At 43.0% G+C, this 144,179-nt stretch overlaps 1 protein-coding gene across 4 annotated transcripts; it reads right to left on the bottom strand.

Moving 5' to 3' along the window:
- Window positions 1-63,517: 63,517 nt before the first annotated feature.
- LOC311239003 (uncharacterized protein) lies at window positions 63,518-134,508 on the bottom strand. 4 transcript variants are annotated; one of them, XM_084327220.1, is made up of 27 exons: window positions 134,160-134,508; window positions 132,479-132,568; window positions 131,687-131,758; window positions 131,073-131,132; window positions 127,886-127,957; window positions 127,633-127,692; window positions 127,284-127,355; window positions 125,574-125,663; window positions 125,394-125,441; window positions 125,255-125,296; window positions 125,107-125,163; window positions 121,541-121,612; window positions 118,869-118,928; window positions 118,515-118,586; window positions 116,350-116,403; window positions 111,596-111,661; window positions 110,350-110,430; window positions 102,804-102,857; window positions 101,273-101,338; window positions 100,945-101,016; window positions 88,808-88,885; window positions 88,632-88,688; window positions 81,644-81,724; window positions 71,405-71,444; window positions 71,260-71,305; window positions 65,177-65,591; window positions 63,518-64,963 (listed from the first exon to the last, which is right to left on the bottom strand). In XM_084327220.1, exons 2-27 carry the CDS (start codon window positions 132,560-132,562, stop codon window positions 64,478-64,480), a joined length of 2,457 nt encoding a protein of 818 aa, XP_084183346.1. In that variant the 5' UTR covers window positions 132,563-132,568; window positions 134,160-134,508; the 3' UTR covers window positions 63,518-64,477. The 4 variants fall into 4 exon arrangements, with proteins under 4 accessions (XP_084183346.1, XP_084183347.1, XP_084183348.1 ...); XM_084327221.1 differs by lacking the exon at window positions 111,596-111,661; XM_084327222.1 differs by lacking the exons at window positions 125,107-125,163; window positions 125,255-125,296.
- Window positions 134,509-144,179: the final 9,671 nt, after the last annotated feature.

Genomic DNA, 144,179 nt, shown 5'->3' with positions numbered 1-144,179 from the left:
TGGTCACTGGTTTCTTTAAAATAGGGGTGAGACCTTCCTTGCCAGTTAAAGGCATTTCCTTTATCATGGGAAATGATTTAGCTGGAGGACAGGTGAACGCTGTGCTGGAAGTGTTGGATCACCCAGACACAGATTCTCTGCCTGATGACTTGTCACAGAACTTCCCTGAAGTTTTTTCTGCAAGTGTTGTCACTCGGGCTCAATTGAAAAAGAGAGGTGATGAAATTAATTTGTCTGACTCTGTTTTTGCTTCAGCCTTTGTCAGGGAGGAGTTGCTGGCTCCAACTTCTGATACCGCTGACAAACCACCGACTCATAGTAAGGTACCCCCACAGACAACTGTAACTAGTTCCGACGCATTGAAGTTACCCGTTACTCGTGAAATGCTAATTACTGCCCAGAAGGCTGACCCTTCTCTTGCAAAATGTTTCTCTTCTCTTGAAATAGAACAGAGGAGAGAGTTGCATTCTTATTTTGTGGATGAAGGAGTTTTGATGCGTACATGGAGGTCCCATGGTACTAGACTGGCAGAGCATGCACAATCGGAGATAGGGCTACCAGATCAGGTACCAGACTGGAGCACTGTTTATCAGATTGTTGTCCCTGCAGTTTATCGTCAGCATGTACTGTTCTTGGCCCATGACCACCCTTGGTCTGGACACTTGGGAGTCACTAAAACATACAACAGAATACTTCAACATTTCTTTTGGCCCGGTTTGAAGTCCGATGTAGCACAGTACTGTCGTACCTGTAGTACTTGTCAGATCACCGGAAAGCCAAACCAGGTAATTCCACCTGCTCCCCTCTGTCCTATACCAGCGGTCGGTGAACCATTTGAACATGTCATAGTTGACTGTGTTGGTCCGTTGCCAAGGACCAAAGCCGGCAATCAGTTTTTGTTGACAATAATGTGTACCGCCACCCGTTTCCCTGAGGCTATCCCTCTTCGCAGAATTACAGCGCCTGTAATAATTAAGGCTTTGACGAAGTTCTTCTCCACGTTTGGACTGCCTAAGGTAGTACAAACGGACCAAGGCACCAACTTCCTGTCTAGGTTATTTGAGCAAGTGTTACAGTCCCTGGGTATCCGACATATAGTGTCCAGTGCCTACCACCCTGAAACTCAGGGGGCTCTAGAACGTTGGCATCAGACCTTAAAGTCCATGCTGCGTAAATATTGCTTAGACACAGAGAAAGATTGGGATGAGGGTGTCCCCCTTGTTCTATTTGCTGCGCGAGAGACCATACAGGAGTCTCTTGGTTTCAGTCCTGCTGAGCTCGTTTTTGGGCACACTGTTAGAGGGCCTCTGAAAGTTCTTAAAGAACGGTTCATGTCAAAGGGTGCCAGCACACCCACTAATGTTCTAGATTTTGTTAGCCAGTTTCGAGAGCGACTGCATCAGGCGTGCTCTCTCGCAAAAGAAGCGCTCTCTTCTTCCCAGAGAACTATGAAACGGCACTATGACGAGAAAGCTGTTTCTCGATCTTTCCAGCCAGGTGATAAGGTTCTAGTCCTGTTGCCTATCCTTGGTTCTGCTCTTTCCGCTCGTTTTTCCGGACCGTATGCAATAGACAAGAAGATAAGTGATACAGACTATGTGGTTCGCACCCCTGATCGTAAACGTCACTCTCGTGTTTGCCACATCAATATGCTTAAACCATATTTTTCCAGAGATAGTGTGCAGGTGAAGACCTCAGACCAGACAGCCGGACTGGCCGTCTCTGCTGTTGCCTCAACTCCAATAGTTCCGGACTCTCCTGACGTTAGTGGTGAGGATGTAGATGGCTTGGAGTTGCGCAATGCAGCCCATCAGGGTGCTAGATTGTCCAACACTGAGATGTTATTGAACCTGCCCACTCACTTAGCACACTTACCTGAGGAGCAGCGAGAGGACATCACAAATTTGATTCAGGCCTACATGGCTCTGTTTGGTGATGTTCCCTCCTGTACTTCTGTATTGGCCCATGATATTAAAGTTAACAATGCTGTGCCTATCAAGCAACATGCATACCGTGTTAACATCACCAAGAGGGCCATGATGCAACAGGAGGTTGACTATTTGTTAAAACATGGTTTAGCCAAGCCAAGTTGCAGTCCCTGGAGTTCACCTTGCTTGTTAGCTCCCAAATCGGATGGAACTCCTAGATTTTGTACTGATTTCCGAAAGGTAAATGCTGTCACCGTGCCTGATTCCTTCCCACTGCCCCGCATGGAAGATTGTATTGACAACCTTGGATCTGCCACCTATGTTAGCAAACTAGATTTGTTAAAGGGTTACTGGCAGGTCCCTTTGACCCCCCGTGCCTCGGAAATCTCTGCGTTTGTTACTCCTGACAATTTTTTTCAATATACTGTAATGCCTTTTGGAATGCGTAATGCCCCGGCCACTTTCCAGCGACTGGTGACCCTAGTCCTGGCTGGTGTTCCAAATTGTAATGCCTATCTCGATGACCTGGTTGTCTATTCGACCAACTGGCGTGACCACATGACAACCTTGCAAACTGTCTTTGACCGCTTAGCTGGAGCCTCCCTGACCCTTAACCTTGCCAAGTGTGAGTTCGGCAAGGCTACGGTTACCTATCTTGGTAAGCAGGTAGGACAAGGCCAAGTGCGTCCGGTGGATGCAAAAATATCTGCAATCACAACTTTTCCAGTGCCTACTACTAGGCGGGAATTGCGTAGATTCCTTGGGATGGCTGGGTATTACCGTGGTTTTTGCCGGAACTTTTCTTCTGTCGTCACTTCTCTCACTAGCCTGTGTAGCCCGTCCAAACCATTCATTTGGACAGCTGATTGTCAAAATGCATTTGATGGTGTTAAAGCTCTCTTATGCAGTTCCCCTGTTCTCTCTGCTCCAGATTTCTCCCTGCCGTTCCAGCTGGAGGTGGATGCCAGCGGGGTGGGAGCTGGAGGGGTGTTATTACAGGAAGATCACGATGGTGTCAGTCACCCGGTTTGTTATTTCTCCCGGAAATTTAACAAACATCAACTAAACTATTCCACTATTGAAAAGGAGACTTTGGCTATGTTGTATGCGTTGCAACATTTTGAGGTGTATGTCGGTTCGAGCGTATTACCAGTGGTAGTATACACCGACCACAACCCATTGGTTTTTCTGTCGCGGATGTACAACCACAATCAGCGCCTCATGCGTTGGGCGCTCATAGTGCAAAATTATAACCTCAGCATAAAGCATAAGAAGGGGTCTGATAATGTGTTGGCGGATGCTCTGTCTCGTAGTTGAAATCTCTGTTGCTGTCGACTCGTTGTCTGTTGCTGTCGACTCGTTCTACTGTATATTGCTGTCGACTTGTTCTATTTTGCTGTCTACTCGGTCTATGTTGCTGTGGACTCGTTTTATGTTGCTGTCGACTCAGTCTCTCTTGCCGTCAAGTGTGGTTGTTGTACCAACTGCTAGTTTTTTTATAGCTCTTTGTTTTGGAGTGCATGTTAACTCGGAGATGTTGAAAAACATGTTTAGTTGGTGTTAAGTGTCAAACATGTTTTTGTCTTATGTATGGGGGTGTTACATCCCAATGTATATATTCCCCAGTGTGTGTCTCCATGTGTGTGTGTTCTCCATTTTGTTTCCTCCCTCCAGCCATTGTTCCCTTCCCCATTGGTCCCTGCCAGGCCAATCCTTCCATTATTGCAACACAGCAGTGATTGGTGGATGGCTTTCCAGACTCCAACACTCAATCCACACCACCCAATCATGGATCACCCCACACCTGTTAAAACATGGCTTCTCACTTCAGTCTCTCTCTCTCTCTGGCATGAGGCTAGGCCTGTTGTGATTTTGGTAAACCTGTAACTTTGACAGTATTGCATTTCGTTGATTGGCCTTTGGTGCTTAGTAGTAATTTCCTTGTGTGTGTATGGCCACAGAGAGAGCATTGTTAGTTATAGTTTGTTTTTGTATATATTCTGCTTTTGTTTCTGTATAATTAATGTGTTTTTCTCTCTTTCTCAGGAAGCACAGATGGGGTGAGCTGCCATTTCCTTTGGACATTGTTTTCTCCTGTTTTGGTTAGGTAAGAGTAGTTTAGGTAATGTAATCTCTTTTACCATAGATTAGATTGTGTTTATTTGGAGTATAGTGGTGTTTGTTTGTTGTTTTGGCCTGGGCTCACCCCTGAGCTACATGTGCTTCCTTTGCCTCTATTCAATAAATATCATTGTTGTTTACAAACCTGGTCCATCTTTTCTGTCAACCAACTGTTATGTTACAGCCCTTTACCCTTAGACTCACAGGGGTCGTAACAGACACACACGTCAGGAGACCGAGCTGGCTGTGTCACTGAGAGATTTTGATATCCTGTGAATGCTGTGGAAACTGCCTTGCTGATTTTTGCCAATAAACCAAACTACCACTGTTGGACCATTGCTCCGTAACCACTGTTTCCAGCCTTTTCTTCTCCTCTGAACGTATCCTGAATCAAGCGTGCCAAATTAAGTCACGTTAAACGTGCTTTACAGTGCAGAAGTTTACAGCGCGTAGTACCTTATGTGACAAATAAAACAAAACTTCAGAACACTGAACTCTCCACACACAAGTACACATGAGCACACACACATGCACACACACAACATACATGCTGCAATCGCTTTAAACAATCGCTTTAAACAAAATGTCACTTTAAACTAAATGGAAAGGTCACTTTAACACTTTGGATGCCACGCCGTGTTTTCCTTTTTACCCCCTTGATGCCAAAACCCACTCCAATGTTTCTTGTTTCTTTAATAGTTGTCATACAGAACTACAGAATACTTTTATACAAAATGCTTCTTACTGTTGCGCTCCAGAGACTGTGCAAGACAAGATAAGTATGAAATAAAATAACATAGTAAAATTAGAAGTAAAAAAAATGAGGTCACAGTGTTCAGTTTAGACATATGTACAATGTTCGATGCAGAATAGACGTAGTTACCATACAATATACAATACTGTGCAGTGTACTAATATACAATACTATATAGTGCAAGGCAGAAATGGAGAAATGGGACGAGGTGCAATTTAGGTACAATTCACAGTAGGTGTACGAGTTGTAGTGCAAATCCTTTATCAATAAATATAAAGTGTAAGTGTGTTTGTGTGATCTAAAGTGTGGAGAGTGGGTGCTGCAGTGTGTTGTTTGTTTGAGTGAGTGTGTGCGTGTGGGTGTGTGTGCTGTGTGCATTTGATGGTTGTTGCATAGTGATTATTGTTCGTTTAGCAGCCTGATGGCCTGGGGATAGAAGCTTCTTCTGAGTCTTTCTGTGCTCGCCTTAAGACTCCGGTATCGCTTGCCTGACCGCAGCAGTTCAAAGAGGCAGTTGTTCGGGTGGCTCGAGTCCTTAATAATTCTCTTAGCCTTCCCCTTGCACCGCTTGTTGTTAAATGTTCTGGAGGGTGGGAAGCCCCCCTCCAATTGTGCGTTCGGCTGAACGTGTCACTCTTTGTAGTCTGCTACGGTCTTGTGCAGTGCTATTCCCAAACCAGGAGGTGATGTTGCCGGTCAGGATGCTCTCTATTGTACATGAGTAGAAGTTCCTAAGGATCTTCTGACTGACTTGGAACTTCCTTAGGCGCCTGAGGAAGTAGAGGCGTTGTCGTGCCTTCTTCACAACACTGTCAATGTGTGTGGTCCATGTCAAGTCCTCGGATATGTGGGCTCCGAGGTACTTGAAACTGTTCACTCTCTCAACCGGTGCCCCGTCGATGCTGAGGGGGCTGTAGTCCTTGACCCCCGACCTCCTGAAGTCCACAATCATCTCTTTTGTTTTGCTGACGTTCAGGGAGAGGCAGTTCTCCTGACACCACTGTGACAGGTTCTCTACCTCTTCCAGGTAGGCCCTTTCGTCGTTGGCAGAGATCAGGCCCACCACTACTGTGTCATCAGCAAATTTGATGATGGTGTTGTTGTTCCGCTGTGCTACGCAGTCATGTGTGTACAGGGAGTAGAGGAGGGGGCTCAGAACACAGCCCTGGGGGGCCCCTATGTTGAGCGTGATGGATGAGGAGGTGCAGTTGCCGGCTCTTACCACCTGGGGTCTGCCCGTCAGGAAGTCCAAGACCCACTGGCAGAGGTCATAGTTCAAGCCCAGGTCCCTGAGCTTGGCTATGAGTTTGGAGGGGACTATGGTATTGAATGCTGAGCTGTAGTCGATGAACAGCATTCTCACATAGTTCCCCTGCCTCTTGTCCAGGTGTGATGCTGCTGTGTGCAGCACATGGGCTATGGCGTCCTCCGTGGACCTGTTGGGGCGATATGCAAATTGCAGAGGGTCCAGGTTGATGGGGAGGGAGGAACAGATGTAGCCCTTCACTAGCTTCTCAAAGCACTTCATGGCTATGGAGGTGAGGGCTACAGGGCGGTAGTCGTTGAGGCAAGCGGGCGTAGATTTTTTGGGTACAGGGATGATGGTGGACTTCTTCAGACAGGTGGGGATGACAGCCTGTTCCAAGGACAGGTTGAAGATGTCAGTGAATACCGGGGCCAGTTGGTCGGCACAGACTTTTAGGACGCGGCCGGGGATGCCGTCCGGTCCTGCTGCCTTCCTGATATTCACTTTTTTAAAGATCCGTCTCACCTCATGCTCTGTTACCCTGAACACTGAGTCTCCATCAGCAGACCCCCCCCCCCCCCATTGCCGTGGTTTGTAGGCTGGTGTTGTTATTCACAGCCTCAAACCTCGCATAGAAGGAATTGAGATCATTTGCTAAGGAGATGTCACTGTTCAGTTTGAGGGGGGTGCCTTTGTAGTCTGTCATTATTCTGAGGCCCTGCCACATGCCTCTAGAGTCAGCCTGTTCAAACTGAAGTTCAACTTTATCCCTGTAACGCCGTTTTGCCTCTATTACTGCTCTCCTGACGTTGTATCTTGCCATCTTGTGTTCTTCCATGTTGCCTGTCACCAGCCCGGTGTTGTATGCTGATGTGCGCACTTTCAGAGCCTCACGGACGGATTTGTCTACCCAGGGCTTTTGATTTGGGTAGATTTTAATTTTGGTGGAGGGGATTGTTTCTTCTACCAGAGTACAGACATAGTCAATCACCGTTTCGGTGTATTCGTTAATATTGGCTGTGTTATCACGGAATACACTCCAGTCTGTGCATCCAAGTGCAGCTTGGAGTGACTCCTCTGACGTCACGGCCCAACGCTTAACCTCTCGCGAGACCACCGGCGTTCGCTTGAGACTTTGTTTGTACTTTGGCAAAAGAAATATGGCGGCGTGATCGCTTTTACCGAATGGACTTGCCTGTGACTTGTACCCATTCTTAAATTGCGAGTATACATGGTCTAATATGTTCTCGCCTCTGGTGGGACAGGTCACATGCTGATAGAAATTCGGCAACACCTTTTTAAGACGCGCGCTGTTGAAATCACCCAGAACCAAAATGGCAGCGTCAACATTAGCTGTCTGGAGTTTGTTTACCTCGTCGTGAAGTTTTGAAAGTGCGACCCCAGTGTTCGCGTGTGGTGGAAAGTACACTCCGATGAGGATGATGGACGTTAACTCTCTTGGGAGGAAGAAGGGTCGACATTTTATCGTGATAAACTCCAGGTCTGGGGAGCAGTGGTTAGACAGTTCCTTTGTGTTGCCTAAATCGCACCACTCCTTGTTTATCATGAAGGCAATGTCGCCTCCTTTCTTCTGTTTCTTATGTCAACTTAATATCGCCTAATCTATGTTTTAAATTATGGCTATGTGTCTAATCTGCCCGTCGCTTATCAAAGACTCATTTTCCAGTCAACATTGTCAAGGCAGATTGTTTTTTTATCGCTTCATTTCCGTTTGATAGCATTTTGAAAATCACTCGTTTTCGCGGAAAAAACGACCCATTCTATGATAATCGCCTTTTACTGGAATATTCCAGAACGTTGTCATTTGTCGGCCTATTTATGAATAGTTTTCAAATAAACGCTAGATGATCGATAGTATATGTGTGCGCATGCACGCTCGTGCCGCACGCTGATAATCGCTGCTCTTATTTCCTGATGGCTTTTACAGTGAAACAGCAATATCACATATAGTGGAAACGCTTATATCTCCGTGAAAACGAGTCTGATTATCCTAAGACTGATAACATAGATTCCTTACCTGACATCAGATGGTATCCAAATGGTATATTCCAATTCCTGATCACGTATAACTGTCACGTACGTGGGTTGTTCATTATCATTATTGCCATATATTTTAACACCATGTAACATCAGGGTAATATATTATTTGTGTTGTTTTCTATGTGTGGTGTTGTGTCCTCTCCTAATCGTCTGTTTCTGTTTCCACAGATGCCACTCATCTCCCTGATTGGATTGGTTGCACCTTATTGGTGCATCTTCAGGCAGGCAGTGGAGATGGGTGGTTAAAAGAGTGGGAGGTGACACACATCGGGGCGCCTCATTCTGTCATGTGCCAGTGACCAGAGTGGAGTGAGGTTGCCATTGTTTGCCACTGTTGTGGAACGATACTGTGCTTATCTACTGCTTCGTGTGGACTAAGTACTAAGTATATATATATAGATATTGTTGGCCTCTGCGCCACTTCTCTCTTGTTGTGAGTACTCTCTTGTTGGCTTTAGGCCTATTTTCCACTGAGTGTGGATTTGTACCTTTGGTACGTTTTGCTGGGGTTTTTCCCAGTACCAACCTCTGGCTGGTTGGGTAGCGCCCTATGGCTGGGTGGGTCCCAGTGTTTACCTTATATTTTGCTTAGTGTTTGTTTGTCGTATTTATATATTGCCTGTTTGTTCTCCAATTACCCTTTGCCCTTTGTGTGTGCTGTGGGTTTCAATCCCCACTATAATAAATATTATTTCTCCTTTGGGAACAGTGGGTTTAAATCCCCGCGATAATAAAAATCATTTACTATTTGGAACAACGCCTTGTGTTTATTTTCTTACTTGCTCGGGACCTTGCTTAATGCACTACTGGAGGGGCTGGTTTTCACATACAGCCCGCTCCAGCTTATATTCTATAATCATTAGACATTACTATGTGACAATAACACATAATTGCCGCGGCTCAGCGGCTCCAGAATGAACTCTGGTAACCCCGGCTGCATCAGTGAGACGTAAAATGGGGAGTCAAAAATCCTTTATCCTATTCACTTTCATTGAGTCCAATCCAAAAGGGTGATTTACCATCTGGGAGACGATAGGGGGCGCTTTTTTCCACATCTGAGAGCCTGGGGTGACTGGATATCCAACGGTAGGCTCGCTTGATGCAATATGATTTCAGATCGCTAATAATTTATTTATTTTTTTTAAACGAGAAATCTCGTGATGGGCATTCAACGGTCGGGGGGTAAACCCGAGAAATCTCGGGCGTGGCATCCAAAGTGTTAAAGGAATGAGGAATATAAAGGTCACTTTAAGGAAAGAACCGATGTGGTTCTTGTATAGTGTTTTTTCCTATTGCTAGGTTTTAGTGAGTTTTTCCTTACCTTCGCGTGGGGTATGTCTGGGAGTGTTTGCATTCATTCATTTATTTTGCATTTATTTTAAATTTGTTGGACCTTATGGTGTTCTTGTTTTGTTCTTGACTTATTGTTATGTTTCTTCTTGACTTGTTTAAAGAAGACGTGTCCGGCCCATGGGGACATTAACGTGTGTTGTCGGGCCTTACAAATAAATTTGATTTGATTTGATTTAGTATAGTTTAGATATAGTAAATATAGCATAATGACAGAGTTAAAACTGTATATTGTATAGTAGTGTACATAGGACCCAGTGCCTTCTCAGGAATTTAGCATGTCTATTTTTACCATGCACATCTTATGTCTTCTTATTACCTGTTTTTTTATGTCTATTTATTATTAGTATTATTGCACAATCGATGCGGGCATGCCCACCAGCATTTCACTGTATGCCCTGGTATGTACGTGACAAATAAACCTCTTGAATCTTGAAAACTTGAACTTGAACTACACACACTCATTATGCAGCAACACTCTCATTGGGGTGTGTTACTACATTAACCTTACACAACGCTCTCATTGGGGGGGGGTTACATTATAATAATAATAATAATAATAATAATAATAATAATAATAATAATAATAATAATAATAATAATAATAATAATAATAATAATAATAATAATAATAATAATAATAATAATAATAATAATAATAATAATATAATAATAATAATAATAATAATAATAATAATAACTGGACTTTTTGAAGAAGTCTTTATTTATCATGCAGTGACACACACATGTGATGGGAGGCACACACAGGAACACACACATGCAAATGTTTTGGGGTCGCAGATGAAATTTAGTATCTGCGCTTGACCCATCCCGTCATCCTTCCCCCCAAGGGCAGCCGGGAGCAGATAAGGGCTGCGGCGTGCATGGGCCGTGCCCCGGGATCCAATCCAAGTGCCGTCTTCGTCAGGGACGTGACAGCGTTAGCGATCTGTTGTGCATGTTTTTCCATTGGGTTTATCTTATCGGGAGGGGAAACCCTTGCAAACACGGGGAGAACATGCAAACTCCACACACTGGTATTGAGCCGTACTGTATTGTACCCATTCTGCAATCTGTTAAATAAATAAAAAGAAAGTTTGACTGGCCGCCGAGCCATACTGTAGTGTACATGGTGACTGCTTGACTTAAAAAAATATATATATATATATATATATTAATAAAAATATTTAATAATTTTTTTTTTTATAATTCTTTTTTTGCTTCCCCTGTTATTTTACCCACGCGACGCCACTGCTTGAGGCAATCAACCACAGGGGGCAGGGATTGACAGCTATCCCTCACAGAAAGGTGAAATAAAGCAAAAATAGACAGCTGTCCCTCACAGAAAGGTGAAATAAAGCAAAACCATAATAATGCAGGACCTCTTTAGGGGGTCTTTATTCGGCATGCAACGAACTGGACATGCAATTGGAGCGGCACACACACACCGGGATACACACACACACACACATGCATTGTCTTTTTCTCAGTCGCCGATGCGATTGAGTCTCTGCACTTGACCCATCCCGTCGTCCCGCTGTGAGGCGACAGTGTTAACCACTACACCACCGTGCCGCATACCCATGACATATACAGTACTGTTTCATCAAGACATTTATTGCATGCAAGACATACAAATATACAGTACTGTTTAAGATCATAAAAAAGAAATACATTCGAAGGGGAAGAAACTGTACATTGGAGGGGGTTGGGTCAGTGGGTGGGGGGGGTTTGGACATTTACCGGGGCCAGTTTCTAATTGCAGCCACCCGTAGGTGCTCTCTGAGAGCGGTTTTGAATGAGGGTAGGGATTCACATTATTTTACGGCTGTGGGTAGGGCGTTCCACATTGTTGTGGCATAATTGCAAAACGTGTTTAGTTCCTTGTTTGAGCCGAATCTGGGTTGAACATACTGAGTGTGTGTAGTTTTGCTCTTAGGTCCACGGGGCAAACCAGCCTTTGGTGGATTATAAACTGCACTCACTGCTTGACACGGATAATACACTTGAGGCCGGTTTAATACAGTATATCTATATATATATCTATACAGTTCAATCCAGGTGCTCCTGATACAAGCTTTCCCAGCTTCTCGTCAGGCTTGTGTGTCAAAAGGGCCATCATCCAGGTCCAGCATGCTACTAAAAGAGAGCACAATTAGTCAACAGGTAACACCTGTGCCAATTAATTAACTCTGGCACTGCTCCTGTGAGTCACCCCCCCCCCCCCCCCCTGCAACCACACCCCTACCACACCCAATTACCAGCACCGGAGAGGGATAAAATGTTGTATTACATTCTTCCCCGTACACCTAGTTGTGTTTGTGTGCTCAGTGACTTTGTTCAATACTAATCTTTGTTCTCCGATGTCCAGGACCTCAACCCTCCAGCCTACACCTTCCGGATCCCACCAGCGTGCACCCCCCTGGACCTCACCTGCCCATGCCATCGGCCTGTCTCTCCTCCACTCCTTGTTCCCCGTCTCAAGCTCCTCTCCGTACCCTTGGACCCCTCTTTTCCTCCGGCTTAAATTAAACATCTAAACTGTGCCTGTGTTCTGATCTTGGGTTCTAGAAACAGCCCCCATAACATTGTTATTGTTATCTATCTATTGACCCATTGTCAAATACTATTTGTTTAACTTTTATAAAGAGTAAACAGAATCATGAAGACATCCGTGTTAGGTACAGGGCTGGTGTGTGTTCAAAGCAAACACACAGAGAAGCCAGAGAACCGTGTTACATCACTATCTACATTAGAAATGAAATAAAAAATACACAAAAGAAAACTCATTCAAACTCAGTGGTGGAAGAAGTACACAGTTCCTTTACTTAAGTAAAAGTAGAAATACTCAGATAAATTAGTACTCTTGGTAAAAGTGCTCCATTCAAATTATTCAAAGTATTTTCTATTGAATGTACTTGAGTATCTAAAGTAAAAGTACACATTCTACATGACGTTTGTGTATCCATTGACCACTACTCACGGCAGAACCAACCATGCAAGGTGCCGACCTGCTCATCAGGAGCAGTTAGGGGTTGAGTGTCTTGCTCAAGGACACTTCGACACGCTGCCCAGGAGGAGCGGGAATCGAGCCGGGAACCTCCGGATTACCAGACGACTGCTCTACCTCCTGAGCCACTGTCGACCCCCCCCATATCAACTTTGCAACTGAACATCCATATATATGATTTATGTAACCCCTGACCTCTTGGTACGTGGTCCGAAAACAGAAAGAGAAAACCTTTTTTCTGTCAAGGATAGGATAAAATCTTCAGTCAAACACATTGTTTTTCATTTAATTACATTTCTCCTTGTTCAATTCACTCCTTGTTCCCCGTCTCAAGCTCCTCTCCGTACCCTTGGACCCCTCTTTTCCTCCGGCTTAAATTAAACATTCTAAAACGCTCCATTCTCCTGTGCCTGTGTTCTGCTCTTGGGTTCTAGAAACAGCCCCCATAACATTGTTTTTGTTATCTATCTATTGACCCATTGTCAAATATTGTTTAACTTTGATAAAGAGTAAACAGAATCATGAAGACACCCGTGTCCGTGTCTGTGTATTTAAATCATTCTGATGACAAACAGCAGAGAGGGTAGGACCATTTAACTGAATAATACTCGTGTACATCATTGTGAAGTGTGTAACTAAGAATTGTGTTGTGGAAATCTTTAAATGTAAAGTAGTTTCACCCAGCTGACAGAGACTGGAGGCGTGGCCATTGTGCATGTGGCTTTTGCTGCAGGTGTCAGTCATCAGTAATTAGTGATTGTGATTTAATGGCTTGCTGGCTTAGCGTCAGCGAAGCGAAGAGGGACAAAGAGGAGTTGTCCTAGATTTATCCGCTGAGGCATCCACCTAGTGCTAAGTATACCATAATCCTATCTTTCACTCCACTCTGAAAATGTTTTCTTTCTCTCCCATTCTGCTATTTCTCTACTACCTCGCTTCCTCCCTACTCCCTTCACCTTTCTCCCTGCCACTCTTGACACCACAATGTGTCTCATACCTATAAGCACAATCTGCTCCTCCAGAACAGATTCAACCCACCCACGACAGTTTGCTAGAAACCCAGCTAATGTCTCCTACCCTCCTACAGCCACTAATATACCTGTCACAGTACGGGGAGGCTTATGGAATTGTCAATCAGCAGTCAAGAAAGCTGACTTCATTACTGCCTACGCCCATAGTCAAAATCTCCAGCTCCTGGCTCTAACTGAGACCTGGATAACCCTCAATAACTCATCAACACCTGCAGCCTTATCTACAAACTATAACTTTACTCACACACCTCGACCTTCCAGACGGGGTGGAGGCACTGGCCTCATGACATCTCCTTCATGGGCTACAAACTTAACACCACTCCCAGAACTGTCACTCTCCTCTCTCGAATATCATGCAGTATCTGTCTCTAATCCTTTCAATCTCACCATTGTTACCAGTGTTGGGCAAGTTACTTTGAAAAAGTAACTAGTTACAGTTACTAGTTACTTCTTCCAAAAATTTACTAAATTACTTACTCAGTTACAAATTATAAAAGTAACTAGTTACTTCAGAAAGTAACTATTGCGTTACTTTCAAGTAAATCTTTTACATAAACAACATATACAAATCTAAACTATTTTAATGTTGCTGTGGGACAAAGTGAGACTAGCCTCCAATCAAATGCCATGTATGTAGATATTATAATTACTATGTTTATATAGTGGATCATACAAATACAAACACAATAGATGTTTTTCCCCTCAACAGGCCACAACTGGGCAACATTAAATTATGCTTGTTAAGCACTATACCAAAAATAAATAACAAATATATACTGATTGATTGAACATTTTAATTAACAGATTGCAGAATGGGTACAATACAGTACGGCTCAATACACACAATTGTTAAGGGGATGCAGACCAGAGAAAGACTTTCGTCTTGTTTACATCAGGGTCCCCCATTTTCATTTCATAATGAATTGTAAGTAAGGGTGCAACTTGCTCCGTGCAATCCATTCTTTGTGGATTTAGCCCTTAGTCTCCTCTTGAATCCCACCTTACTGGTAATTGAAACCAAATATTGTTCGTCTGCATTCACATTGCAATTTATCAAGCGCACCAAACTTTCTGAACAATGTCACGCGGTCAAAAAGGGCGCTTGTCTATTGGACACAATAGCGAGTGGAAATGTGTGTGTGTGACTGCGACTCTGCGAGCCCTAACGTGTGTGCGTGCGTGTGTGTGACTGCGAGCCCTGTCTGACTCCAGATCAGCGGAGGCTCACAATTTTCAGTCGGTGGTAGGGTGACCGAATGTCCCGCGTCCCGCATATTGAGAGGATGTCCCTCTTTTCGAAGCCCTAAGAGTGGCTGTAATGCAGAAAGAGATTGATTTAGGTTGGGTCTAATCTGTGTCTAATGAATGGGTTCTTGTGTTGGGTTATGTGTTGATTTGGAATGTCTATGTCTAGTGCATGAGGAGTATTAGAGTGTAACGCCCCCCAGGTTGCTGCACCAGCCGGTGGATTAATTCAGGTGGCGCAGCTCTTGTGTTTATTTATTAATGTGTTTCATGTGGTCCTTATCAATCTGTTGTCTGTACATTTGATGTCTGTCTTATCTGTGATGTTACACTCCCTGGTCTAAATGTCTTCCCTATCTGTGTTGGTTTTGTGATCTGGTCAGTGTTGTGTTTGTGTGTATTTATATTTCAACTTGGTAATGTTATGTGTCACTCTGTTTCCCCAGCTGAGTCTAATCACCTAATTACCCTCCTGTGTTAATCAGTGTCTGTATATATGCCTGTTACTCCCTGTCTTCCCTGTCGCGTCATTACTCTGTGTTCCCTGGTTCCAGTCGTGTTTTGCTCGTGTGTTTGTCAGCATAACTTGTTTTGTGGAAGTCTTTATCGCTCCTTGTCACAGAGGATATTATTATTTATTGTGTTTATGATTTGTAGGGCATTTAGCACGTTTGGAGACTTGCCCTCTCTCTTTGTTTTTGAGCCACTCGTACCTACATTAAAGGAGCAGTGCTCATATTTCAAGATTCAACACCTGCCTCCTGTCTATCCTCTGCTGGTCTGCGCTTGGGTTTTACTCTGTCCACCACCGTCATGTCTAATCGTAACATTAGAGTATGAGTGTATGGAATGTTGTGCTGTTTTTTTAGCATGTTTTAGTTTTCTCTGAGATGTCTTTGTTTGTTGTTTTATTGATATTTGTTGTTTTATTGATATTTGTTATTGTTCTATATTAGAGAATTTGTCATACATATTTGTTTGTATGTCTGATTTTGGTTGGTTTAATGTTCTATAATTGTTTGTATATTTTATTGGTGTTTTATTGATATTTGTTTTGTTTTTATGTTGTTTTATTGATTCTTCTTGTTTAATTTTATATGTTTGGATCCAGACAGACCCCAGGAAGAATAGTCGCTGCTGAGGCAGTGACTAATGGGGATCTGAAATAAAGAAATAAAGAAACCAAATGAAGAATGCAATAATGTTGCAACTTCACCCCCCGAACCGCACAGAGTCCACCAAAACTATATGTGAAAGCGCCCTTAGTGATCCTTGCCCCACAATGGTGGAATGAACTACCCACCCCAGTTAGGACAGCCGAAACCCGTCCAATCTTTCGCCGTCGACTAAAGACGCACTTCTTCAACCATTATCTGAAATAAGATTAAAAAAAATAAGATATATATATATAAAAAAATGCAAATCTAACCCTAACTAACCTTACTGTCATGCACTTGTCCTAATAAACTAACCTACACTGTAGCACTCAACACTTTGATGAACATTGTTACTCAGCTGATAGAGTTATGCGCTTCCTGATGACTTGTCGTACAGAACTTGTAAGTCGCTTTGGATAAAAGCTTCAGCTGAATGACTAAATGTAAAATGTAAATGTATTGTGTCAGGTACAGGGCTGGTGTGTGTTCAAAGCAAACACACAGAGAAGCCAGAGAACCGTGTTCCATCACTGTCTACATTAGAAATGAAATAAAAAAATACACAAAAGAAAACTCATTCGTACTTACGCAGTGGTGGAAGAAGTACACAGTTCCTTTACTTAAGTAAAAGTAGAAATACTCAGATAAATGAGTACTCTTGGTCAAAGTAAAAGTGCTTCATTCAATTTATTCAAAGTATTTTCTATTGAATGTACTTAAGTATCTAAAGTAAAAGTACACATTCTACATGACGTTTGTGTATCCATTGACCTCTATGATAAAGTGGTATGTGGTCCAGTTATGCTGCTCTGATTAAAGGTTATGTTAAAGTGGTATGTGGTCCAGTGATGCTGCTCTGATTAAAGGTCATGTTAAAGTGGTATGTGGTCCAGTGATGCTGCTCTGATTAAAGGTCATGTTAAAGTGGTATGTGGTCCAGTTATGCTGCTTTGATTAAAGGTTATGTTAAAGTGGTATGTGGTCCAGTTATGCTGCTTTGATTAAAGGTTATGTTAAAGTGGTATGTGGCCCAGTGATGCTGCTCTGATTAAAGGTTATGTTAAAGTGGTATGTGGTCCAGTTATGCTGCTCTGATAACATCATCTTGAAGTTGACAGGCTTCAAATGTGAAAGTATATAATCTTCATAATTTTTTTATTTTGTATATATTATGTTTTCTATGCAAAATAATTTTCTTCAAAGTAACTAGTGACTGATGGGTTCATATAAATGTGGTGGAGTAAAAAGTACAATATTTACCTTGAAATGTAGTGGAGTAAAAGTATAAAGTTGCCTAAAATTAAAATACTCACATAAAGTACAAGTAGCTCAAAATTGTACTTGAGTAAGAATACTTTTCACCACTATACTTTTATGTATGTATATATAATATACCTCTTTACTTACTGTTACCAAAAAGTAAAATCACCTCCTTTGACCTTTAATACATTTTGTTTAATACAGTTATGTCAAAGCCATTTTTGCTGTTTTTATCCAAGGATTACTGCAAACACCTCTTTACCAGGTCAGACCTGATATCTGGGGGGCTGCTCACCATAGCGTTGGTAAAGCAAGTTTATTTTCTACTTGTAAACAGTTTTTGTTTATATTCTTGCCCTTGTGCGTATCATACTGCAAGGGATCAATAGAAAGCATGATTCATTTGTTACCAGTTCTATTTTTTGTTGGCCTGCAAGATCAAATAGCAGCTAATTTTCACAGCTTCCAGCTCATCATGTTAGGTATGTTTCATGTTATCATCATGTTAGGTGTGTTTCATGTTATCATCATGTTAGGTGTGTTTCATGTTATCATCATGTTAGGTGTGTTTCATGTTATCATCATGTTAGTTGTGTTTCATGTTATCATCATGTTAGGTGTGTTTCATGTTATCATCATGTTAGGTGTGTTTCATGTTATCATGTTAGGTGTGTTTCATGTTATCATCATGTTAGTTGTGTTTCATGTTATCATGTTAGGTGTGTTTCATGTTATCATCATGTTAGGTGTGTTTCATGTTATCATCATGTTAGGTGTGTTTCATGTTATCATCATGTTAGGTGTGTTTCATGTTATCATCATGTTAGGTGTGTTTCATGTTATCATCATGTTAGGTGTGTTTCATGTTATCATCATGTTAGGTGTGTTTCATGTTATCATCATGTTAGTTGTGTTTCATGTTATCATCATGTTAGTTGTGTTTCATGTTATCATCATGTTAGGTGTGTTTCATGTTATCATCATGTTAGTTGTGTTTCATGTTATCATCATGTTAGGTGTGTTTCATGTTATCATCATGTTAGGTGTGTTTCATGTTATCATCATGTTAGTTGTGTTTCATGTTATCATCATGTTAGGTGTGTTTCATGTTATCATCATGTTAGTTGTGTTTCATGTTATCATCATGTTAGGTGTGTTTCATGTTATCATCATGTTAGGTGTGTTTCATGTTATCATGTTAGGTGTGTTTCATGTTATCATGTTAGTTGTGTTTCATGTTATCATCATGTTAGTTGTGTTTCATGTTATCATCATGTTAGGTGTGTTTCATGTTATCATCATGTTAGGTGTGTTTCATGTTATCATCATGTTAGGTGTGTTTCATGTTATCATCATGTTAGTTGTGTTTCATGTTATCATCATGTTAGTTGTGTTTCATGTTATCATCATGTTAGGTGTGTTTCATGTTATCATCATGTTAGGTGTGTTTCATGTTATCATCATGTTAGTTGTGTTTCATGTTATCATCATGTTAGTTGTGTTTCATGTTATCATCATGTTAGGTGTGTTTCATGTTATCATCATGTTAGGTGTGTTTCATGTTATCATGTTAGTTGTGTTTCATGTTATCATCATGTTAGTTGTGTTTCATGTTATCATCATGTCAGTTGTGTTTCATGTTATCATCATGTTAGGTGTGTTTCATGTTATCATCATGTTAGTTGTGTTTCATGTTATCATCATGTTAGTTGTGTTTCATGTTATCATCATGTTAGGTGTGTTTCATGTTATCATCATGTTAGTTGTGTTTCATGTTATCATCATGTTAGTTGTGTTTCATGTTATCATCATGTTAGGTGTGTTTCATGTTATCATCATGTTAGTTGTGTTTCATGTTATCATCATGTTAGGTGTGTTTCATGTTATCATCATGTTAGTTGTGTTTCATGTTATCATCATGTTTGGTGTGTTTCATGTTACAGTATCATCATGTTAGTTGTGTTTCATGTTATCATCATGTTAGGTGTGTTTCATGTTATCATCATGTTAGGTGTGTTTCATGTTATCAGCATGGTAGTTGTGTTTCATGTTATCATCATGGTAGGTGTGTTTCATGTTATCATCATGTTAGTTGTGTTTCATGTTATCATCATGTTAGGTATGTTTCATGTTATCATCATGTTAGGTATGTTTCATGTTATCATCATGTTAGGTGTGTTTCATGTTATCATCATGTTAGGTGTGTTTCATGTTATCATCATGTTAGTTGTGTTTCATGTTATCATCATGTTAGGTGTGTTTCATGTTATCATCATGTTAGGTGTGTTTCATGTTATCATCATGTTAGGTGTGTTTCATGTTATCACCATGTTAGGTGTGTTTCATGTTATCATCATGTTAGGTGTGTTTCATGTTATCATCATGTTAGGTGTGTTTCATGTTATCATCATGTTAGGTGTGTTTCATGTTATCATCATGTTAGGTGTGTTTCATGTTATCATCATGTTAGGTGTGTTTCATGTTATCATCATGTTAGGTGTGTTTCATGTTATCATCATGTTAGGTGTGTTTCATGTTATCATCATGTTAGGTATGTTTCATGTTATCATCATGTTAGTTGTGTTTCATGTTATCATCATGTTAGTTGTGTTAGTTGTGTTTCATGTTATCAGCATGGTAGTTGTGTTTCATGTTATCATCATGTTAGTTGTGTTTCATGTTATCATCATGTTAGGTGTGTTTCATGTTATCATCATGTTAGTTGTGTTTCATGTTATCATCATGTTAGTTGTGTTTCATGTTATCATGTTAGTTGTGTTTCATGTTATCATCATGTTAGTTGTGTTTCATGTTATCATCATGTTAGTTGTGTTTCATGTTATCATCATGTTAGGTGTGTTTCATGTTATCATGTTAGGTGTGTTTCATGTTATCATGTTAGTTGTGTTTCATGTTATCATCATGTTAGTTGTGTTTCATGTTATCATCATGTTAGGTGTGTTTCATGTTATCATCATGTTAGTTGTGTTTCATGTTATCATCATGGTAGGTGTGTTTCATGTTATCATCATGTTAGTTGTGTTTCATGTTATCATCATGTTAGGTGTGTTTCATGTTATCATCATGTTAGGTGTGTTTCATGTTATCATGTTAGGTGTGTTTCATGTTATCATCATGTTAGTTGTGTTTCATGTTATCATGTTAGGTGTGTTTCATGTTATCATCATGTTAGGTGTGTTTCATGTTATCATCATGTTAGTTGTGTTTCATGTTATCATCATGTTAGGTGTGTTTCATGTTATCATCATGTTAGTTGTGTTTCATGTTATCATCATGTTAGGTATGTTTCATGTTATCACGTTAGTTGTGTTTCATGTTATCATCATGTTAGGTGTGTTTCATGTTATCATCATGTTAGTTGTGTTTCATGTTATCATCATGTTAGGTGTGTTTCATGTTATCATCATGTTAGGTGTGTTTCATGGTATCATCATGTTAGGTGTGTTTCATGTTATCATCATGTTAGGTGTGTTTCATGTTATCATCATGTTAGGTGTGTTTCATGTTATCATCATGTTAGGTGTGTTTCATGTTATCATCATGTTAGGTGTGTTTCATGTTATCATCATGTTAGGTGTGTTTCATGTTATCATCATGTTAGGTGTGTTTCATGTTATCATCATGTTAGTTGTGTTTCATGTTATCATCATGTTAGGTGTGTTTCATGTTATCATCATGTTAGGTGTGTTTCATGTTATCATCATGTTAGTTGTGTTTCATGTTATCATCATGTTAGGTGTGTTTCATGTTATCATCATGTTAGGTGTGTTTCATGTTATCATCATGTTAGTTGTGTTTCATGTTATCATCATGTTAGGTGTGTTTCATGTTATAATCATGTTAGTTGTGTTTCATGTTATCATCATGTTAGTTGTGTTTCATGTTATCATCATGTTAGGTGTGTTTCACGTTATCATCATGTTAGGTGTGTTTCATGTTATCATCATGTTAGTTGTGTTTCATGTTATCATCATGTTAGTTGTGTTTCATGTTATCATCATGTTAGGTGTGTTTCATGTTATCATCATGTTAGGTGTGTTTCATGTTATCATCATGGTAGTTGTGTTTCATGTTATCATCATGTTAGGTGTGTTTCATGTTATCATCATGTTAGTTGTGTTTCATGTTATCATCATGTTAGTTGTGTTTCATGTTATCATCATGTTAGGTGTGTTTCATCTTATCATCATGTTAGGTATGTTTCATGTTATCATCATGTTAGTTGTGTTTCATGTTATCATCATGTTAGGTGTGTTTCATGTTATCATCATGTTAGTTGTGTTTCATGTTATCATCATGTTAGTTGTGTTTCATGTTATCATCATGTTAGGTGTGTTTCATGTTATCATCATGTTAGGTGTGTTTCATGTTATCATCATGTTAGGTGTGTTTCATGTTATCATCATGTTAGTTGTGTTTCATGTTATCATGTTAGGTGTGTTTCATGTTATCATCATGTTAGTTGTGTTTCATGTTATCATCATGGTAGTTGTGTTTCATGTTATCATCATGTTAGTTGTGTTTCATGTTATCATCATGTTAGGTGTGTTTCATGTTATCATCATGTTAGGTGTGTTTCATGTTATCATCATGTTAGGTGTGTTTCATGTTATCATCATGTTAGTTGTGTTTCATGTTATCATCATGTTAGGTGTGTTTCATGTTATCATCATGGTAGTTGTGTTTCATGTTATCATCATGTTAGTTGTGTTTCATGTTATCATCATGTTAGGTGTGTTTCATGTTATCATCATGTTAGGTGTGTTTCATGTTATCATCATGTTAGTTGTGTTTCATGTTATCATCATGTTAGTTGTGTTTCATGTTATCATCATGTTAGTTGTGTTTCATGTTATCATCCTGTTAGTTGTGTTTCATGTTATCATCATGTTAGGTGTGTTTCATGTTATCATCATGTTAGGTATGTTTCATGTTATCATCATGTTAGGTGTGTTTCATGTTATCATCATGTTAGGTGTGTTTCATGTTATCATCATGTTAGGTGTGTTTCATGTTATCATCATGTTAGGTGTGTTTCATGTTATCATCATGTTAGGTGTGTTTCATGTTATCATCATGTTAGTTGTGTTTCATGTTATCATCATGTTAGGTGTGTTTCATGTTATCATCCTGTTAGTTGTGTTTTATGTTATCATGTTAGGTGTGTTTCATGTTATCATCATGTTAGTTGTGTTTCATGTTATCATCATGTTAGTTGTGTTTCATGTTATCAGCATGTTAGTTGTGTTTCATGTTATCATCATGTTAGGTGTGTTTCATGTTATCATGTTAGTTGTGTTTCATGTTATCATCATGTTAGTTGTGTTTCATGTTATCATCATGTTAGTTGTGTTTCATGTTATCATCATGTTAGGTGTGTTTCATGTTATCATCATGTTAGGTGTGTTTCATGTTATCATCATGGTAGGTGTGTTTCATGTTATCATCATGTTAGTTGTGTTTCATGTTATCATCATGTTAGGTGTGTTTCATGTTATCATCATGTTAGGTGTGTTTCATGTTATCATCATGTTAGGTATGTTTCATGTTATCATCATGTTAGTTGTGTTTCATGTTATCATCATGTTAGGTGTGTTTCATGTTATCATCATGTTAGGTGTGTTTCATGTTATCATCATGTTAGTTGTGTTTCATGTTATCATCATGTTAGGTGTGTTTCATGTTATCATCATGTTAGGTGTGTTTCATGTTATCATCATGTTAGTTGTGTTTCATGTTATCATCATGTTAGTTGTGTTTCATGTTATCATCATGTTAGGTGTGTTTCACGTTATCATCATGTTAGGTGTGTTTCATGTTATCATCATGTTAGTTGTGTTTCATGTTATCATCATGTTAGTTGTGTTTCATGTTATCATCATGTTAGGTGTGTTTCATGTTATCATCATGTTAGGTGTGTTTCATGTTATCATCATGTTAGGTGTGTTTCATGTTATCATCATGTTAGTTGTGTTTCATGTTATCATCATGTTAGGTGTGTTTCATGTTATCATCATGTTAGTTGTGTTTCATGTTATCATCATGTTAGGTGTGTTTCATGTTATCATCATGTTAGGTGTGTTTCATGTTATCATCACGTTAGTTGTGTTTCATGTTATCATCATGTTAGTTGTGTTTCATGTTATCATCATGTTAGTTGTGTTTCATGTTATCATCATGTTAGGTGTGTTTCATGTTATCATCATGTTGTAGGTGTGTTTCATGTTATCAGACACTATTACACACTATTACACTATTACACACTATTACACTATTACACACGATTACACTATTACACACTATTACACTAGTCTCATCGGCGAACGGTAAGAGGACAGTAACGTTACTTTCAGCTTGATTGTTTTTTCTTTTCAATGCAAACCGCTCTGATCACCCATACTACATAAAGAATTTACTGACGATCACGGAATTATAAACGACCCCCCCCCCCCTTTCATCCGCGCATGATGAGACATAACGTTTAGGATCGTATTCAGTTGGATTTTTTAATATAGCGTGTATTGCAAATAAACTGCAATCGCTAATCTATATTATGCGTTTAGGCCTATAACTAGCATTCTAGGAATTACTGCAGAAAACGATAAAAACATACTTATATTCTAGACGGTATTTTCGTATGAATATATATATTTTTTTGATCCACTTTTTCTCCCATTTTCTATTTTTCTAATTCAACCCTCCCCTGTCTTTGAACGCTGTTTCATGCCTCCCACAAGCCGTCTACAATGTGGACTAAGTCATACATAGCACGAGTCCCCTCCGATACTCAAGGTAACAGCAGTCGCATCTTTCCACCTGCGCGGCTCGATCTTTCAGCGTTGGGGGTCTGGGCTTTGGAGGGGCCCCGCCCCCGTCGCTTCCTGATTCTACTGCGCAGGCGCACCAACCGACCTGTAGGAGTCGCTGTCCACAACGCCCGATCCCCACCCATCAGTTTCCCTCCCCCTAATACTGCCAATGTGTATTAGTGCGGACGACCAGCTAAACTGAAAGCAATGTGGAGCACTGGGCTCGAACAGGGAGATGATCTGTTTGAGCCCAGCCTCCAGTATTCGTGGTGAGCGCCTTGCCCACTGCACCACGTAGCCGCCCTATTTTTCGTATGAATATATGAATGAAAACGTATAACGTTCCTACATCCTGAACGATAGATAATCGATGTTGAATGGGCCATAGTAATGTCAATTTAGCAATACAATTTAAAATGTTATAGCCTTGCAAAGAAGGTGAACATCTCCATAGGCTTAGACTGGTGGCAGTGATCATACATTGATGGATAGAAGTGTGGCAGTTAACGGTTGTGTGTATTGGGTTGTTGTGCCCATTCTGCAATCTGTTAAATAAACATTTTCATTAATTTATTCACTCACGTTGAGGTCTCTCTGGGATAAACCCGGCGTCTTCCCCTCTCATATAAAGAGCGGAATTGACGTTTTATTTCCCAGGCGCTGTATAAAAAATCCCATGTCAGTGTCCTTTCGGGACCGGCTCCCTCCTGGTCATCCCAGACAGCAGGGAGAAACGTTGTAGGGGCTCTTTCTTGTTAGAAATTCGCCGCCACCGTTCTCGGGTTTTACGAGCCTACATGCTGTTCATAAATCAGCACTTGGTCAGCGCTGGCCCAGGCGCGTTTTTCGAAAAAATTTATTCTGCCTTCGGGACCGGCGCGCCCTGGTTTGACCAACAACATAAAACGGTGTTTTTTATGCGGTCGGCCGGGAAGGTTTTTTTTTCATCTCTATCGAGCGCCAGCACACTAGGCTAGCTTGATGGCTCGCGTGCATCTCCGGGGGGAGATGACGGGGTAGGTCAAACATCAGCGGGGGGGTTTCATGCCCATTAGGTGGGTCACCGGGAGCTGTGCATTCGCGTGCAGACCGTCTTGGTGGCGCCCTCTGTGATGTTTTTGTGACTGAAACGTATACCTTTGGAAAGGGGCGGCAGCATGTAAGGGCACAGGACTCATCCTGCTCACGCCGGACCGGATCAGTTTAACCCGATGCCCTGAGCCAGGTCACAGATGCATGCTGATTAACCCGAAGGGCCCTGAGCTTTTCCGGGGGGGAAATGCCAGGGCGGGCCGGACGCCACGGGGGTTGATGTTATGAATGTTGCGTGTCATAGAAATGCCACTACGAGTTGAAAATGGGGGACCCCAATGTAGACAAAACAAACATCTTCCTCTAAAGAGGATCTACATCCCCTTGACAGTCGTGTGCGTTGGTCCATACTATGTTGTACCCTTCTGCAAAAACTGTTAAGTGGGTTTTGTTCTTTCTCCATTCATTTCACCCCTCCCTCCCCACTAGACCGGGGGATGGGAGGGGGCCGTCGGGGGGGGCTGCTTATTGTCAGTCAGCCCCTCTAAGCACCCTTGTGGAGTTCCCGGTCCTCCAGGCACAGGTCGGGCCTTGCCCTCATTACCTGTTGACCTGGGTTAACCCTGTTTTAAGCCTGAAACGCCTATAACTGCATTGTATAGCCTGTGTATACGCGCAGTTGTGTTTCCCGTTTTTTTAATGGGTTAAGGGAGCAACCCTTTTCTGTTGGGATGGTTGTCTCCCCGGTATGCCGGTAGCGGAGTCAACTCTCTGGTAGAGCCCGGGTTTGACCCCGGCTCCCCGAGGGTATGCCCCCGCATGTTTTATGACGTCTGCCAATTGTGTCAAATTAATAAAATGGCGGGATCAGGGTTTGTGGCGAGGTCAGTTTACTCCTTGACCCCGATTCCGTGAGGTTCGTGGCCCCACGAGATTGTGTCATTGTGCACGGCATGCCGAACACCCTCCCCTTGGCCGGGGTACTGTTTTTACAGTCAGCCCCTTTTAGGCGTGCCTGTGTAGTTTGCAGTCCTCCGGGCGCAGGTCGAGCTCTGCTCTTGTTACCTATCGGCCTGGATTAAGGGATCAACCTCCTTTTTTGGAGTGTTTGTCTCCCCGGTGTGCCAGCTGGCCCCACGAGATTATGGGGGGAAGCCTCCTCGGAGCCTCCTCCTCAGGGAGTTTCAGAGCCTCCTCAGATCTGCTGTTCTGGTACCCTGAAGGACTTTGTGCTTTTTCGGGGAGAAAATGCCGGGTTGGCCCGGGAGTCGCAGGGTTTGATGTTATGGAGGTGTCACTGCGTGTTATCCTTCACTGTTGCTCGGTCCATATTGTGTTGTACCTTGCACTGTGCTAAGGAGCCTGGTCCTTCTCCATTCTTTTTCGCCCCTCTCTTCCCCTGCTTGGCGGGGCTGGGAGGGGGCTGTCGAGGTGGTTCTATTGTACCCCTCTGGCATCCCTGTGTACATCCCGGTCCGCCGAGCCCAGGTCCGGACTCGTTCTCGTCGACCTGTTGGCCTGGGTTAACCCCTTCTTGAAAACTGAAACGCTTGTACTGCTGTATAGCCGGTGTATACTCGCAGTTGTGTTTCGGAGTTTTTTCTTGGGGGGGTTAAGGGAACAACCACCTCCTGTTAAACTTAACATAGGGAGGTGGTTGGTTCCCCGGTGTGTTGATAGCGGAGTCAACTCTTGGGTTTGACCCCGTCTGCCTGCGAGTGTGCCCCCGCACTTTTCATGACGTCTGCCAATCATGTCAGTCTTCTCTGCCTCAGCCTCTCTAGGGGGTCGGGTTTTTCTGGAGGCTGCGACATGGTGCACAGCATACCGAACGCCCCTTCCGCCGGGGTGCTGTTCTCAGTAGACCCCTTAGGTGCCTGTCTAGTCCGCAGTGCTCCGGGCACAGGTCGAGTTATGCTTTTGACCTGTTGCCAGGATTGAGGGATCAACCTCTTTGGGGGTTGTCTCCCCGGTGCGCTGCCTGGCCCCACTGTGTTGTGGGGGTGTAGCCTCTGTGGAGTGCTTCAGGGCGGCGTGCTGTAGGGGGGAAGGGCCTGCTCTTGGATTGGGCCCTGTCCGATACGCTGGCGATGTGGGGGGTGGTGTCACTAGTGACCGTCTGGTGGGGTCTCGATGCTGCAGCATCGTTGGCCTTACCAGGCCCCCTTTCCGGGGGGTCCTGACCCTCAGGCTATTCCTAGGGCTGGGTCCTCCTTCCCGCTCCGCTGCTACGGCCTTGCCACGGGGTTGGGTTCTTGACCTTGACCCTGTGATGTTAGGAATTGTAACAGTTTTTTTTTCCTTCCCGTTCGTTCCCTAGTGGCATGTGGGATGCGCGCCTGTGTAGTCGCGGGTTCTTCTGTGTGAAGGTAAGTCCCACGATCTGCTCACCCTGTGCGTTTGAGTTGCTAAACCCTCTTCGCACAGTCGGATCCGATTCCCTCCCGTCCGCCTCTAGGGGGGTCCGGGGGCTCGGGTCCTCCCCGGTTCTGATGGTTGTGGGGGGCCTCAGCGGGTACATTTGTCGAGCTTCCGCTCTGCTCAGCTCCTGTGTTCCACTACGAGCAGAGCGTAAGCTATACGATAATATAACATACGGTTATCCTATAACCATAGTTATATGAGTATAGCGAGCGCTCTGCTCGGACTCACTGAGGACCCCGTGGTCTTCGCCTTCGGTGGTGAAAGACTTGGGAAGGAGCTGTTAGTATGGCCACGTCCCCACTTATGTAGAGGAGCGGATGTGGGTGTGGCCAGGCGGATGGGTGTGTACATTCAGAATTAGATTGAAAGGGATACGGTTCCACTACGAGCAGAGCGCTCGCTATACTCATATAACTATTGTTATAGGATAACCGTATGTTATCTTCACTTCCTCCCCTTCACTTAACCCAAATATCTTTTTTTGATTCCTATTCATATCAAGGTTTCATAGATGGTAAATGGCTGCATTTATATTCAGTTTTAGTTTATTTAAAAAAGGACAGTACACATTTCTGTAAATGTGTCAGTTTTAGCCAGCTGGCTAATTCACAACTAGTCCTTTTGGCAAGATGTTATAAGACAGACCACACAAGAACAGAACAGAAACATTAAAAGTAAAACACAGTATTTACAACACAATCCAACATAATACTAAAAGCAATAATAAAATACACAATGAACTGATTAAAAGTGATCACATGTTTGATTGGTTAATAACCAGGTCTTGAGTTTTTTTTGTAAAGGTGTGGTAGGTAGCACAGTGTCTTATTTCAGTTGGTAGGATGTTCCAGAGCTGAGTGGCTCTGACTGCAAAACAGGACTCACTGAAGGATATAGAGCTTTTATCCAAAGCGCTTTACAATTTGTTCCTCACATTTTACCCATTCACGGCAGAAGCAACCATGCAAGGTTCATCAGAAGCAGTTAGGGGTTAAGTGTCTTGCTCAAGGACACTTCGACACGCTGCCCAGGAGGAACGGGAATCAAACCGGGAACCTCCGGATTACCAGACGACTGCTCTACCTCCTGAGCCACTGTCGCCCCCCAATATCAACTTTGCAACTGAACGTCCATAATGATTTAATGTAACCCCTGACCTCTTTGTACGTGGTCCGAAAACAGAAAGAGAAACCCTTTTTTCTGTCAAGGATAGGATAAAATCTTCAGTCAAACACATATAATTGTTTTTCATTTAATTTAATTTCAAACCTTTCTTTATTCTCTAAGAAACATTTAGTTCCTTACCAATGCTGTCGAGATTTACGGGCATATTAAAAACACAAAATAAACACAAGACAAAAACACGGATACAAATTATTATTAGAAAGATCAAAAGCCGGTCATTTGATCGTGTCAGATAGGGTCCATAATTCTAATCGAGCAACATTGTGATATTACCTAGCAATTACCTTAAAGGTGTTCATCTACCTGCCAATCAAAGTCCCCAGATAAGAAGACATGGTAACACTTTATAATAACACTCAGTTATAAGACCTTTATAAGGTATTTGTAGATAATGGACTAATCATAAACAAATCATTTATATACATTCGTAAATTATTATTAAATCATTTATAACTATATTTGTATAACATTTACAAATTAGGTCTACATTATTTATAACTCATTATCAACATTGTTTGTACATGATTTGTTCATCATTAAATAATGTTGTTTAATGTGTAGTAACACATTTGTAGATGCTTTGAAAAATGGATATGAAAAAACGACTATACTGTACCTCCATTTATTTGTTCATGTTCAACAAATGATTTGTTAAGACATTCATAAAACTCATCACTCATATTGCAAGTCTCCCGCGTAGTTCACCGGTGGCCATCTTGCTACAGTGAACTACTGCTTTAAGGTGAGTGATCTGCACAAACAAAGATAAAACAAAGATTTTTCTCCCGTCCCCAATTTCGTATTGTCCAATTCTACCCTCCCCTGTCTCGAACGCTGTTAGGCCATGCCTCCCACAGGCCGGCTGCAATGTGGACCAAGCCTTGCATCACGTGTCCCCTCCGGTACTCGAGGAGGCAGCCGTCGCATCTTTTCACCTGCACAGCGCGATCTCTCAGCGGCGAGGGTCTGCGTGGGAGGGACACACCGCCCTCGTCGCTTCCTGATTCTACTGCGCAGGCACACCTACCGACCTGTAGGAGTCGCTGTCCACAACGTCCGATCCCCACCCACCAGCTTCCCACCCCCTAATACTGCCAATTGTATTAGTATGAACGACCAGCCAAGCTGGTAGCAACGCCGAGAGCTGGGCTCGAACCCAGCATCTCCTGCGTTGGTGGCGAGTGCCTTGCCCACTGCGCCACCTAGCCACCCTACTGGCTGAAATCTTGACGGATTTACAAACGGTTTGGTTTATTACAAACGTTATTAATAATAAATAATAATAATAAATTTTTGTTCATATGAAAGTCCATTATAAGTATGCAGTATGATAACTAACTACATCTCTGACGTTTTTAACAAACCAAACGGTTGAAAGTTTAGCAAGCTACGGTTATTTCAATAGTACATGCACTATAGACATTCATGTTAGCACGATGGCCGCCATGTGGCAATGTCGGTCTCCGTTGGCCAGCAGCGTGGGTGAGTCATCTAGTCTTTATATATATATCTATGGAGCGGAGCGCGTCAGCCCAATGCAGCGCACCTGTGCCAGACACGCACTAGACATGTGAGCACAATCAGAGTGTGATTAAACACGATAGAAAAGCCAGACAGAGTGAGAGAATAGAGGAAAGTAACTACGGTGAAACCTGGGAGAGGAAGAAGGAGAGAGAAGTAAGCAGAAGAGGAGAGCTAGAGAGAAGAGGAGAAGATTGCTGTATGTGTGACCCAATGCTGTGTATGACTGTCTTTGGAAGGAGATCCCTGCTGTGTGTCTGACCCTCCGACTGTCTGAGAACCCTCTTTGTTACCGACCCCTGTTTGCCCGACGTCTCTTCTCCCGGATCAGGGTAGGGGAGGTACAGGTAGTAAAAAAGCAGTATAAACAATATAACAAATCAATATAATTAACTCTGGACATGTGCATATGTGCATATGGGCAACAAGGTGCGAGATGAGGGTGTATTCCCTCTCAGTTATATTAAATAGTAACAATAAATAGTTACAATATATAATCCTGTCCGATATTATCGGCCGATATTGGCATTAAAATGTGATATTGAAAAATATCTGTATCGGGTTAAAAAAATATATATATATATATTGTTTTTTACATTTCTATAACCTTTATTTACCCAGGCAAGCAAGTAAGAACAAATTCTGATTTTATTTATTGTCAAAAGTATGCATAATGTTGTGTTAATTCCACAACAAGAGATATGTAATGTTAATTACCTGAAATTATTCCGTTTTGGGGGGGGGGGGGGAACCTTGCATATATCGGTATCGGTTGATATCGGTTGATATCGGTTGGCTACAATGGTGATCAATAATTTTCGCCATCAGCGGTGATTGGTCAGTTCTAGACTGTTCAGAACCGGACGTGGTCATTTGACGGAGCGGCCTGTCAAATGACGCTCACCGAATATATCGTCATGTAACTCGAGACCCGAAGCACGCAGCTGGTTGAGTGTGGTGGCGGTCGAAAAGCGGCAAATGCGTGACGGCGCGCCGTCGGGCTGTCCAATGCATAAGAGGTTTTAACTAAGATAATGGACTTGTATTGTATTTCATTTATATAGCGCCTCTACTTCCTTAGGCGCCTAAGTACGTTTAAAGTGAGTCAGAACATCCTTAAGAACTTCTACTCATGCACAATAGAGAGCATCCTGACTGGTAACATCATCTCCTGGTTTGGGAATAGCACCGCACACAACCGCAGCAGACTGCAGAGAGTGGCTCGATCAGCCGAACGCACAATTGGAGGTGGGCTTCCCACTCTCCAGGACATTTACACCAAGCGTTGCAGGGCCAAGGCTAAGAGAATAACCATTCATTTTCTAGTCACCCAAACAACTGCCTCTTTGCACTGCTGTGGTCAGGCACGCACTACCGGAGTCTCATGGCCTGTACAGAGAGACTCAAAATGAGCTTCTATCCCCAGACCATCAGGATGCTCAATATAACATCATAAACCCATCCATCTACATCACAGGTCGGCAATAGGCCGAAATTGGCCCGCCAGCAATAATATCTGGCCCCTCAGATTATATATAATTATTATTATTTTTTTTATATATATATATCAGACCAACTAGGCTATATGTTAGCTATAATGTCCAAATAGAGAAACTACCACCACCTAAAGAATGCTTATACTTTGTTTTATCCATGTTGAGAGTGGTAGGCAGTGCGAGGTGCAATGTAGTGCTTGCTCAACATGAAAAAAGTCGGTGGACAGCGCCTGGTGCTGAAATAACAAACAAGCAGTGTGGTGTGAAATTAAAACACCAGTTCAGTAAGTCATTCAAACTTTATCTTTACTTATATATGACTGTGACGGCACCACACATGTGAACAGTAACTGTAGCTGAGGGGCTACACAACCCGGACTGTATTAAAGATTGTTTAGATTAAACCACTACTAAATATTATTACTTGCCAGACAGTACAGTTAGATAAATATGGCAGACACTCAATTGACGGCACGGGGACAAGGATATCAAGTTGACAGTATTTAATAGTCATATCACGATACAACTGAATTATTAAGTTGCTCTTTTAATAGTAGAATGATAGTAGAATGTCAGAGTATCAAAGTCAGGGGGAATAATAATAATAATGCAATAATGCAGGACCAGTTCAGAGGTCTTTAATATGAATGAATAATTCCTAGGTTAAGAATACTCGACCGGAGCTCTGCAAGGAGTGAGAGAAGGCTGGATACAGGGTAAAGCAAGGGGATAGCTGGAGACGATGATTTCCCCTATGGAGTTGTAAGCTCCAGAGGAATTGAAGAGTAGTCGGATAATCCTGTGGTCACTGAAGAAAAGGGGGTCTCATACGGATCCAGTCCTTGTAATCCAAGTGCCCGATGGCAGGGTTAATAGCTCTTAATCCAAAGCCTGATGGCAAAGATGGTAGCTAGCTAGCTTCGTTGGTACTAGAAGCTAGCCCGATGACGGTCTTCAGGGAGTAGTTAGATCCAAACGCTGATGGTCTTAACTATACGCTTCTCCACGTTACTTCGCTTACACAAGTCACTATACTGCGCCAATAATGGCTCTACAATATTATGGTCGTATCTAAGTAGCTACTAGCTATCCGTAACGATACACCGCGGGTAGGTCTGTGTACAACGGTACCGAACGTATTACAATCTCGCTCTGCTGCTTCTCCTGTTCTGCTACTAGGTTACTTCTCGGTTCACTGCTTGCTAGGTTTTACTGCGGCTGCTTGCGCAACCTACAATATATATACTCAGAGTGATTTCTAAGGCGCCACCGAATTACTTGTCCGGAATCAATGCGCCTGCTTAGGGCATGTCTGAACTTGCCCGGACACGTCTTTGAACTTGTCTGAGGGGCGCGTCTGCTGGCGCCTCTAATGTCAAGGGCGGTGCCCAATGAGGCGAGCGAATAATACTATGATGTAAACGGAGGCTTAAAGGTATATAGCTTATATATATAAACAATATACAAGTTTATACAAAATAATAAACGTAGATTCTCAGTGTTAATCTGGCCCTTCAGAACAGCCGCCTCCTAATTAGTCTGCACCTAATTTGTAAATAAATGGGCACAGATTAATATTAAGGTCAAGTCAACTTCTCCATAATGTGCTATGGGGAGTTGGAAAAACAATCTACAAAGTCAGTGGGTCATCGTCATCGTCAGGGGATTTTGGGATCTCCGGCAGCTCTATCAACTTGGCTACAGGTCTGGTGTAGGTCCGCCCTTGGACGATGACTTCTGCCGCTCTGACCTTCCCATCGGAACCAGTAATCACTCTGCTCACACGGCTGGCCGGCCATGTAGCTCGGGGTAGTGACTGGTCTATTATCATTACGACGGTATTCACTGTCAGGTTGTCCCTGTCTTTAACCCACTTCTGACGGGCTGGAAGGGAGGGTAGGTAGTGTAGGAGGAAGCGGCCCCAAGACTGGTCGGTCAGTACTTGGCTGTGTCTCCACATCCTCCGTCCGTTCCTCTCGTCCTGTCTGTACACCGTCCGAGGAAGGGCCGGGTCCGGCCGCCCCATCAAGAGGTAGTTTGGGGTGATGGGTTCGATGTCAGCTACGTCACTTGGAGCGTAGCTGAGGGGCGTGGAGTTCAGAACTCCCTCTTCTTGAGCCCTCAGGTAGGCCACTGTTCCGTACGCCACTTCTGAGGCGTCGCTGAAGATGTGCAGGTCTGTCTGACACTTCTCCAGTCGCACGGTAGGGGGGAAATGACTCCGCGGGATGGCCACCTCGCGGAGTGAGACAAGTTCACCCTCCCACTCTCTCCATGGGGTAGCTAGGTACTCGGGTATGGGGTCTTCCCAGCCCTGCTCCTTGGCCCACGGTTCTCTCACCGGCATCTTCGCCCGCTTCAAGAGTGGGGTTGCGTATATGAACACTCCGTCGACCTCGACTCTCGTAGTCTTCTGATCTAGTAGAGCGATGGCATACTTGTCCTCTTTGGGCCGAACCATCTTGCGTTCGGTCTTGAATGGCAACGCGTCTAGTGTCCATAGCCTCTCGACGGGCTGTAAGAGAGTGTGGTCTGTGTCGCTCACCTTGGTGTAAAGGCAGCGTGTGGACGTTGGTTGGCTGGCGGGTCCGTAGAGGGGGCCCTGGAGCGTCCACCCCAGTCGGGTCTTAACCGCGGCTGGGCATCCTTTGGGTCCGATGTGGGCCGCCTTGGTTGGGACAATGAGGTCCGCGTGGTCGGAGCCAATGAGTAGGGTCGGTGTAGCTCCGCTGATGAGCGGTATGGGCAGTTGGCGTAGGTGGTCATACTTCTCCATCAGCTGTGGGATGGGGTAATCGTAGCGTGACAAACCTATGTCGTAGCTCATGAGCGCCTTGCTGATGCTGTACCGCTTCTCAGGGTGGTCGATCGCTGCTATGGTGAACGAGACGTTTTCACCTTTTATTGTCTTTAAGTCTCGACTAATGGTATGGAGGGTCATCGTCTCCTCTGGGCCCCGCAGGTCCAACTGGGTCGCGGCAGAGGCGAGGAGGAGTGTCTTCTCCGACCCGTCGTCGAGGACGGCGTAGGTGTCGAGTACCTTGTCTCCGTGGCTGAGGAGTACTCGTACTACCTTGATGAGCACTCTGGGGCTCCCACTATTCGCTGGGTCGATGTGGAGCACTTCTGTTCCCTGGTCGCTTTGTAGAGCTAATCTTCGCTTGGGGGCCTCGCACAGTGATTCACGGTAAGTGGCGTCTGGGGGGTCAGCCTGGATCCACTGATCCATTTCGGCGATGGTCAGTCTCTGGAATGCGTCGTACTGTGCCAGCCAGTGTCCTCTGTCGCAGTAATAACATGTGATCTTCCATTCCTCTTTGGCGGGGGGGTTGTGACTCTTCTGTTGTGGCGCCGACTCGGCCTGGTACGCGTAGCACCGTGACTGCCAGTGTCCGCTGCGGCAGTAAGTACACCAGGGGGGGGGGGTCAAGACTCTTCTGTGGTGACACCGACTCGGCCTGGTACATCACTGTGATGGGCCTACTTTGGTCTCCTGGTGGGCGCTTGTTGCTCTCGTGCAGTGCTTCGAGGTGAGCGCCGTCACACTTGCCACACTGTGCTGCCATGTGGCCGCGCACGCAGCGGAAGCAGCGGCGGTTATCTTTAAGCCACTGACTTACTTCGGCTGTAGTCAGTCTCTTGAATGCGTCGCACTGTGACAGCCAGTGTTCACTGTCGCAGTATTGACAGGCAATCTTCCATTTCTCCTTGGCGTGGGGGTTGTGACTCGTCTGCCGTGACACCGCCTCGGCTTGGTGCATCACGGTGATGGGCCTGCTTTGGTCTTTAAACCTTCTCGGTCCCTCTTTAATGTTCGAGCCACCCCATGCGAAGGTGTCTATTCTTAGGCTGCTAACCTCCCTGGCTAGGAAGTCAGCAAGGTCCAGGAGTGACTGTTCTGGGCCATTCGGGTCACGATAGTTTCTTTGCCGCCGAAAACGTTCCTGGCGGAATGGGGGGAGCTTCTCCAATATGCGCTCCACGTTGGAGTTGGCGTACAACTCGTACATCCCCTTCTCTCGTTGGGACCCGAGCATCCCTACCAGGGATTGTACGGATAGGTCGTCCAGGGCTCGGTTGTCTCTAGCCGGGGGGAGACGTTCAATCTCACGTATCTCCTGAATGACATAGTCCCATGTACGTCCGTAACATGCGTCGGGGGCCACCAGGGCATCAGAATAGGGAGTCTGTGAATTGGAGTATGCCAGCGCTATGTTGTGCGCTCTGGTTACCTTGAGGTGCTTAAGGAGGATGGCATACTTGTAGGACTCGTCCTGTACTCCGGACATAATTGTCTCTAGGCACATACGCAGTTCGGTATACTGCGCTCGGTCTTCTCTTGTGAAATCGGGGAATGTGGGTGTCCCAATGTAGGATGCCATGGATGGCTGTGACACTGACGCACATGGGGGGAGAGGCAGGGGCCTCCTTGGCGAGTCTCCCCGTGCGTGGGGTCGTTGGTTCGTGCTGGGTGGGAACCAGAGACTGGGCTCCCAGGCACTACTCCTCGGTGCTGTCTGTTGCTCGAACTCCCCACTGGGACGGGTTGGGGGTTCATAACGCCGCGCGTCGGGGCTGAGACCGGGGCTGCACTGTTCCTCGTGGTCTGAGATGGGTTTGTGCGTGTGGGCTTTCTGTCCTCCCTCGTCCTCCGCTAGGCTTTGTAGTCGCTCGGTTAGCTGCTCTGCAACGTAAGCAGGGTATATGGGCATAGTCAAGTCATGTCCCGCTTGTCCCCCCCCGTGAGCTAAGTCAGTTTCACTTAAACTAGCTTGGGTCTCTACCGGTGGGGTTGACAGGTCGATAAGGTTGGGCATACTTAAGCTACTAATTTTATCCTTGCTTAACGTCCTTTTAGATAAGCTAGGAGGTAGATCTACAGCGTAGTTCTCCAAGTGCGGAGGGGGCTGACGCTGGCGCCTAGGGCGCTCTGATGGGGGAGAGCCGATTGGAGAGTGTCCGCCGCTGGCCATATTATTACTAATATGATTACTATTACTGATACCATCCAGCTCGAAGGACCAATTGTAGCTGAGGGGCTACACAACCCGGACTGTATTAAAGATTGTTTAGATTAAACCACTACTAAATATTATTACTTGCCAGACAGTACAGTTAGATAAATATGGCAGACACTCAATTGACGGCACGGGGACAAGGATATCAAGTTGACAGTATTTAATAGTCATATCACGATACAACTGAATTATTAAGTTGCTCTTTTAATAGTAGAATGATAGTAGAATGTCAGAGTATCAAAGTCAGGGGGAATAATAATAATAATGCAATAATGCAGGACCAGTTCAGAGGTCTTTAATATGAATGAATAATTCCTAGGTTAAGAATACTCGACCGGAGCTCTGCAAGGAGTGAGAGAAGGCTGGATACAGGGTAAAGCAAGGGGATAGCTGGAGACGATGATTTCCCCTATGGAGTTGTAAGCTCCAGAGGAATTGAAGAGTAGTCGGATAATCCTGTGGTCACTGAAGAAAAGGGGGTCTCGTACGGATCCAGTCCTTGTAATCCAAGTGCCCGATGGCAGGGTTAATAGCTCTTAATCCAAAGCCCGATGGCAAAGATGGTAGCTAGCTAGCTTCGTTGGTACTAGAAGCTAGCCCGATGGCGGTCTTCAGGGAGTAGTTAGATCTCCACGTTACTTCGCTTACACAAGTCACTATACTGCGCCAATAATGGCTCTACAATATTATGGTCGTATCTAAGTAGCTACTAGCTATCCGTAACGATACACAGCGGGTAGGTCTGTGTACAACGGTACCGAACGTATTACAATCTCGCTCTGCTGCTTCTCCTGTTCTGCTACTAGGTTACTTCTCGGTTCACTGCTTGCTAGGTTTCACTGCGGCTGCTTGCGCCACCTACAATATATATACTCAGAGTGATTTCTAAGGCGCCACCGAATTACTTGTCCGGAATCAATGCGCCTGCTTAGGGCATGTCTGAACTTGCCCGGACACGTCTTTGAACTTGTCTGAGGGGCGCGTCTGCTGGCGCCTCTAATGTCAAGGGCGGTGCCCAATGAGGCGAGCGAATAATACTATGATGTAAACGGAGGCTTAAAGGTATATAGCTTATATATATAAACAATATACAAGTGTATACAAAATAATAAACGTAGATTCTCAGTGTTAATCTGGCCCTTCAGAACAGCCGCCTCCTAATTAGTCTGCACCTAATTTGTAAATAAATGGGCACAGATTAATATTAAGGTCAAGTCAACTTCTCCATAATGTGCTATGGGGAGTTGGAAAAACAATCTACAAAGTCAGTGGGTCATCGTCATCGTCAGGGGATTTTGGGATCTCCGACAGCTCTATCAACTTGGCTACAGGTCTGGTGTAGGTCCGCCCTTGGACGATGACTTCTGCCGCTCTGACCTTCCCATCGGAACCAGTAATCACTCTGCTCACACGGCTGGCCGGCCATGTAGCTCGGGGTAGTGACTGGTCTATTATCCGGCTCGAAGGACCAATTGTAGCTGAGGGGCTACACAACCCGGACTGCATTAAAGATTGTTTAGATTAAACCACTACTAAATATTATTACTTGCCAGACAGTACAGTTAGATAAATATGGCAGACACTCAATTGACGGCACGGGGACAAGGATATCAAGTTGACAGTATTTAATAGTCATATCACGATACAACTGAATTATTAAGTTGCTCTTTTAATAGTAGAATGATAGTAGAATGTCAGAGTATCAAAGTCAGGGGGAATGAATAATTCCTAGGTTAAGAATACTCGACCGGAGCTCTGCAAGGAGTGAGAGAAGGCTGGATACATGGTAAAGCGAGGGGGATAGCTGGAGACGATGATTTCCCCTATGGAGTTGTAAGCTCCAGAGGAATTGAAGAGTAGTCGGATAATCCTGTGGTCACTGAAGAAAAGGGGGTCTCGTACGGATCCAGTCCTTGTAATCCAAGTGCCCGATGGCAGGGTTAATAGCTCTTAATCCAAAGCCTGATGGCAAAGATGGTAGCTAGTGTCAAGGGCGGTGCCCAATGAGGCGAGCGAATAATACTATGATGTAAACGGAGGCTTAAAGGTATATAGCTTATATATATAAACAATATACAAGTGTATACAAAATAATAAACGTAGATTCTCAGTGTTAATCTGGCCCTTCAGAACAGTAACAATGCAAGTAACTGAAGTCAAATCAGAGCAAAAGAAAAGCTGAATCCGCTTCAAGAAGATGCGCTACATTAGGTATATAAGGAATTACAACGAGACATTTATTAACTAGATAAAAAAAAATTGGCTTTTAACCCTCTAAAGCTGGGCACAACACTATACATGTTTTGTAAAAACATTAAATATCGTTGGTTTTGTTTGTGATAAAGACTTGCTTTATTGGAATCGGAATCGATTGTCATCTCAAAATGTTGTGCATCTCTCAGAGAATGCGCGGATGTAAAGCATAGAATCTTGAAATATCTAGATTGGTTGTTTTCTCTGGACTGCAATCCGCTGTATCTATCCATTTATCATATATCTATGTCTATCACTATAGCCAATGGAAATGCTAGAAATGGTCACGTGGACTGGGAGAATCAATGGAAAATGCCTATTGTTTCTCAATAGTCTAGTGCGCTCCACAGAAAGGGCCATCAGATAGACGCATTGGTTGCTGATCTACACACACATCCACATGCACACACTCACTTTAAACAAACACTCACCTTAGCACTCACTTTAGACCTTTAATACTACATTATATTTATCTAGAGATTTGCACTACAATCATACCGCATTTGCATTTGCACCTTGCCTTAAAAAAGTTGTTGTACCTCATTGTCTGCATTTGTACCTCATTGTCTGCATTTTTACTTCATTGTACTTAGGTTGTACATTAGTTTGTATATTGTATTGTATATTGTATAGTGTTATTCCTCTTTTACTTACTTTCTTACTGTATGAAGCACATTCTCATGGGCTCTTACAGAACCAAGCATTTCACTGTAATGTACCCTATATGTGACAAATAAAAACAAACTTGAAAAAACAAACTCGAACTTTAATTACAAGACTCTGCTTATGAAACTGCTTATGAAACTTGCTTTTCAATACAGAACATATGGTACTAGGTCACGGTATTACCTAGCTTCATGTAAAAAAAATGTGTTTGGTAAAACCGGTTGAAAATATTATGCTCCATAGAATTGTGGACTGCGGCGGCCGAGGTGGTCAAAAGCTCATGTAGCGGCAGAGTGGGGGTGGGGTGTTGGTCCTGGCGGATCCGGCGGTCTTGGTTTTTGTTTTTATTTGTATATTGTATTTATTGGTTAAGTTTAGATCTGTATTTATTATTTCTTATTGTTTGTCATTATTATTATTGTTGTTTGTTAATGAAAATTGAAAATAAAAAAAGATTTGATCAAAAAATAAATATATTATGCTCCATACAAATGGAATGAACTGAATGAACATTTCATTCCGTTACAAGATTTAAAAGTTTTTAAACTGGTTGTTGTTTCCATGACCAACTCATCATCACTGTGTCGTGAGCATGCGTCGCAACACATCATCACATTGGAATGTTTAAGTATCGGATCTTCTAATCTAGACCGCCCTCTAGTCACTTCCTCGTTGCGACGTGTCGTTTCGCATTCAAAGAAAAGAAAAAAGTAAACCTGATCATCTTGAATATTTTCGGTTTACATTCCTTTGTGGTTTGTCCAGTGGTCTGTCTTCCTTGTGCCCAAATGGCACAACACTGTTTGCAGGAGAAGCCATGTGGAATCTGATCTCTTCCTCTTCTCTTCTTGGGTCACCGAGAGGTCAAGACTGCAGTGTAAACAGTTTCATATAATAAACAATTTCCCGTGATAGAACACATGCTACAATACATAAAAGCTAGAGGAAAGAAAGAGAGACATGACATTACCGGCCATACAGTACCAGCGATATCCATAACACCTTGAGTCATGGTTATGTAAAACATGTTTCCTCCACACAGGCTTTTAGAGGTATTCAAAGGAGGGAGTCAGTCACTACCACACTACAAAGGGTTAACCCTTTCACTACCACACTGCAAAGGGTTGACCGTCTGTAGTGTGGTAGTGAAAGGTTAACATAACATAGAGGCGCTGTTTTGCCTTTTTTACCACAGAGTCTATGTGTTGTCCATGTCAGGTCCTCTGTGATGGGTTAACGTTCTGTAGTGTGGCAGTGAAAGGGTTAACCTGCTGTAGTCTGGCAGTGAAAGGCCTTCTGTGTTGTGTGGCAGTGAAAGGGTTAACCTTATGTAGTGTGGTAGTGAAAGGTTAACCTTCTGTAGTGTGGTACTGAAAGGAGTAACATTCTGTAGTGTGGTAGTGAAAGGAGTAACCTTCTGTAGTGTGGTAGTGAAGGGTTAACCTTCTGTAGTGTGGTAGTGAAAGGGTTAACCTTATATAGTGTGGCAGTGAACGGGTTAACCTTCTGTAGTGAAAGGGTTAACCTCACTTGAGATCAATGATAAAAAAGCAGCCATTTACCATTTACCATCAATGATCCCTTTTTCTAGCAGGACCTGGTCAACATGGCAGCATTTCCAAACAAACATACAAGACACAGACAGACAAGAACATAAAAGTAAAAGGAGCAGACAAGGGGATGAATTTGATCTTGAGTGGACAAGGGGATGAATTTTATCTTGAGTGGACAAGGGGATGAATCGGGTCTTGAGTGGACAAGGGGATGAATGCAAGGGGATGAATGTCATCCTTCCGTTACACTCTCCCAGTGAGAGTCCGCGCTGCCAGGTGAAAAGAAGCGGTTGATTGGCTACACATGTGTCGGAGGAAACATGTGATAGCCTCCACTCTCCCAGTCCGACTGTAGGGGGTAGGTGCGCAACGACCAGGAAGGGGATTGGAATTGGCATAACATTGTGATGGGGAAAAAAACGGAAAAAAGAGGGGGTTTAAAAAAAATCAAATAAAAATAGTTCTGTGATCGTAAGCTGTGAGATGGGTTTGATGTGATAGTAAAGTATGTAAAAAGTGATTGCTTTATAAAGGAAGGTGTACCAATGAAGCGGTCTACGGACAGTCAAGGACGGCCTGTTTACTTTAGTATAATAGAGTGCAACGATGGGTAAGTGATCTGTGACTGGTAATACATCTCTTTTTTTTTTTTTATTATTATCTTTTCCCCCTTCCTTTTTCCTCCGTTTTTCTCCCATCCCAATGTTAGTCGTTATGCCAATTCCCAATCCCCTTCCTGGTCGCTACGCACCTACCCCCTACGGTCGGTCTGGGAGAGTGGAGGCTATCACAATCACATGCTTCCTCCGACACATGTGTAGCCAATCAACCGCTTCTTTTCACCTGGCAGCGCGGACTCTCACTGAGAGGGTGTAACGTGTGGAAGGATCACACTACCCCCCTTAGATCCTTTCCACGCTGAGCAGGCGCCCCGACCGAACTGTAGGAGTCACTGTTTACAACGACCAGGACCCACCCACCAGCTTTCCCACCCCTAACACTGCCAATTGTGTTAGTATGAACGACCAGCCAAGCTGGTAGCAATGCCGAGAGCTGGGCTCGAACCCAGCATCTCCTGCACTAGTGGCGAGCGCCTTGCCCACTGCACCACTTAGCCGCCTCTGGTAATACATCTTAATACACCATGGTAAGTAGTGTTCAGTGTATGCAGTGAGGTGGAACAGGCATTCATGTATAAAACATCACCACAATCTAATACTGGGAAGGAAAAAAAGTGGTTCGTATTGTGGGATATTTGTGGATATCCTGAAGAAGAATGTTCTCAGTCAACCGAGGTTTGGATAATAACAAGGTTTATTAACCAAACAGATAGAAATATACAAAGTATATAGAGAGAGAATGGCTGAGGGCTTCGCCCCAGGTGATCAGCTGAAATGACCCAGGTGAAAGACCTGGATTGATCTCGGGAGGAGACTTATATAGTTAACAAGGGGGGGATGTGGTCCCATTTGATAGGTCAAATGGGGGGGGGAAATACAGGTTTGGGGAGAGGGGCACAGGATTGGGGAGAAAAGGGGGGGGGGCACAGGATTGGGGAGAAAGGGGAGGGGAATGTCTTATTCCACAGAGGGGGGGGGGGCACAGGTAAGGGGACACAGGGGAGGGGAATATCTTTACATGAGGACATTATATTATACCACAGTTTCTTTACCATATTTTCAATGTATGGTTAAAAGGCAAGCTGTCATCAAGTAAAAAACCTTGGGATACCTTGCGATGCGCATATAGAAGCAAGACTATGCAATTTTGTCTTGGACTGATCATTCACAAACACAAAAGTGTCATGGTTCCTGCCGGGCAGTGCTCTCTCCCTCTCTCTCTCTTTCCCCTTCTCCCGCTCTCATTATGTTCGGTAGGTTCAGGTGTGGTGTTCTGCAGCAGCTGATCTGATGTCTGTGGGCCAATTACGTCTGGGATATAACCCCGCCCCAGATGTTGAGAGGCTGACAGATCGTAAACTCGTATTTACCAGTTAGCCGTGTTACTTTGCTCTCATGTTCAATATTCTGATGCCCTCTTGTTCTATGCCTGGACCTCATGTTCTCCGACCATGCTTAACTCTGTACTCTCGTTCCTCTCTCCACAGCCTCCCTGGCGAAGTACCTGGAACACTGACCTGCTCTGACCCCTAGCCTGCGTGACGATTCTCTGTGCTCTACCCTCGGAACGTATGAGAAACTGTACCCGTCTCGACTCCTGCCTGGCTGACTAGCCTGCACCTGCTCTGACCCCCGCCCGTCTGACTCACTGGCCCCCGCACACACCCCGGACGGACTGTACGATTGCGTCTCCGTGTATGGACCCCCCTGCTTGGACACTTGACCTTTCTATTTATATATGTATTTTAATTAAATATACCCCCTCGGGTTTGAACAAGACCTGTCTCTCTTTGTCTGCATATTGGGTTCCAAACTAAAACCGCGATACAAAGGTCTAATAACAATATAAATGTACCTGGACCGGGTTGTTGTGAAGCCAACCCGTCTAGTAAGTGCATTTAGCACAGGTCCCGGTAGGAGGAAATAATAAAGAGTTTTCAAAAGTAAATGCTATTTATTAAACAAAGGGGATTGAAACCCATAAACACACACAATAGGGATAAGGTAAGGGAGAACAAACAGGGATATACAATAAGACAAACAACACTAAGCAAAGAGGTACACACTAGAGTCTAGACAAACACAAGTGACCTACTGTCACAGGACACAACCAAAAGCCCCATGGTTGGCACTCTGGGAACCACCCAGCAATAACAAGGCCAACACAATATATCCAGTCCACACAATTACTGTGGCAATGGCAAAGAGGCAATGGCAAAAAGGCCAACACCCAACCCACAAAACAGTGTCTGGTGATAATGGCAAATGGCCAACACACAACCCACAATAGACAGTCTGGTGATAATGGCAAAAGGCCATGAGGGTGTGCAGCATCTCAGGTTGTATCCACCCGCCCCTTAATGAGTGATTGCCCTCAGCTGCCATCATCATCGGGTAATCAGCCCACTCTACAGGTAGGGGTGGGCGCGTCTATACTTTCCGTGGCCGCGTTTCTGGCAGACGTTCTCTGACTGGCACTGACTGACAATAATTACAGAACCAGCAGAGTCAGAGAGTGCTATATTGATGACCCCATGCTTCATTATATTATGGTCCACGGTATCAAATGCCTTGGGAAGCACAGGGGAAGAACGTGAGACTTTTTCCAAATCTTGGGGATTTCATTACAAGTCAAGGTTCAGTTAAATTGCATTCCTGTCTCTAGTTACTTCCTCATAGTGACGCGGAAAAAGAAAACTGGATCGTCTTGAATCTTTTGGTTACATTCCATTGTGGTTTTTCCACTGGTTTGTCTTCCTTTTGTTTGGCACCAAATGATACAATACTGTCACTACAGCCAATGCAGGGGAAACCATGTGGAAGGATCTTTAATGTTCTTAATTTCTGTACAGGTGATTAAACTGGGAATACAATATATAAATTAGTACTACTGTACTCTTATTAGTACTAATACTAGTATTAGTACTCTCGCTCTCTCTCCCCCTCTCTGTCTCTGTATCTCCGCTCTCCCTCTCTAATTTCATCAGCTTCCTGTGACCTTATATGGGCATCTTCCTGTTCCTCTCCTCGTCACGGTTCACCCCATTCACCCGCTCGGCCTACACACCTGTCTGCCATCAGTTCATCAACCCAACAATACATCTACTCTGGTTTTCCGTCCACTCATCGGCATATTGTAAATACTTTTGTACAGATAGACCCTGCCTGTCTCCTGCCGGCCTCTACACTGGAAGCCTGCCCCAGCCTGTTCTACCCCCTCTCACCCTGGACTCAGCTCAGCCCCCTCTCTACCCAGCTCCCCTCAAACTCCTCTTCCCAGCCCTTTCCCAGGCTCTCATCGCCTCAGGACCCCCTCAGCCTGGACTCTAATCCCCCAGCCCTTCAACCAACTGTGCTTGAGTTCCCAGTACTACTGTATAGTCTGGACATTAACCTTATTCTCTCCTTTGGAATAAACAACCCCCCCCCCCCCCCACCGCCTCATCATCAGTCATGAGCATGCACCATGGTTATATCTTTTAAAAAAAAATTATTCATCCTTTATTTAGCCAGGAAGGACCCATTGAGATACAAGATCTCTTCTCCCAGGGAGTAAAGGTCAAAATATTCAAAATATTAGGTAAAGAGAGAGAGATGCCCCATATTCCATTGCAGTTTGCATGGCCTCCTCAGCGTGCCTCTCCGCGGATCTATATTTTATGCATAGCGTGGGTGGTGATGATGATGATGATGATGATAGAAACCGCTGTGGCCCATACAGTTGAATGCTGGTATTACACTCACTGAAGGACACGAAGAAGTCAAGTCCGATGGGATTTGGGAATCTCAAATACAAATCGGGATTGGAATAAAAAATGCATTATATTAAACAATACAGAATATACAGCACTTCTTGGGGTCTGTAGAGTAAGCACTTATTCCCTCCCCCCTGAACATTTATGGAGATGTATGGGCCTTTTAAGTCAGTGATAAAAGTGTCTTTCAAGGATAAGTGAGCTCCTGCACTCATTATTATAGTTCAATATTCAATATTTGATCACCAAAACCCCCCAAAAAGCATAAAAAGGCCCCCCCCCCCCCCCCCCCCCCCCCCCCCCCACCACCCGAAAAGGGCCCTTAAAAATCTGGCTTGCGCGCTACGCGCGGTCGGTTAAAATACACACACAGGTATAGTGCCCTTTTCAGCCTTTGAGCACCTGCCCCTCTAAAGTCCTGTGCACGTCCCTGGTCGGCACGTTGGATATCAGTCTTGACCAATCTCCTGGTAATTTTTTTAGATATCCAAAACGCTCCCATGCTACCGATTTAAGGTGATTTTTTTTGGCAGATATAAGGCTGGAGTGTGTTAGTTCCTTGTCTCCTCTCTGTAAACTAATGCTGTTGGTGAGAGTGGTGCTCACACAAACACCACAGACTCCCAAGAGGAGTCTCCACGGGGCAATTCTCGAAGACACTGTGACGTCACGAGACCGCCACCATCTTAGTTTAGGGGTAAACAAACTAGTGTGTACGAGCAAAAGTGAGCTCCGTTTTTAAATAGTAGTAACATATAAACATGAAAAAGGCATGTAGGCTACTTTAAGCCTCCAGTGCACATACACTGATAATGGACTATATTATGGTAAATTAGCTACAGTAGCAGCTAACATTTATCTGCTGTTTACAGCCTCACAGCCAATAATTAATTTACGATATAAATATTTGTTCCTTATTCTCACCTGTTATGAAATGGGTAGAGCAGACATACATATGATTTGACTTGGGGGACCAGTGTCTGCTTTGATCGACTCTCACCAGGGGCGGGGCTAGGGGGTGGCTACTTGGGCTCAAGCCCCGAATGTTTTCTGAAAAGCCCCGAATATATTTTAAAAAAAAATTAAAAAAAATTTAAAAATGTATGTTTGCACCAGATTTAGCAGAAGCTAATTTCCATCTGTGGTCTATCCAGCTGCTAACTGTATTTGAGTGAGTTAAGTATTGGTGTCATGGTAGACTCAGACCTAAGCTTTAAATCACAATCAACAAGTTGACAAAAACTTAATTCTTCCACCTTAGAAACATAGCTAAAGTACGGCCATTTATAAATCAAAGGGACGCTGAAAACCAGATCCATGCCTTTATCTCAAGCCAACTCGACTACTGTAATGCACTCCTTACCGGCCTCCCGAAAAAATACGATAACTATTTTATTGCAATGCACTATTGCATTATTTTATTCTATTTTACTAACTATTTTATTGCACTGCACTATTTTACTTTGTATCAGTGAATCATAGACGCCTGGCCATAAGAGCATTCGGAGCATCTCTGCTCTCCCACTATTGAACTTGGGGGAGCAAAGGTATGCTCTTGCTCCACCACTTTTTGATCATATGAAAAATATGATATACCCCCCCCCCAATATATAAATCTAACCATAACTACGTTATGGTTAACTGAGTTTTATAGTGAAAAGAGCAGCTTTATTGGTCAAGATTGAAGGCTCTATATTGCAGGAAATTGCACGTACAGGTTAATTAAATTCAAAAGAAATCTGCCGTGGAGGGGGTCAGGCACGACCCCTTGCCTGAAAAAGAAAAAAAAAAAAAAAAAAGATTAAAAAAAAGATTAAAAAAAAATAAAAATAAAAAGCGGGCACCTATCTGGGCTAAGCCCCGGATCTCCTATAATCCTAAATCCGCCCCTGACTCTCACGTCTACGCCCTCTCGATAGCCGCCAGCCACTTTTTCCTCCATGATGCCTCAACTGGTATTATATAAAACTTGAGTTTTGATTTAGTTATTGGTACAAAACATCACAGAGCAGCTCTTTAGCATTTTGATGCACTGAAGAAAATTACCCTTAATTATGTTTAATTTGCCGCTTCCAGATCCATTTTCTGCCCTAAATGAAGTGTAAACAATGTACGGGGGGTGAATTGTTCCCCCACGCCGTAGTTGCCTAGCAACAACAGACAGGAAGTTGACTTCAAGAATGTCTATACAAGGCTGAAAAGACACTTCTTCAATCAATATCTGAAATGAAAAAAGAAAGTCATGCACTCTTTCTAATATACTAACATACTGTACACTCAACACTGTAGCACTCAAGTCTGAACATTGTTACTCAGCTGATAGAGTTGTACCCTAGTTCCTATTGCTAGGTTTTAGTGAGTTTTTCCTTACCTTCGTGTGGGGTATGTCTGGGAGTGTTGCATTCATTCATTTATTTTGCATTTATTTTAAATTTGTTGGACCTTATGGTGTTCTTGTTTTGTTCTTGACTTATTGTGATGTTTCTTCTTGACTTGTTTAACACATTAACTGCCACGCAGTTTGCCCCTCTCATACCACTCTCTGCCACCACTCTAAGCCTATGGAGATGTTCACCTTCTTTGCAGGGCTATAACTTTTTAAATTGTATTGCTAAATTGACATTACTATATGGCCCATTCAACATCGATTATCTATCGTTCAGGATGTAGGAACGTTATACTTTTTCATTCATAGATTCATACGAAAATACTGTCTAGAATATAAATATGTTTGTATCGTTTTCTGCAGTAATTCCTAGAACGCTAGTTATAGGCCTAAACGCATAATATAGATTATCGATTGCAGTTTATTCGTGATACACGCTATATTAAAAAATCCAACTGAATGCGATCCTAAACGTTATGACTCATCATGTGCGGATGAACGGGGGGGGGGGGTCGTTTATAATTCCGTGATCGTCAGTAAATGCTTTATGTAGTGTTATGTTGTACGTACGTAGTATTTTGTATGTAGGTAGAGGTGTAGTAATAAGACTCCGGATACAGGATTACTCTTTAGTCTTTAATCAAGCATAGCAGGTTAGGTTACAACATGGTACACTCTGTTCTATTATCATTCTGTGTGTACTCTTCTTCTGCACGTATCATCATACAGCATCGTGTACTCTTCTTCTGCACTTCAGCTGTAGGCATAACAGGGCATTGTATTAACTGCGCCCCATAGTGGAGACTCTTGGGAGTACAGCTACAACATGTAATGTGAGGACACAACATCTCCCTTCTCTGTGGAAAGAATGTTACTTGCTACTCAGCATTATGCAAATTTACAACTTTTGCTTTTTCACTTTCTTAAGTAAACTGAACCAACAGTCAGTATCATAAAACGGGTAACTCAAGGTAATCATTAAACAAAGAGAGCACAGGTTATTCAATCATTATCAAGATATAATTATATATGCTCAACCAATATTACTCTTAGTTCTCACTCAGTGTGCAACAAAGTCCTGATGCCAACTAGGCTTGTTTCTTGCACGCGACTGTGCTGGAGTGTGACCGCTGAGTGCTGTCAGGGCAGGGCGGATCCCTAAGTCCTGCTCATCTGGAGTGTTCGAAGTGTGAGCCAGACGGGATGCGTTCCATTTCTTTCCATCACTGAGCAGAAAGGTGCTTTTGTCAATCTTCTTTTTCACTGTCATTGGTGCACTGTATCTCGGGTGTGCTTTGAGGACGTGATGTGGTGTTCTAATCCTGACTCTCTCCCCCTCCCGAAAAACAGGTGCACGAGCGCCACGCTTAGCATCTGTGTAGCGCTTCATTTTGGCTTGCTTGTTTTGGACCGTTTCTCTCACAGTCTCGTCCTGTGAACTCACAGTAGGCTGCAAGGGCAGTACGTCCAGTTTGGTGTGCATTTTACGACCGTAAAGCAGTTCATGTGGTGAAACGCCAGTGGTGGCGTGGGGAGTGGCTCTGTATATTTGCAGACAACCCAACACAGCCTCTTTTCACGGTTGAGACTGCTGGATCGCTGTCTGAATGCAACTCCTCAGAACACGATGGAAGCGTTCGACAGCACCATTAGCCGCTGGATAGTAAACTGAAATCCGATTGTGAGCAATGTCTCTTTCCTTGAGGTACTCGGCGAAGGCTGCTGATGTGAATTGAGGTCCATTGTCTGTGACGACGCTCTCTGGGTTACCATGGCGACCGAACACAGAGCTTAGGAACTTGGTTACATCCGTAGTTGTAGCGTTGTGAGAAAAGGCTACCTCTGGCCACTTAGAATAGTAGTCCGTCAGTGTGATCGCGTAACGGCAGGCTGGCACAGCTGACTCGAAGGGCCCGACTATGTCGAGGCCTAGCTTCTTCCACGGGCCGTCTGGCAGTGGAACTGGCTGTAGTGGTGCAAAATTAATCTTGGCCGTCTTGTCAGACTGACAACAGACACATTTGGATATGTCGGCCTGAACCTGAGCGTCCATCTTCGGCCACCAATAGAGATCCTGCAGACGCTGCTTAGTGCGTACGACCCCCTGGTGGCTCTCGTGTGCCAGTGTGAGCAATGCATGGCGTAAGGACACTGGTGCGATGAGGCGGTTGCCTCTGAGGACGTAATTGTCCTTGACTGACAGTTCCTCTCTGATCTTGAAGTATGCGATCAGATCTTGGCTCACTGATTTCGCTGAGTGAGGCCAACCCCTGTTAATCTGACCACGCAGTGCAGTCACTTCAGGGCAGGTAGAGCAAGCAGCCCCAAACTCAGTCACCGACAGGGCACTGAGTGTAGCAGAGGTGTGTGCTACCATCTCGGGCTCCACATCCATAGCAGAGTCAGTAGAAGCAGTAATAGTAGCAGCAGTAGTAGTAGCAGCAGCAGTAGTAGCAGTAGTAGTAGTAGTAGTATCAGTAGTAGCAGTAGTATCCGCAGCAGCAGTAGTAGCAGTAGTAGTAGTAGTATCAGTAGAGACGGCGTCCCTGACCGTGAAAGGCAAGCGGCGTAACTTCTGGTGGACTGGCTTAACAGTAGGGTACATTTTTACACAATGCACAAAGCCTTTTGCACAGCCAAATGCCATAGGAGCTGTGACAGAGGAGCTGTGTCACAGGAGCAGGTGTAGACAGCGTAGGAGCGGAGGAGGGAAGGACAGTAGTTCCACTAATGCAGAGGTGGAGTGCAGTCAACAGGTCCATTCCCAGCAGAGGAGTTCCTTTATCCACAACGTAAAATGTAGCAGGGACCGTGACATTGTCTCTCCTCACCTGAGCCTGTAGGCACCCCATGACAGGTATGCTAGCCTTGGTGTACGACACCAGCCGAACAGTAGGTGCAGATAGGGTAGTTTCACTGAAGTATTTCTCATAAGTAGACAGTGGCATTATGGATACTGCTGAACCTGTGTCCACAACCAGTCTCAATTCTTGAGCCTCGGTAGTAGGTGTGTGTACATGCACATTGCATACAATAATTTTTGTAATGTCAGAAGCTTCCAAGCATAGCACTGTAATTTCAGGAATTTCCACTGTACTCACCGACTGTGTTTTAGCACGGCAGACACGAGCAAAATGTCCTGTTTTCTGGCATAATTTGCAAGTCACTTTAACTGCTGGACATTGTGAAGAGTTCGCCAGGTGGTTCCCCGAGACACATCGGTAGCAAGAGCGAGTGGAGGCAGAATCAGTAGCAGGTTTAGCTGGACGGAAGCGCTGCCAGTCCCGTTTCTTGAAAGTAGTCTGAGACCGCGGCATCACGGCATGTACTGGAGCAGCACGCTCGGTACTTATAGCTTTAGCGTGCAGTGTAGCCGCTTTAAACTGCATAGCTAGATTTATAGCCTTGTCCAGCGTCAAACCTGGTTCAAGCAGCAGACATTCCCTTATCTGTGGGCTAGCTACATGTTCAATCAACTGATCCCGGAGATTTTCCTCAGTTTTATTATCAAAGTCACATCTGGTAGCTAGGTCACGCAAAGCAACGACGTATTGTGCAATGCTTTCATGCGGTGCTTGTACACGCTTTCTGAACGTGTGTCGCTCGACTACTATGTTGATTCTTGGAGTAAAATGTGCATTCAACGCTGCCACAGCGTCAGCCACGGAATCACCTGTATCTGGCAATGTGTAGAAAATCCGCTGACCCTCGGTACCCAGGCAATGTACAAGGGTAGCTCTCTTCCGAGCTTCGGACCAGCCATTTCCAGTCGCATTTATTACCAGCATGTAATTCTTGAACATCTGGTGCCAAGTCTTGAACGGCATAGTAGGTTCCTCAGGGCAGGTTAAAGCTCCCCCCTCTGATGGAACAGTCCACATTCATTCGAGCGTCATCTCGCGTCGTCCAGACTCCATGGGCACTCTGCGCATGTCCATGCGGAATAGGTGCTTTAAAATGGGCTTTTTCTCTGCCGATTTAGTTCTGATCGATTAGTTATGGGTCACGCCGTGTTCAGGAGAGCGAGGCGCATAAACGTCTATTCGATCATGTCTCTAGCACCCCCACAGCCGTATCGGCAACCACTTACATCACGGCTCTCGTCCACATTCATTCATTTGACCCCCCGCAATCTCCTCCCTGATTTCAGAATCCCGGAAGTGTTGCGGTGGTCTATAGTGGAGACTCTTGGGAGTACAGCTACAACATGTAATGTGAGGACACAACATGTAGTATGGGTGATATATTGATCAGAGCGGTTTGCATTAATAATAATAAACAATCACGCTGAAAGTAACGTTACTGTCCTCTTACCGTTTGCCGATGAGACTGGAGGAAAAAGATCCCACTTATTTGACGTCGATCGACTAGATCCATTTCCGGTTTGTATGGCGAAATACCCGCCCAAATCATATCGATTATTGAGTTATGGCAGCGATCCATATACACGGATGTGTGTCTAGAGTCCCGCAACAATATGTGACTGCCGGACACATTTCCCAGATGCACGGAGATCACCCCCATGGGGACATTAACGTGTGTTGTCGGGCCTTACAAATACATTTTATTTGAATCTGATTTGATTTACCCTTCCTACTGACTTGTCGTACAAAACTAAGTCGCTTTGGATAAAAGCGTCAGCTAAATAACTAAATGTAAATATAAATGAATAGCTAGATATCATAGCTTCTAAGATTCTTAGTTTGGAAACGCGCTTTTCAGCGATTAGCTGCGTTAGTAAATGATTACGGTAGGTTGTAAATAATAATATAAATAAATTCCAGTTTTCACTTATCTATTTTTAGTTGCAAATGCAGTGCAAAACTCGCACTGGTCGAGCCTTGCAATCACGTATCAATTAGTAAATAATGTCCAAATGTTTTGGGCTGTGAGAGAGACATCCTGCAACACATAGTTCAAGTGGTTCATAGTTGCATCTCAGTTATGCAGTAATCCAAGGCAGATATTTAAATGACTCCAACGGTACTTGTAATCCAATGGGGAGTGTAGATTCCAACAGTCTTAGGTGTAGAGCCACACAAACAAATGTAATGTCAGAAAGGACGCTTCATAACTCTCCAATTAAGTGCCTCTTTGTTTCCGCATATATACACTGAACAAAAATATAAACGCAACACTTTAGTTTACACAAACATTGATACAACAGTTCACGAGTTGAAATCAAAGATCTAAGACTTTTTCTATGTACACAAAAAGCCAATTTCTCTAAAATGTTGTTCACAAATCTGTGTTAGTGTACTACTTAGTGAGCACTTCTCCTTTGCCGAGATAAGCCATCCACCAGACAGGTGTGGCATATCAAGATGCTGATTAGACAACATGATTATTGCACAGGTGTGCCTTAGGCTGGTCACAATAAAAGGCCACTCTAAAATGTGTAAGGGATAATGTATAGCTACGAGGTCATTGTCGCAAAATAATTGACCGACACGTAGTTTAAAATACCGAGCCGCCTCGGCGAGGTGTTTTAAACGTCAGTGAAGGTCAATTATTTTGCGATGATGACCGAGTAAAGCTATACATTATCCCGCTTATTACATGGCTAACTTACTAACAATATACCTAATTCATTTGACAAATCGCAGTTCTGTGGCTCTGTCCGCCCAAATAAAGTGATTATTATTATCGCGGGCAGCCTCTGTTCTGGCTCCGCTGTAATCGTCACACACACTCCGCTGTCAGTGCAGCCGCAGCAGGTGTGTCTGATTTGCTGCACTGATGTGGGCTTGATTGCGAACAGCTGCGCACATCGGTCATTATTGTCCCACAGCGGTCATTATTGTGTAATAATGACCGCTGTCGGGGGGCTATTGACCAATCACAAGCAAGCGTGCAATTGACATGAATGTCCACCAGAGCTGTTGCCCGTGAATTGAATGTTCATTTCTCTACAATAAGCCATCTCCAAATTCGTTGTGAGGCCAGTTGGATTTACTGCCAAATTCTCTGAAAAACATTTTAGAGTGGCCTTTTATTGTGATCAACAAAATGTGTTACATTTAAAAGCGGACGTTTTAAGTGTAAAAAAACACCTCACTTATTGTATTCTGGTGATTTCTTTTGCACTTTGTGATGGATTAAATTAACTGCTATTATAGAGCTCAACGCCACTGAAGGCCACAGCAAAGCACACATAGACAACTTTTTAGGGATTCAACCACATTAAGACAACAACCATGTCTTTAACACATTGGGCGCCAGACCCGAGATATCCCGGGTTAACTCGCCAGCGATTGAGCGCCAGGCCCGAGATTTCTCGGGTTTTGGTCGTTTTTTCTTTTATTCGATATTTATATTCATTACAGGTTCACGGACCTCTGTGTTACCATAGGAAATCATTCTGAGATCCCCAAAGTGCAATACCAGCCGCATCCTGCTAGTTGGCAGTATCGCCCACCCTTTGAAACCTTATTTCTCACCGTGTGTTACATCGTATGGTTCGGGCGGATAATTTAGACAAAGCCAAGAAAAAAATCGCTTCATCCGACCACTTCGAAACGCATCTAGCACACTCGATCCATAAGTTGTGCCAAATTATGTCCGGGACCAGATGGACATCAATACTGGAAATTGCGATCAGACAATTGGAATATTCTTTTTGGAATAACCCCGATCAAAGGTAAGGACTATCTGACATCAATTCCACCTTGATTCTACAATGATTTAGATCCAGCTGATCACCGTGTGTGGTGTTCGAAACGAATGCCGTTACTGGCGATCAAAGCATCAAAAAACTACCCCCCCCCCCCCCCCCCTTTCATGCATTCATGAAACATAATACATTTTATATACATTTGATTATGAAAAAGTAGCATGTTTAGGCGAGAAACGCCAACGATTATAGCAGAATTCATGTAGCACCCTATAACTCAGCTTTTCAGGAATTAGCCCGGATCACTCCTAAATAGGGATGTTCGATATTGGCTTTTTTACCGATACCGTTATACCGATATTGCAACTTTTAATTTCCGATACCGATATCAGATTCAGATTCAGATTCAGACAACTTTATCCCGCGTGGGGCAATTCATATTTGCAGCTTCACCAACAAGCAACAAAGACAAACAAACAACAAAACATCTCAACGACAGCACGGCAATAAAAAGAGAAACACTCCATGTGATACAATCCAGCAATAAAAGTAAAAGTAAAAACAGACAACCAAGTGCAAAAGGCTACTTAAAATGACTACTGTCTGTGTTTAAAAGTCTGATAGCCGAGGGGACAAAAGATTTGGCGTAGCGGTTGGTCCTACTTGGTGGGACGTCATAACGGCGGCCAGAAGGCAACAGTGAAAACCGCTGAGACAGAGCATGGAGGGGTTGATTAATGATGCTCGTCCCCTTCTTGACCACCTGGTCCGTCCAGAGAGAACATAGGTCTCTCTGTTTTACTCCAATTATTTTGGAGCACACTTTCACAATATACTGTAGGCTGTTCCTATCTTTAATGGACAGGCCACTGAACCAGCAGATAAAAGAAAAAGTTAGGAGGCTTTCAATAAAAGAACTATAAAAAGTGCTCAGGATCTTCGCACTAACATTAAAATAGTTCAGCTTTCTCAGCAGGTAGATCCTCTGCTGACCTTTTTTTAACAATAGACTCTGTATTTAGGTTGAACTTCAGTTTACAGTCAAACACAGTTCCCAGGTATTTGTACGATTCAACAATCTGGACGTCCTCATCATGAATTACACTAGCTACACTGGCTTGATGATCGGGGTTGTGTCTGAAGTCAATTATCATGTCCTTAGTCTTAGAGACATTGAGGTCCAAGTAATTCTCATCACACCAATTCACAAAGTCGTGAAGTACAGGTCCATGATCAGTTTCGGAGCGCTGCAGTAGGGATACCAGGACAGTGTCATCTGAAAACTTAACCAGATGCCTTTGGTCATGAAGCGATCTGCAGCTGTCCGTGTACATAATAAATAAAAGGGGAGACAAAACGCAACCTTGGGGGGAGCCAGTGTTGGAAATCGACATTTTGGACATCTGCCCATTGACAAAGACCTGCTGGACCCTCTCAGTGAGGAAATTTAAAATCAGCATGAGAAGCTGGTGTGGGAGACTAAAATAAGAGTCAAGCCTCTCAATTAAAATGTGGGGCTGCATTTTATTAAAAGCAGAGGAGAAATCTGCAAATAAAAGTCTAGCATGAGCTCCAGGTGTTTCCAGGTGTTTATACACAATGTCCAAGATGAAGAGCATAGCATCCTCCACCCCTTTACCTGGCTGATATGCGAATTGAAGGGGATCTAATTTACCCTCAATAAAAAACTTCTCAAAAACCTTCATTGCTAATGAGGTAAGCGCCACTGGTCTAAAGTCCTTTAATTCAACCGATATCAACCGATATACCAATATATGCAGGGTTCCCCCCCCCCCCCCCAGGGGCGGACCTTCCTACAGGCGATATAGGCGGTCGCCTAGAGCGCCACCCAGAGGGGGGCACAAAAAAAAAAAAAAAAAAAAATTCTGTGCAGTTTTGGCGCCCCCCCTCTATATCGGCAACCATTATTTTTACATTAAAAAAATTCTAACATAAGGGAAAATTAGCCAAAAATCTAAAACGGTCGGTCGGTCTGAGCCTCAGCTTTAGGTGTTCACAGTCAGAACATGCTAGAGTGCTGTGCATTGATGGGTATCGGTCAAGTGTTTATAGAATTGAACGTTGAGGAAAGAAAGACTAATGTTAGAGAACTATGAAGAAAAAAGCCATAAAAAAAAAAAAAAAAAAAAAAAAAATTTAAAAAAAAAAAAAAAAAAAAATTCCCCAAAACGGAATATTTCAGGTAATTAACATTACATATCTCTTGTCGTGTAATTAACACAACATTATGCATACTTTGACAATCAATTAAATAATATTTTTTTCTTACTTGCTTGCCTGGGTAAATAAAGGTAAAATAAATATAAAATAAATATAAAAAAAAACGATACTGATATTTTTCGATATCACATTTTTATGCCAATATTGGTAGGCCGATAATAGCGGACATCCCTACTCCTAAACTATACAATATTCACCACGGGATAACGTGCAAACGTATACATGAAAAAAGTATCTATCTACGGGAGAAAGTGACTGTCAAATAACCATAGTATTGTCTCCATAGCTATAATATAGAATATAGATATAGCTCTCCAAACATAGTGACGCACAGTGAAAGTAGGCTATGGAAAGCTGGCGCATTAGCTACAGGGATAAGGGTAATGGCTGGCACTGAAAGTGTTAAACATGACCCTACCATCATCAAGCGATTCAACACAACAGCATTGCCAAAGCACGGACCAGAACCAAGTTTCAAGTTTCAAGTTTCTTAGTTGTCATGATACAGAATACAGAATACTTTGCATGAAATGTTTCTTTCTGTGTTGACTTGCTCCTGAGAGTGTGCTAGATAATAACAAGATAGTATAAATAAGTATAATAAGTATAAAATAGAAAGTCAAGAAGTCAAGTACGTAAACAAGTTTATACAACGGCATGCAAATTTCTCGATTCTGATTGGCCATTTACACGTCTTTATTGGCAACAATCCACGGTCCTGGGCTCAGGACCCGCCCACAACCGAATCACATATCACTCCCCGGCTCACTCCGGGAGAAAACAAGATCGCGGACAACAAATGGTTATGTTGAAAGCACCATAACGACTAAATATGAAGCGATTCTGTCAAGGGGAATGTGTTAGTCCTTTAAACAATGTTGGATGATGTAATTGATGGGTCTTGAGTCAATCTAGAACAAAAGAAAAATCGCGGATTGATTGATTGATTAATTGATTGATTTAAATTTCTTCCTTCCTACTTTCTACTGACTGCAGCGTTCTCTCTCACACTGTCCGACGCTGGCGTACCCACAAACACACACACACACATACACACACACACACACACACACACACACATACACACACACACGCACGCACACACACACACACCGTGACACACACACACACACACACACACACACACGCACACACACACACACACACACACACTCCTGTCTGCAACAGCGGGGGAGTCAGACTGAGAGAGAAGCAGCGCTGTTTTAAGTGAGCATGGTCTATTGAATTGATTGATTGGTTGATTGCTAATTTTATTACTGTACCCCTGGTTTCCAACTGGTTAAGTTTAGGCTAAAAGAAATAAATAAAAAAATAGGGCGAAGAAAACGTTTTTTTCCTATAGGGCAAAGAAAACGTTTTAATTTGTTTTACCTACTTTATATAGAAGCATCTAAGAATGAAGTTCTATGGAAAGTAGGTCTGCATTCCCTTAACAATTGTGTGTATTGAGCCGTACTGTATTGTACCCATTCTGCATCTGGTAATAAAATTTTCAATCAATCATTCCAATAATACACAGTTGGATGTGTTAGTTGGTTGGATGCACTTCAAGCTGCTTCCACATGAGGCAACTTCTCTCAATCATTCCAATAATACACAGTTGGATGTGTTAGTTTGGTTGGATGCACTTCAAGCTGCTTCCACATGGAGGCAACTTGTCTTTTTTGTAGTTGTGGGAACTACTTTTTCTGGCGGATGGTTTTTTCAATAAATCTTCGATTAATGTGTGTTTATTGTATAGAAATAAGGTTGGATGAATCTGGCAGTTGTATAAAAGCTTTACACCACTTGTAGTCGTGATTTGTGACCAATAAACCATGCCTAGGGGGGTCTAACGACCACCCCTAGGCATGGTTTATTGGTCACAAACCACTCCTGCGCGTGATGTAATGCTTAAGTAAACAACAAAATTGTTCAGTGTATCTATACAGTATGTACAGCTGGTACAAAAATGGTGAGGTATAGCTTAGCTTGTGGTGCCACCTTGTAGTGGTGAGGTGCAATAAGGAGGTGCAATAAGGAATGAGAATTATGTGCAATTTCCTTACCAATAATATAAATATAAATATAAAGTGTAAAGTGTGTCTAAAGTGGTAAAGTGGGTGCTACAGTGTGTTGTTTATTTAAGTGAGTGTATGTGCGCTGTGGATGTGTTGATGGTTTGCTTATTGTTCATTGTTCATTGAGCATCCTGATGGCCTGGGGATAGAAGCTCCTTCTGAGTCTCTCTGTGCTTGCCATGAGACTCCGGTATCGCTTGCCTGACCGCAGCAGTTCTAAGAGGCAGTTGTTTGGGTGGCTGGAGTCTTTGATTATTCTCTTAGCCTTGCCCATGCACCGCTTGTTGTAAATGCCTTGGAGAGTGGGAAGCCCCCCTCCAATTATGCGTTCGGCTGAACGGGCCACTCTCTGTAGTCTGCTGCGGTCTTGTGCAGTGCTATTCCCAAACCAGGAGGTGATATTGCCAGTCAGGATGCTCTCTATTGTGCATGAGTAGAAGTTCTTGAGGATCTTCTGACTCACGTTGAACTTCCTTAAGCGCCTAAGGAAGTAGAGGCGTTGTAGTGCCTTCTTGATAACACTGTCAATGTGTGTGGTCCATGTCAAGTCCTCGGATATGTGGACTCCGAGGTACTTAAAACTGTTCACTCTCTCATCCGGTGCCCCGTCGATGCTGAGGGGGCTGTAGTCCCTGACCCCGACCTCCTAAAGTCCACAATCATCTCCTTTGTTTTGCTGACGTTCAGAGAGGCTGTTCTCTTGACACCATCCCGCTAAAACCTTAACCTCTTCCAGGTAGGCCCTCTCGTCGTTTGCAGAGATCAGGCCCACCACTACTGTGTCGTCAGCAAATTTGATAATTGTGTTGTTGTTCCGCTGTGCCACACAGTCATGTGTGTACACAGGGAGTAGAGGAGGGGACTCAGGACACAGCCCTGGGGGGCCCCTATGTTGAGAGTGATGGATGAGGAGGTGCAGTTGCCTGCTCTCACCACCTGGGGTCTGCCCGTCAGGAAGTCCAAGACCCACTGGCAGAGGTCATAGTTCAAGCCCAGGTCCCTGAGCTTGGCTATGAGTTTGGAGGGGACTATGGTATTGAATAACATCATTATCACTCACCAAAGCTGTGGGTTCACTTGAAGAGAAAGGCAGCACTGGCTTTCGATGCTGGCCAATGCGTTAAGTCGCGGCTGTCCAATGGTATTGCGTAAACCCTCTGACGGTCTCAGTAAAAGCCTCTTCTAGGTTGTTCTCATGGATGGATGTTAACGGTTACCTTTGCAAGCTGTTTGAGTTATAACGATATCCAGTGGCTTGGTGTGGACCCAGACGTTTGATTTCAATCTTCTCCTCCAAATTTAGGGTTTCAAACCTGTGCTTGAGTAAATAATCCACCTTGTTCATTTTCACGTTACGTCACTAGCTAGGTAGTTCACAGTAGCTGCCGTTAGCAATAAAAAGGTTCTTTGCCGACACCAGCCAATCAACTTTGAAATACGAAATGACATTTCACGTGGGGCCAGGAGCTCCGAGCCCCACTTGCCATCAAATTGATGTGGTCTACTGTGAATGATACAACACCCTGAGCATGCGCACTTGGATTTTCCCATGTACCGTACCGTACACACTGCATTGATAGAGAGGGGCTAGCCCCATTCGTGCTAATTAAGACCTAACGATCAGGAGAATGACACAATCTGAAACAGCAAGGCAGAGAGATGACATGAACTAAAATACTAATAAAATGTATTATGCAATTTAGTAAGATGCTATATCCATACATAATACATTTGAGCAAATAATAGGCAAATCTTTAAGAATGAATAACATTTGTCTGCAGTTCTTTTTGGTGACACTAGGTCGGGCTCTTCAAGACGGAAACATAAAACAACTAGTGATGACTGGGCCCCCGATTATTCAGGAGATCCCACTCCCTTTAGTATCTCGCTTCATTATAAGACAGTGTCGGGGAAACATAGGAGAGAAGGTTCTGGCAATTCGATCCGAGGTCAGCGGTTCCAGAGGCAAGGCGTGCAGTTCTTCTTCATCATCATCATCATTTTTATTTATTCGTACTTGGAATTGTTACAGTCCAACAGTGTCTTTATACATAGTTATATTATAGTTCATATATTATAGTTCACTTCTTCCAGGGCGCGGTAGTCATGCTGATCCGCCCTGTCTGGCAATTTTTTGGCGGAAGGACACCATTTTTGACACCATATTTGGAAGACCCATCACCACCATCACAGCAAGTATTAGTCCGCAGGTCTTAGAGGAACTATATAAATGCCTCCCGAAAGCTGGGTCGGGCTTTTTTAGTAGGTTTTCCCAGAGCGTTCGGTCAAAGAATAAATTCCTCCGGGGAATCCGCGCTAGTTTGTGCATTTCTAAACAACCGTGTAAGTACTGTTTATACTAATTTGTTGGACTTATTATAGCATTTGTTAACGTTTATGACCGTCTATATAGTGAGATGTTTTTCCAGAGATTCTGGTCATATTTTCCACTCAAAAAGCTTGTTTTCAAAACTACCGTTGTGTGCTAATATTTTCACCCGGGCTACCATGACACAATTGACGTATTTATTTTGCAAATGCAGTGTTTTAAAATAGCCACATTGCTGTATTTAGTGTATTCATTAGTGGGTCATATTCGTATAACATATTTCATTTTATCAACCTAGAATTGATGACAAGCCCTAGCTGCTGGACGCTAGCTAACAACATCAGCTGAGAGCCAGGAAGAGCCAGGAAGACCCACGCTACTTATCTACCCAGGAAAGATGCTTATAGAGCGGCATAGAGTATGGAGGAAGACAAGGCTCTATGAAGAGAATGGGGTAAGTTTGAAGACAAATTTTAACACACACATGAACATTTAATAATTACCATCACAATATGTAAAAAAAAATTAAATAAAACATTTTAATCTAATCTAGTTTCATTAATTAATTCATAATTTTTGAACAATAGATGCTATTTCTAATCTGTTCTATATTGCCAACAAGATTGTCTACATTCCATTCATTACACATACATCTAAAATAAGCAAGGAAAGTGCTTGAAAATAAATGTTTATCTTCCAAGTTTAATTTCAACAAGTTCAAGTGCAACTACATATGAACCATAATAAACCATACATGTCATATTGTGTTGAGGTCTGGGGGAATGTTTATAAAACAAATATAGATCCTATTATTAAACTACAGAAAAGAGCGATTAGAATAATAAATAAAGCTAGTTACCTTGAATCGACAAACCCATTATTCATAAAGTCCTGCACATTAAAATTTGAAGATATGGTTTACATAAAAACCTTGGAAATCATTTTTCGTGCTAAGAGTAAGAACCTACCAGCTTGTATTCAATGTCTCTTTCAACCAAGAGAAGGAAAGTATAATTTAAGAGGGTTGTGTATTCTTAAAACATGTAAAAAGGTAAGAACTAATGTAAAAGCTAGATGTGTTTCAATCTTGGGAGTTAAATTGTGGAATAGTCTTAGTGACGGGTTGAAGTTGTGCACTTCTCAGGGGAGATTTAAAAATGCCCTGAAGGATAAAAAAATGCAGGAGTACAGTTTTGAGTAAAACATCAAACTTTCTTTTCTCTTAAAAAATAATGAAAAAAAATTTAATTATATCTTGCGGCATATTTTAAGTTTTTCTTTCTTATATTAAAGTACATTTAGTTTTTAAGAATTGTAAAGGATAGGCAAAAATAAGCATGTGCTTCAGCCTATTCCTTTTTTCGGTCATTGAGTTTGGATTTTATGTGTGAGCTTACTTTGAATATGTACATTTGTGATTTTTTCTTTTCCTTTTGAAACATGTGTTTTTGATTCATCTGTAAACAAAGGCCGAAAATAAACCTATTCATTCATAAACATTATGATGATAATCATACTTATTTTATATCATTGGAAAGCCCTAGTTGTTAGCTTCAAAATGGTACCAAATATGAGGTACTTTGAAATAACCAGTAACTAATAATCTATCACAAACCAATGCAATATCATGTTCAGGGATTTCCTAAATGGGCCAGATGACCCCGAAGAGTCAAAAGGAACAGGAAGAAAACTCTTATTGTACCTGCCCCTACACACATACAGTACTGTACAGTACAGATACTGTTTATAGTGCAATGTTTACCAAACCAAACTAAATGTACATACTTATTTTGCAGAAATGAAAACATCAACAGTTAAATGAACATAAATACATTTTGTGTATCCATCAGTTAAATTGCATATTTAGGTTCATTCATTTATACACACATTTATCTATATGTTTATGTACTGTTCTGTTATATAATTTATTATTCTATATTATACTTCTATATAATTGTATTCTTTTTATTTTATACTATAACTAAATCATACTATTTATACTACACTATAATATATTCTTAACCAGTACGTTGTCAAACCTTGTCATGGGGTGTGGCGTACTGTACTCCGACATGCAGATTATCATCACTCCGCTGATGACAAAATCTCCTTTTAATCCTTAGTTAAAGACTTCCACCTCCCTCTTGTGGTTTGGGGAAGATACATACAGCTTGATGTATGAAAGGATGTGCCTTTCCCAGTGTTGGCTTGTTGTATGAAACCAAAGTTTCAGTCAAAATGTAGAGGTAGCAATTGATGGAGGTAGCAATTCATCTCAACTTCACCAATTCAATTCAATGTTGTGTGTGATAACAAAGAGCAAAGAAATAAATATCATTACGAAAGCCCCTTTATTGACAAGAAATTAAAACATCTATTTAATCAGGACAATACAGAGGAAATATTTACTAGATTACAATAAAAAAGGTAAATATAAGCATTTAAAATATATTACTATTCAATAACTACTCAAAATGCTAAATGTTATAATATATATTATACAATAACTACAAAATGTCACAGTGCTAATGTGCAAAACACAAATAGTAAAAATTATTCGATTGGTTGTTAAAACTATTAAATTACATTCAAAACTTCATTCAGTAACGGTACAAACTTTGGCTACATAAAATATTATGGACATCTTATTCTTTAGTAGAAATATAGCAGCTCTTTCCTTAAAAAAATCAGGAATTTGACATGTACAGTTGTAACTTTGTTTCATCCTTATTTTGTAAGCCTTGCCCGTCGTATCTTGTTTTTATGTTGATTTTATTATTGTACTAATAAATACGTTTTTATGATTTGTGGTCCAAATGAGTACTTTTCTAATGTATTTAATATTTTACTAGTGGATAATTTGTTACATATCCACACTTGTAATAGTACATGTACATGCCCCCCCCCCCCCCCCCGCCAATGTACAGTTTCCTATTCTCTTTTAGAAACTCTGTCTGTAAATAAACAGTACTGTATATCTTGTATGTCATAAATGTCTACTCTGGATGTAACAGTACTGTCTATCTGTATGTCTTGTATGTCATAAATGTTATGATGAATTGAAAATGGGGGACCCTGATGTAAACAAGACGAAAGTCTCTCTGGTCTGCATCCCCTTAACAATTGTGTGTATTGAGCCGTACTGTATTGTACCCATTCTGCAATCTGTTAATACAATTTTCAATAAATCAATTCTGTGATTTAACAAATGTCTGTATGCACCAGTAACAGTGAGCTGTGTTTCCTCATTAACCACCATTGCTCTGTCAATGTTTGGCAGTAGAATTTTGGTTTGGGTTCCATTCTCCTCTTCACTCTTCGAGCTGAGCCAGTTTCTTTGGATCAGACGCCAACACATCCTCTTCCTCCTCATCCTCTTCCTCCACCTCAACCTCTATCCCATCCATAGTTTTCTGAAGCTCCTCTTTGACGCGGTTCAACTCTAACAGCCCATCCTGTAGGTCCTTACACACCTCCCGGATCTTAGTGGCGAACTCGGTCTTGGCGCCCTTCTTCAGCTCCAGCGAGTCCTTGGCCAGGAAGAAGACGTCGAGTGCCAGGAACAGCCCCGACATGACCCCCGTGGTGACGCTCATCACCTGGGCGGCTTTGGCGGCGCCGCCTGCCACGCTGAGCACCTGGACGGTGCTGATCAGACTCTCCGTGTTGATCAGGAGAGCCTTGCCGGCGCGCCCGCCCTCCTTCAACACGTGTTTGACGTTCTGGTTGAGGTGCTTCTTGGAGATGCTGTCGACGTACGCCTCGAAGTCCCACTCCTCCAGTGTCTCCATACCTTCCTGTCGAGGGTGGAGAAAGAAATCACGGCTGATGATGATGTATAATGGAGTGATATTGTACAGTATGTGGATAACAACACGATAGTTAATAAAAGAATAGACAAATCCAGGCAGGTAAGGACAAATGACGTAGTAGGTAGAAACTGAAGACAGTCAGTGTCTCCGAAATGTGTGTTCAAGACCAAACTGGCGAGCCGCCTCCTCCCTCCTCACCTGCACGAAGTCCAGACACTCCTTGATGTCCTTCATCTCATCCTGGTAGTCCTGGATAATCTTCTCCACCTTCTTGCGGCCCGTCTTGGAGTGCACCGTGTCCGTGATGTTGGCCGACGCAGACGCCACGCCGCCCGCCGTCGCCACGGCGATGCCCACTGCCGTGACGATGAGCGACGTTCCCATGGTGAAGGGTGCCAGGATCAGGCCGGTGATGGTGGTGATGGAGCCGGCCACGCTGGCCACCCCGCCCCCGATGCTGGCCTTGACCGTCTTCTTGTGGAAGATGTCGGCTGCGTCGGCCAGCGCGAGGAGCTCCAGGACGCGTTGCTGGAGGGAGGCGCCGCGTTGGTTGAAGAGACGAACGAAGAGACGGGCCGCCATGAAGACACGGTCTGCCGCGTCCTCCACCACTCTGAGAGACGGAGGAGAAGGGGAGGACAGAGTAGAGATGGAGGAGAAGGGGAGGACAGAGTAGAGATGGAGGTGGAGGAGAAGGGGAGGACAGAGTAGAGATGGAGGAGAAGGGGAGGACAGAGTAGAGATGGAGGTGGAGGAGAAGGGGAGGACAGAGTAGAGAAAGAGGTGGAGGAGAAGGGGAGGACAGAGTAGGGAAAGAGGTGGAGGAGAAGGGGAGGACAGAGTAGAGAAAGAGGTGGAGGAGAAGGGGGCAGACGTTATGGGAAATAAGGGAAATGGTCAATGGTTTAGGCAGGAGAAAGATATATAAATATCGTAGGACAATAAGGGAGCAATGGAGAGGCCGGTTGGATTTCATGACATATGCCAGTCAGGGTACCTTATGTATACTGCACCAGTGTATACTGTATACTTTACTTATTTGTAGTATTATATTCAGATTCTAAGTGTTATTGGCCATATATATTGTATGTATAATATTACTGATAGGGCATACAGTCTGCCTACTTGATTACACTGCCTACTTGCTCATATTAGAGTTAATTATATTGTTTACACTGCCTATTTTATTTTTTACTTTCCTACTGTACTATAATTGTATTGCCTGCATTTATATCTTCTACTATTACCATGCCCAATACCTGTACCCCCCCCTCCCCTACCCCCCATGCTGCCCGAATCAATAAAAGGTGTTTTATCACTGTCTCAGGCCACCATTCCAACATGCCTCAAGACATAATACCATCGTCCCGGTACCAAAGGCCTCCACAGTGTCCTGTCTCAATGACTATCGACCAATCGCTCTCACCCCAATTGTGATGAAATGTTTTGAGAGGCTGGTTATGAGGAGCATAAATAAGGCCATTGACATAACAACTGACCCCCACCAGTATGCCTACTAGGAAACTGAAAGGGGCGGGCTTGACTGGCTGGGAAGTATCGTTAAAGTGTGCCGGAAGACCATCCATTAACTTGAATGATCATGTTTATCAAGTGAGAGCCACTCAGAAGGCAGAGGCCATTCTAGCGGACCCTCAGCACCCTCTCTATGCAGTTTTGACTCTTGCCTTCAGGATGGAGGTATACTTCCCATAGGAGGGCCAAATCAAATAGATGAGATAATTTGTTCCGTCAGATTTTTAAATAAGATTTAGGCTTAGCTGCTACTGTATACACTTTAACAAATATGTACTCTGTTATTTTACACCTGATTGCAGTTTTATGGTGATCTATTGTATGTTTTAATGTATTTATGTGTTTATTGTATATTTGCCATGTGTACTGGTTGTGCTGTGTACTATTACTGTTGCAAACCAAATTGCCCCTTGGGGATAATAAAGACTATCCAGTCATTCCTGTAAGTTTGAATGTTTAAGAACATATTTACTGTAACAGCGAACAGTTATAGTATCTCTAAATAGTAAAAACCTTTGTTTAAAAAAGGCAGTTTGTGTTGGGGCAAAAGTCAGAGTTCGGGGGCGGAGTGACAATTACATTAGAATCACATGAGTGGTTTCATTGGCTGATCGCCAGCCACCAGCCTTTGTTCTCCAGTTTCTGTTGACGGCGACGCCCATAAAAACCACATTGGTTTGTGTTGACTATTAGTTGAGGATATGGCTGTTAAAATGTCCGGCTTCTGTGTGTAAGACATCCCATAGCGGGATAGGGCGTCGGTGTGTACGGGACATCCCATAGTGGGATAGGGCGTCGGTGTGTACGGGACATCCCATAGTGGGATAGGGCTTCTGTGTGTACGGGACATCCCATAGCGGGATAGGGCTTCTGTGTGTACGGGACATCCCATAGCGGGATAGGGCGTCGGTGTGTACGGGACATCCCATAGCGGGATAGGGCGTCTGTGTGTACGGGACATCCCATAGCGGGATAGGGCGTCTGTGTGTACGGGACATCCCATAGTGGGATAGGGCTTCTGTGTGTACGGGACATCCCATAGTGGGATAGGGCTTCTGTGTGTACGGGACATCCCATAGCGGGATAGGGCTTCTGTGTGTACGGGACATCCCATAGCGGGATAGGGCTTCTGTGTGTAAGACATCCCATAGTGGGATAGGGCTTCTGTGTGTACGGGACATCCCATAGTGGGATAGGGCTTCTGTGTGTACGGGACATCCCATAGTGGGATAGGGCTTCTGTGTGTACGGGACATCCCATAGTGGGATAGGGCTTCTGTGTGTAAGACATCCCATAGTGGGATAGGGCTTCTGTGTGTACGGGACATCCCATAGTGGGATAGGGCTTCTGTGTGTAAGACATCCCATAGTGGGATAGGGCTTCTGTGTGTACGGGACATCCCATAGTGGGATAGGGCTTCTGTGTGTACGGGACATCCCATAGCGGGATAGGGCTTCTGTGTGTACGGGACATCCCATAGTGGGATAGGGCTTCTGTGTGTACGGGACATCCCATAGCGGGATAGGGCTTCTGTGTGTAAGACATCCCATAGTGGGATAGGGCTTCTGTGTGTACGGGACATCCCATAGTGGGATAGGGCTTCTGTGTGTAAGACATCCCATAGTGGGATAGGGCTTCTGTGTGTACGGGACATCCCATAGTGGGATAGGGCTTCTGTGTGTACGGGACATCCCATAGTGGGATAGGGCTTCTGTGTGTACGGGACATCCCATAGCGGGATAGGGCTTCTGTGTGTACGGGACATCCCATAGCGGGATAGGGCTTCTGTGTGTAAGACATCCCATAGTGGGATAGGGCTTCTGTGTGTACGGGACATCCCATAGTGGGATAGGGCTTCTGTGTGTAAGACATCCCATAGTGGGATAGGGCTTCTGTGTGTACGGGACATCCCATAGTGGGATAGGGCTTCTGTGTGTAAGACATCCCATAGTGGGATAGAGAGCAGCCGGCGCACCACCAACCTTTACGCGCAACCAGCGTGTATGTCTCACGGCCCGATCTGCGGAGTGGACTATCGAGAAACTATAGGTATTTTCCATAGATATATGAAACTTCCTTACTTCTGCGCACTGCCACTCAGTGTGGGGGCCACGGTTGATGTAAAGGGGAGAATCTCCCGAATCAGATACAAAAGAGAGTCTTTATCCCAAATGGTTCCAAAGATATTTAATGTTTTGCAGAACATGTCTAGAGTGGTGTGGTCGTGACACCCAGCTTTAGATGGTTCATGTCTAGTTAAAATAATATGCAACGTGAGAGAACTTTAAAACTACCAACACTTGGGAATATTGCTTAGTCTAACTCTCATTTGTCACATGAATAGAACAAAGGCTGACCACATGATATAATAATAATAGGCTACATGTTTGACACATTCACGGCCATTCGATTTCCCCATCTAGCTATAGCTGGGCCAGCTTTCCATTACATAGTTTCACTGTGCGCGTCACCTTGTTTGTAGAGCTAAATCAATATTTTATATTATAGCTATGGATACAATGCCATGGTCATTTGACAGTAACCATCTTCCGTTCAAGATGCAAAAAAGAATAAATGTTCTCATGAATACGTTCACGCGTTATCCCGTGGTGAATATAAGTATAATTTCGGAATGATCCAGGCTAATTCCTGGGAGGCCGGCTACAGGGCGCAACGTGAATTCTACTAAAACCATTGGCGTTTCGTCCCTGGACACGCTACTATTTTCAAATCAAATATATATCATAGGTTTTATGTTTCATCATGAATGCATGAAGGGGGGGGGGGGTCGTTTCTGATTATTTGATTGCCAGTAATGGCATTCGTTATTACCACAACACACGCCGATCAGGGGGATAGGTATGATAACCTTGCACGATCAAGCTGAAATTGACGTCAGATTGTCCTTACCCGTGGTCGGTGGTATTTCAAAAAGAATATTCCAATTATTTGATCGCCATCTGGTCCATCCTATGTCCATCTGGTCCACGACATAAACACACCACAACATATGGATCGGGGGTCCCGAAAATGATTCAATGCGATCGGGTGAAGCCCTAGGTTTCCCATTATTAGAAAAGTCCATCCTGAGCGGTTTAAACGTAGCACCCGGTCTGGAACAGGATTTACTGCACTCTCGATACTGCCTAGTAGCAGGATCTGGCGGGTACTGCACCTTCGGAGTCCCAGTATGCCTTTTAACGGCAACATACAGGTCCCTGACATTGAATAGGATATTAACCCATTCAGTGCCAACCACGAGATTAGTCGGGTTAACTCGCCATGCGTTGCGTGCCAAGACCAGAGAAAACTCGGGTTTTAATCATTATTTCTTTTATTAGCGATATCCATTCATTTTTCATCCATCCAGCCTGACGTTATCATTGGAAATGGGTCTGAGCTCAATAAGGGCAAATACCGCCGCCTATCGCCTGTGATATTGGATGGGACTGTGCATCAGAAAAAAAACTCCGGTCCGGGGTTTCCCTTCTCGGGCAAGCAGTATTGTGTTACCACATTCACTGGCGAGGCTGGGAGAAGGGTCGATTATGTGTTTTGGACTATAACATTGGATCAATAAACACGATCAATATTTGGAATGGCGATCAGGAATTGGATTAATCTTTTTGCAGAACATCTGATGTGAGGTAAGGGACTCTATTTATTATTTATTATTTTTTTCACAATTTTTCTTTATTTTCCCTTTTCAACATGAAACTAGACAACACAATACAGTAACAATACTAATAAACATCACAGGACAATAACAGTAATAATAATAACGACAATGACAAGACCATCAGTTAAATCAGAATAATGAAAAATAAAATAGTCATGTATAAATTAAATATATAAATGAATATATATATACCGGTATATATATATACCTATACCATAAGGCGAGATTGCCTGAGCACCCATCATCTCCAGTATCGACAACCAAGGTCCCCACCCCGTGAGGACCTCAAATCCGGCACCCCAGCGAACCAGAGCATCATGCCTCTTTAACACTCCGACTCACCAAGACCTTGAATCAGGGGCCCCCACCAGTCCAAGACCGCGTCTTGTTTTCTTTTCTCATATTTTTATATTCAGAGTTAATGATATTGTTTACACTGTTTATTTTTTCTCATACTTATTTTTATATATTTGGTATATTTGGGACTCTATTTGACCAGTATTGGGTTAATCAGATGTTTTTTTGTCCGCCATCGGAGCATGTGTGTGCGTAACGTTAGCGCTGACCAAGTCATGGATAATCGCTTCTCTAGCGTGCATAAGGACACATATACTATCGATAATCTTACGTTTATTTGAAAACTATTCATAAATCAGCCGAAAAATGACAACGAGTTTTGTGTATTCCACTAAAGAGCTATTCTCTGGAATTACTAGAGATCTCCAAAACTATACTCGTATTCAAAACGGTATAAAACGGAAATGTACCAATGAAAAAACTATCCGTTTCGTACATGTTGACTCCAAGCAAGTCATTGATAAGCGACAGGTGTATTAGACCCATAGCCATAATTTAAGATATAGTTTAAGCGTTCGCAAATTTCCCCGTCCTCCCATTGACTTCAGTGCTGGCACGCTAGAGTTAAAATCGAAAAAAAGGAAACCGTTAATCGCTGGCGCCCAATAACGTATATATACGTGGTTGGCCGCGAAAGTGTTAAGATCTCTGGAACCTTGTAGGAGGTGGACTCGACAAGCACATTGTTAACTTCAGTAAAAGAAGCACTTACTCCACAGCCTCGTTCTCCTGGGCCGCTTCACTCCACTCTTCCCAGCCTAAGATATTACAAAAGACGAGTTTGTTACAAAAGCAATAGGATCACAGAATATCATCATAAAAAATTTAAAAATTGTATTTCATGGTGCCAGTTATACCCTCCACTGTTCTCCACCAATCCAAAAGGCCATCTTCATCCTGGGAATTATACAAACACAAAATGTTACACACAAACAGAGAAATATCTTACGCATAACACTTAAAACATGCATTTAGTTAATCCATAACTCATTCTGCGTCAATGATGGAAAAGGTTGGGTTATCTCGCCGGTGGTTGAGCGCCAATCACGAGAAAAGTCGGGTTTTAATCGGCATTTCTTTTATTCGCTATATCCATTAATTTTTCATCCATCCAGCCTGATGTTATCATTGGGAATGGGTCTGAGCTCGCAAAAGGCCAATACCGCCGCCTAACGCCTTGCGGCCGGTATTGCACATCATTGGAATCCCTGTGGCTTGGGCTGTGCATCGATCTAAGAAGTCCGGTCCGGGTTTTCCTTCTCGGGCATGACCAGTGGTGCGTTATTGAAATAATCTGGGGTTGCACGCACCTAATTGCGCCACGTGCATGCGCGCTCCCGGCACGTGCGCACGCTCCCGCAAATTTAATGTCCCCTCGCTTGAGCACAGACTAAAGACAGTGCCTAATTGCCTCTACGAATGGAATGTAACACATGTCTTTCACAACAAGTTAGGTGTGAATGTATTTAACACACCTGACGACCGGCGCTATTGATATGCAAATAGCGAGTACTTATCTCCGTGCAACCCCGTCCCATGAAGAACGCATGCCTGGGCATGACTAACGTTATAACACACGGATTAGGGACACTGGGAGCACCGTGGATTCATGTGTTTTGGTTGATAAACATTGGACAGACGACCGCGATCAATATTTGGAATGGTGATCAGGAATTGGATTATTCTTTTTGCAGTACATCAGATGTGAGGTAAGGACTCATGTTTTTTCGGATGTTTTTTTCGTAACGATCACAACGTGTCTGTGTGTGTGTGTGTGCGTGCCGTTGGCGCCGACCAAAGCACGGAGGGGCGACTTTTCCTCCCCCGCTTTCGTGCGTGCATGATGAAACATAATACCGATAATCTAGCATTTATTTCAGAACGATCATAAATCAAGCGACAAATGGCACGATTTCTAAGGAAATGCATTGAAGCGCCGTTTGCTGGAGTTTATTGGGATTAGACAGGATCACTCTAAAACTATACTCATATTCACCACGGTATAAAATGGAAATGTATGTATGAAACAATTATCTGTTTTTTGCATGTTGACCGGAAGAAACTCACTGACAATCGACGTGTTTATTAGATCCATAGCTATAATATTTAATATAGTTTTAGCACTCGCAAACACCGGCATTATCCCCATTGAACAGAGTGCTGGCCTTCTTACCACACGGTAAACAGCGACCTCTAGGCGCTGAATGAGTTAAGAACATCATATTAAACAAACGCGAAACCGAGCTACCTGCGCATCAATGTAATCTCCTCTACTAGTTTCCATTGGCGGTGGCATGGTCAGCCAAATATAATGCTCACACAGGAAGTGATGCGTGCACGCATCGCAAACGAGGAAAAGAAGAGCTACTGTAGGCAAGGCAACTAGTCGGGGTGGGAACTCTGGGAGTTGAAAATGCACAGATGTTACCACCAGTCACCACAGGTGTCGTCAAAACCAGAAAACATACAATCTTCAGGATTAAGACTTTAATATGTCAACAGCGATTCATAACGCAGTGAAACATGCATATAGGCTACAAGCACTTCTGTTTGGTAACGCCAATTGCCACAAATTCCGTAAAAAGGCTACGGTCTCATTTCAAGAGCATACATTTTGAACTACACAAATATAAAACGCGAGTTCCAACCAAAGTTCCCTCGCTTGAAGAAATGTATTTTGTTGCAGTTTTCTCTTATCCTCCGTTTAATGTGGTGCAGTTACCCTTCATGGCCACAGGGTGCCAATTTTACAATTTAAAAGGTGCTATAATATCACTTCAATCCTATTAAGTTAGTTCAAGTTAGTCATTCATTTATATGTGCTATTTATGAGAGGGCTAACTTGTTGCAAATAATAATGATAATAATAATAGCCTCATTAAAATACTATTGTTGCTTCGGTTGTTTTCAGCGTTTTATGTGCATAATCTGTTATTTAGTTTGAAATGTTCGTTGAAATAAGTAGATTTTTTGTTTTTGTTTATTTATTAAGTTAATATAAAACCATATAGTCACATTTTAGAATACAATAGAATAGAATTTTAGAATTCAACTAGAAACACTGTCCTGGCCTGCTTCTAAGTTCAGTGGCCTGAAAAAAAAATATATAGATTATTATTTTTTTTTAATCATCTCGCGGCCCACCCGTGGGTGCTCGCTGCCCACCTTTGGGTCGCGACCCCGACTTTGGGAACCACTGCTATAGATAACATTCACTTGCTATAGATAACAGCCACTAGATGTCGCACTAGAGCACCAGCATGTCACTTATCCAATCAGGTGCATTTCACGTGGGGAAATGGGAAGTAGGGAGGGGATACCTGCCCGTAAACAACAACATGTAAACAACTAAATTAATTTTGGACCTGCCAAATGTTTTAAATGATAAATTCATTAATCAATCATTCGTGGGGGGGGGGGGGGGGGGGGGGGGGGGAGTAATACTATAGCACTTTATAATAACACCCTGTTATAATACATTTATAAGGTATTTGTAGATAATGAACTAATCATGAACAAACCATTTATATACATTCATAAATGATTATTAGATCGTTTATAACTATATTTGTATAACATTTACAAAGTATTTATAACGCATTAGTGGATAATGAACTAATCATGAACAAACCATTTATATACATTCATAAATGATTATTAAATCATTTATAACTATATTTGTATAACATTTACAGATTAGTTCTACATTATTTATAACTCATTATCAACATTGTTTGTACTTGATTTGTTCATCATTAAATAATGTTGTTTAATGTGTAGTAACACATTTGTAGATGCTTTGAAAAATGGATATGAAAAAACGACTATACTGTTTTTATACTTTTTCATCACATGTTACAAATGTTGTAGACAGCTTTCGGATACACCCTTCTTTGTGACATCAAACAGTGACAGAATTAGGACTAAAGATAAATGCAATTTTATTAACATATAAAATACTAGGACCCAGGAGTACCCTGGCCAGGTATTGAAGAGTATCTAGAGAGGAAGTCTCACGCGAGTGAGACGACGTCACGTGTGTTGCCATCTGTTTAAATGGAAGCACGATACATGCAGAACCAAGTTCTGTATCATTAGGGGCTCTGCTTGGCATCACTCTGCACTCTCTCGCGTACGTGCACGCGCACTGAATAAATTCCACAAATGTACCTTTAATACCAGTATTAGTCTGACCACACCCCTCATCAGCTTACCTTCATAAGCAGGTGTGTGGTCACCTGCTCTCCTCCTTCTCGCTTTCACCACAAGGAAGTGCCCCACTTGACGTGTTGTTAGTTGAAAAGAGTTGTGGCGAGTTTACATTGTGCTTAATTTTTTCTTCTCTCACATCTGTTGTAAAGAAAAAGTTTGGGTCATAATGTATTCCGCGGAGAGTAGACCCGCTAGACCTACTCTTCACCAGCGGTTCTCCATTCCCGCCTCCGTCGTGCGTCTTGGTGCTGGGCTGTTGCCACTTTCGTGGTTGCCGACCCAGCCCAGGAGACAGCCGATGGATAGTTTGCCTCTCCGAAGAGCCGAGGAGTCTGTGCCGTCGCTCCGGCGATGGCCTGATCTCGACTCTGGTTCTTCTGGTTCCGGGGAATCGCCCGTTGGGTGAACGGGGGGTTGTCTTGGAGCCAGAGGATTTGCGACGCAAACTTTTCGCGTCTGCCCGTTCACGTCGCAAGATGGTAGCGTGCAGACGCGAATGGCCTGGGTTTGGGGAACTGCTGGAGACCAGCGAGGATGCGTCCGGCTCTGGATTTCCGATGGAAACTTGAGGACTTCATGGAAGAGGCGGACGGATTCTTTTATGATGGTCCCGTGGAGGAGAGTATCCCTCCTCAGGAGACCCCGGAGGGGGGGGAAATGGCTCCATGGGGCTCCCTGTTCGAGGATGTCGAGGAACCACCTTGGCCTCATCAGCAGGATGCCCTACTGTCGGCCACATCAGACTGTGGCTCCTTAACCAGTCGCAGCCTGCTGCATGTGAGGGATGCGGGGTCGGTGGAGGAAAGTCTGCAGGGGGAACTGCGGGCTTTGTTTCCCGAGCTCATGGCGGTAGCCGCCGCCGCAAACGGCGTGCCGCTGCCGCTGCCATTGCCTGCACCTGTCCCTGATGATCTCATAGGTCATCCCTGGCAGCGTCCCCCAGTGAGAGGGGTGGACGCTGTCTACCCATTTTTCCCCTCGATGGGGGCCTATGTTCGTCGGGGTCAGGCGGTGTCCAACATCATGGGACTAACTCCCACCTACGTACCAGTTACGCGGGTGTCGGGGTTAGTCAAAGGTATGGGGGAGGGCGTGCCTCGGCTTGACAGTCCGATGGCCGCTCTCCTCTGTCCGGATATGGTGTGGGAACCCCTATGCAAGCCGGTCCTCCAGGGGAAATCGGCTAGGCGATTGGCTTATTGGGGTGACCAGTCATTCATCGCTGGTACACAATCGCTGGCTGCGGCGTCTAACATCGCCCACCTGGCTAGATTTGTATCGGGGATCATGACGGGCGGCACGGATCTGAACGAGGTAAAATGCGATCAGATCACCCAGGCTGCGGGAGCTGTCCTGCACCTTTCCCAGGTGCTGGCCATAGCCATGGGGAAAGTGCGCGCCCTGGCCACCCTGGGCCAGCGTCATCTTTGGCTGGAGCAGGCCCGTGTGCCAGAGAAGAAGAGAGCTACTCTTCTGACGGCCGCCCTCTCCGACGCTGGTCTGTTCGGGAAGGCCCTGCGGTTGATGACCTCGACATGCAGAGAGATGGCAGAGGAGAGATCCATCCTCCAACCCCATTTTCCGCCTCCCGTCGTTGCCGGTGGAGTCAGAAGGCTTCCGCGACGTCGAGCTGTCTCCGTCGCCGCTGCTGGCCCTTCCAAGAGGGCCAGGAGAAGAGACGGCGCTTCTGCCACCGCCGGCCCATCCACGACCGGAGAAGACGGTAGGGAACGTCGTGTCCAGCAGACAGTAACCTACCGTCCCTCCGGGGCTCCTCGGGGTGGCAAGACTCGAGCGGCGCAAGGTGGCAGACGCCGCTGAGTGACTTTCCCCCTCTGTATCCCCTCTCTTTTACACCCTCCCCGGCCCCTCTATGTTTTTGTGCCTTAGAAAACATTATAAATAAAAAAGTTCCCCGATATAAGGGGGACTGTGTTTTGGCCGAACAAACTGTGTGTTTCTTCAACAATTCATATGGTGGGGTTGTGTATATAGGAATCTGCACTTTTACGTTGTGAGATGAGTCGTGTTGTGTTACGAGGTTAAGCAAGGTCTGCAACATACACTCAGTAATAGGTTCTATTAGCTTGATTCTCCACATGCAGGTAGAAACTGGTGTTATTCCATTGCTTGAACTAAGTATATGTGTCTCACAATGCTGTGTTGTTTAGTTGCAGTAATACTCGTACACGCACATTCCACGGCCTAGCCGTTACTCTCGGTCAGCGTTTTTTGCTATGTACGACATAGTCAACGGGTGTAGGATTCACACACATGCGACTTGTGTTTTGTTGTAAATCCTGTTCACATTTTGTGGGTAGCGGGCATTGTATTAGCTTATGCTATGCATTGCATTCTACCGGAGGTTTTCAAAATGGCTACGGTTGTTTTTCTGTGTGTAGGGAACGAAGTGTGTTTCGTGAGGGGGTGTCGAATAAACCCCTCCTTTCCCACTTGATTGGTTTAGGGGATTTTTGATCTCTTCTGCTGAGCCAGTCAGGGCCGAGCCGGTGGGACGTCTTGGCAGGGGGGGGGGGGGGGTGGGTTATTCTGCCAACTCTTATTACAAGACAGGAGCCGGCAGGATTCCCCGCCCGTTGTAGCGGTGTTGCTATGGCGACGCCTTCCATGAGTTACGGTGTCTTAAAGGTGTCGAGTTAGGGCGTAGGGCTCACAGTTCTGCTGCGCCCGATTTATGTGTAAACTTGAGTCAGTTGGTCACGTGACTCAGTTGGTATATCTTTTTGATGACTATAAACTCATGTGGGAAGGTGTTTCTGGGAGGGTCTGGTCTTACACTCTGATTAAAAAGAGTGACTGGATTAAAATCATGTGAAAACGGGTTTTTTACTCCCAGCTGTGCAGTTGGTTCATACGGGTGATGCTTTTTCTTTATTATTATAAAGAGTTGGATGTGTCTATATGGATTGGAAATGAGGGTCCCTGATGGAAACAAGACTAACGTCTTTCTCAGGTCTGCCTCCCCTTAACCAATTGTGTGTATTGCGCCGTACTGGGTTGTACCCTTTCTGCAATCTGTTGGGTAAAGTTTTCATTCATTCATTCATGGAGTTGATTGCATCTCGCCCCTCTTGTCGTTCCCCTGGGCGTCTTGGGGATTCAAAAAGATGGTCTAAATAGCCTATTGTTGATGTGGGTATGTCAAAACGCACACATAGTGCTAGCTCAGGATGTTCTGTTGGACATTGGCTGACTGGCGCGCCTTGATTGCTTGGGGTTAAAACAGCGTTTTTATGAAGCAATTAGGATGGGGGTTTTTTCCTCTTCCGACACCCTGTGTGGTTGTCGATGGGTTCCCGTTCATATCAGGGGATGATAACGGAATGGATCTGAACATATGGGGAAGGGTCTCACGCCCTGGGGGTGGGCCGCCGGGCGCGGTTCGTACCGAAACGTCTGGGTGGCGCCTTCTTTTTATGTTTTAGGATCAACACGCATATCTGCCCCTTCTCCTGGGGTTGGCATGTCGGCGTGGTTAGGGCACGGGACTGGTTCTGGTCGCGCTGGTCCAGATCAGTTACACCCGTTGTCCGCCGGGGATGCAGATCTGCTGTTCTGGTACCCTGAGGGACTTGGGCTTTTTTCAGGGGGAAAAAATGCTAGGTCGGTCCGGGTGTCACAGGGTTGAGCGTTATGGAACCCTTGTTGGGTACATTGTATTCTACACTGTCGTAATGGCTTACGGCCGTGCCAACCTGTACGCGCCCGATCTCGTCGGATCTCGGCCGCCATGCAGGTTGGTCTTGGTTGGTACTTGGTTGGGTGACCTCCTGGGAATACCGAGTGCGGGGTGCTGGGGCTGGTTTTCCATTTTTTACGCTCTTCTCTTACGCATGGCGAAGAGGGGCCTGTTGGGGTGGTTTTGGCCTCCACGGGGGACACTGTGCTCCCCGTATCACCGGGCCCGGTCCGGGGTAATGTTTCGTTGACCCGTAGGCCCGGGATAACCCTGTTGGAAACTAGAACGCGGGCTGCGGCAGTGCCGCAGGTGTGTTTCTGGGTTTTTTTTCCTGAGGGGTTATGGGACCAACCATTGCATAGGGTAACACCTGGGTGGTTGGTTCTCTGGTGTGTTGCTGCAGTGTCAACTCCCGGGTTCACCGGTTGAGGGTGCCCCTGCACGTTCATGACGTCTGCCAATCGTGTCAGCCTTCTCTGTGGAGGCTTGGTTATGCGACAACGCCAGCAAACGCCCCTTCCGCCGGTGCGGCTGTGTTCAGCTGTCCTTTCTGGCGCCTGTCTCGTCCGCAGTCTCCAGGCTAGGGTTAACAGCCTGTTGCCTGGTCTTTTTCCCCGGTGCACTGCCTGCTTCCGTTGGTTAACTCTTGTGTGTTTACAGCAGGGCTGTACGTTAACTTTTTTTGCACATAGCACTGGTGCTACAGAGGTTGATCGTTTTGTAGCACAGGCCAAAATCTTGTAGCACAAGTATAAAATGTGTTATATTTGTAACAGTCACAAATGTGCCTATTGTATTTGTGTTATTTAGTTGCAGTGCCATGTTTGGCTGTCATTTTATGCTAACAAGTTGACGTCACACAGCCAGACACGCTACGTGTAAGGAATTATGGGATTTGGTGTTGGGTGTATGGACTCTACTAGGGGTGGGAATCACCAGTTTCATCACGATACGATACGATATAGATTCTTTGGACAACAATACGATATTTGCTGATATATGCCACGATATGATACGATGCAGGTGCCTGCAATCGATATGAGACGATATCATAACATAAGCCCATTTAACACAATCAGTAACATTTAGATCAACTCAAAAAAGGCAACGGAAATATCATTTGACATTTTTATTTTTTGACCTCTTCCAGACTTTTAAAGGAAAAACAATCTATTGTTTTTAATACACATAGACCTCCTGTTCACTGTAAAGTGCCACGTTTTGATATATTGAGCTTTAAACTTTAAGTTAAATGTTTTGGAACTCGCAACACGCAACCGTTTTATGTTGCATGATCATGAATACATTTATTTTGTATTGTATTTTTTATGTTTAAATATCAACATTATCTGTCCACCCTCAGTACATTTACTATCAATATAATATACTCGTCTGACTTCATGTGATCTTTCCAAACGCACACACACACACACAGAGAAGGGAGAATGTCTGCCCTCCTCCTCACTCTGCCCGTCTGCTGTTCTCTCTATATAAATATGGCTATGAACAGCTTGTTGTTAGCTCATGCTAACGTAACGTTCATTTCGGACTTTATGACGCGAGGATTGCAAAGCATGTTATATGCATTTGACCCGTTGCCGAATAAAACAGCAGGGATTTGTTTTGGGTCGCGACAACACTATCTACTAGCTCCGTTTCAATGTCCGCGTTCCAAACGCTGCTGAGACGAGTCCTGCAGTCACCTGCTGTGTTGTGAGCTGAGCCGAGCGGATATGAGTCACTGCTCGCAACTCGCGGGGATATTGTTCGCTAGGGATTATGGGATTTGGTGTTTGATATATGGAGTTTTACGCAGAAGGGACATTGTATTTAATCGCACAAGACTACAAGTACCAAGCCATCGCGGGCCATCGCACCAGTGCTATTGAAGTCAATCCTTTCATCGCACAGACTGACGTCAGTGTCGCACGTGCGACATATATATCGCACTGTACTGCCCTGGTTTACAGCCATGCTGTCTGCCTGTTGCAGGGCCAGTGTGCCAGACGGTGTACTGTTGGGGAGGACAGGGCCCGCTCGGCTGAGGGGCCTTTGTCCGAATACGCTGGCGATGTGGGGGGCGGGGTCACAAAGAAGGGTGTATCCGAAAGCTGTCTACAACATTTGTAACATGTGATGAAAAAGTTAACAAATAATTAACTGTATTATACATTCGTTAATGATGAATAGGCTTCACTTTAGATTAGGGCACACAATAGCATCTGCAAATGATTTATAGATGTTTTATGAATGTCTTAACAAATCATTTGTTGAACATGAAAAAATTTTGTTTTTTCATATCCATTTTTCAAAGCATCTACAAATGTGTTACTACACATTAAACAACATTATTTAATGATGAACAAATCAAGTACAAACAATGTTGATAATGAGTTATAAATAATGTAGAACTAATCTGTAAATGTTATACAAAGTTATAAATGATTTAATAATCATTTATGAATGTATATAAATGGTTTGTTCATGATTAGTTCATTATCCACTAATGCGTTATAAATACTTTGTAAATGTTATACAAATAGTTATAAATGATTTAATAATAGTTTATGAATGTATATAAATGGTTTGTTCATGATTAGTTCATTATCCACTAATGCGTTATAAATACTTTGTAAATGTTATACAATTGTTATAAATGATTTAATAATAGTTTATGAATGTATATAAATGGTTTGTTCATGATTAGTTCATTATCTACAAATACCTTATAAATGTATTATAACAGGGTGTTATTATAAAGTGCTACCAATACTTTTATTCCACACCTTTCAACAATTATATAATAATAATTACTCTACTTAAACATTTTATCTATAGCACCTTTAAGTTCTCATCTTATAACCGGCAGAATAGCCATTGTCAATCTTTTTCTTTTTACTGTGTACTTACTACATTATTCCTGCAATGAGAGTAATAGTTTGGAATTGTACATTTTCTAGGCACCAGGACACAGAGGAAATGGTACGCAATCTGTTTTGAGATACATGAATTGGAAATGACTATACGTCTGTATTCAGTTGCACTTCCAAGATAGTTAGAACGAGCCGTTTTCAGTGGCTGCAGAACCAATCAGGAAGAGATGCAGGATGGACTGCTTCTACAGCGGCTGCCACTGTATGCATGCGATATAAAATACAGTATGCGACATTAAGAGTATACATACATCTAGTGGGTTTAGTGAGGCTCCCTCACTGGGAACTGGTACTTCAGCCATCTCTAGTGTCTGGACCTCCACTACTTCCTCCTACGTACACAGAGACAGACGGCACATCAAAGAGACACTTTAAAGACAGCCACATTCTTCACAGTACATATATCCACAAATACCGCTAAACCAAATATTGTGAACCTAGAGAGGAGGGCGGGGGAGGGAGAGGAATGGATGTGGAATTTGTACACATTTTTTTTTTCTTTTGCACGTTTACTCGATTTCAGTAAGTTGGCCAGCACAGTTCAGTTTAGCACAGTTCAGTTTAGCTCAGCTCGGCACGGCAGTGAGTGAAATATAAGGCCGTAGAGATCTGGCCTCCCAGGAAGACTACCGTAGAGATCTGCCTCCCAGGAAGACTTGTAGAGATATGGCCTCCCAGGAAGACTACCGTAGAGATCTGCCTCCCAGGAAGACTACCGTAGAGATCTGCCTCCCAGGAAGACTTGTAGAGATATGGCCTCCCAGGAAGACTACCGTAGAGATCTGCCTCCCAGGAAGACTACCGTAGAGATCTGGGCCCTCATTTATCAACAATTCTTAGAAAGTGTTCTATTTTCGTACTTAAGCACAGAATTTAGAATGTGTGTACGCACAGAAATATCGGGATTCATCACACGTGCATACACTGGTCGTACGCACACTCTGTGTTGATAAATACCATTAAGTTCTACGCTCCACGCTCGTGCACGATTTTAAGTATTTGCATATAGCACCGCCCGTAATTAACCATATACGGTAATGAACACCCCCATGAAATGTGGAAAAGTGGACTAAGCCGAGCGAAGCGTGTTATGGGAGAAATACGAGACAGGCTGACAGACATGTACACGTACGGTGATGTCGGATATGATATCTATTAACTTAAAGACCATATTAACAGGGGAGCTCCAGTAGCTCACCGCGTACCTCGAACGCTATTTCGGCGTCGGGGACAAGCGTGCGCGTCACGGATCTGGGGTACACGAGTTCGACTCCCGGACTCGCCGTATTTTCTCAGAGTGTCTTTCCCCCGATCTATACCCCATTCAACCCGTTTCTGTCGGTCATGCTTGACCATAAAAAGCGATAAACGCTAAAAGAACCAGCTGACTGGTCAAAGTTTAAAAAAAAAAATACCATATTAACTAATAAAGACCGTGCTGGAATATGACTGCCTTTTTCCGTTTTGTTCGATTAATACCCAGGGATTAAAGTTCTCCTCAATTTTATTTCAAATCGTGACGGATTTTCCGTCAATGTTCTACCTGCATATGATTTGTAGAGGCATACAATCTATTTTGATGTCGGTATTAGGTAGCCTATATGAATTACATATAATAGCAGCCATAGCCTACATTATGCAACAGTAACTTGCAGTAACTTATGATATCATATCATATTCCTATATGTCTCCCAGGAATCGTGGGGCTCTGGGGAATAAAGGTTGGGAAGACCCTGCTATCAATGATAGCAGGGTCTTCCCAACCTTTATTCCCCAGAGCCCCACGAGAGTAAACTGTAAATGAAATAGCCTAACATTATAAAGGATAGGCTATGATAGCCTATCATAGCCTATCCTTTATAATGTTATAGGCTATTTCATTTACAGTTTACTCCATCAGCCTGCCCAGCATGTAATACGTTCTTTGTTAGAACTCAACTCGTTATTATTTTGCGCATAGATTGCAGAAATACGGGAACGTTTTGATTTATATTTAAAAGGCTTTGACACAAAACGAAATAAGTGGAATTTCGAAGCTGCAAGCAGAATACAAGTCATATCACCCACACGATATATGCTACCTGTATCCAGAGCATGTATGCTTTTCATTCATTTAAGACACATTTATTGCAAGGGTTTTGTAATACACAAACTCAACAAATAACCTCTGTTCTCGTTGCAATGCGTTTTTAATTCTTTCTTAGTTATACAGTAGGAAGGGGGAAGAACACTATATCGTGGGTGTTCATAATGACTTGTATTCTGCTTACAGCTTCGAAATTCCACTTATTTCGTTTAACAATGGCAAAGCCTTTTAAATATAATCAAAACGTTCCCGTATTTCTGCAATCTATGCGCAAAATAATAACGAGTTGAGTTACGCGGAGCGCAGTCAGTACACCCTGTATATTCCGATAACGCTATATATAAACCATGCTGCATTCATTCAGAAGGAAAGACCTATTATTCCAAATGCTATTTATAGGGTTTTGACCATAATTACACCACTGTTGCTATTTTACAATTAACTATAATGAATTACGGGGGTCATACAGAACACGTCAGTCAAACTAATGAACGAGAGCTTATTTCCGCGTTGAAACTAATGCATGAAACTGATGAGAGCATATGCCGTCAGTCTGCAGTATCCATATTCTACCGCCGGGCACCAGGTACGCATGCCCTGAGCTGAGCGTAAATATAAGTCCCACACTTTGCTTAGAAATGATCGTACTCACGGGTTACGCACATATCTGTGTGTACGCAACGTTGATAAATGAGGGCCCTGGCCTCCCAGGAAGACTAGAGTAGAGATATGGCCTCCCAGGAAGACTAGAGTAGAGATCTGGCCGCCCAGGAAGAAAAGAGTAGAGATCTGCCTCCCAGGAAGACTAGAGTAGAGATCTGCCTCCCAAGAAGACTACAGTAGAGATATGGCCTCCCAGGAAGACTAGAGTAGAGATATGGCCTCCCAGGAAGACTAGAGTAGAGATATGGCCTCCCAAGAAGACTACAGTAGAGATCTGGCCTCCCAAGAAGAGTAGAGATATGGCCTCCCAAGAAGACTACAGTAGAGATATGGCCTCCCAGGAAGACTAGAGTAGAGATATGGCCTCCCAGGAAGACTAGAGTAGAGATATGGCCTCCCAGGAAGACTAGAGTAGAGATATGGCCTCCCAGAAAGACTACAGTAGCAGCCTGATATGGCATCAGTTGTAATCATAACTACCTGCCTCATACTATGGTCTACCCATATACTCTGTATGATAGCATGAACAATAGTGCTATATATACATTTACGGCATATATATATATTAAGGCTGTCAAAGTTAACGCGGTATTAACGCCCAATTCTATTAATGCCACTATTTTTTTTAACTCACGATTAACTTTTAAGATTTTTTTTTAAATTTTTTTACTAGACTTCACTCAGGTGTATTATTGATGCTCTCATTGATACTATGTTTGTTTCTGAAGTGTGTGTGAGAGCGATAGAGAGAGAGAGAGGGGGGGTGAGAGAGATGAGGAAGGGGCAAGAGAGAAAGCGAGCTGGGAGAATGTGTGTGAGAGAGAGAGGGGGGTGCGATTACTCAGCCCTTGTGTGGGTGAATGTAACTAACGTTCCTAACGTTTTCTTTCCCCTATTATTTCATGCACACTTTATTCATTGTTTTAAATTATTATTTTCTTTTAAGTTATTTTGTGCATCACTCTGTTTTGAATTTGATGCAAATTTGCAATGCATGAGGGTCATCCTTTTGTGTTAAATGGCTGCATAAAGCAAGCATTTGTTGACTCTAGTATTAAAACTTGGAAAATATCCGTTTAAGGTAGATACAAAAAATAAATGCGATTAATTTGTGATTAATCGCGAGTTAACTATGGACAATCATGCGATTAATCAGATTAAATATTTTAATCGATTGACAGCACTAATATATATATATATACACAGTATATCCATATGTCTGAATATGCCTGCATATAATCCTTCTATATACCTACTTATACACCTGCATATAACCCATATAACTATTTAAAATAAAGGCGGTATATACCGTATATATATATAATTTACTTACTCCATCCATCTACATCCGTCTGCATATAAATGCATAATCTTTATTTGTATGCCTTTCTATCTTTTTCTCCCATCCCAATTTAGTCGTTATGCCAATTCCCTTCCTGGTCGTTGCGCGCATTGCCCCACTGTCTGTCTGGGGAGGGTGTACAACTACCACATGCCTCCTCCGATACAGGTGGAGTCGCCAGCCGCTTCTTTACACCCGACAGCGAGGAGTTTCACTGGGGGAACGCAACGTGTGCAGAGGTTCATGCTATTTCCCCCAGAACCCCTCTCTACTGAACAGGCGCCCCGACCGACACACACACACACCTGGGACAGGGGTTGGGTATCAGGTGACCCTGTGTAGCAGAGGCCTGTGAGGCACAAATCAAAACATTGAAGCAGTGAAGAACATCAAAACACTGAAGCAGTGAAGAACATCAAAACACTGAAGCAGTGAAAAACATCAAAACACTGAAGCAGTGAAGAACATCAACACACTGAAGCAGTGAAGAACATCAGAACACTGAAGCAGTGAAGAACATCAAAACACTGAAGCAGTGAATAACATCAAAACATTGAAGCAGTGAAGAACATCAAAACACTGAAGCAGTGAAGAACATCAGAACACTGAAGCAGTGAAGAACATCAGAACACTGAAGCAGTGAAGAACATCAGAACACTGAAGCAGTGAAGAACATCAGAACACTGAAGCAGTGAAGAACATCAGAACACTGAAGCAGTGAAGAACATCAGAACACTGAAGCAGTGAAGAACATCAAAACACTGAAGCAGTGAATAACATCAGAACACTGAAGCAGTGAAAAACATCAAAACACTGAAGCAGTGAAGAACATCAAAACACTGAAGCAGTGAAGAACATCAAAACACTGAAGCAGTGAAGAACATCAAAACACTGAAGCAGTGAAGAACATCAAAACACTGAAGCAGTGAAGAACATCAGAACACTGAAGCAGTGAAGAACATCAAAACACTGAAGCAGTGAAGAACATCAAAACACTGAAGCAGTGAAAAACATCAAAACACTGAAGCAGTGAAGAACATCAAAACACTGAAGCAGTGAAAAACATCAGAACACTGAAGCAGTGAATAACATCAAAACACTGAAGCAGTGAAAAACATCAAAACACTGAAGCAGTGAAAAACATCAAAGCACTGAAGCAGTGAAGAACATCAAAACACTGAAGCAGTGAAGAACATCAGAACACTGAAGCAGTGAAGAACATCAAAACACTGAAGCAGTGAAGAACATCAAAACACTGAAGCAGTGAAGAACATCAAAACACTGAAGCAGTGAAGAACATCAAAACACTGAAGCAGTGAAGAACATCAAAACACTGAAGCAGTGAAGAACATCAGAACACTGAAGCAGTGAAAAACATCAAAACACTGAAGCAGTGAAAAACATCAAAACACTGAAGCAGTGAAGAACATCAGAACACTGAAGCAGTGAATAACATCAAAACACTGAAGCAGTGAAGAACATCAAAACATTGAAGCAGTGAAGAACATCAAAACACTGAAGCAGTGAAGAACATCAGAACACTGAAGCAGTGAATAACATCAAAACACTGAAGCAGTGAAGAACATCAGAACACTGAAGCAGTGAATAACATCAAAACACTGAAGCAGTGAAAAACATCAAAACACTGAAGCAGTGAAGAACATCAAAACACTGAAGCAGTGAAAAACATCAAAACACTGAAGCAGTGAAGAACATCAAAACACTGAAGCAGTGAAGAACATCAAAACACTGAAGCAGTGAAAAACATCAAAACACTGAAGCAGTGAAAAACATCAAAACACTGAAGCAGTGAAGAACATCAAAACACTGAAGCAGTGAAGAACATCAGAACACTGAAGCAGTGAAGAACATCAAAACACTGAAGCAGTGAAGAACATCAGAACACTGAAGCAGTGAAGAACATCAAAACACTGAAGCAGTGAAGAACATCAGAACACTGAAGCAGTGAAGAACATCAAAACACTGAAGCAGTGAAGAACATCAGAACACTGAAGCAGTGAATAACATCAAAACACTGAAGCAGTGAAAAACATCAAAACACTGAAGCAGTGAAGAACATCAGAACACTGAAGCAGTGAATAACATCAAAACACTGAAGCAGTGAAGAACATCAAAACATTGAAGCAGTGAAGAACATCAAAACACTGAAGCAGTGAAGAACATCAGAACACTGAAGCAGTGAATAACATCAAAACACTGAAGCAGTGAAGAACATCAGAACACTGAAGCAGTGAATAACATCAAAACACTGAAGCAGTGAAAAACATCAAAACACTGAAGCAGTGAAGAACATCAGAACACTGAAGCAGTGAAGAACATCAAAACACTGAAGCAGTGAAAAACATCAAAACACTGAAGCAGTGAAGAACATCAAAACACTGAAGCAGTGAAAAACATCAAAGCACTGAAGCAGTGAAGAACATCAGAACACTGAAGCAGTGAAGAACATCAAAACACTGAAGCAGTGAAGAACAGCAAAACACTGAAGCAGTGAAGAACATCAGAACACTGAAGCAGTGAAGAACATCAAAACACTGAAGCAGTGAAGAACATCAAAACACTGAAGCAGTGAAGAACATCAGAACACTGAAGCAGTGAAGAACATCAGAACACTGAAGCAGTGAAGAACATCAAAACACTGAAGCAGTGAAAAACATCAAAACACTGAAGCAGTGAAGAACATCAGAACACTGAAGCAGTGAAGAACATCAAAGCACTGAAGCAGTGAAGAACATCAGAACACTGAAGCAGTGAAGAACATCAGAACACTGAAGCAGTGAAGAACATCAAAACACTGAAGCAGTGAAGAACATCAAAACACTGAAGCAGTGAAGAACATCAAAGCACTGAAGCAGTGAAGAACATCAGAACACTGAAGCAGTGAAGAACATCAGAACACTGAAGCAGTGAAGAACATCAAAACACTGAAGCAGTGAAGAACATCAAAACACTGAAGCAGTGAAGAACATCAAAACACTGAAGCAGTGAAGAACATCAAAACACTGAAGCAGTGAAGAACATCAAAACACTGAAGCAGTGAAAAACATCAAAACACTGAAGCAGTGAAGAACAGCAAAAGACGGAAGCAGTTAAAAACATCAACTAGCTTTTCTCCTGTTCTCAGTACCTCTGTTCCAAAGCCCAACAAGGCGCCCGTCGGGAGAATCCTTCTGATCCTGAACGTCTGGAAGGGAAGACAAAGCCCCACGAGGGACAGAAAGTCACAGAGTCTGTAGGAACTAAAAGGGTCGACCCAGTCGGTAGGAGGATGAGACAAGATGCTGTGTTGCCGCAACAACGTACCCCGGTCCTCTTCTTCTGCGCCTCTTTGGGTCTGCTGTCCCCCTCCGAACCAGGGGCAACATCGGTGTACCAGATGGACTGCGAAGAGGTGGTAAGAGTTTCATTTAATTTAGAACCTTTATTTAAACTCGAAAGGCACGTCGAGTGTACGTACAGAAATAAGCAAAAAAAAAAAAAAGCCTATAAAATCATAACAATAAGACGACAAGACGAGGCAGAAAGCACGGATAACAAATCCATTAAAAAACACGTACAACTTCATTGACAAAGATTGGAGATCAAGGTTTTAAACTCTGCAACAGAAGGTAGAATCTCAAGCTTAAAATTGAACTCTTAGGTCGCTTTCACACAGGGGCTGTTTGGTCCGGACTTTCGGACCAGAATTCGATAGTCCGGTTTTTCGGGTCTGTGTGAATGCGCGTCGAACTCGGTCCGCGGACCAAGCAGGCGAACTCTAGTCCGCCTGAAAACGTAGGTCTCGGTTCGGCTTCATCGAACCATATAGGAAGTGATTATTATTACCACTGCTCGCAGCACTCACTGCAAAACAAGCACACTGCATCTAATCTCTCTATCTATCTATCTCTCTATCTATCTCTCTATCTATCTATCTATCTATCTATCTATCTATGTCTGTGCATCTTGGGAAGAAGGAAGAAAAAACGCGGCTTATTATTATTACCGAGGCGCGCGGCTTATTATATTATTAAAACAGCTACTTGTGGGCACTCATAAAAACACTGTGGTCTACAAGTTGTTTAGCGAGAGGATGGTGGTAATGTGCTTCAATAGAACAATGGATCAATGCCATGTCAAAACTCGGCTCCGCTGATCTGGAGGGCTCCACAGTACACACACAGACACACACGGGATCGCAACCACACACACATTTCCACTGTCCAATAGACAAGCGCCCTTTTCGACCGCGTGACATTGTTCAGAAGGTCTCGGTCCGCCTGACAGATATCTGTGTGAAAGCAGGCGAACCAAATGAAGAACGCAACAATGTTGCAACTTCACCCCCAGAACCGCACCGAGTCCACCAGAACTATATGTGAAAGCGACCTTAGCATGCAACGGCCCACATGTGGGCCCTCTTGAGGCACGATTTGCCCACCGGCACTTTGGCGACCTCTAGCGGCTCGGCTGTGCATATTTTTTAATACAATATATATATCCGTTTCAGGCGACAAAATCCGTTCAGCGGTTCTCGAGTTACATGCCGATATGTGAGGAGTGTGCAGAAGTAGATGGCAGACTTAAAACATTTTCAAATACCACTCCCGACTCTCGAGCCTCTACCTCAGTCAATCATTTGGCGATCTCGAAAATGATTGAACAGGGTTGTAACCAATGAGTAGGGCTTTCCAATGGTACCCCATATGGGAATGAGCAAATCAGGGATCTAGGTGAAAAGTCACAAGCCAAAAACGGAAGAGAATTCTCTGTCGAATGCATTGAAGTCTATGAGAAAATTGTTTTCTGAGCTTTCTCACTTTTTACCAAAACCGCTTCTAATCACAAATTTCTGAACTGATTTTTATTAAATCTATGGGCATGTACTACACAAGACTTCAGGCTATGGACCCAGGGTGTTTCTTCAGCCATACCTTTTTTTTGAAATACTACTTCTGGACTACTAACTACTACAGAAAAACATGAGTAACAGGTTTTTCTACAACTCAAGTTCAGACCTATGTTACTCTATTTCATTAGCACTAAAAGTGCATTTTCTTTATTGTATCAGAAACTTCAGAATGTCATCTGTCAAAAGTGACCAGGCTCATGCATGTGCTATAAGTATAGTATTTTGGTTTGCAAAAAAAGTATGCAGTCCTCAAAAACTAAAATGGCCACTTTTGGGGGCGATTGATAAGAGGTTGAGGACTGTTGGGAGATCATTCCATGAGCTAGAGGGGCATCATAGCTAAATGCAGATTTACGCTGTTCAGAGCAAACTCAGGGGACCTTAACACATTGGACGCCAAAAACAAGTATACTCGTTATTGCCCGCCAGATAAGAGTTAACTCGTTTTTGGGATCAATATTTCATTTTTTCGCCATGGCATTCATAATTCATCCAGCCTCCCTCCGCTGCTGCAGCTGGACCCTGTCTGATATTGCAACGCCTCAATACCGCCGCCTGGTGGATGTCGGGCGAGTTACACTCCAAGCCAAACCGGAAGTGGCGCTGGGTGCATCGAGGAAATTCCTCCGGCAGTAATATCTTGTAGCGTGGATCTAGATACACACTCGAGTGCATTGGGATCGCTTTTGAAACGCAATAATCAATATGATTTCGGCATTTATTGCATCATACAAACGGGAAATGGATCTAGCAGATCAACGTCAAATAATTGGAATATTTTTCCTCCAGTCTCATCGGAGGCGACAGTGGCTCGGGAGGTAGAGCAGTCGTCTGGCAATCCGGAGGTTGTCCTTGAGCAAGACACTTAACCCCTAATTGCTCCCGATGAGCAGGTTGGCACCTTGCATGGTTGCCTCCGCCGTCGGTGTGTGAATGTGTGAGTGAACGGGTCAAATGTGAGGAACAAATTGTAAAGCGCTTTGGATAAAAGCGATATATAAAAAATCAGCCATTTACCATCGGCGAACGGTAAGAGGAAAGTAACGTTATTTTCAGCCCAATTGCTTATTAATTTCACGGCAATCCATCTGATCAACGTATAGTAAAAGACGCTACTGACGATCAAGGAATTATAAACGACCCCCCCCCCCCCCCCCCCCCCTTTCCTTCACGCATGATGAAGCATAATGTATACCGATCATATACATTTGCATTTTTTAATATAGCGTGTATAGGAAAGAAACGCCAATCGATAATCTATCATATGCGTCAGGGCCTATAACTCGCGTTTTAGGAATTACTGCAGAAAACCTTAAAAACATACTTATATTCACGACGGTATTAACACGACAATGTATGAATGAAAAAATATAACGTTCCCACATCCGGAACGATAGATACCCGATGTTGAATGGGCCATAGTAATGTCGATATAGCTATAATATTTAAAAAGTTATAGCCCTGACTTCCGGTTTGACCGCGGAAGAACATGGCAGCCTAACTCACGAGCTCCCGACAGCAAAATGATATAGCCCCGGAAAACATTTATTAACAACACCAGGGTATATATTTAATAGGGATGAAAGAAGGGGCTATCACAAGACGTAGGGCGAACACGATTACAACTGAAAAGGACGACGGAATGGCAGAGAATGGCGATACAATGGGAGGAAAAGATGGCGACGATGACTCTGAACGAGAGGCCACGCTGTTGAACATCTACAAGGAGCTCAAAGAATTCAGAAGAGATAATGAGCGTCAATTTCGGGAAATAAAAAATGATATGAACAAAATGAACAACAGACTCGGTGAAGCGGAGGGGAGAATCGGAGAAAATGAAAATGTGGTTGATGCGGCGACGGTTTTAATCAAGAAAGGAATGCAGAGGCAGGCCGACATGGAAGCTAAACTGCTCGACCAGGAGGGCAGAACGAGGAGGGAGAACCTACGGGTACAGTATATGGTATCCCAGAGGAGAAAGAGGGAAAAGACATGCATGGATTTCTAGACGGCCTGTTTAAGGACGCACTCGGCCTGCCTCATGACATGGACCTTCGTATCGAACGAGCACACCGGGCGTTAGCCCCAAGGTCTAACAACTAACAAGTTTGGGAGCTACAAAATGAAGGAAGAGATAATACGCCGGACGTGGCAGAAGAAAAACGTCTCATGCGACAATGAACGCTTCTATGTCGACCATGATTTCCCCACTGAAATACTGAAGAAGCGAGGAGAATATGCCGAAGCCAAGAGAATAATGAAGGAGAAGAATCTCAAGTTCCAGACACCGTATCCAGCGAAAATGAGGGTATTCTACGAGGATGGCACCCGCCTGTACCAGAACGCAGCGGAGGCGACGGCGGGTATGGCAAGACGTGGATACAAGATCACCGTGGTGAACCCTACTGCCGACCCAGATCGAGAGGAGATACTGCGGCTGTCTACCTGGCAGACAGTGGGAAGACAACGGGGACCGGGAGACGACATACAGGCGACGGGGACTGAAGGCCCCGCACAGCAGGGCAATGGACATCACGGGTACCGGGAGAAACTCCAGGGATTCAGACGGGGACAGTCGGAGGCGGACAATTAAGATAACGATCAAGAAGCACGTGGATACAGATAAGTCGCAGGGGCATCGTCATAGAGTAACAAACATCGCAAAGTGCCAATTTGTATATATATATAAAAAAAAACTTGAAGTGAAAATAGAGGGCAATGAATAGGAGATTATGCTAAAAGCGTGGGAGGGGAAATATCCGGGATAGATAAAAAAAAAAAAAAAAGGGATGACGAAATGAACCACAGTCCATTATAGCTATGACATAGAAGTTACAATGTACCAATATATATCTAGGGGATATACAAATGTTAATTGTTGGACGAGAAAAAACGTCACCATTTTGACAAGTTCAGTTGAATTGATCGCACTGTATATAGACTACAGTGTGAGCCATACGTTACATCAGGGTATACAAAATAGTAGGGACACAGTTTTGGGCAACCTGCCTTGTGCCAAATGCACTCCTCTGTTAGACGAGGGGGACCAAGGTGCACGGGTGAGTATCGATCTCACCCTTGGTACAATTGTTCTATCTGGGGTCCTATCGAACGTAGCTTGGGTAAATGTGGGGGGGGGAATGTATTTATGTTTTTATATGTTCCTTTTTATTTCATTGTATGCTATGCTGTTATATATATATCATCACAGTATCAGGTCCTAGATATAGAAATATGGGATATGGCGCCCCAGACATAGAAGCACTACGTGCTGGATTGTACAGGGGAGATACATTACAAGGAATATGGGGCTGATTAAAATAGTATCGTGGAATATAGACGGATGTCATCATCCCATTAAGAGGAAAAAAATACTGACGTTCTTGAAACAAAATGCACTAATTCAAGAATCACACCTGAATGAGGAAGAGTCGGCCAAGCTTAAGAGGGATTGGGTGGGACAAATATTCTATAGTACGTTCTCATCTAGGAAGAGGGGGGTGGCAATATTGGTGAGAAAAAACATAGACGTTAAGGTGCACAATAGTTTCTCGCATGATGAGGGGAGATGGGTTATATTGGATGCTGATTTGGAGGGACAGAGGACTACATTAGCTAATATATATGCGCCCAACGTGTCGTCCTCAGACTTTTTCCATGAAGTATGTGAGGTGATTAGGAAGATAGGGAATAGCAACGTAATCATAGGGGGGGACTTCAACCTGGTTGGAAACACCTTGATGGACAAATCATCTCAACCCAGGACCGCTGACAACACAGGGAGACTTGCGGTCGGTGTACTGGTAGAGGAATTGGGTCTAGTGGATATTTGGAGGGTTCTGAACCCACAGGAAAGAGACTACACGTTTTACTCTCACCCACATTCCTCATACTCTAGAATAGACTATTTCCTGATCTCTAGCGCACTGGTAGAACAAGTAGCAGATACTGGGATAGGGAACATTGTAATATCTGATCATGCTCCAGTTGATTTGGTAATCACATCCATAGAGGAGGGGCAACGGTCTCTGAGATGGCGATTCAATAACCTAATGTTAAATGATGAAGTGTCATGTGCATACATTAGAACTATATTTAAGGAATTCTGGGAACTTAATGAAGGGTCAATAGATGATAGTGGCATAATGTGGGACACATGTAAAGCTTACATGAGAGGACGACTCATACAATACAGTGCAATACTAAAAAGGGCAGAGAAACAAAAAATTACAGCATTGGACGAGGAAATTAAAGCACTCTCGAAACAGCACAGTCAGAGACCAGACCCAGAAATGTGGAGAAATCTAAACAAATCCAAATATGAATTGAACAACATATACCAAAAAAAGGCTGAATATGCTTTATTTAGGACCAACCAAAGATATTATGAACAAGGGGAGAGAGCGGGTAAAATACTAGCGAATCGGGTTAAGCAAATGCAAAATCTAAATATTATATCCTCAATTCATAATAAGGATGACAAAATTATTACAGACAAAAAGGAAATTAATAATGTTTTCAGGTGCTTTTACCAGGATTTATATACACCACAGGCGGCGGTGGATCAGGTAAAAATGGACGCGTTCTTCAACAAGATTGAATTACCGTCGTTATCGAAACAACAAGTAAAGTCAATGGAGGGGGAGGTCTCAATAGAGGAAATACACGAGGCAATCAACAGCCTTAAATTAGGTAAAGCACCAGGAGACGATGGGTTTACTCCCGATTTCTACAAACAATTCAGTGATATAATCGCTCCAAGACTATTGAAAGTATATCAAGACTCACTGTTAAAAGGGAGATTGCCCACTAGCTTGAGATCGGCCACTATTACGTTACTACAGAAAAAGGGCAAAGACCCTCAATACTGTGGGAACTATAGGCCTATATCCCTGAGCAATTAGGAAGAAAAAGTATTGGCAAAAATACTAGCGAATAGAATAGAAGATGTACTACCAAGTTTGGTGCACTCAGACCAAGTGGGTTTTGTGAAGGGGAGAAACTCTATAATATTCGCAGACTCCTACACATAATGTGGAAGGTTAGGAAGGATGTAGAACCTACAGTGGCCTTCTCATTGGACGGCGAAAAGGCCTTTGATAAGGTGGAATTTGCATTCTTATTTTACACGCTACAGCGCTTCGGATTCGGACCGTCGTTTACTGGGTGGGTAAAGCTGTTGTAGACAAATCCAATGGCCTCTGTCTTGACCAACGGGATCGTATCCTCGCCCTTTAATCTAGGACGGGGGACGAGGCAAGGTTCTCCGCTTTCTCCCCAAATGTTCGCGCTCTTCCTCGAACCACTTGCTATCGCACTAAGGACTAATCAAGACATCAAAGGGGTAATAGCGGGGCAGGTGGAACATAAACAATTTTTATATGCGGATGATATCTTATTGGTATCCAGCAATCCCCAAACAGCAGCTGGGGTCATTGGAACTGTTATCGAGTCCTTCTCCGAAATATCTGGATACACAATCAACTAGAGCAAGTCAGAAGCAATGCCTCTCTCTAAGTGCTGTCCCCCTGCTATTAGGAGGGGATGGCAGTACAGGTGGATGCTGTCAGGGTTGATATACCTAGGAATAAAGCTGATCCCAGGTCTGAAAGAGATAGTGCAAGCCAATATTGCCCCTATAATCGAACACGTTAGTGCTCTGACCCAGAATTGGGCCAAGATGAATATGTCCCTCCTTGGGAAGATAAACTTAGTAAAAATGATATTGGCTCCCAAATTAAATTATATCCTATATATGCTGCCGCTGACTCTCCCGACTCAGTTACTCAAACAGTATGACAAAGTCATTAATGTATATTTGTGGGGGGGCAAAAGGCCGCTATTTGGACGGGCCAAAATGTATTCAGCAAAGGAAAATGGCGGCTTATCCCTACCTAAGCTAGACTGGTATCACTATGCGTTCTCGCTCTCCCAGCTCTCCAAATTGAATCACTCGACTGAGGAGGCACCTGCTTGGGTCAAGATGGAGGAGGAAATGGTATATCCCTCATCTCTGGAATCCTTCCTGACACAATCAGACAGACCTATACCTTTTAAGAACCCTCTAATGGCGTTTGCCAGGGAAACTTGGAATCAGTCGCACAGGCTGACTGGTGATAGCCCATATCTAACTACAAGAGCCTCTATATCAGTGGTGCCCAACCAGTCGATCGGGATCGACAGGTAGATCGCGGGCTGATTTCAAGTAGATCTCGATTAATAAAATTAGATAAAAAAAATTAAAATAATTGCAAAATCAACTCTGCCTCTCTTTGTTAACTACAACAAGCAATGCTGTTTGGTATTTAAGATGAGGTCGGACTCGGCACTGACAGATTAGTGTTCATTATGCTGCTTTTATAAAGCCTCAAATGACAGCTTACAATATACAATTTTGGCTGGTAGCTCTCGGCTAGGTGGTAAATTAAAAAGTAGATCTTGGTTCAAAAAAGGTTGTGCACCCCTGCTCTATATGGTATAATAAAAAATTAAAGATTGGTAAGAAATCAGTCATATGGGACGACTGGATTAAAAGGGGGATACATGTACTAGGTGATATAGCCGGGGAAGATGGGGTATTACCTTTTGAGGATATTAGAGAGGACTTTGGTGTAGATAATAAAAACTTCTATAAATTCCTACAGATTAGACATTGTATATCGTCATCAATGGGAGGGCCAAAATGTGGCCCGATTACTGCAATTCAAGAAATATTTTATAAAGGATGGCGTAGGAAAGGCGGTGCGTCAAGATTCTATGATGTTATAAGAGAACACAATGCACCCAAGTTGGCGGGTCTGAGGTTGAGCTGGGAGAACGATGTACGTGAGGATATTACTGAGGAAATATGGGAGAAGCTGGTGTCCAAATGGGGTAAATTCTCTAGGGAGGCACAATCACAACTTATCTTTTACAAAGTTTTAAACAGAAGCTATTGGACGCCTAGTAAACTGGCCAGACTAAAATTAAGGGACAGTGACATCTGCTGGAGATGTGAGAAGGAGACAGGCACTTTACTACATATGTTATACGAATGTGAGAAAGTCCGGAAAATGTGGGATCAAATTGTGATATTCCTAAGTAAAGTTCTGAATATAAAGGTAAATAACTCCCCAATGGCATGTGTGTTGGGTATAGTACCGAAAGGGATTAAACTGCCTAAATACCGGGGAATGTGGTATAGAATGGCCATGATATCAGGATGTAGAATTGCATTACGACATTGGAAATCACCCATTGATATTACTTTTAAAGAATGGATGGAACTAATGTTCCGGACAGCATCATATGAAAGGGTGACATATAGAGTCGCAGGGAGAGGGGATATCTTTGCTGAGGTATGGGACAGTTTTCTACACCTGACTGAATGGTCTGGGGAAGAATGATTAAGGTGGGGTTACAGTTAGGGATGCAACGAAAATTCGGCTACCGAAGATTATCGGCCGAAAATGGTTAAAAAGGCTCTTTCGGCTTTCGGCCGAAAGGGTTTTAGCACCGAAAATATATGACCGAAAGTCAAATAACGAGTTGTTGTGATGACGTCATCAAAACGCGACTACAGACATACCGGTAGCATGCGCAACATGTAACGTGAGCAGCTTGGCAGCTCTTCCTGCATTCTACAGCCTGTGATAACTAACTCCTCTTGGGAGTAGGGATGCCCCCCGAAACTCGGTTCTAAACTAAATTAGAAAAAACCGGAGTATTGATCAGCTCCGACGTTAACGGTACTGCTATCAGTAGTCTAGGAGCGGATTAGCTACGGAGCTAACAGTGTACCATCCATCTGCGACGCAACGGTGGCAGCAACAGTGGACACTGAGTAATGTTAACGTTATGACGAGTTCATACTACACTACACGTATGAACTCGACATAACGTTAACGTTACTCCGTTTAAATGAAGTGTTTAATTAGCAGCAATCTGTTGTTGAAAATGTATTATCGTTAAACCGGAAATGGAAATGAGGACAGGAAGTCGTCATCAATCGTTGTAGTCTTTTAGTCTTAACAGTCTGGAATTAATGTATGCATTCAAAAGTGCTGAATAAATGTTTTATGGGCCCATAATTGTGATTATTAATATTATTTAAGTTAAGTTTAGCCATAATCATGTATTTTGCCATAATCAGGTAGCTAAAAAAAAATATATATATATATATATTTATATTAATCATTTTCGGCCTTTCGGCATTCGGTTTTCGGCCAACTGTTTCCTATTTTCGGTATCGGTTTCGGCCAAGAATTTCCCATTCGGTGCATCCCTAGTTACAGTGTTATCAAGGATGAATGTGAAAAAGGGGATCTGACCTGATGGTACCTATACTTTATATTGTATTATGTATGTATATGCATAGATTGTATGTCCGGATGGTGTATCTATGGAATGGCCACTTTCTCTATCACACTCTCACATGCGCATATTTAGCCGCATACGCATGTCTAGGACACACATACTCGTATGTGTACATAACAGAATTACACACACTCATATGCACAAGGCTGAGATATACATGCCAGAGGCACACATACATGCACATACTCACTTGTAGGAAACAGGCATACACACATACTTATACACATAGTTGAAGCATAAGCTCTCACTTACACATATAGGGGATATACACATACATAGGGGACACACACATACATAGCTGAGACGCACATGCATATACATACCTGAGATACACACTCACACAGGGGGCAGAGACACACATGGATACGAGACACACACAAGAGGTAGGATTACAGTCACATACCTGAGAGATGCACACACACACGTATGAGACATACACACATACTTACGTGATACACGTACCCACATACACATATCTGAGACACACATTCATACATGCTCTCATGCACACCTACATATATCTGAGACGCATCCTCTCACGTGCAATATGGAGAAAGATGGCATCCCGATAGAAGATGCAGCACATACCTGCTTGCAGGTAGATCGGTCTACATATAACGTATGTGCATCAGGGATATATATGCACAATGGATAGTAATGTTTTTTTTTTGTAAGTGCTTTTTTAATTTCCATGTCAGTTATTAATGTGTTTGTATGAGTCTCTTACATGTTTTGTGTGTCGTTACAAAAAAGAAAAAGACGAATCTTGGATGTTGCATATTATGCTGTGGAAAGATGTATTTTGAATATTGGAAAGATTTGTGCAAAAATATAAAAAAAAAAAAAATAATAATTATAGCCCTGCAAAGAAGGTAAACATCTCCATAGGGTTACAGCACTGGCAGACTGGGCCCAAGGATGGGTACAATGCATGGCGGACAATGTGTTAAGGAGCAGCCAGTCACTAGAACGGGTTCCATAGGTTCCAAAATTCCAGTAATTTCTGTACTGTAATGAGTCTTTTTTCCCTGCCTATTTAACTCTTAGATAAGATTAGATTTAAATGTATTGTCGTTATACAGCATGAGTACAGTACAATGAAAAGACATTTGCATCCAACCAGAGTGCAAATGTACCAGTAAAGGGCAATAGTAATATACAATGTACAGGCAATTAAACTGGGTATAAAATTAGTACTACCGAGTATAGTGCTAATCAGATGTATGTACAGAGTTGTAGTATTAATATGAATAGTGATAAAAGGTATAAAGACACTATGGTAGTAGTCATACGGGCCAGCGGCGTAACTAGTAAGAGTAGGTAAGGGATACTGTATGTACAGATAATATATAGTATCTAAAGATAGATAGTATGTACAGATATGTAAAAGGATTATATGCAGGTATATACGGACAGATGTTTAATGTTTCTCTTGATGACCCTTAAACTAATATGTGAAATGTACTAATATATATATTTCGTATAGTAAGGCATTTGAACGAGTTACATTAGTGCATCTTTTTGTTGCTCGTCATGGCAACTTTCCCCCTGAATTGACCCATCTAAAACCCCCGCCCTCTTTTCTTGATTCTCCAATCACAACTGTTGCTTCTTCTAACAGATTCCAAAAACAGTGTGTTTTGATGACAATGCCATGACTTCTGCTACATTCGTTTATGGTCAGAGGTGGGAAGTTGGAAACGCGTCTTTTTTCCTCTGTGTTTTTTCTCTCGAAATTCTAACATTGCAGATGTCTAAAGAACACGTTTTTAGGAAGTCACATGCCATATGACATAATATGGCTGGCCCAGCTGTTCTAGTGTTAGGACAATACAAATGTATGCTTCAAATGGAAGGAACGACTTGGAGATATTGTTCATGTCTCGAGCAACATTGTACTTATTGTACTTATTTTATTGTCTTTTATACCTATTCTTATGTCTGCAATTCATGCATTGTTTTTATTCTGTCAACTGTGTACTGATTTTATGCCTATGTTCATTTTATACTAATTGCTGGACTGCAGTCAGTGTGTGCAAAGTGCTATATAGATAGTTATTCAGATGTATTATTATAATATTGTAAATAAATTATGCATTGAAATGTCTAAGTCTCGACAACATTGAAAATGAGGGTGACCTCAATTGTCCTTTGAGAATAAATAAAAGGAGGTTTGAATGAATGAATGTCTTACATGTCTCTCGATGGTGCTGTCATCCAAGCTACTAGAACTGGAGGAGAGGTCACTGTGTATGGACTGGGTGTCCTGAGCAGAAGAGAGAGAGCTGGCGGGTGAGAAACATGTAATTAAACAGTACATATAGCAGCTATATCAACTGACTGAGTGATTACAGGCGTGTAAACAAACATTAATGAAGGAGTTCCCGGACTGAGTTTTTCACATGAAAATAATTTTCATATAAAATGACAGACATCCCCTGCCTGGACCCAAGGCTAGGAGAGCCTGCATGATACACTGAATTCTAAATCATCATCAATCAACATCATCTCCACTCCAGTACCGGTGTCTGTGCAGAGGACTTGAACGGGTTGACCTTCTGCATCATGCCTTTGAACACCCCTTGGCTCTGAAATAGATAACATGAAACACACATATTGCAGGGCTTAGAATTCCAACCATGTCCTACACATGACCACAAGAACAACCACCAAATCCTACGGGATAATAACCTGTAATTTATAAATACAAGTCAGATTAAAGCACTTTGTCTACAAATCATCCAAATGTTATCCTTTGCACCCCCCCCATAAACTTCTGCAACTTTTACAGCAAATAAATACGTCGACTTATGATTAAATGATCTTGCCTTTTTCACCCAGAAAAACGTAATTTTCAAGCATTTTCAGCTCCGATAATCATCTAACAATTCAGCTAAATCCTGGAGCAGCTGCGGGGAAATGTTCCCTCAGAGCCTGTTAGACATTACCTGTTTAGTCGCTCAGAGCCTGTTATAGATATTACCTGTTTAGTCGCTCAGAGCCTGTTATAGATATTACCTGTTTAGTCGCTCAGAGCCTGTTATAGATATTACCTGTTTAGTCGCTCAGAGCCTGTTAGACATTACCTGTTTAGTCGCTCAGAGCCTGTTATAGATATTACCTGTTTAGTCGCTCAGAGCCTGTTATAGATATGACCTGTTTAGTCGCTCAGAGCCTGTTATAGATATTACCTGTGTAGTCGCTCAGAGCCTGTTATAGCATTAGCTGTTTAGTCGCTCAGAGCCTGTTATAGATATTACCTGTTTAGTCCCTCAGCAGTGGTGCAGTCGTAATATGGGAACTGCCCGGACGCCACGTGCACAGAACAGATGATTATTATGCAGAATAAATAGTAGGAAACATGTTTGTATAGGAAATTACTAGTTTTAGTTTAGTTTTTGTAAATATTGCCTTGAAATAGAGAAGCTGAAAAAGGTAGCAGGATGTAGCCTTCAATATATAAAGAAATTATATTGTCAACAGATATGGTTGAAAAACAAACAATGTTTTAAATCTATTTATAGTTACAATTTCTTTAATTGAATGAACTTAAACTAGAAAAGTAAATACAAACTAAATTAACAATGTAACTTAGTTTACAGAAGGACAGTTTCCTTCTGAAGCACAACTTAATGCCTCATCCTTGATCGTTCCAGTCGGGACCATTGTCACATAGTGAGAGGTTCCACAGCTCAAGCAAACCCCCACCAATTGGTACAGGCTTGTATTTTGGTTTGGCTCTTCTCGTTCTTTGTTATGCTATCGGTATCCTATTATTATGCAAAGTCTAGGTGATAGATAAGTGCCGGCCGCCGGGTACTTGGCGCACGGCGCGACGAGTCTAGTGGAAATGGTGAACGCATTTTTGTGTGCGCGCGCGTGCACATCCGTGCGCGACTGCGCGTACACAACCGTGCGCGATTGCGCGTACTTCTGCTCAGCGAACTACTAGGCCGCCGTGGTACCCCATCCACCCACCACTGCATCCCTGTCCCTCAGAGCCCGTTATAGACATTACCCGTTTAGTCCCTCAGAGCCTGTTATAGACATTACCTGTTTAGTCCCTGGATGATCAACAGTGTCTGAGACAGTTTCCCCCTGTTTCACCTGTGGGCAGTGCAGAAGGAGACATGGACAATGCAGATTGTGGTATCAGATAACAATACCAGGCTTAAACAAGCCCAATACCAGGCTAAACCATGGCCAATACCAGGCTAAACCATGGCCAATATCAGGCTAAAACAAGCCCAATACCACGCTAAAACAGGGTCATCAGTAAATTATTGGAGAATTTCTCCAATACTGAAATCAGTGATGGAAGTATTGTACTGTACTTAATCAGCAGTAGAACTGGACCACATACGACTTTAACATAACCTTTAAATCAGAGCAGCATAACTGGACCACATACCACTTTAACATAACCTTTAGAGGTCAATGGTTCGAGAATTGAACACTCCCAAGCACTGGAATACACAAGTATCAAAAGTAAAACTACACAAGGGGCGGTCAGGTGGCGTAACGGAGATTGCGTTCGTCACCAACCCCTCACAGCTCCGGGGTTGTCACCAGCTTGGCTGGCCGTTCACACTAATACAATTGGCAGTATTAGAGGGTGGGAGAAGCTGGCGGGGTGGGTCCGGGTCGTTGTAAACAGCGACTCCTACAGTTCGGTCGGGGCGCCTGCTAAGCGCGGATAGGATCTAAGTGGGATAGTGTGATCCTTCCACACGCTACGCCCTCTCAGTGAGAATCCGCGCTGCCAGGTGAAAAGAAGCGGTTGATTGGCTGGACGTGTGTCGGAGGAAGCACGCTGTCATGGTAGCCTCCACTCTCCCAGACCGACTGTGGGGGGTAAGTGCGCAGCGACCAGGAAGGGGATTGGGAATTGGCATACGACTAACATTGGGATGGGAGAAAATCGGAGGAAAAAGGAGGGGGAAAAAGATTAAAAAAAAAAAAAAAAAAAGGTAAAACTACACATTCTACATTCAATACTAGTCTACTTTTACTTAAGCAGAATATTGAAGGACATTTACCAGAATACTATTTTATCTGGGTATTTCTACTTTTACTAAAATATAAAGTAAATGATAAGATCTTCTTAGATCATGAAGAAAAATAGATACTAATCTCAATCATTCTTGAACCTGGACCTCCCCAAGGGGATTCATAAAGGAACACTTTAACTGGAGTGAAAACCCAAAACGAATGGTCTAAGAAAGGCTTAAGGCGAACAGCAGACATCTTTCAGAATGTATATTATCTTGGGGGTAGGGGGGACATGTTAGCCTCTTGGGGGGAGTGGCATCATACACAGCAGGTGGCTCAATGAGGAAGTGAGTGCGTTCCGATTTCTGGAAGAGGAAACACTTCTAAGTTCTGCTTTTTTTCTAACATTTTCTATTACCCTAAAAAGTATTGTTGCATTTCCAAAAAAAGTATTGTTGTATTTCGAAATAAATTATTGTTGCATTTCCAAAATAAGAATCATGGTATTTCCATAATTTCTTGGTCACTTCGATGATGGTAGTGACCAGAAAATATCATAATTATATCGTATCAGATTCATGATTTAAATTGGATAATACCATGTTTTTTTTATTTTATTTTTTATATTTTTTTCCCCCTTTTTACACAAACTACAAAAATACATTGAAATTGAAAGATTGACATTGAAATACGAATACAAAAATTATATATATATATATAATAATAATAATAATAATAATAAATAATAATAATAATAATAATAAAATTTTAAAAATAATAAAACTGAGCCCTCCCAGTAACCCACCCCCATAAGTTGAGTTGTATGAGGCTGAGACGAGCACAGGATGTAGTGGTGTGTATTCTCTCTATGGCCTCATCCCACCAGTCATTATTAAACTCCATCCCCAGCTCCCGTTCCCATTTGGTTTTAGCTTTGGTTAAACCACTGTCGTTGAATGACATAAGGGTGTCATAGATCCTTGAGATAGATGCTCTTTGGTGTGTATTTGAAGTGAGTAGGTCAATCCATGGCTGTTTGGGGGGGGAGTAAAGGGAAGGAGGGGAAATGGTAGCTGTACAGTGTCTCAGCTGAAAATATCTAAACATATGGGATGGGGGGAGTCCAAAAAGAGGATGACAAGTGAGAAAAGCTGCAAAACACCCCATCCACATATGTCTTCTTAATACCTTTATTCTGCCACTGAGAAAAAGTTGAGTCTGTAGAATGGGGGGGGGGGGGGGGGGGGGGGGGGGCAGATGGTTTTTACATATTGGGGTCATGATGGATGCAGAACAGAACTTAAAATGGCGTCTACATTGCTGCCAAAGTGTTAAGAACCACTGGGCTATCTGTAAACTGGCTAGGTTTAAAAGGCAGAGAAGAATAGATAAGGGCAGGCAGGGAAGATGAAGAGCAGTAGCGAGACTCTAACCTACACCAGGGAGTGTTAGGAGACTCAAGCCAGTAGTTTATCTTGTGAATGTGTGCAGACCAGTAATAAAGGCGGAAAATGGGCAGTGCAACGCCCCCACTTAGCTTGCATCTCTGAAGGAGAGCTTTGGAGATTCTGGGCGTTTTGTTGCCCCATAAAAAAGAGCCTATCATTTGGTCAAGTGTCTTAAAGAAGTTTTGGGACAGGAATAGAGGGCTATTTTGAAACAAATAGAGAAATATGGGTAGAATGTTAATTTTTATGCTGTTCACTCTGCCAATCAACGAGAGTGGGAGACTGTTCCATCTCTGAAGGTCAGACTTGGTCTTGGAGACTAGGTTAAGTTAGCAGAGAACAAGCCAGATATTGAACGGTGACGTTGATTCCAAGATATTTAAAGCTGGACGTGCTAAATTTAAAGGGCAGGTCTGAGTGTTGCAAATTCAGGGCAGAGTTATTAATGGGGTAATACCATGGTTTTCTGCAGGTTTCAACAAGTTAAATGTAAGACTTTCTAAGACCTTTTTAATACCACTTAGAGTTCAGACTTTCTAAGACCTTTTTAATACCACTTAGAGTTAAGACTTTCCAAGACCTTTTTAATACCACTTAGGAGCAAAATTTACAAGCAAAAAACAACACATAGTAGCGACACTGAACCAGCGGCTGCACTTGTGCACCCGTTTAAATTCTCGCACGCCAGACGCACCAAGCTCCCAGTAGCCCCGCAAAAAACAACGACTTGAATACAAAAACATTTTATATATTAAACATTATTTCATCTCCCGACAGCCGGGCTGCGCCCCCAGAAAATGTAATTAAACATAAGACTTTAATACATTTTAAGGCCTTACATTTGTAATACCGTGCAGATACCCTGTTTGAGTACAAAAGTGGTACCAATAGTGTTACATAAACGTATATGGCGATACATAACAAATGGCAATATATAACGTAGATTTATTATACGTGGCACGGCAGTGTAGTGGATAATACTGTCGCCTCACAGCTAGTAGATCCTGGGTTCGATTCCCACTTGGGGACCAGGTCGCCGTGTTGCCAGGTATCTCCCAGGCCTTTCTGTGAGGAGATTGCATGTTCTCCCTCCGTGCTCACAAGGGTTTCCCCTCCAGAATATAAACCCAATGGAAAAACATGCAGAACAGATCGCTAATGCGTCCCTGACGAAGACAGACAGGAGCACTTTTTTGTCCCCGGGCACGGCCCACGCCACAGCCCATGTCTGAAGGACGACGGGATGCGTGTATGCTTTTACCAACGCATTTGTGTTTCCGGGTTCCCGTTTTGCGCTCTGATTGGCCACTGACCTACACGCGTACGCCCCCCTCACTATCGCCTTTGGGGCGTGAGATATCAAGACAGATTTGCCTGGGCATAGGAAGGAAGTACCATACGAGCCGCAAATTGAACAAGTCAAGTCAAGAGTCAAGAGTTTTATTTGTCACGGCATACAAGTATACAATGAAATGCGGGTGGTCTTGCCCGCAACGATGTGCAATACAGTAGTAACAACATATAATAGAATCCAATAAACAACATTGTGCAATAAACAGTAACATAGTAGGGCATATCGGTATTTGTACATACGTTATTTACAGAGCATGGAGGACATGCTAGGTCCTGTGTTAGTGCATGGCTACGGATGAGGCACTGGGTCTTTCTGTACATTGCTATTTTATACAATCTCAGGTTATACTATACTATTTTTAAAGTGACCTTTCCTTAGTGGCCATAAGTGTGGGCGTGTGCAGCATGAGTGTGTGCTTGCTCATGTTAAAGTGGCTGCTAGTGTGTGAGCGTGTACAGTGTGTGTGTCGTGTGTGTGCTCATGTGTGCTTGTGTGTGGAGAGTTCAGTGTTCAAGGCTCTGATGGCCTGGGGGAAGAAGCTGAGCCGAAGCCTCTCTGTCCTAGTAGCTGGGGTTCACAGGTGTCTGCCTGACCTCAGCAGCATGAACAGGCTGTTGTTGGGGTGGTGTGGGTCTTTCATTATTCTGCAGGCTCTGGATTTGCACCTCTTGTTGTATAGAACCTGCAGGGGTGTTAGTGCAATACCCGTGGTACGCTCGGCTGAGCGCACCACTCTCTGTAGGGCCTTCTTGTCCTGTGCCGTGCTGTTTCCATACCAGGCAGTGATGTTTCCAGTCAAGATGCTCTCTACCGCTCCGGAGTAGAAGGACTGGAGTATCTTCCCAGATACTCTGAACTTCCTTAACTGTCTCAGGTGGTAGAGGCGCTGCTTCGCCTTTTTTACGACTGAGTCTATGTGTGTTGACCATGTCAGATCCTCTGAGATGTGGACCCCCAGGTACTTAAAGCTGCTCACCCTGTCCACGGTAGCCCTGTTTATCCTCAGTGGTGTGTGTGTCTCCTGCTGTCCTCTCCTATAATCCACGATCAGCTCCTTGGTTTTACCAATGTTCAGGAGCAGGCTGTTGTCCTGGCACCAGCGTTCCAGTACCTCAACCTCCTCCCGGTAGGCCTTCTCGTCGTTGTCCGAGATCAGCCCCACCACCACTGTGTCGTCTGCAAACTTCACTATGGAGTTGGAGCTGAACTTGGCCACACAGTCGTGTGTGTAAAGTGAGTACAGCAGGGGGCTCAGAACACAGCCCTGGGGGGACCCGATGCTCAGGGTGATGGTGTTGGAGGTCTGACCCCCCACCCTGACCGCCTGGGGCCTTTCGTTCAGAAAGTCCAGTATCCAGGCGCTCAGAGCGGAGCTCAGACCCAGCTCGATCAGCTTGTCCACCAGTCTGGTGGGGACTATGGTGTTGGACGCTGAGCTATAGTCAATGAACAACAGTCTCACATAGCCCCCCTTCTGGCGGTCAAGGTGAGAGAAGGTGCTGTGCAGTACTTGGGAGCAGGGGCGTAGCTGGGGGGGGGGGTAGCTTAGGATGATTCCAAGGGCCCAGCACTTTTTTTTTTACTAGACATCACTCAGGTGTATTATTGATGCTCTCATTGATACTATGTTTGTTTCTGAAGTGTGTGTGTGTGTATGTGTGTGTGAGATATATATAGAGAGAGGGGGGGCTTTGGTAGACTATTGCATTGGTCCATTCATTGAAGATGAACGCAATGCGACATCCTTTACTAGGCTCACCCACCAACAGTGCAGGTGCTGAACTGCTGATCCGAATGTATAGGTAAAAACCATATTATGGGTTTTCATCAATAAAAAAAATTGCCAAAAAGAATTCCGCTTACGCGCGCTCGCATTCACTGGGGGCCTACAAATACATTCTTTCATGGGGCCCAGAATCTGGAGCTACACCCCTGCTTGGGAGACCGCATCGTCCGTGGACCTGTTTGGCCTGTATGCAAATTGCATGGGGTCCATATCACTGGGGAGGGAGGCACAAATGTGATCCTTGACCAGCCTCTCGAAACATTTCATGGCCACAGAGGTGAGTGCCACCGGTCTGTAGTCATTGAGACATGTTGGGGAGGGTTTCTTTGGTACAGGGATGATGGTAGACATCTTGAAGCAGGCAGGGACCACTGACTCTGCCAGGGATTGATTAAATATGGCGGTGAACACAGGGGCTAGCTGGTTGGCACAGGACTTAAGTATGCGTCCTGTTATACCATCTGGGCCAGCAGCTTTTCTGGTGTTCACCTGCATAAATGCTCTTCTCACACGGTGTTCCGACAACGAGAGAGCGTCCCCGCCCCCCCGCGGTTGCCTCCCCCCCTCCACGACAGCCGGCGCGCCAGTGACGTCACTAGCCGTTGAGCTAGCGGCGCCACTGTCTACCCCAAACCGAGCGTAGAAAGAGTTGAGTTTGTCCGCGAGAGAGGCGTCGTCGCTCCCCATTGAGGGGGCGCTGACTTTGTAGTCAGTTATTGTCCTCAGTCCCCGCCATAAGCCTCTTGTGTCGTTTTGTGCCATTTGTGTCTCCAGTTTGTCAGCCTATGTCCGTTTTGCAAGTTTTACAGACTTGCGCAGAGTATAGACTGTAGCCTTGTACTCCTCCATGTTTCCTGACTCTCTGCCCAGGTTGTAGGCAGTGGTGCGAGAGTTCAGAGCTGCTCTGATAGTACTGTCCACCCACGGTTTCTGGTTTGGGAAGACTTGCACCTTTTTCGTGGGGACAATACTGTCAGAGAGTATTGTAATGACAGTGCAGTGCAGTGAGTCTGCGACAACAACCCAATAATAAACACTCGAAACAGCTATTACCAGACAATTACAACAGCAGTGGTGCCTGCTTCAAATGTCACGTATTATAGGCTATAAGCCCACACGCTCTAGCAAAACATGACACAATGTGATCCTATCTCCGATAGAGCAGCTGGTCGCAGAGACGCAAGTTGAACGAACACATCGGGAGGAGAATGAATGAATGAATGAACCTGATGTAAACAAGACAAAAGCCTTTCTCTGGTCTGCATCCCCTTAACAATTGTGTGTATTGAGCCGTACTGTATTGTACCCATTCTGCAATCTGTTAAATAAAGTTCTCATTCATTCATTCATTCATTCATTCTCCTCCCGATGTGTTCGTTCAACTGGCGTCTCTGTGGCCAGCCGCTCTATCGGAGATAGGATCACATTGTGTCATGTTTTGCTAGAGTGTGTATATGTTTATTATTCCGAATAGATCTACACGGGCTTATAGCCTATAATACGTGACATTTGAAGCAGGCACCACTGCTGTTGTAATTGTCTGGTAATAGCTGTTTCGAGTGTTTATTATTGGGTTGTTGTCGCAGACTCACTGCATGATCAATTTGCGGCTCGTATGGTACTTCCTTCCTATACCCAGGCAAATCTGTCTTCATATCTCACGCCCCAAAGGCGATAGCGAGGGGGGGCGTACGCGTGTAGGTCAGTGGCCAATCAGAGCGCAAAACGGGAACCCGGCAACACAAATGCGTTGGTAAAAGCATACACGCCGACGGGATGGGAAAAGTGCAGAGACATTTCATCGGCGACTCAGTGCATGAGTGTGTGTGTGTGTGTGTGTGTGTGTGTGTGTGTGTGTTCCTGTGGGTCACCCATCTCCGTGTGTGTGTTAATCTGCACGACAAATAAAGACTTCTCTCTCTACAATGACAATTACTTTCAAACTAGAATGATACATTTTTAATACTTTTTTTTAATTATGGGGTCCTTTGTCATTTTGTTTAAACCGTGAGTCGTTACCTTTTTCTCTGTGATGTTGTTGTTTTCACTTGCTAAACTGCCAGTGCTGGAGGACAGGCCGCTGTGTTGGGACAGGCTGTCCTGAGGAGGAGGAGGAGGAGGAGGAGGAGGGGGGGATGTAGGGTACGCTGGTTGAGTTGACGGATTACTAGAGAACATTATTACAGGTGGGAAACACCAGAGGCCCCACGATACCATATCATCACAATACTATTGTCATTATTGCCATGTATTTAACTTTAACACTGCAAATGATTTCCCCAAAGGAAAAACGTTGTCCACATCTGCAATAGTAATATATATATATATTATATATATATATATCTAATAAGATAACGTTTTCAGCAGTGTTAATTTTGTCAACGAAAATTATGACTAAATATGGTCGTCAACTAAACTTTTTCCCCCGACTAAATCTAGACTAAAACAAAAAAGTCTAAATCGAGACTAAAACGGACTAAGACTAAAATGCTCAGACCTGTAGTTGACTAAAACTGACTAAGACTAAATATGATGAAAATGAAAAAGGAGCATTTGACACATGACTAAGACTAAAACTATTGGTTTGATTATGTCTTATGGTGTATGTGGAGCACTTCTATGCTCTATATGTATATATATTCTTTTTGTACAACCAGGGGTCATGTCTGCTTCACATGGGCTGTGGAAACGTTCGGTTCACTTTACTGTTTTTGTTATTTTAAGACTGGTGAGGGTCTTTAACCGTTTACATCTTTAACTCATTACGTTATGGGGGGAGTGGGGAGTCTACATGAATCTATGATCCCAATAGAAATGAATGTGAATTTGACTGACTGTAGCGGTACATAGAATTGCATTACAAGAGAATAAAATGCCTTTTTTTTCATTAACGAAAACTAGACAAAAATGTCATCCGTTTTCTGCGACTAAATCTAGACTAAAACAAAAAAGACAAAATCGAGACTAAAACTGACCAGACTAAAATGCTCAGACCTGTAGTTGACTAAAACTGACTAAACTAAAAATAAATGAAGGAGACTAAATATGATGAAAACAAAAAGGAGCATTTGACACATGATTAAAACTAAAATTTAAATAGCTGCCAAAATTAACACTGGTTTTCAGTCTGTTCACCTCACTCCAATAATTTTTATTGCGCTGGGATTGGCAAGCAAAAGAAATGTAAGAATGAAAGATTCTTAAGTCGATACATTATTAACATCATCATCATCATCATTATTAACATCATCATCATCTCCAGTACCTGTGTCTGTGCAGAGGACTTGAACGGGTTGACCTTCTGCATCATGCCTTTGAACACCCCTGGGTTCTGTTTTGTTTTAATAATAAATAAAAAATATGCATTTTTTTTTTACAAACGCTCACCCAAGGCTCAACCACAACTTTTAAGTTATCCGAACAATTTGTAAATCCATGCTGCATTAGGGTGGTGATATACTTGACACCTGGGTTCGAATGATCACCTGAGAGCTATGGGGGCCCCCTGAATTACATTTTTTTACTATTTTTTTCCTGAAATTGTGGCTGTTTTCGAAGTCATATTTAGAGGAATATCTCATTAGGATTAGTCTAACTAAGTAATAATGACATCACACAACAGTCTAATCATTAGACTATTGTGTGATGTCATTATTCAGGCTCATTCTTAACCATCAATATTTGTTAATTTTCTTACTCACCTCTGATATATAATGCCATATTTACTTATTTGCATTTTGCATCTGATAAAATACAACAATTTAATTTGAAAAATTAGACAAAATGTATGAACTTGAATTAACATTTATTTGGTCTCTGCACTTATAAATCAAAAACTAACAAAATAATCGAATGGAAAATAAATAGTTGTATGGCACAACAGCAGCATTTATCAGGATACAGTAAGTAACATTATCATCTGATAATAAAATGAACATGAAATAAATACTTGTATAAATCAAAATAAATAATGTTATAAACAAATGTGCACAGGTAATCAAGAACTGAATGAAAAATAAATTAGAAGTAGCAGCATCTTCTTAGAACAACAAGAAGAAAAGTAACTACTGCAGCATGTCACCGACATGCAGACTGGAAGAGCCGGGATTCAAACCACTGACCTCTTTTATCCAAAGCGAGTATAGTGACGACTAGCTCTACCTCCTCAGCTACAGCCGCCACATCATGAGCAATGCTATCACTGTGCTCTGTGCAAGTATATTTTCTTCCTCAACTTCTTGCTCTGAGAGCTAGTCACAGTCCCATTCATCCACTGCTCTGCCAAATGGGCTCCAAATGATTTATTTAACAATGTCTTGACGTTTTTACATGGAAGGCAGCCAATGCATCCCTCCTTGGCAAATAACCAGCTATATTTATTTTTCCAAAAGTTCCACTGACTCGGACCCCAGCATTGTGGTGGTTGAGTAGCAGTCCAGGTCTAGTGGTGGAGACTCGGGTCTGGCAGTGGCAGGCCGGCGGCGTCATTACTTTTACCAAGCGGTTTGTGCGTTTTGCTAATCTGATTGGCCACTGACGTTTCTGGTCATGCGACATGTGCGCCCAATCGTGTGACGGCAAGTTCTTTCGACGGTTAAGCTTAGGCGCTCTTTCGAAGTTGGTTAAGGTTAGAGTTTGTCTTGCATGGCGATAGAACGCCAGCCCTGATTCCAAACTCTAACCTTAACCAACTGCGAAAGAGTCGCCTTAGCTTAACCAGTGATAAACTAGGCGTTAGGTCGTTTGCAGGCTGTTCGATGCGGAAATGGGCTAAGACACTGCTTGTCACGCAATTGGGCACACATGTCACATGACCAGAAACGTGCGTGGCCAATCAGATTCGCAAAACGCACGAACCGTTTGGTAAAAAACTAGACGCCAACCGGCGCGGTAACAATAACAGGTGCACTGCGCACAGGAGCAGCAGAGCTAACACTAGTACTAGCACTAGCAGTGTCAACTTCAGTGACAGTAGCGCTGCTAGCTGCTGCACTAACAGCGTCAGTCTTTGGCCTTTTTATAAAACCAAAGCTGTCCAGCTTTGTACAGCCTTGCGGCGGGTTGAGCCTTTTTTTTGGCGGCATGTGGCGTACTGTTTAGTGTTTATGTTTTCAGTTGCAGGACACGGACCGGCAGCCTTCTGTTTACATCAGCTGCTTGCTGCTTCTTCTTCACTAGGTTGCAGTAGCGTTAAACTTATGGGCGACGCTCATGGGCGACGCATAGCGGCTTGGAGGTGAAATGCAGCCTATTCCACAACATTAATTACTCAGTTCTTTTAAAAACTGAAAAGAAAAATATGATCTATTAACAATTTATTTAGGTAACATAAATACTAATTCGTACATATTTTTTTTTCTTTTTTTTTGAGAGACCCCCACAGGGGGTCTTGACTATGGGGGCTCAGACTCTAGCTATGGGGGCTGAGCCCCCATTGGCCCCCTCATAATTCGAACACTGCTGGACACCTTCTTGGGCAATATGATATGGAAACATTGCCCAAGAAGTCGTCTCAACGTTCCTGGATTGATTACAAGGCAACTTCTCGTTACCCAGATAAATGGCACAGTACTGTATATTCTGCCCTGTGTCACGCTTCAATTCCTGCTAGCAAGTTTCAAGTTTCTTTAATAGTTGTCATACAGAAGTACAGAATACTTTCATACAAAATGCTTCTTACTGTTACGCTCCAGAGACTGTGCTAGACAAGATAGTATCAAATAACATAGTATAGCATGTAATTTAGAAGAAGAAAATGAGGTCACAGTGTTCGGTATAGACATATGTACAATGTTCTGAGTTACCATATAATATACAATACTATGCAGTGTACTAATGTACAGTACTATATAGTGCAAAGCAGAAATGGGATGAGGTACAATTTAGGTACAATTTACAGTAAGGTGTACGAGTTGTAGTGCAATCCTTCATCAATAAATATAAAGTGTGGGGAGTGGGTGCTACAGTGTGTTTGTTTAAAGTGGGTGTGTGCTATAAAGTGTGTGGAGTGGGTGCTACAGTGTGTTTGTTTAAAGTGAGTGTGTGCGTGTGGATGTGTGTGCTATGTGCGTTTGGTGGTTGTTGTTGTGTAGTGTTCATTGTTCGTTTAGCAGCCTGATGGCCTGGGGATAGAAGCTTCTTCTGAGTCTTTCTGTGCTCGCCTTGAGACTCCGGTATCGCTTGCCTGACCGCAGCAGTTCAAAGAGGCAGTTGTTCGGGTGACTGGAGTCTTTAATGATTCTCTTAGCCTTGCCCTTGCAACGCTTGTTGTAAATGTTCTGGAGGGTGGGGAGCTCCCCTCCAATTGTGCGTTCGGCTGAACGTGTCACTCTTTGTAGTCTGCTTCGGTCTTGTGCAGTGCTATTCCCAAACCAGGAGGTGATGTTGCCGGTCAAGATGCTCTCTATTGTACATGAGTAGAAGTTCTTAAGGATCTTCTGACTGACTTGGAACTTCCTTAGGCGCCTGAGGAAGTAGAGGCGTTGTCGTGCCTTCTTCACAACACTGTCAATGTGTGTGGTCCATGTCAAGTCCTCGGATATGTAGGCTCCGAGGTACTTAAAGCTGTTGACTCTCTCAACCGGTGCCCCGTCGATGCTGAGGGGGCTGTAGTCCTTGACCCCCGACCTCCTGAAGTCCACAATCATCTCCTTTGTTTTGCTGACGTTCAGGGAGAGGCTGTTTTCCTGGCACCATCCCGCCAGGACCTTGACCTCTTCCAGGTAGGCCCTCTCGTCGTTGGCAGAGATCAGGCCCACCACCACTGTGTCGTCAGCAAATTTGATGATTGTATTGCTACTCCGCTGAGCCACACAGTCGTGTGTGTACAGGGAGTAGAGGAGGGGACTCAGAACACAGCCCCTATGTTGAGGGTGATGGATGAGGAGGTGCAGTTGCCTGCTCTCACCACCTGTGGTCTGCCAGTCAGGAAGTCCAAGACCCACTGGCAGAGGTCATAGTTCAAGCCCAGGTCCCTGATCTTGGCTATGAGTATGGAGGGGACTATGGTATTGAATGCCGAGCTGTAGTCGATGAATAGCATTCTCACATAGTTCCCCTGCCTCTTGTCCAGGTGTGATGCTGCTGTGTGCAGCACATGGGCTATGGCGTCCTCCGTGGACCTGTTGGGGCGGTATGCAAATTGCAGGGGGTCCATGTTGATGGGGAGGGAGGAGCAGATGTAGCCCTTTACTAGCTTCTCAAAGCACTTCATGGCTATGGAGGTGAGAGCTACAGGGCGGTAGTCGTTGAGGCAAGCAGGCTTGGATTTTTTGGGTACAGGGATAATAGTGGACTTCTTCAGGCAGGTGGGGATGACAGCCTGTTCTAAGGACAGGTTAAATATGTCAGTGAATACTGGGGCCAGTTGGTCGGCACAGACTTTTAGGACGCGGCCGGGGATGCCGTCCGGACCTGCTGCCTTCCTGATATTCACTTTTTTAAAGGTCCGCCTCACCTCATGCTCTGTTACCCTGAACACTGCGCCTCCATCAGCAGCCGACCCCCCCCCCCCCCCCCCCATTGCCGTGGCTTGTGAGCTGGTGTTGTTATTACCAGCATCAAACCTCGCATAGAAGGTATTGAGGTCATTTGCTAAGGAGATGTCACTGTTCAGTTTGAGGGAGGCGCCTTTGTAGTCTGTCATCGTTTTGAGCCCCTGTCGAGTTGCCCTCTCTTGTTGCCTGGCAACTAGGGATGTCCCGATCCGATCACGTGCAGCTGGATACTATTGGTTTGTTTTGGCAAAATTCGTCTGCTCTGTGTGACAATAAATAAATGAATGATGATATGCAATTTAAAACCAAGACCTCAGTATGAGTTTAAGACGTGAACATGGTCATGTTTGTTGAATAAAAATAAATAAATAAATAAAAAATTATAATTTACATTTTTTTTATTGTTTTTGATCGGATCGGGAAATATCGGTATCGGTAGATACTCAAAATCACATGATCGGATCGGGAGCAAAAAAACGTGATCACCTTTAGTTTTCAACATTCTTATTTTCAATAGTTTTACCTGCTTGCCGTTATGTTGTTTTTCATTGTCTGTCTGAGCTTCCTCCTTTGGCATCTACAAGGCAGACAGAACACATAAGGGACAATCCAACATGTTCATACCTGTATACTAGGGGTGTAACGACTCCGAATCAGCTGCTGATTCAGCTAGATTTAATAACCAATTTATTGAGGTCACAACATTATGTATTGTAATTACAATTGTAATTGCCAAATTACACTGTCCATATTTATATCCATGCATAACAATGCATCAACTGTTACTGTGTACAACATAACTTGTGATCAAAATGGTAAATGGTGCATTTATATAGCAGCTTTTATCCAACGCGCTTTACAATTTTGTTCCTCACATTCACACACCGATGCCAGAGGATGGCAGGTGCCAACCTGCTCATCGGGAGCAATTAGGGGTTAAGTGTTTTTCTCAAGGACACTTCGACACGCTGCCAGGGAGGAGCGGGAATCGAACCGGGAGCCTTCCAATTACCAGATGACCGCTCTACCTCCTGAGCCACTGGCACTGCCTCCTGAGTCACTGTCGCTCCGATCAAACACCAAACTGAACTAACCGATTAAAGCTTGGAATTAACAGGTGTTGACGACATTTTGCTTTGCTGGCTGTGCAGCTCTACCTGTATAGAACAGCGGTTCTCAACAGGGGTGCCGCAGAGAGCTGCCAGGGGTGCCTTGAGATTTTATTAAAAAAATATATACCGGTATATATTTTTTTCTTTTTAGATTACAGAAAATTATCACTAAAGTGCTATCTGTTGCAGCTGCACTGTTTTCCATGAAAATACCATATTTGGATAAGTTTGACCATTTCTCAAAATCTGAAAATCATTATAAAACACAGAAAAGGATCACCAAGTTACTCTGGATAAAAAAAACCTTTACAGACAACATTGAGACAAAGCTTCCTGACACATCTCCATCCAAAATCTTGGAAGAACTCATTGAAATCTCATCTGATACCACCTGGCGAGCTAGTTTCAGAGTGTGGTGCTGAGTACCAAGTATGCAGCAGTTAAGGTGTTGATACCATTCAGCACCACATATCTGTGTGAAGCTGGCTTTTCATCCATGACAGCTCTGAAAACTAAATATAGGGCCAAGTTGAGCCTTGAGGATGACATGCGTGTTGCCTTGTCAAAGATCTCCCCACGTATTGACCGTATTATTAGCCAGCAGCAGCAGACCTCGCATTGAGCTCGAAATGTCCACTGAGTGAACAAGTGCTTATTTTCTGTATTTATTTATATTTTTTGAGAAATGGTAACTTGGTGATCCTTTTCTGTATTTAAAAAAAGAGAAATGATCAAACTTATCCAAATATGCTATTTTTATGGAGAACAGTGCAGCTGCAACAGATTGTGTCTGTCCACTATGTTTGTTAATTTGTCATCCCCCCCCCCCCCCCATGTAAAGCGACCTTGGGTCTTCTGAAAGGCGCTATATAAAATTAAGTTATTATTATAGCACTTTAGTGATCCTTTTCTGTATTTAAAAAAAAATAAAATTTTCTGTAATTGTATTTAAAGAAATATGCTATTTGATTTACTACTACAAGCAGTGTAATGTCAACAGTACTAAGCCATTTAGACCTGAAACACCTGTTAATAATGCATTATATAGCCTGCATATACACACAAATGTGTTTCCCGGTTTCTTACATAAACATCATTTTGAAAGCAAGCCCTTTTGTCATCATTGTAGCAAAAAAGACAGGACCGGAAAAGTCTTTATCGTATGTAGGGGTGCCCTGGAATATTTTATTGAACACAGGGGTGCCTTGGCAGCAGAAAGGTTGAGAACCCCTGGTATAGAAGACTTTCTGGAGACCTTCTGAGACCTTTTGGCTACAATTGGGTACATTTACATTCTATTTTATAAAATGTTCCTAAATGTACGTTGTCCATCTCTAACAAATAAACTGAAACTGTACGACTCCTTGCAGCACACCAGGTTCCTATAACACACAGCCAATTTGCAATAGGGACACAGTCACAATCAACAGACCGTATAATTTATAACAAAAATTAACACATGTCTCCAATGTTAGTCGTTTCTTCTTAGTGCTTTGGTGGTGTGGCTACCATTTGTATACAGTACGTTTGTATTTCAGACGTACAAACATCACCCTCATCATAATCATCTACCCACCTGTGAAGACTCTGGTAGATTTCCTCGTTCCAGAGACTCTGAAGATGGAGCTTTACTCACTGTTGAAGACGTCTGCATGGAGAAAGACAGTATTGAGCAATATATCCATTGCTGGTATATTGCTGTGCAGTTATGTCTGCAAAGCAGTTAAGTGGTGTGTGACTCGTTATATCTGGTTATTGCTGCTGCCATGCTCTTTAAGATGTGTTCTAAAAATGTATTTCCCTAAACAATTACCCGGGAACTACTCGAGTAATTCATGAGAGTACTCGATCTGGGAAAACATTACTCGAGCCCGTCCCTAATAGAGGTCATGATTACAACAATGGAGTGTTGTTTAGAGTGCTTTGTTACCTGAGAGGCAGATTTAAAAGGGTTGACCTTCTGCATGACTCCTTTAAACACACCAGGGCTCTGACACAGAACACGGGACACAAAATGGGTTATGGCTCAGACATCATCAAACATAGAAAATAATAAAAGTATGATTCCCTGAAGTTACTTTCCAACCCCAGAAGTAGTTACATCACTCGCTCAACCTAAAGCTAGTATGTGAGCCACTTCACCCAATCTCACACACATCCAAAAACAGTTATTGAGTACATTTTAAATATGGCCACCGGTTATGTCACCAGGGACATTGAATCCTTGTGTTATATTAATTACAGCTCAATAATGAAATGATAAGGCAGCAGTCCCTATAAGAGAAGGTATTGTTATGTTTTCATCTACATCATTTCATTGAGCTGTAATTAACATGATTAAAAGGAGTCAATGTCCCCGATGATCACTGGTGGCCATATTCAAACAAATATACTCCCTGTAACTGTCAAACTAAATGAATGTGTGTTTTTGGATGTGTGAATAAATCAGCATAGTTTTTTCTGGTTTGATTTGATTTGATTTTATTAGGGATCCCCATTAGCTGGTGCGATAGCAACCAGCTAGTCTTCCTGGGGTCCACGCACAAAAAAAACACAAAAACAATCACCATTGCAAAAAAACTAAATTATTAAAAGTCAGTACACACAATGCATAATGAACCTACTGTAACAATTAATAGCTAAAATTACATTAGTGTAAAACAAAAACAAAAAACCACTTTACAGTGTTAAAAACAATTTAAAAACAATTTAAGATTATTTTTAAAAGTGAATCTACTGTAAATGCAGCAGAGGTTCCGAGGCAGGCCATTCCACAGAGTTAATGCTCTAAAAATAAAAGATCTCCCCAGAGCGCTGGTTCTAGGACCTGGCAATTCAAGCTGCCCACTACTGGAACCTCTAGTGTAATGCTCGTGCACAGTATTACTAAAAACAATCTGATTATGTATAAAAACAGGAGTCTTACTGCTCATGACCAACTTGAACAGCACAAGTATATTAAAAGACAATCTATTTTCAACGTTAAGCCAAGAGAGGCGGGCATGCATACGGCTCACATTAGACCTTAGTGAGCAGCCCAGTACCAACCGTGCTGCCCTGTTCTGGACCACCTGGAGCTTCCTGAGGTCACCACTGGCAGCAGATGACCACATCGCAGAGCAATAGTCAAGATGACATAAAACTAAACTTTGCACTATCTGACATAAAAGGGGACGGGCAACAAAAGAAGCACATTTCCTGGAAATACCAATTGCTCTTCCCATTTTTAAAACAATATAATTAATATGCTGAGACCAAGACAGAGTGCAATCCAGCATCACTCCAAGGAGTTTAGTACTTTCAACTTGTTGAACTGCTGAATTACACAAGTTTAAATGAAGCTTTGGATTTGTAGATAACCTGTGCCTTGTTCCCAGCACAATACATTTAGTCTTGGAGATATTAAGGACAAGTCTATTACATACTACCCAGTCATGCACAACTTTAAGTTCTCTACTCAAAACTTCATTAAGTACATTGCATGATGGTGCCGCGTAATACAATGTTGAATCATCTGCATAAAGAACTGTTGTAGCACATTTGGTAGCCCAAGATAGGTCATTCGTAAATACAGAGAAGAGCAAAGGTCCTAGGCAACTTCCTTGCGGCACGCCACACTCTAGACCTCTGCTACTGGACAGGCTGCCATTTAGATACACCTTCTGTGATCTAGAGGACAAATAACTTAGTATCCACTTTAAAGCAGAAGAGTTAAAACCATAACATTTAAGTTTATCAACCAGTAGAGAATGGTCCAGCACATCAAATGCAGCACTAAAATCTAACAGCACAGCTCCCACCAACATAGAGTTATCTATAGCTTTAAGCCAGTCATCAGTCATCTGTATCAAGGCAGTAGAAGTAGAGTGACCAGCTCTATAGGCATGTTGAGAATCTGTTGCAAGCTTGTTTGAAACAAAATACTCTTGAATTTGTGAATGCACCAACTTTTCCATGATTTTGCTCAAGACAGGTAAAATACTTATAGGTCTAGAATTTCCCTCATTAAAAGCAGATTTGGTATCCTTAGGTAAAGGAAAAACCTTAGCCTCCTTCCACATCTTTGGAAATAGACCCACATCCAAACATCTATTCATAATATGACATATAGGAGATGCTATAATACCAGCAGTCATTCTCAGCACTTTACTATCCAGGTTATCTAGGCCTGCTAACTTACTATCAGGAAGAGAGCGGAGTAACCGCTCCACCTCACTGACTTCAGCCTGATGAAATTCAAATTCACACATTTTGTCTTTCATTATAATATACTTAATACAGTCATTTGTTTTCAGGTTGTTTGACATATTCATAGCATGCCTTAGTTTAGATACTTTACCCACATACTATTCATTAAAATGATTTGCAATCTCACCTGGTTTCGTGAGAACAAATCCATTTGATTCCACTAAGGGTGTGCACACAGTTGTCTTTCGACCCATCATTTCATTAAAAACATTCCATATTTGTTTGCTATCATTTCTCGCATCATATAACCTTTGTTTAAAATAGGTGAAGTGCCCCTTTACGCCTGCAGTGGTGGACCACTCCCCTTCCTACTACTACCATCATAATCATCTTCATCTTCATCACCACCCTCACCTTTGCAGAATCCGGGGCGCCTCCTTGTTCCAGCGAGTCTGTAGAAGAAGCTTTACTGACTGTAGGAGAAACCTGCATGAAAAAGCATGTTTTAAACAAACGTTTCATTATAACCTACTATACGACAATGGCCATTGCATTTATATAGTGCTTTTCTAGACACTCAAAGCGCTCCCCACAATGTAGGGTGGAAACTCCCTCACCACCACTGGTAGCACCGAAACTTGGGCTACGCAGGCTCAATGGCTGCCATACACTGGCACCCGGCACACATCACACTACACAATGGCTGAACGGCTCAGGAGACAGGGATTGATATCAGCCAATTAAGGGGGAGGGATGATTAGGTGGCCTTGATGTCAGAGACCTGATGGGGAATTTGGCCAGGAACGTCGGGGAACCCGCTACCGTTTGCGATAGACACCCTGGGTTCTGTAACGACGGAATTCAGTCAGGACCTCGGTTTAGCATCTCGTCCGAGAGAACGGCACTCGCAGCTGTATGGTGTCCCCATCACCATAACAGGGCCATTGTTACTGACAAGTCCAGAGGACAGAGAGTGCTCCCTGCTGGACAACACCACCACCACTTTCCGACAACGACCTTGACTGGGGCTCGAACCGGTGATCTTCTGATCATAAATCCGGAGCTCTATTCATGTAGCCATGCTGCCGGACAATATACTATATAAGATAAGATATTTCTTTATTGATCCCTTGGGGACATTCAGGCATCATAGCAGCATGGGGGAGGGGGGGGGGGGTGCAGGTAGAAGTAAATAGGGGTAAAATGTAGAGGGAGTGGGGAGCTGCTAAGATAGGCTGCCACTCACCTCTGCACCAAACCTGTGCATATATACTGTATATGCATCGTGTTCCACGCCGTGCTAGCCATCTCAACGCCGGGCTAGCTATCTCAACGCCAGGCTAGCCATCTCAACACCAGGATAGCTATCTCAACGCCGGGCTAGCTATCTCAACGCCGGGCTAGCTATCTCAACGCCAGGCTAGCCATCTCAACACCAGGATAGCCATCTCAACGCCGGCTAGCTATCTCAACGCCAGGCTAGCTATCTCAACGCCGGGCCCAGGGAGACACAGTATGGAGTACTTAACAGAACGTTGCGATGTCATGATTATAGAGACCACTGTCTCATTTGATTACCATGATTATAGAGACCACTGTCTCATTTGATTACCATGATTATAGAGACCACTGTCTCATTTCATTACCATGATTATAGAGACCACTGTCTCATTTGATTACCATGATTATAGAGACCACTGTCTCATTTGATTCAGGGTATCTGCAGGTTTAGCCCAGTCAGATTTAAGGCTTTTTAAGACTTTTTAATGCCACTCAGAATTAAATTTAATACCAATTTCACGATAACAAAATGGCAAAAATCATGGGTACTCTCAGTACTCATTCAAGGGTACTACGACTATGCCTGCACCTCATGGTACCAAAGCACCTCAAAGGCACTAAAAACAAGATTACAAACATCACAAAACAAACTGGTCAGACTACTGCTTAACCTCACTCCTAAAACCCACTTTACCCCTGCCCACATTCAAAACCGCTCTTAAAGAGCATCTACGGGAGACTGCAATTCGAAACTGGCCACCGTAAATGTCCAACCTCTCCCCCCCCCCCCCCCCCCCCCTAATGTACAGTCTCATCCCCATCATATATATATAATATTTTCTGTTAGGATCTCTGGGTAACAGTACTGTATATTATTTGCATATCGTATATGTCACAAATGTAACAGTACTACAGTATAACCTGTATGTCATGTATGTCCCTATGCCATAAATGTCATGATGTCATGTATGTTTTTACTGTATTTATTTCTGTATATTTTATTTCATTTTTATTCTATTTTACTCTACTCTTATCCTAGGCAACTTGATTGATTTGTGTTATTATTCTAATTCGTGACCTGTCCTGTCTAAATGTTTAAATGTTTAAATGTTTAAATGTTTAAATGTTGAGCGATTTGCAGTGTCAAATTTCCCACGGGATAATAAAAGTATTTCTATTCTATCTATTCTATGTTGTGTATGTCAATATGAATTGAAAATGGGGGACCCTGATGTAAACAAGACAAACGTCTTTCTCTGGTCTGCATCCCCTTATTATTGTGTGTATTGAGCCATACTGTATTGTACACATTCTGCAATCTGTTAAATAACGTTTTCATTCATCCAGTTGTTTTGTTTTTGTAGTTTGGTTGAATGAATACTTTATTTAACAGATTTCAGAATGGGTACAATACAGTACAGCTCAATACACACAATAATAAGGGGATGCAGACCAGAGAAAGACGTTTGTCTTGTTTACATCAGGGTCCCTCATTTTCAATTCATAGTGACATTTATGACATACACAACATACATGACATCATGACATTTATGGCATAGGGACATACATGTATATATTACTGTTACATTTGTAACATATATGATATGCAAATATACAGTACTGTTACCCATAGATCCTAACATATATATATATATATATATATATATATACACATATACATATGATGGGGAGGAGATGTACATTAGGAGGGGGTAGGTGGGTGGTAAAAAATAACAGGGTGGGGTGAAGCTCTCACTCTCATCAACACAAACGTGTCCTTGCCCTTGTTTACATCCGTGAAGAGATTTTTTGGATGCAAGAAGCCAATCCAAACCTGGCTATGTAGGACGTTTTATCTTTTCCACACGTGAATGTTTTAGCGACTTCAGAGTCAGGGAACATCGCTTGAAACACCTCTCCTAGTCCCTCATTTCCATTGTAGGACTGATGCTTTGCGACCGTATTTAGAACCCACAGTACCTCAGCTTCAAGGGTTGGCGTGGAGCCGAACGTTACCCGGACAGGTGCAGATGTAATTGGTGGTAGACCTACCCTTCCCTCAGCAGTTGATGTGGACGGCGTCGAAAAGAAATTTGATATTGAAGTTGTCTGCAGGCGGGTTTTTGTAGAGGTAACATGCTTAGCGCTGTGCATGTGTGACTCGACTGCTTTTATTCCCATCGTTCCCAGTTTAAAATCCTTTTTGCAGAGTTTGCAGCGGGCCTCGTACATGTCTTTCACTGGGACCAACCACGGTGCAAACAGAGGGTTTTCGAGCCAGTTCTCATTAAATTTGCACTTTCCCATGTTAAATTAACGAGTGCAAATAAATACAAATCAATTAAACTAAACTAAACGTCAGCGTTATCGCTACGGCTTGAATAACGTGTTACCTATGCTCCGGTGTTCTGAAATAGCTCCCGACGGCGACACACATTAAGGTTCCGCCCCACTGCGTACCGTTTGCGTGAAAGAAAAAAAAAAAGCCTGATTTATCTCCCGTTAATAGTTTCCCCCCAGATTTCACAATGAAACATAAGATGACATGGCATGTTTTTAAGACCTCCGGAAGTCGGATTTAAGACATTTTAAGACAAATTAAGGCCTTAATAGTTGATAGTTGAATTTAAGACTTTTTAAGGTCCCGCGGACACCCTGTGATTACCATGATTATAGAGACCACTGTCTCATTTGATTACCTGTGAGGTAGATTTAAATGGATTGACCTTCTGCATGACTCCCATCACCCCAGTCCTCTGAAGTAAACACAGACAGACAGTTATTATTATTATGATTGTTATTATATATTGTATTATTATACCACCAATATCAATAATAACTTCTCACCTTACTCTTGGGGAGAAGTTCACTCTTTATATCACTGTTGTCCTACAAGGATATTAATGTAAGAATTATAATTAATTATAGTTTGTTTGTGTGCGTGTGTGTGCGTGTGTGTGTGTGTGTTGGGATTATCCATCTCTACCTGCCCATCTCCTCTGTCCAGGCTGTGTGGGATGGGGTTGTCCAGCTCCTGGTAATAATGAATTAAATGCAGTTCAAGTCACATTTAGTAATTTGGCTGACGCTTTTATCCAAAGTGACAATTAAGAACGTTACTTGAATGAGAGCACAAACAAACAAAACAATAAACAAACAAACGTACCTCTCTGCTGGCGGGTCTTGGAGGGAGTCGAGGGACCACTGGGGTGCCCGCTGCCACAGCTTTGTCTCTATGCAACAAGTGCATACTGACCTAGAGAGAGAGAGAGAGAGAGAGAGAGAGAGAGAGGGGGGAGACAGACAGACAGAGGAGAGACAGAGACTGTATTTACTTTGTGACTTGACACTTGACACTTATTTCATAGCGTACAGAGTTAGTTATGACTAAAACACAAGGGGAAGCAACAGTCATACCGTGCGCAGTTCAGATCTGACCGTGAATAAACTCGGCAAGTATGTTTCATACAAGCTAAAGCAAGATAGTCTGTTTCATACAAACTAAAGCAAGAGTCTGTTTCATACAAACTAAAGCAAGAGGGTCCGTTTCATACAAGCTAAAGCAAGAGAGTCTGTTTCATACAAACTAAAGCAAGAGTCTGTTTCATACAAACTAAAGCAAGAGTCTGTTTCATACAAACTAAAGCAAGAGTCTGTTTCATACAAACTAAAGCAAGAGTCTGTTTCATACAAACTAAAGCAAGAGAGTCTGTTTCATCCAAACTAAAACAAGAGTCTGTTTCATACAAACTAAAGCAAGAGTCTGTTTCATACAAGCTAAAGCAAGAGTCTGTTTCATACAAACTAAAGCAAGAGAGTCTGTTTCATCCAAACTAAAACAAGAGTCTGTTTCATACAAACTAAAGCAAGAGAGTCTGTTTCATACAAACTAAAGCAAGAGTCTGTTTCATACAAACTAAAGCAAGAGTCTGTTTCATACAAATTAAAGCAAGAGTCTGTTTCATACAAACTAAAGGGACAATCCAACATGTTCATACCTGTATACTAGGGGTGTAACAACTCCGAATCAGCTGCTGATTCAGCTAGATTTGATAACCAATTTATTAAGGTCACAACATTATGTATTGTAATTACAATTGTAATTGCCAAATTACACTGTCCATATTTATATCCATGCATAACAATGCATCAACTGTTACTGTGTACAACATAACTTGTGATCAAAATGGTAAATGGTGCATTTATATAGCAGCTTTTATCCAACGCGCTTTACAATTTTGTTCCTCACATTCACACACCGATGCCAGAGGATGGCAGGTGCCAACCTGCTCATCGGGAGCAATTAGGGGTTAAGTGTTTTGCTCAAGGACACTTCGACACGCTGCCAGGGAGGAGTGGGAATCGAACCGGGAGCCTTCCAATTACCAGATGACCGCTTTACCTCCTGAGCCACTGGCACTGCCTCCTGAGTCACTGTCGCTCCGATCAAACACCAAACTGAACTAACCGATTAAAGCTTGGAATTAACAGGTGTTGACGACATTTTGCTTTGCTGGCTGTGCAGCTCTACCTGTATAGAAGACTTTCTGGAGACATTCTGAGACCTTTTGGCTACAATTGGGTACATTTACGTTCTATTTTATAAAATGTTCCTAAATGTACGTTGTCCATCTCTAACAAATAAACTGAAACTGTACGACTCCTTGCAGCACACCAGGTTCCTATAACACACAGCCAATTTGCAATAGGGACACAGTCACAATCAACAGATCGTATAATTTATAACAAAAATTAAAACATGTCTCCAATGTTAGTTGTTTCTGCTTAGTGCTTTGGTGGTGTGGCTACCATTTGTATACAGTACGTTTGTATTTCAGACGTACAAACATCACCCTCATCATAATCATCTACCCACCTGTGAAGACTCTGGTAGATTTCCTCGTTCCAGAGACTCTGAAGATGGAGCTTTACTCGCTGTTGAAGACGTCTGTGTGGAGAAAGACAGTATTGAGCAATATATCCATTGCTGGTATATTGCTGTGCAGTTATGTCTGCAAAGCAGTAGTGTGTGACTCGTTATATCTGGTTATTGCTGCTGCCATGCTCTTTAAGATGTGTTCTAAAAATGTATTTCCCTAAACAATTACCCGGGAACTACTCGAGTAATTCATGCGAGTACTCGATCTGGGAAAACATTACTCGAGCCCGTCCCTAATAGAGGTCATGATTACAACAATGGAGTGTTGTTTAGAGTGCTTTGTTACCTGAGAGGCAGATTTAAAAGGGTTGACCTTCTGCATGACTCCTTTAAACACACCAGGGCTCTGACACAGAACACGGGACACAAAATGGGTTATGGCTCAGACATCATCAAACATAGAAAATAATAAAAGTATGATTCCCTGAAGTTACTTTCCAACCCCAGAAGTAGTTACATCCCTCTCTCAACCTAAAACTATTATGTGGGCCACTTCACCCAAAAACATTGCCGATTTATTTTGCACATCATCTACCCACCTGTGAAGACTCTGGTAGATTTCCTTGTTCCAGAGAATCTGAAGATGGAGCTTTACTCGCTGTTGAAGACGTCTGCATGGAGAAAGACAGTATTGAGCAATATATCCATATATATATTATATTCTATCCGTTTCGGTTTCTATGTTTTGTGAATCATGATACACATTTGAGTAACTCAGATAAAGAACCATATAAGTCTGTTTTAAGTTTTCAAACTTTAGTATCTAAAGATGGTAAGTTAGATTGTTGTGTTCACTCATAGTTAAAGACAGTAGAGGTTGAGTACTTTATTATCTAAAGATGGTAAGTTAGAGTGTTGTGTTCACTCATAGTTAAAGACAGTAGAGGTTGAGTACTTTATTATCTAAAGATAAGTTAGAGTGTTGTGTTCACTCATAGTTAAAGACAGTAGATGTTGAGTAATTTCTGGTGATATATCACATTCACACACCAAGTGATTTTGATTAACTTCACAACTGCAAATACATGGACTGTCCAAAAAAAAAGATTCTAAAAGGACGTTTATGGTTCTTCGGTGCAAGGGTTCAGTTATGTCTAAATTAATGATAAAAATCAAATGGTGAGTATGATTTCTCACTTAACGATTTCAGATTAATCTGAAACAGAAACCTCGCTTTGAAATCGAGTTGTTGCAGGAAGACAACACTGGAAGCTGTGGAGCGATGTGTTTGTTGTGTAGGAACACAGCTAGCTTAGCGGCATCTAAAATATCAGCGGCTCATGTTGGTGCATTTCCAAATTGTGCCAACAACATGTCGCCCACTTTGCGTAGTGTTCATAGACTATTGATATGGACGTGCCGTTACGAGACCTGCTGCAGACAGAGTGGAGGTAATGCAATGGACCTGTCTCAAACCCTGCCCCTTTTCTTGATCCTCCAATCACAACTGTCGCTTACCTCGGACAAACTTGGTTTGTCCGAGGTAAGCGACAGTTGTGATTGGAGGATCAAGAAAAGAGGGCAGGGTTTGAGACAGGTCTATTATTACAAATGGTAACCAAATGTTTTGACTGACAATACCTTTGTAAAGGTACCTTTGTAGAGAAACTCAAAGTTGAGCTGCTCTGCTGTTCTGTAAAGTAACTCGGAACCATATCCTGTAAAGTAACTGAGGAGCCCGCTTCAACCAGATTATTGTATTGTAAATGAGGGCTATTTTATTGCACTTTTTTACTCTCGTCTATTAAATTTTTATTCTTATTACTGCCCATTTTAAAAACAGAATCAAACCATAAACAGAGAGGCCTATTGGGATGTTAGATCCTAATGTGAAAAACTGTGATTTGCCTTACTTTGCCGCCATATTTTTATGCTTGTTTTATTCTTACATCATTTAAAACTGTGATTTTCCTTACCTTGCTGCTATCTTTTTTATGCTCGTTTTATGTCATTTTATGCCATAGAATCAAACCACAAACAAAGTGGTCTATTGGGATGCTAGATCCTAATGTGAAAAACTGATTTTATATGTCTGCACTTTATGTGATCATTTTGTCTTTTTTTCTGCTGTAAAGCACTTTGAGCTGCAATTCTTTCATATGAAAGGTGCTATACAAATAACATTTATTATTATTATTATTATTATAATACACATTAAAGCATTGGGTATATTGCTGTGGAGTTATGTCTGCGAAGCAGTTAAGTAGTGTGTGACTCGTTATATCTGGTTATTGCTGCTGCCATGCTCTTTAAAGGTCCCATGCATTATAAATGTCATTTTTCAGTCTCTAGCATTGTATTATAGTAATAGGAGTTCGTATCAATGTGTTTTAGGGTCTAAATACCATATTGGCGAATTGCTCCGTTTCAGCCCAACCCCTCTGTGCCTCTAGTAAATCGGGTCATTTTGATTTGAAGTCCCTGAGCACGTCACTGGGCGCTGTGGATAGACACAGTGATGCGATTGGCTCTGTGGTTGGAGCTAATGCCCGCCCCCATTCTACCTAGACTAGACAGCGAGTGGGGCTGCGGGGCCGAGAGGAAGAGAGAGCCGAGAGGGAGCCAAGAGAAAGGAAGAGAGAGGGAGGGAGGGAGGGAGAGAGAGGGGGCACTTGGGGGGGGGGGGGGTGGTACCTGCCGGCCACGCGCCACACGGGAGATTGAAAGAAAGAAAAGAAAAAAGTTGCCTCGTCTCATCAGCGAGAGCCGAGTGGGAGAGAAAGGACAGAAAGGAAGAGAGAAGGAGGGAGGGAGAGAGAGGGGGCACTTGGGGGGGGGGGGGGGGGGGACCTGCCGCACGGAGGTCCGCGCGACACACACCTCCGAACGGGAGAGTGATAGAAAGAAAAAAAGGAAGAGAGAGGGAGGGGCTTCTCTCTCTCTCTCTCTCTCTCATGGTATAAATGATTATTTGTGTAAATAAGGTTATACGCCGACCATTAAGAAAATACATGTTCGTTTAGGAATAAGGGGCAGGTAACTATATAACTATAAGATTTATTCTTCTTCCTGCTCCTTTTGTCCATGGAATGACTATTTATGATTTTTTTAATGAAGAAACTATGATTGTATTATTCCATGTGGCAAATAAAAACTCTGAACTGAACTCTCTCTCTCTTCCCCCCCCCCCTTCCTCCCTCCCTCTACCAGTGCAGACTGTGGTCTGACTGTCACTCAAAGTGCTTATGGGCGGAGCCAGGCCATAACAGCCTGATTTCTCGAGGCTGAAAAATGATGGTTTCGAGTACTTGATTAGAAATATAAAACAATGAATTTTTTTGAAAAAAATAATTACAAATGTCTTCAATAGACTAACAGGAATTGTGTAAAGTTGCCCAAATAGTGCTAGGAATAGCAGTGCATAGCCCCTTTAAGACAGTGCTTCTCAAACTTTTTCTGTGGACCAAAATATCCCCCCCCCCCCCCCCCCAACAAAATAGTCATGAAATGGGCCATGTTTAAATTTATTGAAATAACACCAATATCGTGACCTTTCAAATTGGCCCTATATTTTGTTTTCAGAGCTGTCATGGATGAAAAGCCAGCTTCACACAGATACTGTATGTGGTGCTGAATGGTATCAACGCTGCATCATCATGAGATACTTGGTGGGCCATGAGATGAGATACTTGGTACTCAGCACCACTCAGCAAAACATTACTCGAGCCCGTCCCTAATAGAGGTCATGGTTACAACAATGGAGTGTTGTTTAGAGTGCTTTGTTACCTGAGAGGCAGATTTAAAAGGGTTGACCTTCTGCATGACTCCTTTAAACACACCAGGGCTCTGACACAGAACACGGGACACAAAATGGGTTATGGCTCAGACATCATCAAACATAGAAAATAATTAAAGTATGATTCCCTGAAGTTGCTTTCCAACCCCAGAAGTAGTTACATCACTCTCTCAACCTAAAGCTATTATGTGAGCCACTTCACCCAATCTCACACACATCCAAAAACAGTTATTGAGAGTACATTTTAAATATGGCCACCGGTTATGTCACCAGGGACATTGAATCCTTGTGTTATATTAATTACAGCTCAATAATGAAATGATAAGGCAGCAGTCCCTATAAGAGAAGGTATTATGTTTTCATCTACATCATTTCATTGAGCTGTAATTAACATGATTAAAAGGAGTCAATGTCCCCGATGATCACTGGTGGCCATATTCAAACAAATATACTCCCTGTAACTGTCAAACTAAATTAATGTGTGTTTTTGGATGCGTGAATAAATCAGCAGTTTTTTCTGGTGAAGTGCCCCTTTACGCCTGCAGTGGTGGACCACTCCCCTTCCTACTACTACCATCATCATCATCTTCATCACCACCCTCACCTTTGCAGAATCCGGGGCGCCTCCTTGTTCCAGCGAGTCTGTAGAAGAAGCTTTACTGACTGTAGGAGAAACCTGCATGAAAAAGCATGTTTTAAACAAACGTTTCATTATAACCTACTATACGACAATGGCCATTGCATTTATATAGTGCTTTTCTAGACACTCAAAGCGCTCCCCACAATGTAGGGTGGAAACTCCCTTACCACCACTGGTAGCACCCAAACTTGGGATACGCAGGCTCAATGGCTGCCATACACTGGCACCCGGCACACATCACACTACACAATGGCTGAACGGCTCAGGAGACAGGGATTGATATCAGCCAATTCAGGGGAAGGGATGATTAGGTGGCCTTGTTGTCAGAGACCTGATGGGGAATTTGGCCAGGAACGTCTGGGAACCCCCTACTGTTTGCGATAGACACCCTGGGTTCTGTAACGACCGAATTCAGTCAGGACCTCGGTTTAGCGTCTCGTCCGAGAGGACGGCACTCGCAGCTGTATGGTGTCCCCATCACCATAACAGGGCCATTGTTACTGACAAGTCCAGAGGACAGAGAGTGCTCCCTGCTGGACAACACCACCACCACCACTTTCCGACAGCGACCTTGACTGGGGCTGTGTGGGATGGGGTTGTCCAGCTCCTGGTAATAATGAATTAAATGCAGTTCAAGTCACATTTAGTAATTTAGCTGACGCTTTTATCCAAAGCGACATACGCGTTTTGTAGACAATTAAGAACGTTACTTGAATGCGAGCACAAACAAACAAAACAATAAACAAACAAACGTACCTCTCTGCTGGCGGGTCTTGGAGGGAGTCGAGGGACCACTGGGGTGCCCGCTGCCACAGCTTTGTCTCTACGCAACAAGTGCATACTGACCTAGAGAGAGAGAGAGAGGGGGGGGGGGGGGACAGACAGACAGAGGAGAGACAGAGACTGTATTTACTTTGTGACTTGACACTTGACACTTATTTCATAGCGTACGGAGTTAGTTATGACAAAAACACAAGGGGAAGCAACAGTCATACCCAGGCATGCGTTGTTCATGGGACGGGGTAGCACGGTGTGCTACCTCACTGAGTATTAAAGATTTGAGCAGAAGCGCGTGCACGCACATGCACGCGCTCGCGAGAACGCGCTGCCCTCGACTCGGCTCGTTGTGTTTACCTGCCTCCCGGGCCCCGGCGCTACCTCGCATTATCATAACAATAGCCGCTATAGGCTGGTGTCTTCAACCAGTCTGGGACTCTTTGTGATGTAAATATGGAACGTCCCAAGTTGCCGCTGCCCACAGAGTGCACCGCCGTCCAAAGGTGAACGACGGCGAACGAAGGGCCAAATCAAAACAGCCGTCAATTCCGAATTGACAACTGTTTTGATTCAACCCCCCACCCACCACCACTCACCCCCGGACAACAACACACTCTGCAAACAGCAGCAACCCGGGACATTCCATATCTACATCACAAACTTCGGGACTGAGTAGATAATTAATTAATCTTCTTTATTTTTATTATTTATATTAAAACTGAATCAAACCATAAACAAGGTTGCCTGTTGGGATGTTAGATCCTAATGTGAAAAACTGATTTTATATGTCTGCACTTTATGTGCTCATTTTATGCCTGTCTTAATTCTGTTGTGAAGCACTTTGAGCTGCAGTTTCTGTATGAAAGGCTATACAAACAAAGTGTATTATTGTGCGCGAGGGAACATATGCGCATGCGCGCGGGGCCGCGCGTGCGTGTGCGCGCGCGCGGCGTCATTATCCTGCGTGCCGGCTCAGTCCATAATAACAACGCAACACTGGTCATACCGTGCGCAGTTCAGATCTGACCGTGAATAAACTCGGCAAGTCTGTTTCATACAAGCTAAAGCAAGATAGTCTGTTTCATACAAACTAAAGCAAGAGGGTCCGTTTCATACAAACTAAAGCAAGAGAGTATGTTTCATACAAACTAAAGCAAGAGAGTCTGTTTCATACAAACTAAAGCAAGAGTCTGTTTCATACAAGCTAAAGCAAGAGGGTCCGTTTCATACAAACTAAAGCAAGAGTCTGTTTCATACAAACTAAAGCAAGAGTCTGTTTCATACAAACTAAAACAAGAGTCTGTTTCATACAAACTAAAGCAAGAGAGTCTGTTTCATACAAACTAAAGCAAGAGGGTCCGTTTCATACAAACTAAAGCAAGAGAGTCTGTTTCATACAAACTAAAGCAAGATAGTCTGTTTCATACAAGCTAAAGCAAGAGTCTGTTTCATACAAGCTAAAGCAAGATAGTCTGTTTCATACAAACTAAAGCAAGAGAGTCTGTTTCATACAAGCTAAAGCAAGATAGTCTGTTTCATACAAACTAAAGCAAGAGAGTCGTTGTGCTGACGTGCTTCATTGTATTAAACACACAGGAATGGTTTACAAGTCAAATGAAAGCACCGGGAACAGATGGCGACAATAGGCAGGCTCACCTACCTCAACGCAGTGCCAGGGCAACAGAAACTGTAGAGTTGTAACTTGTAAATATAAATAATAGGCTAGAAACAATGCGAGAAGAGACCATGGAAACTCTGGAGCACTGGATTATAAAGCGGGTCGTCGCCGAGAGAGTTGTCAAACAAGTTCTACCAGAACTGACGCGGACCTCGAGGATCGGATTACTACTTCGCTCGGGTGGGACTGCCTGTTTATTTCAGGTGGGGTAGAACAGGAACAATACACTGGGAACATGGTTATTTGACGCCTTTTTCTCCCCGAAGCACCGTCCGAGTTTGTGTATAAAAGTTTCAGTTGCGAGGTCAGACTACAATGCATACGGCATACCTGTGTGGACGTGGCTTGTGTCAATGGCAAATCAAGCGCGTAGGAGCTCTTAAAGGTGCAGCAGGCCATTTCGAGTAGGGTATAATATCTGCAGTGCCACAGAGCCCAACGTCTGGGCGGGGCTTCGTGGCGTGGACGGGTTTGAGGCGGGGCTTCGTGGCGTGGACAAGTATTGTGGCCTGGACAAGTCTTTGCACTACTGCGCATGCGGATGAGGGGGGGGAGGCTCTCTCGCTCTCTCTCTCTCTCTCTCTCTCTCTCTCTCTCTCTCTCTCTCTCTCTCTCTCTCTCTCTCTCTCTCTCTCTCTCGTTTACGACATACACAACTTTCGTCTTGTTTACATCAGAGTCCCCCATTTTCAATTCATCATAACATGACGTACAGATAGACAGTAATGTTACATCTAGAAATGTATGACATACCAGATCTACAAATATACTAGACATTTATGACATACCAGATCTACAAATATACAACACTGTTTGTGATACAAAAATAGTAGAGTATATATAGTAATAATAGAGTATATACATTTGAGGGGGAATAAACTGTACATTGGAAGAGGTCTACAAATATACAGCACTGTTTGTGATACAAAAATAGTAGAGTATATATAGTAATAATAGAGTATATACATTTGAGGGGGAATAAACTGTACATATACAGCCCTGTTTGTGATACAAAAATAGCAGAGTACATTAACCTGGCACACAACATAGCCTACTTGTTCACATGTCATTTTTCTTTCACTCTAAAGGAAATATGTCTCACACCCCCCAGTACTTTGTGGAGACGAAGATGATGAGTACCAGTCTTCTCCTCAGACATATAAAATCAGTTTTTCAATACAAGTACGACTCAAGACACAGAACATTAGTATGCAAAATAAAAAATTAACACAGATTTGAGTGTGAATGAAAACTTTATTTTAACAGATTGCAGAATGGGTACAATACAGTACGGCTCAATACACACAATTGTTAAGGGGATGCAGACCAGAGAAAGACGTTTGTCTTGTTTACATCAGGGTCCCCCATTTTCAATTCATATCGACATAGGGACATACAGGTATTTAGTACCGATACATGTGACATATACGGTATTCAAATATACAGTACTGTAAGTTGTTGAGCCACAGTTTCTAACCTGTAACATATTCCTATATGTGTACCTTTACACCCTTAATGAGAAAGCATTAAACATCATCTGTCTAAACCTCGTAACTCTATTCGCCCTCAAGGGACTAAACACGTTTCGCAATTATGCCACAAAAATGTGGAACGCCCTACCCAAAGCTGTAACGGAATGTGAATCCCTACCCACATTCAAAACCGCTCTTAAAGAGCACCTACGGGAGGCTGCAATTCGAAACTGGCCACTGTAAATGTCCAAACCCCCCACCCCCTCCTAATAGACAGTCTCCTCCCCACCGCATGTATATATTCTCTCCCCACTGTATGTATATTTCTCTCCCAGCCACCCCCTCCAAATGTACAGTCTCCTCACCACCGTATGTATATATCTCTCCCACCCACCCCCTCCTAATGTACAGTCCCCGGTACGCGTGTATACCAAACCAAGACGCATTTCTCGGAGACGCTCTCTGATTGGCACTGACTGACAGTCTCTGATTGGCCACTGACGTGTTTGCCCAATCCGTGATGAGCTGTGTCTTTGCCCATTTCCACGTCAAACAGCCTGCAAACTACCTGGCGTTCTATCGCCAATTCGCCATGCTCTAAGACAAACTCTAACCTTAACCAACTTCGAAAGAGTGCCTAAGCTTAACCGTCGAAAGAACTTGCCGTCACGCTCTAAGACAAACTCTAACCATAACCAACTTCGAAGAGTGCCTAAGCTTAACCAGTGTAGAAACAGGCGTTGGCCAATCAGAGAGCGTCTCCGAGAAATGCGGCTTGGTTTGGTATTCACGCGCGCGGTACGTGTGAATACTTTCCCCAAGGTGGTTGTCCTTCCGCGTTCGGTTTGCGCGATCTGATTGGCCACTGACCTACACTATTACGCCCCCCTCGTAAGTAGCGAGTCGGCACTGCACTCAACCGATTCATTCAACAGGAAGCAATTTGCGAGTACAATACACCATCACGCCAGAGTGGATAAAGAAATGCTCCAGAAATGAATATGCGTAGGGAAAGGCTTAACGAGTCAGCGCGAGAGCGCACACACAAAAGCACACACGCATGATATCTGATTTATTAATGCCAAATAATGGACGAATACCGCAATTAGCACTTGAAAAGTGTAAATGATGGATTAGTCAGTCACAAATCATGACAGCTTGTATAGCTCACCTGGTTAATGCCCTGCCCGCGGGGGCCAGCCGTGTATAGGTGTAACAGACTGACAGCCAATGAAATGGGGTGCATTTGTCACGCTGTCCAAGGAGCTGAACTGCTCTCGTGCAGCCGTGTTCGAATCCCGGTCGGGGCAAAAGCCTGTCATACATTATCAAAGATAAACACCTATGTTGAATCAATAAACATGAATATCACTAAATAAACATGAATATTGCACAGATTTAGATTATAATAGTAAAGCTATTATAATAGTTCAATGGTTGTGATGGCAAAGTTCGTGTCAGGTTCCTTACTGTATATTTGCATATCGTATGTCACAAATGTAACAGTACTATATACCTGTATGTCATGTATGTCCTTGTCATAAATGTCATGTATGTCATAAATGTCACTATGAATTGAAAATGGGGGACCCTGATGTAAACAAGACAAATGTCTTTCTCTGCTCTGCATCCCCTTAAACATTTTGTGTATTGAGCCGTACTGTATTGTACCCATTCTGCAATCTGTTAAATAAAGTTTTCATTCATTAATTCTGTCCCCGTCTCTCCTTGTTGCACATATTTAGATTATCATTAGATTGTAGCGGCAGAGGTTTTTGTCAACTTAAATCATGTTTCTTAATTTATGCACAGGAGGACTGTGTGTGGATGACCACAGGCCTGTGGTCCCCAACACCTCTGGGGTCAAACACCATCTCCTCAGTCTTCTTAACATTTAAAACCAGACAGTTATTGTCGCACCAGTTTACAAACCACTGGATTTCCAAATAATAGTCAGCTAGGTCACTGTCATTCTTAATTAGAGCTAAAATGGCAGCGTCATCAGGAAATGTTCATATCATATCTGGTGAATTACCTAGCTCATGGAAGTCGGCCATGGTTCTCCCCTTGTTAAAGGGCGGAGACCCCTCTGACCTAAATAATTATCGCCCTATTTCCAGATTGTCTGTAATGGCCAAAGTCTTTGAATCGCTTGTAAACAAACTGAAAGAGTTTCTAGCTGACCATAATATTCTTAACAAGTCTCAGTCAGGCTTCAGATCCATAGTACTTCAGCGACTATGCTAGTCTCAAATGACATAATTGAAGCACTAGACAAGAAAAAACACTGTGCAGCATTGTTTGTTGATCTGTCTAAAGCGTTTGACTCTGTGGATCACGCATTACTGCAGAGGCTTGGCTGCATATAGGTCTTGGTAAAACGGCTTTGAGCTGGTTTAAAAACTATCTATCTGAAAGAACTGTGTCTCAGTAATAATAATAATAATAATAACTTTATTTGTATAGCACCTTTCATACAGGGGATTGCAGTTCAAAGTGCTTTACATCAGTAAGAAATAAAACATAAAATCAGTGTAAAACAAGCAGCAAGAGCAAAGCATAAAGTGGGATAAAATAATGCAGATATATTAATCAATTCATATCAGAACCTCACGTTCCAATATGCTTCTGTAATCTGTTACAAAACATGATAAGGTTATAGTATGCACCCAGCAGATAGTGGGGCGTAAAGATAAAAGTTGAAATAAGTCAAATGAGCAGACATATAAAATCACAGTTTTTCACATTAGGATCTAACATCCTTTAGGGCCACCTTGTTTATGGTTTGATTCAGTTTTAGTAGAATGTAAAATACATGAATGATGAAATGAGCACATAAAGTGCAGACATACTATAAAATCCTCTGATATATAAAATAAAGGAGAATAAAGACATCCCTCCAGGCCTCCAACTCCCTCTGAAAAAACTCTGTCTCAACAAAGTCCTGGAATGGCATCCTGGGATTGGTGAGTCCTTCTGCTGCATAGGTCTGGAAGACCTTAGTGGAGCAGTAAAAGTACAGTATCTCACCGCTCCAGTCTGATAAAAAAAAAAGTGGATGGTGGAGCCATCTCTGAGGAACCGGGACTTTGGCTGACCACAGGCGAGGCAGTTGTGTGTCCTCTTGTCTTGGGGAGCCGCTGTTGTTGTTGCTGCTGCTGCTGCTTCTCCAGCATCTCACTGAATGAATGAATGAAAACTTTATTTAACAGATTGCAGAATGGGTACAATACAGTACGGCTCAATACACACAATTGTTAAGGGGATGCAGACCAGAGAAAGACGTTTGTCTTGTTTACATCAGGGTCCCCTATTTTCAATTCATAGTGACATTTATGACACACACAACATACATGACATCATGACATTTATGACATAGGGACATACATGACATACAGGTATATAGTACTGTTACATTTGTGACATATACGATATGCAAATATACAGTACTGTTACCCATAGATCCTAACTATTATAATAGTTCAATGGTTGTGATGGCAAAGTTTGCGTCAGGTTCCTTACTGTATATTTGCATATCGTATGTCACGTAACAGTACTATTGTTTCTGGCTTAAAGGCCAACCTTCATGTTGTATTTTTGTTCAATAAACAATGTGGACTAAACCTTCAACAATACACAGAAGGTTAACCCTTTCACTGCCACACGACAGCCGGTTAACCCTGTAAACCTTCTAGTCCCAAAACATTCTGTGACTAATTCAGTGCAGATTGTAATGTATTGTCATCATGCAGCACAAGTACAGTACAACTAAAAGAGGTTTGGCATCCAACCAGAGTGACTATGTAGCAGTAACGTGAAATAGTAATATACACTGTACAGGTGGTTAAACTGGGTATAACATATATAAATTAGTACTATGAGTACTACATGTATGTACAGAGTTGTAGTATTAATATGTACAGTGATACAGGTATAAAGACACTATGGTATAAGTCATACTGGCCAGCAGTGTAACTAGTAAGAGTAGGTAAGAGATATGTACAGATTTAGATATAGTATTAATATGTACAGTGATACAGGTATAAAGACACTATGGTAGTAAGTCATACTGGCCAGCAGTGTAACTAGTAAGAGTAGGTAAGAGATATGTACAGATATAGATATAGTATTAATATGTACAGTGATACAGGTATAAAGACACTATGGTAGTAAGTCATACTGGCCAGCAGTGTAACTAGTAAGAGTAGGTAAGAGATATGTACAGATATAGCTATAGTATTAATATGTACAGTGATACAGGTATAAAGACACTATGGTAGTAAGTCATTCTGACCAGCAGTGTAACTAGTAAGAGTAGGTAAGAGATATACAGATTTAGATATAGTATTAATATGTACAGTGATACAGGTATAAAGACACTATGGTAGTAAGTCATTCTGACCAGCAGTGTAACTAGTAAGAGTAGGTAAGAGATATGTACAGATATATATATAATTATATACCAATGATGTAAACTACCCATAATTGATCAGTAGGGTTTAACCTGGAGGTTGGGCTTTAAACATCTAGCCCAGGGACTACAACTGAAAACTAGCAACCCTGCTAATGTTGGCATATTTACAGTTTTTAATTTGTATTCATTTATAAATGTATAACTGTTGATTGATATGCACTGTCCCTGATCAAATAAACGGAGTAAAAAATAAAAGCATAGCAGATAGATAGTGAGATAGATAGATAGGACACAATGTATTATCGTTAAGATCTGCTGTGCAGAAACAAAACACGACTCAGTCAGCTTCACCGAGTACATCCAACTGTTGAAACTGCCAACACAAACGCTAAAAAACAGTTTAACCTATTGGTAAACAAACGTATTGTTGAAAATATACAATATGACTGCTGTTGTGACATTGTTGGGATCTTATACTGTAGTTTACATTTGAGAAAAAACGAACTCAGTCACTCGGTACAAACCCAATAACCTATTGGTAAACAAACGTATTGTTGAAAATATACAATATGACTGCTGTTGTGACAGTGTTTAGGAATCGGATCTTATTTAGTAGTTTAAACTCACCTTCAAACTTTAACAGGTTGAATGAAAAACGTTACTTTCTCCAGCTCTGCCAAACGGATCTCTTCTTCTGTTCTTTTTCTCCTAAATGTGGATACAGCAGCGCAGCATCCACAAACTCGCAACAGCGCCACATATGGCCAAAATAATACATGGTTTTGTAAACAGGGAGTGGATGGTCGTTAAGGGAATGGAGCGTTGTTAAGAGCGAGTGAATGGACGTTAAGGCCAACTACTCCAGGGTGCCCCCGCCATTAGTACATGGATGGGAGACCGCCTGGGAATACCAGGTGCAGTAAGCTTTTTGCACAGCAAGGAGGTGCTACTGATCCCTCATAAAACACCCCGTCTTTCAAACTAATGGCATTTGTTTCTTGCCATCTATACGTTGGCTTTTGTCGGCAGGTTATTTCGCTTACGGCCATACCAACCTGAACACGCCCAATCTCGTCCGATCTCGGAAGCTAAGCAGGTTCGGGCCTGGTTAGTACTTGGATGGGAGACCGCCTGGGAATACCAGGTGCAGTAAGCATTTTGCACAGCAAGGAGGTGCTACTGATCCCTCATAAAACACCCCAAGTCTTTCAAACTAATGGGATTTGTTTCTTGCCATCTATACGTTGGCTTTTGTCGGCAGGTTATTTCGCTTACGGCCATACCAACCTGAACATGCCCGATCTCGGAAGCTAAGCAGGTTCGGGCCTGGTTAGTACTTGGATGGGAGACCGCCTGGGAATACCAGGTGCAGTAAGCATTTTGCACAGCAAGGAGGTGCTACTGATCCCTCATAAAACACCCCAAGTCTTTCAAACTAATGGCATTTGTTTCTTGCCATCTATACGTTGGCTTTTGTCGGCAGGTTATTTTGCTTACGGCCATACCAACCTGAACACGCCCGATCTCGTCCGATCTCGGAAGCTAAGCAGGTTCGGGCCTGGTTAGTACTTGGATGGGACACCGCCTGGGAATACCAGGTGCAGTAAGCATTTTGCACAGCAAGGAGGTGCTACTGATCCCTCATAAAACACCCCAAGTCTTTCAAACTAATGGCATTTGTTTCTTGCCATCTATACGTTGGCTTTTGTCGGCAGGTTATTTCGCTTACGGCCATACCAACCTGAACACGCCCGATCTCGTCCGATCTCGGAAGCTAAGCAGGTTCGGGCCTGGTTAGTACTTGGATGGGAGACCGCTTGGGAATACCAGGTGCAGTAAGCAATTTGCACAGCAAGGAGGTGCTACTGATCCCTCATAAAACACCCCAAGTCTTTCAAACTAATGACATTTGTTTCTTGCCATCTATACGTTGGCTTTTGTCGGCAGGTTATTTCTCTTACGGCCATACCAACCTGAACACGCCCAATCTCGTCCAATCTCGGAAACTAAGCAGGTTCGGGCCTGGTTAGTACTTGGATGGGCGACCAGCTCGCAATACCAGGTGCAGTAAGCATTTTGCACAGCAAGGAGGTGCTACTGATCCCTCATAAAACACCCCAAGTCTTTCAAACTAATGGCATTTGTTTCTTGCCATCTATACGTTGGCTTTTGTCGGCAGGTTATTTAGCTTACGGCCATACCAACCTGAACACGCCCGATCTCGTCCGTTCTCGGAAGCTAAGCAGGTTCGGGCCTGGTTAGTACTTGGATGGTAGACCGCCTGGGAATACCAGGTGCAGTAAGCATTTTGTACAGCAAGGAGGTGCTACTGATCCCTCATAAAACACCCCAAGTCTTTCAAACTAATGGCATTTGTTTCTTGCCATCTATACGTTGGCTTTTGTCGGCAGGTTATTTCGCTTACGGCCATACCAACCTGAACACGCCGATCTCGTCCGATCTCGGAAGCTAAGCAGGTTCGGGCCTGGTTAGTACTTGGATGGGAGACCGCCTGGGAATACCACGTGCAGTATGCATTTTGCACAGCAAGGAGGTGCTACTGATCCCTCATAAAACACCCCAAGTCTTTCAAACTAATGGCATTTGTTTCTTGCCATCTATACGTTGGCTTTTGTCGGCAGGTTATTTTGCTTACGGCCATACCAACCTGAACACGCCCGATCTCGTCCGATCTCGGAAGCTAAGCTGGTTCGGGCCTGGTTAGTACTTGGATGGGAGACCGCCTGGGAATACCAGGTGCAGTAAGCATTTTGCACAGCAAGGAGGTGCTACTGATCCCTCATAAAACACCCCAAGTCTTTCAAACTAATGGCATTTGTTTCTTGCCATCTATACGTTGGCTTTTGTCGGCAGGTTGTTTCGCTTACGGCCATACCAACCTGAACACGCCCGATCTCGTCCGATCTCGGAAGCTAAGCAGGTTCGGGCCTGGTTAGTACTTGGATGGGAGACCGCCTGGGAATACCAGGTGCAGTAAGCATTTTGCACAGCAAGGAGGTGCTACTGATCCCTCATAAAACACCCCAAGTCTTTCAAACTAATGGCATTTGTTTCTTGCCATCTATACGTTGGCTTTTGTCGGCAGGTTATTTTGCTTACGGCCATACCAACCTGAACACGCCCGACCTCGTCCGATCTCGGAAGCTAAGCAGGTTCGGGCCTGGTTAGTACTTGGATGGGAGACCGCCTGGGAATACCAGGTGCAGTAAGCATTTTGCACAGCAAGGAGGTGCTACTGATCCCTCATAAAACACCCCCAAGTCTTTCAAACTAATGGCATTTGTTTCTTGCCATCTATACGTTGGCTTTTGTCGGCAGGTTGTTTCGCTTACGGCCATACCAACCTGAACACGCCCGATCTCGTCCGATCTCGGAAGCTAAGCAGGTTCGGGCCTGGTTAGTACTTGGATGCGAGACCGCCTGGGAATACCAGGTGCAGTAAGCATTTTGCACAGCAAGGAGGTGCTACTGATCCCTCATAAAACACCCCAAGTCTTTCAAACTAATGGCATTTGTTTCTTGCCATCTATACGTTGGCTTTTGTCGGCAGGTTATTTTGCTTACGGCCATACCAACCTGAACACGCCCGATCTCGTCCGATCTCTGAAGCTAAGCAGGTTCGGGCCTGGTTAGTACTTGGATGGGAGACCGCCTGGGAATACAGGTGCAGTAAGCATTTTGCACAGCAAGGAGGTGCTACTGATCCCTCATAAAACACCCCAAGTCTTTCAAACTAATGGCATTTGTTTCTTGCCATCTATACGTTGGCTTTTGTCGGCAGGTTATTTCGCTTACGGCCATACCAACCTGAACACGCCCGATCTCGTCCGATCTCGGAGGCTAAGCAGGTTCGGGCCTGGTTAGTACTTGGATGGGAGACCGCCTGGGAATACCAGGTGCAGTAAGCATTTTGCACAGCAAGGAGGTGCTACTGATCCCTCATAAAACACCCCAAGTCTTTCAAACTAATGACATTTGTTTCTTGCCATCTATACGTTGGCTTTTGTCGGCAGGTTATTTCGCTTACGGCCATACCAACCCGAACACGCCCGATCTCGTCCGATCTCGGAAGCTAAGCAGGTTCTGGCCTGGTTA

The sequence above is a fragment of the Notolepis coatsorum genome (genome assembly GCF_963971535.1).
Source record: "Notolepis coatsorum genome assembly, chromosome: 13".
Lineage (NCBI taxonomy): Eukaryota > Metazoa > Chordata > Actinopteri > Aulopiformes > Paralepididae > Notolepis > Notolepis coatsorum.
This window is presented reverse-complemented; position numbering and strand designations above follow the sequence as displayed.

Bases quoted from the DNA above. Each gene is read 5' to 3' on its own strand.
- LOC311239003 (XM_084327220.1), bottom strand. From the start codon at position 132,562: ATGCACTTGTTGCGTAGAGACAAAGCTGTGGCAGCGGGCACCCCAGTG. The intron at 102,858-110,349 runs GTAACGACTCAC...CACTGCCCACAG, and splicing joins ACAACATCACAGAGAAAAAG to GTGAAACAGGGGGAAACTGT. The intron at 88,689-88,807 runs GTACGTTGTTGC...CTTCCCTTCCAG, and splicing joins CGCAGAAGAAGAGGACCGGG to ACGTTCAGGATCAGAAGGAT.